At 43.4% G+C, this 143,836-nt stretch overlaps 5 protein-coding genes, 1 long non-coding RNA gene and 1 pseudogene across 11 annotated transcripts in view; 5 read left to right on the plus strand and 2 right to left on the minus strand.

Annotated features, from left to right (window-relative positions):
* Positions 1 to 797, plus strand: part of LOC134385580 (tripartite motif-containing protein 60-like) — a 1,416-nt gene extending 619 nt beyond the window's left edge. Inside the window, exon 1 of the mRNA XM_063107267.1 lies at positions 1 to 797. This exon is cut by the window's left edge and continues 619 nt beyond it. Within this exon, the coding sequence (XP_062963337.1) occupies positions 1 to 797 (797 nt within the window).
* Positions 798 to 18,256: 17,459 nt separating this feature from the next.
* LOC134385825 (lysM and putative peptidoglycan-binding domain-containing protein 3-like) lies at positions 18,257 to 19,566 on the plus strand (annotated as a pseudogene).
* A 10,428-nt stretch (positions 19,567 to 29,994) lies between these two features.
* On the plus strand, positions 29,995 to 31,401 carry LOC134385859 (tripartite motif-containing protein 75-like). Its single transcript, XM_063107524.1, has one exon. The coding sequence runs from the start codon at positions 29,995 to 29,997 to the stop codon at positions 31,399 to 31,401; it is 1,407 nt and encodes a 468-aa protein (XP_062963594.1).
* An 11,357-nt stretch (positions 31,402 to 42,758) lies between these two features.
* LOC134386433 (tripartite motif-containing protein 75-like) lies at positions 42,759 to 92,673 on the plus strand. Of its 5 annotated transcripts, none has more exons than XM_063108598.1 (10): positions 42,759 to 42,909; positions 46,842 to 47,242; positions 48,862 to 49,561; positions 49,958 to 50,198; positions 55,244 to 55,356; positions 65,177 to 65,328; positions 83,094 to 83,278; positions 86,228 to 86,352; positions 87,749 to 87,964; positions 90,539 to 92,673. In XM_063108598.1, exon 10 carries the CDS (start codon positions 90,857 to 90,859, stop codon positions 92,204 to 92,206), a length of 1,350 nt encoding a protein of 449 aa, XP_062964668.1. In that variant the 5' UTR covers positions 42,759 to 42,909; positions 46,842 to 47,242; positions 48,862 to 49,561; positions 49,958 to 50,198; positions 55,244 to 55,356; positions 65,177 to 65,328; positions 83,094 to 83,278; positions 86,228 to 86,352; positions 87,749 to 87,964; positions 90,539 to 90,856; the 3' UTR covers positions 92,207 to 92,673. The 5 variants fall into 5 exon arrangements, with proteins under 5 accessions (XP_062964668.1, XP_062964669.1, XP_062964670.1 ...); XM_063108599.1 differs by having other exon boundaries at positions 48,862 to 49,088; XM_063108600.1 differs by lacking the exon at positions 55,244 to 55,356.
* LOC134386349 (liprin-alpha-1-like) lies at positions 72,600 to 78,256 on the minus strand. The gene is given in 6 exon segments (XM_063108474.1): positions 72,600 to 72,702; positions 72,704 to 74,671; positions 74,723 to 75,240; positions 76,051 to 77,001; positions 77,735 to 77,948; positions 78,144 to 78,256. Coding segments are annotated over 6 exon segments (3,867 nt in total).
* Positions 92,674 to 111,499: 18,826 nt separating the features above from the next.
* On the minus strand, positions 111,500 to 112,924 carry LOC134385826 (tripartite motif-containing protein 75-like). Its single transcript, XM_063107504.1, has one exon. The coding sequence runs from the start codon at positions 112,922 to 112,924 to the stop codon at positions 111,500 to 111,502; it is 1,425 nt and encodes a 474-aa protein (XP_062963574.1).
* A 9,110-nt stretch (positions 112,925 to 122,034) lies between these two features.
* LOC134386452 (uncharacterized) lies at positions 122,035 to 134,342 on the plus strand. Of its 2 annotated transcripts, none has more exons than XR_010024463.1 (4): positions 122,035 to 122,134; positions 123,615 to 123,710; positions 127,231 to 127,409; positions 133,728 to 134,342. It is a non-coding gene; the product is annotated as an uncharacterized LOC134386452 (long non-coding RNA). The 2 variants fall into 2 exon arrangements; XR_010024462.1 differs by having other exon boundaries at positions 127,245 to 127,409.
* The last annotated feature ends 9,494 nt before the right edge of the window (positions 134,343 to 143,836 follow it).

The following is a 143,836-nucleotide window of genomic DNA, read 5'->3' on the forward strand; positions in this document are numbered from 1 at the left end:
AAGAAGAGCTGGACATTTTAGCAAAAATAAATGAAAACCTTGTAACATTCTCAGATGATGTTTCCACATTAAAACATCTCCTAAGGGAGATAGAGGGCAAATGTGTGAAGTCAGACCTGGAATTACTCCGGCATGTTAAGCGTATCCACCACAGGTATCAAAATCTAAAATACCCTGAACTCTCTTCATTCAGGTTAACAAAATATGGTTTCAGTCTTCCACCACAATATTCTGGCTTGGACAAAATTATCAAGCCATTTCAAGTAGATGTGATTCTAGATCTTGACACAGCACATCCTCAACTTATGGTTTCTGAAGATAGAAAAACTGTGCGATATGGAAGAACGAAACAAACCATGTGTTATAACAGAAGGAGATTTTATGTCTGCCCTGCTATCTTGGGTTCTCAGAGATTTACTTCTGGCAGACATTACTGGGAGGTAGAAGTGGGAAACAAGCCTAAGTGGATATTGGGCGTGTGTCAAGACTGTCTTCCTAGGAACTGGCAGAATCAGCCATCAGTTCTCGGTGGATTCTGGGCAATTGGGAAATACATTGAAAGTGGTTATGTTGCATCAGGTCCTAAGAGAACCCAGCTTCTGCCAGGAGTGAGACCCAGCAAGATTGGCATTTTTCTGGACTATGAATTGGGTGAGGTTTCCTTCTATAATATGAATGATAGATCTGTTCTCTATACTTTTCATGATCCTTTTACAGATGCCATTTGGCCTTATTTCTATATTGGAACAGATACTGAACCTCTTAAAATCTGTTCAGTATCAGATTATGAAAGATAAAGAACCTGGTAAATGATTCTGCTTTACTTATTAGGGGAAACTTAAGCCAGTAAACTGAATCTCATTATTTCTGGAATCTTTTTAAGTTTTACCACTGAAAACCTGAGTAGATTATTCTCTGTCCTTTTCAGCAACTATGAAAATGTGACAGTAATACCAGTTTCATACATGTTATGAATACTAATTGTCAGGTGCTTTGAATTCTAAGATAAAATGTTTGAGAATTCTAGGGCTGGCCCATGGCTCACTCAGGAGAGTGTGGTGCTGATAACACCAAGGCCATGGGTTCGGATCCCATATAGGGATGGCCAGTTAGCTCAGTGGGTGAACATGGTGCTGGCAACACCAAGTCAAGGGTTAAGATCCCCTCACTGGTCGTCTTTAAAAAAAAAAAAAAAAGTTTGAGAATTCTGTTAACATGTCCAATAAAACAAGTCAGACATGTAAAGTTGTATGAATTGTTATTTAAATATCATGCTTACCACATACCTGCCTTTCTTTTTAGTGGATTCTTCTGTATATCTGCATATTTCTCATCAAAGTTTTCTGCTTTTTATTTTATTAACTTATTTCTGTAGATAATGAGGGTTTAACTTTTAAGAAACCTTTTATAATTGCATAACACATAAATTAGCTGGAAATGAATCTAGCTATTAATATGCAAGAATTTCATGCAGAAAATTATGAACATTTAGTGAAAGGTGTTGAAGAAGACCTTTATAAATGTCAGAGTTTACCATATCCATGGATTGGAAGACTCAGTATAATAAAGGTGTTGATTCTCTCCAGTTTGTATTATAGCTGTTCAGACTTGAGACTCACAACATAGACTGACTTTTACCTGCTTCAGGTGCTATTAGTCATCATCATATCAGAAAACTTGTATATAGCATTTTCTGTATTCTCAGTGCTTTAGCTCTCTCCTCTCAACTGTTCTATGAGATCAGCTCTACCATTTTGTGGTGGAAAAAAATTGAGGTCCAGGGGGCTTATATTCTGGGAGCCATGCTCTCAGGCTTACAAGTTAGGCAGAGCCAAGGTTCAAACCCAGTGTGTTGTTCCAGAGTTCACTCATAATAGCCACATGGTATGGTCAACTTGGACAGGGCAGCTTAAGGGCAACAAGAGTTTTGCAGCCTGAAGTTTAGCAAGAGCAGTTTAGTGAGGTTTTACCACATGCGGGGTCTGGTCACACAGAAATTCAGTAATTGACCAGGAATCTGGACTCAATTTTGTCTTGTTGCACACTGAAGCCAGTCCTTTCTACCATGGTTTCCAGTTGCTAGTGCAAGAAGTGACTTTATCACAGTCACCAGAATGCTTGTCAAAAATACAGATTCTCAAATTAGAAACATATTTTTAAAAAAGAAAAAGAAAATACAGATTCTCTGACCTCACCTATGGAGACAAAAGAAGCACTTTATTTTTTCTAAATAAACTTTTTTTTTTTTTTTCAAATGAGTCAGTTTAGTTCCAGGTGATATTTGGGGTGTAACAAAGACTGAAGAGCAGTATAGGATTCAGGCCTAGGTTTACTCTGATCTTACAGCCTCCAGGTTCAGGTTGTGTGTGAGAAGAAGCTGCTTCAGGGTGGATTGACATGGGGTCCCGGGGTTCCTCCCCATCAAGCCACCTAGATGCTGAGCAGGATGGAGTCTGGCTAGATCCAAGGGAGCCCCTCATTGGGAACTTTTATGTATTTTTTATTGGAACACAGTTGATTGTACATATCTGTAGGGTACAGCATTGAATATCAATAATTGTGTGCAGTATGTGATGTTCAAATCAGTATAATTAGTATGTTCAACATTATACAATGTAATGGATTTTCCATGGCCCTTTACCAATTCCCCCCTTTCCCCCCTCCCCCACCCCTTTCTCACCTCTAGTAATTTCAGTTCTGATTTCTACTTTTGAAAGTTCAACATATTAATTGATTGTTCTATGTTTGTTTCTTTTTATTTGTTCATTTTGGGGGAGCTTTTATTGGCCTGGAGCAGGACTGTATCTGAGGACTCAGAGTGAGAAAGGCCTCATTCCATTGGGTAGATCCTAGGGAGGAGGGAACCTGGGGCCATGGCAGCCTGTGATGGAGGAAGCAACCCAACCAGGGGGATCTGAGAGTATTCATGGGCAAGTGGGATGTTTTCGGAGATAAATGCATTAGATTCTTGTTATAAAAAAGCCACCTAGTCAAGCGTGCCCCATTAGCATTCTCAGCACTGAACTGGAAACTCCATCTTGATGAAACCATTGCTGCTGTTACAGAGGCACTGACCACCAACACATCATTGGGGACTTCCCCAAATATTGGAAGGGGGTTTAGAACATGGAAAGTCGGGGACAGCCTGTGGCTCACTCAGGAGAGTGCGGTGCTGATAACACCAAGGCCATGGATTTGGATCCCATGTAGGGATGGCTGGTTTGCTCATTGGGTGAGCATGGTGCTGACAACATCAAGTCAAGGGTTAAGATCCCCTTACCGGTCATCTTTAAAAAAAAAAAAAACATGGAAAGTCAAAAAGAGTGACTGTATTTATTGGATACCCACTGTCCACCCACCAAAAACAAAAAAGGGACTATATTTGTTTGCTAGGGCTGTCATCACAAAATATCACAGAATAGGTCACATAACAGAAGTTTATTAATTTATTTTCTCACAGTTTAAGAGGCTAGAAACCCAAGATTAAGGTGTCAGCAGAGGCTATTCTTGGCTTGCAGAAGGCCACCTTCTTGCTATATCCTCACAAGGACCTTTCTCTTTTTATAAGGACACCAGTCAGATTGGATTAGGCCTCATTTAAATTAATCATTCCTTTAAAAGCTCTATCTCCAATTACAGTCACATTTTGTACTGGGGGTTAGGACTTAAAAATATGAATTTGGGGAGGGACACGCACACAAATACATAGCACCCTGGCTGGCAGGGTGAATACTTTAGGAAGATCCTGAAGAGAATGAATTTCTGGGAAAATAGCAGGAGGTGTGCTCCAGGTGTAGTTAAGGACACAGTCCAGGATGAGAGCCCTGTGTCCCCTGCTGGATCTGGTCTAGCTGTGTGGGGGTACATGGGGAAGGAAGGGTGTCAGTGTGAGTTGCTCCTGAGTGACCCCCACACTGGACTCTTTCTTTATGCTAAAACTTTAGTTACAGACGGCTACAGATAAAGTATATTATCATATATACATAGATCATTTCTACTCTTATACAGTATTCCAAATAATTTGTGAGATCCTGGCTATTATTTTTTTCTTCTATATAATCTGTTTTTCCTTCTATACAATGGAGACAATAAGAGGGCCAGCCCATGGCTCACTCGGTAGAGTGTGGTGCTGACAGTGGAGACAATAAGAGTACTACTCCCTAAATCATTTTATTCCCTAAATGGTAAGCATATGGTAGAATCTCAACATTTGTTCAGTGAATCATGGATATCAAAAGAATACATGGCAAGTATTCAGGGAATGGCAAGGAGGCTGGTGTGCTGGAGCAGAGCGAACCAGAGATGGAGATTTTAGGAGGTAAAGTCAGAAATTGAGGAAGGGTAAAATAGGAAAATTGAGGAGGATGCTATAGGTCATGATAAACACACTTAGGCTATTTTACTTAGTAAAATGGGAGGGTTTGGAGCAGAGGAATGACACGGGAACGTTGGCTACACTCTTAAAAATAGATGGAAAACAGGGAGCCATCAGGAAGTTACTGCAATAATCCAGGCAAGAAATGATGAATGATTTATACCAAGGTGGTAGCAGTGGGAGTGCAGAGAAAAGGATTGAATTCTCCATTTTGAAAACAAAGCCTGCAGGATTTGTTGACGGTCTTGGTAAGAGGTGTGTGAGAAAAAGAAGGAAGGATCAAGGACGACAGGAATGTGTTCAGTCTGAGTAACTGGTAAATGGAGTAATCATCAACAGAAATGGAGAAGACTGCAGACTGCAGGAGGAGATGGACTGGGTAGGAATATTAGGAGTTCTGTTTAAACATATTAAGTTGGCCTTGCCTATTTGACACATGAGTGGAGATATCAAGTAGTGGTTGCATACAAGCATCTAGAGTTTAGGGAAGAGACACAAGGTGGAGGTAAAATTTGGGCGTTACCAGCATATGAATTATATTTAAAGACTTGACAGTAGAAATCACTTCAGCAGAGAGGTAGACAAAGTAGAGGTCCAGGGACTGAATTCTGGTTAGGGTTGCAGACAAAGAAGAGGGCTCAAACTTAAATTTGAATTTCATATAAACAACAAATAAGGTTTTTGGTTTTTGTTTACAACAATAACAAAAAATACCAATATTTATTCGAAAAGGTAATCAAATGTTCCAAGTAGCAGATATTATCAACTTTCAACACAGTCTCTAGGAATAACTCATAGTTCCGAACCATGCTTCAGAAAAACATTTCCAGCAGTCTGTGCAGGATTTATTCCTATTTTATCGTTTGTAATAATTGCACTAGTTGCTGCAGGAACTTTAAATTCTTCTGCTGCAAACTTTAAGACTGTTTTGAAAGGTGTTCTTTCAGGAAAGCTGAGTTCTTTGTACAGCAGTTGTGGGTCTGACATCAGTGTGATATGGCAGAGCTGGCCTGGCCAGGCACCCCACACTAACTCCATGAAATAATTTTTAGGATAAGTATGCCCCATGCAATATTTCAAATTTAACCAGTTGTGCTGTATTTTTATCTCGTAAGTCTGGCAAAGCTACTTCTGGTGCACTTTAGAGTTAGGAGAGATGAGGAGGATCCATGAAAGGGTCCAGAAGAATTGGCCAGAAATAAAGGACACCACGAGTGTATGTTGGTCTGCCAGCCAAGGTAAGAAAGTGTTTCAGGAAGAGAGAGTTAAGTGTGTTGAGGACTAAAAATGATCATTGGAATTAACCAAGCAAATACCCTTGGTAAATTTAAGAAAAGAGGTGTTGTGGAAGGGTGACTATGGAAACCTGCTTTCTAGTGTGTTCAAGGGAGTATGGGAGAAGAGAAATGAGGAAGAATAGAACACTCTGCATTGTTGCATGTGGAAAAAAATTAAGAACAAAAAAGAAAGAATGAAAAATAATGATGAGAACGTTCTTTCAAGGAGTTTTAAGATGGAAAGACTAGAAAAATGGGGTGGTAGCTGGAGGGGAAAGGAAGATCTAGAGAGGATTATTTCTTTTCATATTTGTAAAAAATTTCAGATGGGAGCAAAAACAACTCATTAATATGCTGATAGGAACAATCTGGTAGAGAGGCATAAATCAATGCAGGAAGGAGTGGAAGGATTGAGCATGTGAGTGACTAGGGAGGGGATTCATAGATGCACAGGCTTTATATGTGGTATATGCATGTCACACATGGAGTAGGAGTGTGTTCTCACTGTGGAGAATACCCCAGTCCATGAGGGACACAAAGGAAGATCAATGTGGGACCTCCTCCTCTCCAGGATTTGGCCTCTCAGATCCTGACAGCCTTGTTTGTTCTCCAGTGCCTTTCAATCTGTTGCTTCGTGTGTTTTATTCACCTTCGATGGTTGATCTCAATGGACAAGTTAGGCCAGAAGCAGAACACTCTCTCCTTTTTGTGTTAGAAAATTTCAGATACATTCAAACAAACCCCCATGTACCGTCATCTATGTTCAACAAATGTCAACTCACAGGCAATCTTGTGTCTTCTATACCACACCCTCTTCTCCTCTGCACCTAATCCTATTGAAGCAAATAGACATCATTTCAGACATGGCACATCACTTGTATATACTTCAGTTTGTACCTCTAAAGGATACAAACTTTTTTTTTTTTTTTTTTTAAAGATGACCGGTAAGGGGATCTTAACTCTTGATTTGGTGTTGTCAGCACCACGCTCAGCCAGTGAGCGAACCGGCCATCCATATATGGGATCCGAACCCAGGGCCTTGGTGTTATCAGCACCGCACTCTCCCGAGTGAGCCACGGGCTGGCCCGGATACAAACTTTTTAAGAGTTTCATCAACACACACACATACACACACGTCACACCAGCATCACTCTGATACCAAAATCAGACAAAGATACAACAACAAAAAAACTACAGGCCAATATCCTTAATAAACATAGATACAAAAATTCTCAACAAAATGTTAGCAAACATAATTTAACAGCATATCAAAAAGATTATGCACAATGATCAAGTGGGATTTATCCCAGGGATGCAAGGATGTTTCAACATACACAAATTAATAAATGTAACATACCACATCAATAAAATAAAAGAAAAAACCATACAATCATCCCAATAGATGCAAAAAAAATTTCCACATCCCTTCATGATAAAAGCTCTCTCAAATTAGGTACAGAAGGAAATTATCTTAACACGGTAAAAGCAATATATGACAAACCCACAGCTAACATCATCCTAAAAGGGGAAAAGTTGAAAGGTTTTTCTCTAAGAACAGGAACAAGTCAAGTATGTACAATATCACCACTCCTATGTAACATAGTACTGTAAAGTCTAGCCAGAGCAATTAGGCAAGAGAAAGAAATAAAGGGCATCCAAATTGGAAAGGGGAAGTCAAATTATCCCTGTTTTCAGATAACATAATCATATATAGAAAAACCTAAAGACAACATCAAAAAAAACTTAGAACTGAATAATTGATTCAGTAAAGTTGCAGGATACAAAATGAATATACAAAAATCAGTAGTGTTTCTATACACCAACAATAAACTAGTATTTAAAAAAAAAATCAAGGGGCCGGCCCGTGGCTCACTCGGGAGAGTGCGGTGCTGATAACATCAAGGCCATGGGTTTGGATCCCATATAGGGATGGCCGGTTTGCTCACTGGCTGAGCGTGGTGCTGACAACACCAAGCCAAGGGTTGAGATCCCCTTACCATTCATCTTTTTAAAGAAATAAAATAAAATAAAATAAAGTAAAGTAAAATAAAACAGCTACCAGAAAAAAAAAATAAAATAAAACAGCTACCAGAAAAAATGCCTAGGTATAAATGAAAGATCTCTACAATGAAAACTACAAGACACTGATAAAAGAAATTAAAGAGGACACAAAAAGATGGAAAGACACTCCATGTTTATGGATTGGAAAAATTAATGTTGTGAAAATGACCATACTACAAATGCGATCTACAGATTCAGTGCAATCCCCATCAAAATACCAATGACATTCTTCACAGAAATAGAAAAAAACAATTCCAACGTTTATATGAAGCAACAAAAGATCCTAAAAGCCAAAGCAACCCTGAGCAAAGAAATAAAGCTGGAGACATTCCACTACCTAACTTCAAATTATTCTTCTAGCCTATAGTAACCAAAACAGCAGGGTACTGACGTATGGACCAATGGAAAAGACTAGAGAACTCAGAAATAAATTCACATATTTACAGTCAACCAAGCTTTGGCAAAGGTGCTGAGACCATATGTTGGGGAAAGGACAGACCCCTCAATAAATTGTGGTGGAAAAACTGGATATCCATGTGTAGGAGATGAAACTAGACCCATATCTCTTACCAGACACAAAAGTCTACTTAATATGGAGTAAAAATTTAACTGTAACACCTGAAACTATAAAACTTGTAGAAGAAAATACAGGAGAAAGGCTTCAGGACATCAGACTGGGAAAAGAGTTTGTGAAAAAGACCTCAAAAGCACAGGCAACAGAAGCAAAATAAACAAATGAAATTATATCAAATTAAAAAGCTTCTGCACAGCAAAGGAAACAATCAACAGAGCAAAGAGACAACCTGCAGAATGGGAGAAAATATTTGCCAAATATGCATCTGACAAGGGACTAATATCCAGAATATACAAGGAACTCAAACAACTTGATAGTAAACAAACATACAAAAAAACCCCAAATAATCCAATTAAAAAATGGGCAAAGGAACTGAATAGACATTTCTCAAAAGAAGACATACAAATAGACAACAGGTATGTGAAAAAGCGCTCAACATCACTAATCAGGGAAACGTAAATCAAAAGCACACTGAGAGGGCCGAGCCCGTGGCACACTTGGTAGAGTGCTGCGCTGGCAGCGCGGCGACGCTCCCGCCGCGGGCTCGGATCCTATATAGGACTGACCAGTGCACTCACTGGCTGAATGCCGGTCATGAAAAAACGACAAAAAAAAAAAAAAAAAAAGCACACTGAGATACTATTTCACCCCAGGTAGACTGGCTATTATCAAAAAGAGAAAAAATAACAAATGCTGGCAAGGATACAGAGAAAGAATTCTTATACATTGTTGATGGGTCTATAAATTAGTAAAGCCATCACAGAAAACTGTATAGAGGTTTCTCAAACAGATAGAACTACCATAAAATCCAGCAATCCTACTATCAGGTACATACCCAAAGGAATGGAAATCATCAAGTCAAAGGGATGCCTGGACTCCGATGTTAATCACAATAGCCAAGATAATGGAACCAACCTAAATGTCCATCAACAGATGATTGGGTAAAAAAAAAAATGAGGAATCCAGAGGTTGGCCGGCTAATTCAGTTGCTTAGAGCATGGTGTTATAACATCAAAGTGGGGCCAGCCCGTGGCTCACTCGGGAGAGTGCGGTGCTGATAACACCAAGGCCCCGGGTTCGGATCCTATATACGGATGGCCGGTTCGCTCACTGGCTGAGCGTGGTGCTGACAACACCAAGTCAAGGGTTAAGATCCCCTTACCGGTCATCTTTAAAAAAATAAATAAATAAATAAATAACATCAAAGTGGAGGGTTTGGATCCGCAGACCAGCCAGCTGCCCCCCTCCCAAAAAAAAAGAAAAAGAAAATGTGGTGTATATATACACTATGGAAAACTACAGACATTAAAAAAAATGAATTCTGGGCCAGCCCATGGCTCACTTGGGAGAGTGTGGTGTTGGTAACACCAAGGCCGTGGGTTCGGATCCTATATAGGGATGGCCAGTTAGCTCACTTGGGAGAGCATGGTGCTGACAATACCAAGTCAAGGACCTTACGAGTCATCTTTTAAAAAAAAAAAAAAAAAAATGAATTCTGCCATTTGCAGCAACATGGATGAGCTTGGAGAAATAAGTGAATTAAGTCAAGTACAGAAAGGGAAATACTGCATGTTCTCACTCAGATGTGTGAGCTAAAAAAATAAGTAAGTAAATAAATAATAATAATAAGTTGAACTTTAAGAAGAATAGAGTATAGCTCACTTGGTTAGAGCATGGTGCTGATAACATGAAGAAGGTCCAGGGTTCAGATCGCCATACTGGCCTGCCATCACACACACACACACACACACACAATGGAGAGTGTATAACTGTGGTTACTAGAGGTGGAAAAGGGAGGGTTGTGGGGGTAATCATAAATGGTTAGTTAATGGACAGAAAATTACAGCTAGATAAGAAAGATAAGTTCTATTGGTGTACAGTCCACCTAGGTATCTATAATTAACAAGTTACAGCGTGTTATCAAGAGAATAGGTGGGACCAGACGGTGCAGGGCCTTTGGTCACTTTCTAAGAGCTGTGAAAGCCACTCCACTGTTTTAAGGAGCATGATTAAAATTGCAGTTTGAAGAAAGATAACAAGTAGGCAATGGAAATGTTACCAAACCCGTCTGGCTGCCTGCCCCAGACGAAAACAAATGACTTAAAAGTCAAATGTTGGTAAAGAAGGAAGTCAGCTTTATTCAGTAATACCAGCAACCTGAAGGAGATGTTAGGCTAACCCATCTCCATGGTAAACCTGAAGGAGATGGCAAGACTAAAACCATCTCAAAGAGATTTACTGAGGAGTTTTCAAAGAAGGTGTATTAGTCCGTTTTGTGTTGCTTATACAAAATACACGAAACTGGGTAATTATAAAGAAAAATGACATTTACTGCTTATAGTTTCTGACGCTAGGAAGTCCAAAGTCCATCTGGTGGTGGTGACAGTGACCCAGGGGTCCCACATTGCAAGATGGTGGAAGCAGAGAGAGCAAGACAGACTCTCCTCTTCTTTTAAAGCCTTCAGAACCACATCCCTAACCACCATTTTTATCCCATTCACTACTGCATGGTCCTACAATCCAATCACCTCGTCTAGTTTCCACCTTCCAATTACCATAATAGGATTTCCCACCCTCTTAACAGTCACAGTGGGAGCTAAGTTCCTAATAAATAAAATGTGGGGGACACAATTCAAGCTTCAGTGAGTTTGGGGGGGACATAATTCAATCCACTACAAAGGGTATTGAGGGAATGGAATGTGGAAAACAAAAAGCAGGAGGGAGGGGGACGTGTAAGGAGCCAGGTGTAAATCCTCACCAAGCCTCCATCTGGCTTCTGTTCTCCTTGACGTTATCTTAGGTTCCTGCAAGATTTTGATTTGCTTCGGTGTGGAATCAGCTTTGCTTTATTGATGTCTAACTTGGTTTCTCAGTGTCTGGATAGTATATGTCTCATGACAAGTTTGCAGCTCCAGGCTATCTGGAAAACAACTTTACATTTATATAAATAATGTTATGTCATTCTGCCCCATAACCAAGGTTTTTTTGTTTGTTTTGTTTTTTTTAATGTTTTGTTTTTATTGGTTATGAATATTCATAGAGTACCATAACCAAGGTTTGAAATAACAAGTAACCAAGAGGGGGATTCAAAGAAATGCATGCTAAGAAAATAACTTTTTTTTTTTTTTTTTAATAAAGATGACCGGTAAGGGGATCTGAACCCTTGGCTTGGTGTTGTCAGCACCACGCTCAGCCAGTGAGCAAACCGGCCATCGCTATATAGGATCCGAACCCGTGGCCTTGGTGTTATCAGCACCACACTCTACCGAGTGAGCCACGGGCCGGCCTAGAAAATAACTTTTAAAAAATTTTTTTCCTATAGCCCCAGTGGTTTTAGTTTCCACCATGGCTTCAGTCCTGCTCACTCCAACAGAAAGCGGTGAGGTAGAGTGAATGGGAGTAAATCACTTAAGAGACCAAGCAGTGTAGATGGGTGGAGATGGCCATGTTGTCACTTGGACTCAGAGAGGACCTGGGATCTGCCTCAGGATCAGGGTGAGGTGGAGGTGTAAGAAGTGAGGGGTCATTTTATGGCTCACACCAACCCCTTGGTGCATCACCAGGAAAAGGGGTCAGCAGATGCTCACAGGCCACCACACTCAGGCACTGTTGTTTCCTGATGCACTCTGGGGTGTACTGAGGCTCTTTTCCTCCCATGGTGTTTTAGTCCATTTTGTGTTGCTATAACAGAATACCTGGAACTGGGTAATTTATAAAAAACAGGTTTATTTGGTTTATGATTCTGGGACAGCTGCATCTGCCCTGGGCCTCAGGCTGCTTCTACTCATGGTGGAAAGCAGCCGGCAGCCGTGGGTACAAGCAGATCACATGGTGAGAGGAAGCAAGAGAGAGCGAGAGAGGAGGTGCCAGGGTCCTATAAACAACCAGCTCTCAGGAACGAATAGAGCGAGAACTCACTCAATCCCCCCTCCCCCAGGGAGAGCATTAATCCGTTCATGAGGGATCCACCCCCATGACTCAAACAGCTTCCAGCACTGCCACAGTGGGGATCAGATTTACTCACGAGTTTTGACGGGGACAACACATCCAAACTCTATCACATGGGTTGCTTATGTCCAGATTCTTCATTTCCTGGAGACAGCGATTCAGGGACCATGAACCATCAACAGCTGCACAGCTGTCTCTGGCTTGGGACTTTTCACAGGTTCTCCTCCTGTGCCTCAGGCACCCCCATGGTTGGGTTGGTCTCCATAAACCACCCCCTGCTGGTGGGGGGCTTCTGCAGTCACTGCAATAAGTCACAGCTTGTGAGGGGGCAGAAAGCAAGTGATAGACTCAACCTAGACTTCTGCCACTGAAGGGCAAAGTTGTCCCTCTTTGTCCCGTACAGTGCTGGAAGCCTGACACTGGAAAGAGAGGGTTCAACTGGTTGGTTCCCGAGTCAAACTTACTTGGGCCAGAATAGGAAAAGAACTACTTAGCCTTTCATATTTTCAGTTTCTTCATCAGCAAAGATGGGATCAAGTGTTTCGAGAGGATTAAGGGAGGATCACAAAAGTGTAAATTAGTTCATGCATACAAATACACTGCCTGGCCCTCCTGGCCTAATGCAATCACAGGAGATTCCCTCCCCACCCACAAGACTTCTGAACATCCTCACCCACTGCCCTGCCTTCCCTCCTGCAGGAAGGAGCTGCCAGTCTTTGTTGGGCGGGGACCTAATAGCTCCAACCTCCTAGTGGTACATATATACCACAGTTGAACAGTGACTGCAAGGTTTGCTGCAAGACTGGCTTTGGAGACCCCTCTCTGAGGCCTCTTCCAAGACCCTTCCAGAGGCCCCTGCTCTAGGTAAGCAGGGAGATGGGATTATGTGGGTTTGGCAGGCTGGAACATAGTAAGACCTGTGGCTTCCTGAGCGCCTGCTCTGTGCCAGGCAGGAGGTCACACCTCGCAAGGGAATCCAAACACCATATGGCATTATTTTAACACAACTAAGTGCTTGCTAAAAATATATGTACCTAGGTCCCACCCTGCCCTGTGAGGTCAGAAAAGCTGTGGACTATGGGCCGGCCCGTGGCTCACTTAGGAGAGTGTGGTGCTGATAGCACTAAGGCCACGGGTTCGGATCCCATATAGGGATGGCCTGTTTGCTCACTTGGGAGAGCATGTTGTTGACTACACCAAGTCAAGGGTTAAGATCCCCTTACCAGTCATCTTTTTCAGAAAAGAAAAGATAAGAAAAGCTGTGGACTAACCTCTGTGACTGATCATGTGCTCAGCGGTGCTGATCTGAAGCCAAGTGTGGAATCACCTTCCAGATATCATAGTAAGGGGCTTGATCTTTCTCAATCAAACCAGTGGGCTTGCTTACAGACACTCAGCTCAAGTAGGTTGTCCAGATTCTCTCAGGTCTTAAGGGAGACCCAGGAACCTAGCCAAGATTTTATCATTCAACAGCTGTTTAGGCCAGGGACTGAGGAGACCCAATCATGGCAAGGGTGACATGGAGGTCACAGTTACTGGGCAATGCAGATCTCCAAATGTGCGAAAATTTGCAACAGTCATAAGAGTTAAAAGGACAATTCATGATGCTGACCTACTGTTCCATGACATTGTTTTAGGGTCAGGCGGAGCTTGGATTGGGAGGAAGTGACAAATGAGCTGAGAGCTGGCTACAGCACAGGAGACAAGGGATCTACTTATACACAGGTGCTGGGGCCAGAGGAAGTGCAGCCTACTGGAGAAAGTAAGAACTGCACATGGTACTAAGATATGCTGGAGCTGAAGGAAGGACTGGGGTCCTCTTGATGGGACCCGCAGTCCTGTGGGAGAGAGTCATGGTTAAATCTGGGCGTGGAGAGCAGATGAGAGGAGGCCCCAGTCAGTGCTAATGGGTTGGCAGATGGGGGCAGGGGAGGTATCTCCTGGGGACAAGGTAGCTTTGAGGATGGCAGTAGTGGTGACAACAAAAGATGTGTTCCTTGACCATAGGATCCTGAATGTGGAAAGTCTGGGGTACCATCAAACACAAATGAGGACCTTCTGTGTCCCAGGCCTGCTGTCGGGACCATCTTCTCTCCTCAGTATGTCCTTTCTGAATAGTCCAAGGTCCCATCACTATACCTGGAGGAGCCAGGATTTCAGCCCAGGCAGCCTGGCCCAGAGGCCTTGCTCTCTCACCCCCAGGCCTCCTCTCCTTCCTGCTCCTCTGCCCTGTGTCTGCAATCTAATTCATCTTCACCATTGCCAATCAGATGAGGCACGAACAACAGTCTCTCTTGATTTGTTTTGTTTTTTGGCGGCCTGTATAGGGATGGAATCCTGGACATTGGTTTTATCAGCACCACACTAACCAACTGAACTAACTGGCCAGCTCTCTCCTCTTCTCCACTCTCCTGTGTCTGTGTTATTACCAGTCATCTGCTTTGTTTTCATAATTGTCCATTTGTTTTTATGATTTGAATTTACTCAAATCGATAGACTTTCACGTAGCCTAGCTTTGATTTCAACTTCTATTGTGTAGCACTTCACAGATCCCAATTTTAACCTTGGGGTGTTTGCCAGGATGTATCCCCTGTAGGGTGCTCTGAACTCCAAGTTTGTTCCCTCAACCCTGAGATTCAGCTGAAAGCTCTACTTAGCCTCTCAGCTTCTGTTTCAGAATCAGTAACTGCATCTTAAGGAAAGTTCCAGTCTCCTCTTCTCAGAATCTAATCCCCACATATCCTTACTAGTTGGTAACTCACCATTAACTTCAAAGAGTAATTGTGTATGTGTTTCTCAGTTTTGTTACACATTGAAACCCTGACCTCTAATTTCTTTCTGTGCATCATGTGAAGATAAGCTTTCCAAGTTGGCAGAATTTTCAGTATAAGTCTATCTAGTCCAACTCCCATGCACTTATGTACACAGCTTGATATATCTATCAGTTGAGAAAGTTAGATGAAAAACAAGTAAACGTCGGTACATTATGAATACAGTGCTATCAGAATATTTGTGATTTAAGCCAAGAAGTACCAGAATCGTGTTTTAGGTTTTCACAAGACTGCAATGAATTTTTTTTTTTTTTAAAGATGACCGGTAAGGGGATCTCAACCCTTGGCTTGGTGTTGTCAGCACCACGCTCAGCCACTGAGCAAACCGGCCATCCCTATATAGGATGCGAACCCGTGGCCTTGGTGTTATCAGCACCACACTCTCCAGAGTGAGCCACGGGCCGGCCCTATCATCTAGTTTTTATATTTTTTATTTTTCTTCTTTGTTGTTTTCTTTTCTCTATTTTTTTGTGTTTGTTTGTTTGTTTCATTTTTTTGTTTTTCTATTTTCTAGTTTTAATTCAGTCAAACTGCATCCCCACCAACCCCCCACCACCAATTTATATGTTGAAGCCCTAACTCCCTGTGTTATTATATTTGGAGTTATGGACTTTAAGGAGGTAATTAAAGTTAAATGAGGTCATATGTATTGGGCCCTCAACTAATAGGACTGGTGTCTTCATAAGAAGAGAAAGAGGCACCAGAAATGTACATGTACAGAGGAAAGGCCATGTGAGAACACAGGGAGAAGGCAGCTGTCTACAGCCAAGGAGACAGGCCTCAGGAGAAACCAAACCTGCCAACACCTTGAACTTGAACTTCCAATCTCCAGAGCTGTGAGAAAATAAATTTCTGTTGTTTAAGCCTTAACAGACTAATACATCCAGCTATGTATCACCTGGAAAAAGGTTAACAATATATTTTTTCAAAAAATATACTAACTATGGGCTGGCCAGTTAGTTCAGTTTGTTAAAGTGCACAGCCTTATAATGTCAAGGTCAGGGTTCGGATCCCTAGACCGGCCAACCAAAAAAAAAAAACCATTAACTACAATACAGTATCCTATTGGATCCTGGAACATAAAAACAACCTTACTGAAATATTGTGAAACCCAAATAAAACCTGTAATTAATAGTTTTATACAAATGTTAATTTCTTCATGTTGATAAACATATCATGACTATGTAAGATTTTAACATGAGGGGAATCTAGTTAAAGGATACACAGAATTCTCTGTACTAGGGCCAGCCCGTGGCTCACTTGGGAGAGTGTAGTACTGATAACACCAAGGCCACGGGTTCGGATCCCTATATAGGGATGGCCGGTTGGCTCACTTGGGAGAGCGTGGTGCTGACAACACCAAGTCAAGGGTTAAGATTCCCTTACCTGTCATCTTATAAAAAAAAAAAATTCTCTGTACTATTCTGCAATGTTTTGTTGTTAGTTTTTTAAAGGAAGCAGGCTATATTGGAAAAGGACAAAGCTCAGGAGCTAGGTCCTGAGCCAGAGCTGCACCCATTGCATCAGCCGGGGCCTCCTTCTTGTCTTTGGTTCTCCTCCTTGAGGTGCTTGCCTCTCTAGGTCCTGTAGCAGCTCCTGGAAGTGTTGGACTGAAGCCATGTTGGGACCTAAACCCGCATGGGCTCTAAAAGATTTTAAAAGGGGCCAGCCCGTGGTTCACTCAGGAGAGTGCGGTGCTGATAATACCAAGGCCACGGGTTCGCATCCCATATAAGGATGGCCGGTTAGCTCACTGGGTGAGCGTGGTGCTGAAAACACCAAGTCAAGGGTTAAGATCCCCTTAATGGTCATCTTTAAAAAAAAAAAAATTTTTTTTAAAGGACAAGGTTTTTTTTTCTTCTTAGCATGCATCTCTCTGAGTTCCCTGTTTTCCCATGGTTATTTGATATTTTGAACCTTTGCTATGGGGCAAGATGACATTATTTACATGCATGTAAAGTTGTTTTCCAGTCCTCCTGAAGCTACAGACTTGCACCTGCTACCCAGACCCCAAGATAACAGCAAGCCAAGGCTGGGAGCAGAAACCGGGCAGAATCTTGGTGAGACTGCACCTGGCCCTTACATGTCCCTCTCCCTCTTGCTTTTAATTTCCCATATTCCACTCTCTCATCCCCTCAGTAAACCTGAGTCTTTGACATGGCTTTAGCCTGGCCATTCTCCTTCAGGTTTACTAGAGAGATGGCCTAGCCTAACCTACTCAGGTCACGCGTATTCCTGAAAAAAAAGCTGACGTCCATTTTCACCAACATTTGACTTTCGAGTGGTTTGCTTTTGTCTGGGGGCAGGTGGCTCGACCTATCAGTTTGTTACAATTTTCCGGAGCCTCAGCCAGGACCGCCTGCCCCAGCACTCCCAGCTGCTGCTTCAGCCACACCTGGTCACCTGTGGCAGCTTGGCCCTGTGGTCCGCGATGAGCTGCCCATGGCTCTTTCTCTTCTTTCGCCAGCTGCAGCTCCGGCAGTGACTCCTGCGTGACCTCCGGGTACCATTCGCGCTCCTCGGCCTCCAGCTTCCGCAGCTGCTGCTGCGGTATCGTGCGAACTGCTTGGTCGCATCGCGCAGCCCCAGCTGGTCCTGCCGCTCTGGCCACCAGGGCCCAGGACAGCGGTGCGCACGTGGCGGCGCCCGGTAGCGGGGGATCCCGGGCCTGGGGTGACGCCGGTCCAAGCAGGATGCGCGCCTGAGCCTACCTTGAACCTTTGTATAAATCCAAAATCATCTAGCGTGATATTTCTTTTAAATAAAAAGTTTTACGAGTAAAAAGAGGCATGATGTATTTTCTCTATCTTTTTAGCTAACTGGTTATTTCTGAAGTGGGAGGAGTCAGAGGATTTGAATTTCTATATGCACAATCTATCTTATTTTACATATATGTCTTTAAACTAATACATTGTTTTTATAACATTAAGATAACCACATTTCATAAAGATAAAGATTGCATGATGGAAAAGAATGTTATTTGCACATTATTAGAGGAGAAATACGTTCAATTATAATATTCAATTATTCTAAGTACGGGGTTACCAATGTCGGAGATAAGGGCAGACGTTAGTGAACGCGCCGGAAACATTTTATTCAGAATCTACTAGCAGAAGAAGAAAGCGCTAAGCTCCGTTCCAATTTGCACAGAGGGCGTTTTAGAGGGACAAAGACCGAGTTGGGAGCGGGAATGAGCCAGGAGCCGGCACAGTCAGGGGAGGGCTGCCAGTTGCCCAGCTGGTGGGACCGCAGCGCCGGCAGCACCAAGGTCCAGGGTTCAGCCCTGCACCTGCCAGCCGCCCAAAACAGATCTAGTCGGGAAAGTGGAAAACTTCCAAGAGTTGTTAGTGTAAAAGCAATGAGGCTGGCTACGTCTGCTAGCTGGCCATTACGGAAGTTCAGACTGTTCCCTCCCACAAAGACTGGGAGACAGGCCCTGTCCTTCCATATGATTATTGTCAAGGGCACGGCTTTCAGGTTCTTGAAAAAGACACTCCTGTAGGATAAACGTATGTATCTCAAAGGGACAGAAGAGGGATTTACGGAGAAGACGGAGACGTGGGGCGGCGGTGGGCACGGGCAGCCCAAGTGCAGGCTGTGCCGTGAACTTGCCGGGACAGCAGCGGCAGCGGTGGGCTCGGTAGCTGCGCCCTCGCTACGTGCCACCTGCTAGCGGGACGGACTTTAACATTACGGCAGGGAGGCGTCAGAATCGTAGCTTTCCCCTTCCAGGAGCTCGGTCGAGTGGTCAAGGACATGCATTTGGAAATTGGACAGAGAGTGATACGTGGGAGGAGGATGCTGAAGGGTATGAGCTTCGATCCAGAGAAAAGAGAAAGTCCGAAGAAGTACATCGAGAGGGAGACCTGATGGCACTACAGCATGAACAAAAGATATGCAGGAAGGAGACACTGTAAATGCAACAGCCCTTCAGTATCGCTGTACATCCTCCAACAGGAAGGCAGGCATCACGTCCTTGTCTGTTCAGCATGCTCCACAGCAACAGGAAATCCTACCAGCCAGGCATTCTCTGTCTTCCAGGGAGTCGCTGGGAGCTTTTTAAAAGAAGTAGACCGAGGCATAGGACAAATAGTAAAGTGTAGAGACACCAAGAGAGAACCTCAATGAGGCAGTGTCTGCCTTCACAACACAACAAATACGTCTGGACTCTGACAGCAAGAACATTCAACCTGTAAGGATCCCTATTATGAAGCAGACTGGGGAACAGGGTGGGGGACAGCTGTAGTGATAATGTTGATAGTAGGCATAATAACACCTGTGTTTTATTTGCTGTATTATGAAATTTTAGCCAAAGTGGATGTTAGTCACCATTCAACAGTGGACTCTTCACATTTGCATCCAGGAATCACACCCCCATCACAGCAGAGAGAAATGGAAAATGGAATTGCTGCAACTAAAGGAACACACTTTGGCCAACAAGATGATCATAAACTATATAGTCAAGATTCTCGGTCACCTGCTGCTCCGCATAAAACATAGCAGTTAGCTCATAATCACAAAGTTAGTGATCACTTGTGCATCTGGAATGTGGTGGATAATATTCAGGAACCCACTTAGAAGGCAGAATTTAGGAAGACTGGAGATGCTTTTATTTATTTTTTTTACCTTTAAAAATTTTTTTGAGCCATGTACAAGTGGATTGTGTATAAAAGCTCTACAGTTGTTAGTTGATGTTGAGAGCAGTCAATCCATTCATCTATTGTACCCATGCTTAAAGCAGAAATGAATTTAAATGTATGTTTAGGAAGTTCTTTACTTGGAAGGTATATCATTATTGTTACTCAAAACTGGTAATGTTTAAATTTGATTTTTTAAATTATTTTTTGGTTTAAGGTTATTCATGTTAATTTTATGAAGCAAAATAATGATCTCATCAGATGTCTGCAACTGAAGAAAATTTACTACTGAAAACCACCAAAATACTTAGTTGCAAAAAAGTTTGGTTCTAGAATTATGATAGCATATGCTCAATACTCAGTTTTGAAACTTTTTAAAAACATGTTTAGCATGTGTGCTGTGAAAGCATAAGTTGAAACAGAAATGGGAACATAATGTATAATTTGTGTAATAGAGGCTAAGAAATAGTTTAAATATTTTTAAGCCCCCAAAGTAATGTGTATGGTTGGGAAGGTGCCATTTGGCCACTAGAACTCTGGAATAGGTCAAGATCTAAAAGGAATTTTTGTCTCTTAAAGAGTGCTTTCTTTAAGACAGACCCTTTAACCTCACCTCTGCTTCTGTTTTTACAATGATTATATTTGCCTCTGATATTTGAAAACACTTTTGTGGTTCTTTGTTGAAAATTGTTATACATGTACAGAATAGCATTATTTAGCAAATAATTCCTTACATATTGTGATAAATCGTTGCTGTGTTACATATAGTAACATGCCTTAACTACATTTAATGCCTTATAATACTTTATGAAAGTTAGTATAAGTTTTAGAGTTAAACATTATTTCAGATGGTCCAATCTGATTCATTACGTAGGCTATATAAATTGGTCTCCAACGTCACTATCAAACACAAGTTAATGGACTCAAAACTTTGCTTCTGAGGTCTGTTGCAGAAAATGCTTCACTAAATAAAAACAATGTTAGAGTTAGCAATTGCTTATTTATTGATCCCTTAATCTCTGTTTTTCAAAGAGAAAACATCCAAGTTAGAGTTTTTTGTTCCCCCCTGAACTATAGCATCAAATTGGAGGTCAAAGTTGTATGGATTGGTTGCAAGGGCTTGATAGTGCTACTTTTAAGATCTGCCATGGATTTAGCCAGGGTCTGGCTAAAAAAGCATTTGCATACTGATTCCATTGTTTAATTTTTTGAAGTATGTGTTTTAAAAATGTAACCAAAATGATTCAATAGAAATGAGATTTGGTGGAGTCTGGATTGCCTGTTTCGTGTATAATAAAGTATATTTCTTAAGATATATATAAAAAAAAAAGAAGAAGAAGAAGAAGGATTTACAATTGTAAACTTCTTAAGTAAATGCTCTAAGACGAAGGGGGCGAAGGGCCTATGACAAACAATAAATTCTTTTGACAGTCTTGAGCTTTTTCAGACAAAAACTCAGAGTGTCTGGGTGGTCCCAGGGACAAGGTCTTAGGCTGCTAGAAGTCTTGTTAAAGTTTGGTCAGGTCTCAGTGCAGGGGTTTGGACGGAGTGTTCCTGAAGAGAGGTTTTCTAGTTCTTAACAAACACAGAAAAATGTCAGAATATACATACTGCAGAATATTAGAGCCGTCCCTCAGTATCCACAAATACCAAAATCCTCGGATGCTCAAGTCTCTTACAGTTGGTCCATCCATCTCCGCGGGTTCTGCCTCTTGGTTGGTTGAATTCCTGATGCGGAACTTACAGATCCACAGGGATGACTGTATTTCTGGGTGACGGAATTATGATATTGTTTTGTGTATGAGGTATATTTATACTATGATGTTCATGTAACAATAATATGGATGTTAATTTCTGTGTATTTATAAAGCGCTTTATATATATCCTTATTTTTTCCTGTATTTTCCTAGTTTTCTCCTAGGAGGCAGTCAGGCAAATTAATGCTCGATGAAAGGAGTCCATTTTGGTGTCTAGAGATTAAGTACTTAACAATGCAAATAAATTAGTCAAGTTTAGGTCATAATTAATATATTAAAGAATTATATCCTAAAGAGTTTCTACTGACATTACCAAACTAGCTATCATTTGAAAATTTAGTACAGAGAAAGAAGAAAAATGCATATATATCAGGGAAGCAACCCCAAACGTGCTGTGACATACTGAACAAAAACAACATTTGTTCCTAGAAGCTACTCTCTAAATTCCCTCCTGTCAGAGCCTATAGTACATTCAACGGCACACTATGATTTTAAAAAGTAAGCCTATTACTAAGGAGGTGGAAGAAAACGAGTCATGCTTAAACCTTCTAAAGAAACTCAACACTTGTAGAAACCCTGCACTAAGTAAACTTATAATAATTATAAACTTTTCCTGTGTAAATCATCTTCTATTTATTTTGCAAGTCTGAGTTACAAATTATCAGGTATTCTTAAATTAGGGGTATATCAATTTGAGATTCAAAAAGACAATTTTGGGGGCTGGCTGGTTAGCACAATTGGTTAGAGCATGGTGCTGATAACACCAAGGCCAAGGGTTCAATCCCTGTACCGGTCAGCCACCAAAAAGCAATAATAATAGTTTTTAAAAAGACAATTTTTAATAGTGTGTTTTATTCAAATAGAACCTTTAAAAACTAATGTAAATATAAATGAAATACGCTTCTAGGTCTTTGACTCTGACTATAGACTAAAGCAATTTCTTTATTTTAGGAAGACAATTGGACTAAATAAGTGCTATATAATAAAGGAAAAGCCTCTCTTTTTATTTAAGCTTAGGTGTCATGTTGTTGAAGTGAGCAGGACTGAAGAGGCCACATTGGGTCCTAAAACCACCTGGGCTGTGGGGGTGGAGGTGGGAATTTTAAAAGGACATTTTTTTCCTCTCCACTCTTTCTTACCACTCCCTGACTTTATCTCGCTCGCTAAATAGGAAAACAATGCTGAGAAGTTAATCAGTAGTTTGCAAAGCTAACAGTTCTTTCTTTGAGACTTGTAGAATTTTAAGAAGTGATCAAAGCCAAATGACTGGAAGTTGACCTTGGGCACCAGCCAAGTCAACCAGAGCTTTGGAAGTGAAACTATGCAAAAGACTTTGCAGAAAGGTTGATTCTACTCTGGAGCAAATCAAAATCTTGCAAGGTCCTGAGATAACAGCAAAGATGAGAGCAGAAATCAGACGAGACCTTGGGAAGAACTTGTACCTGACTGAAGACAAGGACGGGACACCTTGTAGCTGTACCAGTCCCTCCTACTTTTCATTTCTCACATTCCATTCCTTTGTCTCCCCCTCCCCCACCCTCCCCACCCCTGCCTTAAAAAACTCCTCAGGTAAATCTAAGGCTTTGAGATGAGATAGCTTACCATCCCCTTCAGCTGAATACATCTGCTTTTCTAAACACCAATCACTTAACTTGTGAGTCTTTTTTTCTTTTCTTCTTGAGGGGGCAGGCAGCCGGACCTGAGTTTGGTAACACTTAGACTATTTTGAAGCTAATCATATCATTTGAAGTCATCACATCATTTGGTCCAAAGCTACGTCAAATATACCTCTAAAAGATATAGTCTTATTAAAAATAATAGGGCCGGCCCGTGGCTCACTTGGGAGAGTGTTGTGCTGATAATACCAAGGCCACAGGTTCAGATCCCATATAGGGATGGCCGGTTAGCTCACTGGGTGAGCATGGTGCTGACAACACCAAGTCAAGGATTAAGATCCCCTTACCGGTCATCTTTAAAAAAAAAAAAATAATAATAATAATGGTAATACAGGCTTGCTGGTTAGCTCAGTTGGTTCAAGTGCAGCCTTGTAACACCAAGGTCAAGAGTTGGGATCCCCATACCTGCTGGCTGCCAAAAATAAATAACAGTAATACCATAATTACCCTTAAGAAATTAAACATAATTTGAATATCACGAAATATCCCTTTTGTTTTCAAATTTCCCAGGCTGTCTCATAGCTTTTATTTTTTAGAGTCAGTTTGTTTAATTCAGGATCCAAACAAGATCTACATACTCATTTATTTTTTGGCTGGCTGGCCAGTATGGGGATCAGAACCTTGACCTTGGTGTTGTCAGCACCACGCTCAGCCAGCGAGCAAACCAGCCATCCCTATATAGGATCCGAACCCGTGGTCTTGGTGTTATCACCACCGCACTCTACCGAGTGAGCCACGGGCCGGCCTTATAAGGTTTAATAGTTCGAAGAATCGAAAACATTCAGATTCACTCTTAAGACAGGAAACCTTACCCTGTCTCGATTAAAACCCCTTCAGGAAAATATTCCTGTAACTCTGATCATTTCTTTTATCCATAGGGTGCAGGCTAAAAGTAAATGGAATTAGCCAATAGGTGGGAGGGGGCAGAATTGAAGAAAGATTACTTACCCTCAGAGATGCAAATTAACCCCCAAAATCCATTCTTCCCCTTGATTTCATGCTCTCGGCTAATTACTTTGAAAAATTATCATTAGTATTTCTCTTTCATAACTCCCATCAGAGCCATGCTGACTTTGACCCTTACTCCACTGAAATTGCTCCCACTAATTCATCACTGCCTTTCCTGTTGTCTTGATCCCTCTGGAAGGTGACCCTGCTGACCACCCTCTGCCAGCCATCTCTCAGTCTCTTTGGCAGATGGCTCTTTCTCTCGTGCTCCTTAGAACTCACTGCTTCCTAAGGATCTGCCCTTGGCTGGGGTTCTCCGTGTGTTTTCTGCCTGCACAGGACCCATATGAAGCCAAACACACTCCCCAAAGTAACATTTCACATACAACACAGTGATTCGGAAGTTGGGGGGATGTGTGAGGATGGGCCAGAGTCAGGTATCCCAGGCCAGGAGTTCCAGGTGTCCCCAGGAGAGTGCCTCAGAACCCAAAGTCACAGTGTGGAGGAAGGATGACAGGCCTCCTAGTAGGTTGAGTAGGGCGTAAAGGACTGAGAAAAATCAGAGATGCCTCCTAGGTTTTTGCCTTAGATATTAGGAGAATGGAGGTTCCATTGATTGAGATGGAGAAGACTCGGGGAGGGGCAGATTCCTGGCAGTGAAAGTTGGGGAAAAATCAAGATTCCTCTTTCTTTCTGGTTCATGAATCTGGAGATGCCAGCTAGAATTCCAGGTGGAAACCACCAATAGACAGTTGCAAACAGAAGGCTGGTGGCCAGGACAAAGCCAGGCTGGAGAACAACTCTGAACCATCATTCTAAAGTTGTGTTAATGCTTAAAAGCAATGGTACTGTCTAGGGAGAAAAAAAGGGTCCTCCAGACAATTCACAACAGGAATACAAATTAACAAATGAACAGATAATTTAACTCACTCATAATCCGGGACAGGAGAATTAAATTAATATACAAGTATGTCTACCCCACTAGGTTCACAAAAATTAAAAAGACCCTTAATAACCATTTGGCAAGGTTTGTGAGTGGAAATATTAATGGATACAGACCTTCATTTATACTTAAAAGTAGGAGGACAAAATGAACTTAAATGTTTGATTTTTTTTAACCAGCATATTTCAGTTTTATAAATAAATTCAAGTAAATCATTTTGTCTGCATGTTTTGTTGCTTCTGAGAGAGAATATTATTCAAATTTGTGGTCTCTCTCTGAGAGCCTTGATTTAATCCTGTCCTCAGTTCAGTCTGTGTTACCGTCGTTTCATGAAGACCATTCCCTTTAAAATCCTTCCCTCATTCTTGATTCCCACTCCCGTTCTTCTCCCCCCCTTGAATGGATTTGATTTGTCTTTAAATACGGATGTATTTTTATAAAATATAAATTATTGCTCTGTGTGTGTATATCTGCTTGATTTACTGATAGGTTTCTTTTATGTGTACGTGCCGCATAGAAATTCATTTAAATTTATTTTATGTTGAGCTCTGCTTTTACTTAGTTGTATTCACTTAAATACAGTATTTGCATTTACTTTTACAATAGCATATGAATGGTATCAATACTTTGTCAATAACTATATATTTTTGCCTGCTATCTGCCAGTATTCACAGATAACTATATATTTCACTTTAGGGTCTTATCTTTTATCAGGGTAACTGAAGAATACCACGTATCTACAGGTCATTTACTACAGGATTCCATTATACAGTACATGGGATTCACATGAACAGAGTAATATGTTTTCGCCTACAAACACATTTTGTTTCTCAGCTAAATCCTTTCTAAATGTTATAAAAATTTAAAAACATACATTTCAGAGGGATAGGAGGTAAAAGAAAAAAAGGAAAAAAGAAAAAAAACGTACACAAAGTAGACGGAATGAATCTCCATGTAACCATCAGGCTTGTTATCAATATTCCAATTGATAACTAAATGGAATTAGCCAATATTCCAACTTAAAAATCACTTTAGAATTACTTTCTATATATAGCAGACCAAAATGAATTACGTTATTTTCCACACATTTTCTTATAAAACCAGGTGCACATGTGGGGAATGCCTGTTGTATAAGGGCACCCCCAGTCTTAATCTTATGTAAGGAAAATCTTTCAGCAGGTAGCCCACCTGCAGAATCCAGGCTGAAATCTTTTCTCGTTTTTCTCGACCTCTCAATTTCTCAGTTTCCTCTTCTCCAAAAAATGCAAATAACTACAGAACCTGCCCTACTCCGTTATCACAAGGAAGACTCCAAAGCTCTTAGATCAAGGACGAAGACGCTCAAGTATTTACAGCTGAAAACCTCCCCCGCCTTCTCTCGCCCCCGCCCCTCCCGCTTCCAGGAGGAATCGAGGGTCTTTGCTGGGAGCAGTCCTCACAGCCACACTTTCCACGTAAGACACCTGTGTGTTTAGGGTCCAGTGTCCGGCTCTTTGCACGGGTGAAGGACAGCTGCACAGCGCCTGCTCCAGGTAAGCGGACAGATGACACCGTGTGGGCTCGCGGGCTGCAGCGCAGGGGCCGGCTGAGCGCCGGCTCGGTGCCGGGCGGGAGGTCGTGCCTCGCTTTATTTGAAAACCTGTGCTTTTTATTATGGCTCCCGGTTCGTCTATGAGCCCTGTCCTGAGTCACCTAAATGCTTGCTACAAATACGTAAACTCCTAAAGAGTCAGAAAGAGAAGTGACTAATGTCTGTGTCTGGAGCGGCACGGAAAGGTGCTGGTCTGATGGCGAGTGTGGGGTCGTCTTCCCGGCTGTCGACGTGCGGAATGGTTTGCAGGGGGAGGTGGGGGTAGAGAGATCAGGACCCTGATATGGGTGCCTGATGTCCCCTGTACTCAGGCGCTTTATGGACTTATCTTCCTTAATCTAACTGTCCTGCTTGCTTGCTTACAAAGGGCACACTAAGGCCGGAGAGGTTAAGTAGCTTACCCAAGGTCACACGGTTGATAAAGGAGCACCAGAAACCTAAGTCAACAAAATTTTAATGAGTGCCCATAGGTGCCAGGCCCTGAGCTGGGTGCTTAAGGATACAAGAGTGAGAAAGAAGGACTCAGTCCTACTGTTTTGGTAGTTAATGAGGAACACAGCCATGGACCTCAAAGATAATTACAAAGGAAAGGTGTCTGATAGTGAACGTGGAAATTGGACCGTGGGGTGAGGGGAGCAGTGCGAGATCGCAAGGAAGAGGAGGAGCTGAGGGAGGAAGCCCTTGGCGGTGGCAGAGCTTTGCTGGACTCCGGGTCAGCAGGATGCAGACGCCCTGGGGCCGAGGAAGACTCACTGCTGTGCTCCACAGATGTGACTATGTTTCATTAGGAACTGTCTCCCCAGACCCTCCTGGAGAGCTTCACATGATAGACCATCTATGTACCACATTCATTTTCTAAACTGCAAAATTCTGAGTGCTGTGACCTTGTGGTCCAGGGGGAAGAGATAGTAGCTGGGCCTGGAGTGAAGAATGGGTGGTAAGCCTGCTGTCTTCATCCTACCGCGTCTTTCTCTATCACTACATTTGGTGCGACCATCTTTCTTTAAAATCTGTCTGGTAGTCCCTTGCATAGAATGTATGTAGTTTATTCAGCCAGTACTGACGATAATAGACATTTCCAATGTTGCCACCCTTTTGAAGGTCAAATCAGTGCTGTAACCAGCCAGTTGGTGAAAGCCTGGTGATGACAACACTAAGGTACAGGGTTTGATCCCAGTCCCTGACAAAAAAACAAAAACAAAAAAAATCAGTGCTGATAAGAACATCTTTGTACACATATTTGTTTTTGATGTTTGGTGGTTGGTGGGTATTGAGGTCCGAACCCTTGATGATGGTGTTATAAGACTGAGAGCTCTCACCAACTGAGCTAAGCCACCAGCCCAGCCTTATCTTTGAGTATTTAAGTTATATGTGTTTTTATAGGATTAGTATTGTGGAATTACACAAGCAAAGACTTCAATTTTTTTTTTTTTTTAAATAAAGATGACCGGTAAGGGGATCTTAACCCTTAACTTGGTGGTGTCAGCACCCCGCTCTCCGAATGAGCTAACCGGTCATCCCTATATAGGGATCTGAACCCGTGGCCCTAGTATTATCAGCACCGCACTCTCCCAAGTGAGCCACGGGCCGGCCCTAAAGACTTCAATTTTTGATGGATATTTCTTTAAAAAAGTTTTCTACTTTGCCTGTCTACAGCGTTGAAATATCTACCTCCTTAACCCCATAACAGGGAATTACCAATTTTTTTCAATCTTACTAATACAATATTTTCAGTATTTACTATTAATATGGCATTATCTATTGTAAACAAAGAATACGTACGAGATGAGAAAGGCTGGCCACTTTGCTTTGTTGGCTAGAGGGCCAACTTGTAACACCGAGGCCAAGGGTTCAGATCTCCCCGTCAGCTACCAAAAACAAAAAAGACAAAACAAGTTATGGAAAGATGTAGAACTTTACTAATGATCTAAGAATACAAATTTAAAAAATAAATTGTTTTTAGAGATAATGACATTTTAATAATAAATACTGAAAATATTTTTCTGAGTTTTTGGTTTTTTCTGAGTTTTATTTATATTCAATTTGTATGTTTTAAATGTTTTCTTTTTTTTGGTTTTATATGTTTTTTTTTTTTTTTTAAAAAGATGACCGGTAAGGGGATCTTAACCCTTGACTTGGTGTTGTCAACACCACGCTCACCCAGTGAGCTAACCGGCCATCCCTGTATGGGATCCGAACCCGTGGCCTTAGTGTTATCAGCACCGCACTCACCCGAGTGAGCCACGGCCCGGCCCCATGTTTTATATGTTTTTAATATTATCTCCTGGGCTTCATTTCACAAAGTAGGCTTTCTGCAATCTATTCAGCTGTAGAGAAACAAAGATCTAAAAAAAAAAAGCAAACCAAATTTGGTAAATGTGAATTTTCAGAGATTAAAAATACCTTATTATAACTAAAAAAAAAAAAAAAAAAAAGAAAGAAAGAAAAGAAAGAAACATATTTTAAGCCCTAAAAGTGATGCGGGCTTTCCTTAAACTCTCTTCTATATTTTAACAAGACAAAAGTTTATGGTGAGATCATTATATTTTACCTAATTCCAAAAGTTTGGGATGTAAAGTAAATTTTTCGAAGTTACAAAGATAACTAACAAAGATTGTATTTTTTTTTTTTTTTGAAAGCCTACAGCACCAGTATTGCCAGGGGGTCTCCCCTGGAGAGTACTAACCAGGCCTGACCCTGCTTCCCTTTCAAAGTCAGACATTCAGATGCGTTCAGGGTGATATGGTGGTAGACCGAGGCTGTACTCCAATTTGGCTGTGGTCTGTCTGCTTCAGAGCCCCAGTTAGGGTGACTGGTAAGTGGATGAAATGTGGCGATTGTGGTGCCGAGTCGGTGGAGTCGCTAGGGCACAATAGTAAAGGCACGGGAATGAAAGACTGGGGATGGGGCGGAAAATCTGTGTTTGACTAGTATAAGGCAGTAGGTAGGACCACCTGAAATAAACTCAAGATGGTTTTTTGGTTTGGGTTTTTGGTTTTTTTAAGAACGTGATATCTTCTCACCCACAGCAATTAATGATCTGAGGCAATGGCTGTTTTCCTGAGAACTACTTAGCTTGGCTTCTTTTTCTCTGAGCTGCCAAAGGCTGGAAGAGTAGTTGACTGGCTAAGCTGTGACTGGCTGCAGGCCATGAGTGGGACTCCTTTTAGCAGCTGGAAATAAAGGGTCTGAAGACTCAAAGGACTTCAAGTACTGCCTCAAATGTGAGAAACCAGTGGGACTGTAGTGAGACCATCAGCTGTCTCCAGAAAGGACTGTGAGGGCTGAGGGTGCACCTGCTTCTCACCAGAGAGTACCTGCAGAGCCAACCTCCTGAAGAAAGCCCACTTCTGTCCAGACCTTCATTCACAGCCTGATGGCGGTGGCAGCAGCCCTGTCAGGACTCCAGGCAGAAGCCAAGTGCCCCATCTGTCTCGATTACCTAAGAGACCCCGTCACCATCGATTGTGGGCACAACTTCTGTCGCTCCTGCATCAAACAGTCCTGGGAAAATCTAGAGGACAGATTCCCTTGCCCTGTCTGTCGTCACCAATGCCAAGAGGGGACCTTCAGGAGCAACACCCAGCTGGGAAGGATGATTGACATTGCCAGGCTACTCCACATCACCCGGAGCAAGAGGAAGAGGAAGGAAGATTTGTCCTTGTGCGAGAAGCACAACCAGGTCCTGACCCTTTTCTGTGAGGAGGACCTAGAGGTGTTGTGTCCCCTGTGCACTCAGCCCCCTGACCACCAGGGCCACCACGTGAGACCCGTAGAGGAGGCCGCCTCTCATCACAGGATGAAGCTCAATGGCTACATCGAGCCTCTGAAGAAGCAAGTGGCGGACGTTCAAAAATTAATAAGCATTCAAAGCACAAAACCCTTGGACCTGAGAGAGGAGGTGGAAAACCATAGGCGGGAATTGTCCTCTGAATTTGAGCACCTGAACCAGTTTCTAGAACGTGAGCAACAGGCTGTTCTCTCAAGGTTAGCTGAGGAAGAGAAGGACATTCAACAGAAACTCAGTGAAAACATAACAGCATTTTCAAACTACATTTCTACACTCAGTAGTCTGTTAAGTAAGGTAATGCAGCTCAGCATGCAGTCTGAAGTGGAATTGCTATCACACATTAAAACTTTCTACAACTCTGACAATGGGATTAGCCCATCAGTCTTTTCAATTCATTTAAGGAGAGAAAGCTGCAGTTTTCCTCCCCAGTATTCTGCTCTGCAGAGAATTATAAAGAAATTTAAAGTAGATATAATTCTAGACCCTGAAACAGCACACCCTAACCTGGTTGTCTCTGAGGATAAAAAATGTGTGAGATTTACAAAGAGAAAACAAAACGTTCCTGATTTTCCTAAAAGATTTACAGTCAACCCAGGTGTCCTCGGTTTTCCATATTTTCATTCCGGCAGGCATTTCTGGGAAGTAGAGGTGGGAGACAAGTCTGAGTGGGCTATTGGCGTTTGCAAAGATTCTCTTCCTGCAAAGGCGAGGAGACCACCATCAGCCCAGCAGGGATGCTGGAGGCTTCAGCTGCAGGATGATGGCTATGATGCACCAGGAGCTGTTCCAAACTCTCCACTGTTGGAAGTGAAAGCCAGAGGCGTCGGCATTTTCCTGGACTGTGAGCTGGGTGAGATCTCATTCTATGACATGACTGATAAATCTCTCATCTGTACTTTCTCTCTCACCGTTACTGGACCTCATCGGCCTTATTTCCATATCGGACCTAATTCACAACCTCTCCGAATCTGTACAGGAACCGACTGTGAATGAAATCCCCTTGATAGACTAAACCGTTTACTTTTTTTTTTTAATGGAAAGTGTGTAGGCTATAGTATTAATACACCTTTGAATCTAATTCCTAACTTTTTCTTTCATAGTTTCACCTCTTCCAAGAAGAAACTTTCATTTTGTTTCAGCAACTATAGAAAACAGTGCTAGTAAATGTCTTTTCCGCAGGGATTACGTGGATGGACCTTGGCACATTACTAGATATGAGGGTGATTGTTTCAGTTTGTCAGAAAGTGCAGATAGAGTTTCCAAAACAGAACTGGGCTGGCCGGTTGGTCAGCTGGTTAGAGCATGGTGCTGATAACATCAAGGTCCAGGGTTCTTTCCCTGTACTGGCCAGCCGCCAAAAATAAATAAATATATAAATAACAGAACTAGCCAAATAATAATAATAATAATACATAGTTACTGTAAAAACTTTACATAATATAGAAATAGAATAAAGTCAAAAATTCTTTAATTTTATTTTCTTCTTGTCCAGTCCTTCCCCATCTGATTCTCTTACTCCATAGCCACTTATCCTTTCCAGTGTGAATTACTAAGTTTGTTGTGTATTCTTCTTGACCTACATCTATCCACTTACACACACACACCACTTTTAACCAAAAGTGAGATGTCATGATATTAAACACATATTCAACAACCTGGTTTTTTCACTTAACAATATATTAGAGGCATTATTTCATGTTGGTATATAAGAGGGGTCTTCAAAAAAGTTCACGGACAGGTTTGTATTACCTTTTAATTTCCACAAACTTTTTGAAGGACCCTCATATATATCTACATTATTTTTTTAAATGCTGCAGAGCATTTCATGCCAGGAGTCTATCATATCTTTAAGATTTATTCACCTATTGAATCTATATGGTATTTCATATGCTCAATATTAAACTAATGGAGTAAACCTTCCCTCACATGACTTTTCACATACGAATGTAGGAAGGATTGTTGGAGTCAGAGTTATTTGGTGTATTTACCACTAAATATGTGGTTCCCAAGTGCCCGTGATTGCCATATCCAAGTGTCTATTTGGACACTCCTGCCAAAATTGGATACAACCAATCTTATCACTCTTGCCGCTGATTTGCAGAAATACCATTTAACTTGAATTTCCCTGATGAATAACGAGGTGGCACATCTTTTCACATAGTTTTGGCCACTGTGTTTCTACGAACTGCATGTATTTATCCTCTTCTTACTTTTCTTTGTTTCCCTTTTTAAATCTGAAATTCAATTAATCTTTGAATAGGCATAAAAGTCAAGTTTCAAAACTCAAAAGGGGCTGGTTGTTTAGCTCACTCGGTTAGAACATGGTGCTGATAGGGCCCAGCCTGTGGCTCGCTTGGGAGAGTGTGGTGCTGATAACACCAAGGCCGTGGGTTCGGATCCCTATCTAGAGAGGGCCGGTTAGCTCACTTGGGAGAGCATTGTGCTGACAACACCAAGGTCAGGGGTTCAGATCCCCAGTCCAGCTTCCCAAAACAAACAAAAAAACCCATAAAGCAGAAAGAGATATACAATAAAGTCATTCCCAGCCCTGTCTCCTCGCCACCATGTTCCCCAACCTAGAGGAAACCAAAATTTCCAGTTTTTATAGTTTTAGAGACAGTTAATGTGTATACTGTAAAAGTATCTTTTCTTTTTTTACGCAAATAGTAACACTATCCAGTTAGTACCCTACTTTTTTTTTTTTTTGGCACTGGCCAAAAAAAGGGTTCGGTGATCTGAACCCTTGACCTTGTTGTTATGATACCAGGCTCTAACCAACTGAGCTAACCGGCCAGCCCTGCCTTGTACTTTCTGATGGTGTTATTTAACCAATCCTCTACGGATGGACATTTAATTTGTATTCTTATTCTGGCTATTACAAATTCAAGGGTACTTGAAAACGTTCATGAAAAGATTCATAATATTTTTAATTCTATTTCTCTATGAACTTTTTGAAGTACCCTCATAATCATACAATTAATACTTTAGGACAGGTGAGAGTATATTCCTAGGATAAATTCCTGGAAGTGAAATTGCAGGTCAAAGAACATATTGCATTTGTGATTTTGACAGATACTGTATTTCTAAATTTGCCCTCCAGAGAGGTCACCAATTTATACATCCCAGTAGGACACAGGACAGTGCTTTTTTCCCACAGAGTACTGCTCATACAGAGTATTAACATTTTTCATCTATCTGGTTTGCTATCTTGTTATATAGGTCAATTAGCATTTTTCTTACCATAATTGAAATTTATCATCTTCTCATAGGCTCACAAACCATTTGTTTCCTTTTCTGTGAACTGTTTATATGCTTACATACTTGGCCTTTTTGGAGGCAATTGTTCTTTCTTTTCTTGTTTTTGGTGGCTGGCCAGTACAGGGAAAGAACCCTGGACCTTGAACATCTTGATCTTGGACTTCCCAGCCTCCAGAATTCTGAGAAATAAATTTGCGTTGTTTATGAGAAAAAAAAAAAAGTTTATGGAAAAATTGAATTAAAAGATAATACAAATCCTTCCAGGAACTTTTTGAAGACTCTTCATATAGCTCCTAGGTTTCTTGTCTTTTTAAAGAAAGTCTCTCCTAAATTAATGCTTTTATTATTTTAATTAATTGTTTTAAATTTTTATAGTCTTGAAGTGCTGATTATCAAGCTGTGATCTCTCAGCTTCAAGCCCATCCTTCTATATTCTGCTTTGTGATGCTGGGCCTGGGACTCTGCAAACTACATTTCGACTTTGCCAGCTGGCTCCCTGCTGGGCTCTGCCAGTGGGAGGCAGGAGAGGTTGACTGGAAGGGTAAAGGAGGAAGAAGGGACTTGATCTTTTCTGTTTGTTTCTTGTTCCTTTCATCACTGTAGTCCACATCACTGTAATAATGGGTCTTCAACCAGTTGCAACTTTGTTCTGAAGCAGCAATTGTTTCCATTTTGCAGTTTTTCCAACTCTTGCAGAAGCAGTCCCATTGACCCACTTTGGAGATGCCAGCCAGTTAGCACCCAACCTGTCTGCCCCTCCAGAGGTTGGACCTCCAGCTCAGTGGCGCCATCTCCAACCTCCTATATTTTAATAATCCCCACTCCTTGCCGTTGTTTCCCCAGACCTATGGGTAGTAACTGGTAGTAAATGACTCTTGCAGTTATTCCCGTTTGATATATCAGTATCCCCTTTCTGCCTTTTTATTCTTGAGTACCCAATTAACAATTCTTTATATTAAATAATCTCTGTTAAAATATCTGGCATGGTTTCTGTTTCCTGCCTTGACCATGAGTGTTACTGTTGAATTCGTCAATCTTTTCCTTAGAATTTAAGCAAGTTGTGACATACTTTTATGTAGGAATTTCACAGAGGCCAGTTTCCCCCTCTTTAAATGGCTAATCACCCTAACAGCATTTAATATCTAATCATCTTTTCCCTACTGATTTTGTTTAAAAGACTTTTTTTTTTTTTTTTTTTTTTTGTCTTTTTGTGACCAGCCGCACCGCGCTCAGCCAGTGAGCATATCGGCCATCCTTATATAGGATCCGAACCCGCGTCAGGAACACTGCTGCGCTCCCAGAGCCACACTCTCCCGAGTGCGCCACAGGGTCGGCCCTAAAAGACCTTTTGATACATGAAACTTTAAAATTTTTGTGTAGGCAAACTTATCAATTCATCTTTCATGATTTTTTTTCCCTTTCCTCTTACACTTTGAAAAGTCCTTTCTACCCAGAGGTTAGACATATAATCATGTCTATTTCTTTTGGTGCTCTTGTGCTATACCATACTGCCTCATTTAGGACAGTGGTTTTCAAACTTTTAAAAATTTGAATCTATTGTTAGGATGTATTCTGCTTTGTCAATGAGCATACATTTACATGTTTCTATAAAATTGAAACAAAAATTTCACAAAACAATATTTCTGGCAAAGATTTTAACTACTTACAGAAGATCCCTCAAATTTCCCAGCTCCTTTACAGTTCTGGCCAGAAAGATAAGCAGAAATGCTGTCTGAGACTTTCAAGAAGTCTCCTTAAATGGAATGGTCATGCCCTTCTCCTTCCTTTTCTTTTACTTGCTGACTGAGATGTGGGTGTGATGACTGGAGCTAGAACAGCTATGTTGAAGAATGAGGTGACCTTAAGAATGGAACAACAAGGCAGAAGCAGCCTGAGGATTTGAGGAATTTCTGAAGCAGAGCCACTGATGTCATTTCTCGACTTTAATGTGAGAAATTAAGTTGTTATTTTGTGTTTTGCTGTTACTCCCAGACAGACTTAGTTCTTACAAATACATATTTTGTAGGGTTGATGTCAATTTATACTTCCACCAACTATATATGAGAGTGCTGTTTCTCCACAGCCTCAACAACAGATATATTGTCAAACTTCTGAATTTCGATAATCTTAAAAATGGGAAAAAATAGTTTACTTTTAATTTGACTTTCTCTTGTTATGAATCAGATTGAACATCTTTTAGTATGTAGAAGTGTCATTTGTATTTCTTTTTCTGTAAACTGTCGGGAAGCAAATATTTTTGTTGATCTTTTTTTTTGTTTGTTTCTAGTAGTTCTTTATATATTAGGAAAATTAATTCTTTATGTTATATGAGCTGCCAATTTTTTTTCCAAGTTTGTCATTTTTCTTTCGACTTCACTTTTTTTTGGTCATGCAGAAAATATTTAAAAGTTTTGGCAAAAGCCTATAACCAAATTTTTGAAACACTTTCCCCCTGGCATTTAGATTTAAATCCTAGTAGAAGTCCAGAGTCATGCAATAATCCACCCAATTTGTTGTCTGGGACTTTTATGGATTTGTTTTTTAAATATACATCTTTGAATTTAATATGTGAAGTATAGATCCAACTTTACCTTTTTCCAAATGGCTCCCTATTTGTTTAAACCATTTAGCATTGTGCCACTGATATGAGATGTTGCCTTTATAATGTACAAAGTTCTTGTATTTATTTAGGTTTATTTCTGGACTTTGTATTTTGTTTTGTATTGATTTTTCTATTCATATGCCAAAACCACATTTAAATTGTTGAGGTTTTATAATGTTTCCTTATCTAATAGTGCTGGTCCTCACTCATTGCTTCTCTTTTTTTCTTTTTAAAAGTTTTCTTGGCTCTTCTTTTCTTTTCTTTCTTTCTTTCTTTCTTTCTTTCTTTCTTTTTTTTTTTTTTTTTTTGGTGGCTGGCCAGTACAGGGATTGATCCCTGGACCTCGCTGTTACCAGCACCATTCTCTAACCAACTGATTCTTGGCTATTCTTGTTTGCTTAATTTTTTATGCACAATTTGACCCCATGTCTAGAAAAAAGCCCTGTTGATATATTTATTGGGATCCCAATCAATTTACCAATTAATTTAGAGAGAATTGACATCTTTAGGAAGTTGAATATTCTAATCCAGTCATAGGAATCTTATCTGTTTTGATTGCTACTGTAAATGGGACCTTCTTTTCCATCCTATCTTCCAAATGGTTGTTTGCGTAAAATGAAGACTATTGATTTCTGAATGTTAATTTTATACCTCCTTGACCTTTCTGAATTCTACTATTGTTTGTAATAACTTCTTAGTTGATTTTTTTTGAGATATACAATCATATCTGCAAATAAAAATAATTTTACTTCCTCATTTCCAATTCTTATTTCTTAAACTGATATTGTGACATAACGGTGGTGGTACTCCTGGCCTGGCTGGTCCCCCTTCTTCCTGTCTTTTTTCCAAGCCTGAACTGGCAGCCTGAACTGGCCATTCTGAGTGTTACCCAATACCCTTTCAATAAATTCCTTTTCACTTAAAGTCAGAACTGGTTTATTGTTACTTTGAGAAGCCTGACAAAAAGTTCATTTTGCACAAAGAAGGCCCACTACATTCTCAATACTGATATCTGTTGCCGTTTATTGAAGGTCTACTGTGTACCAGGCAGTGTGCCAAGTAATTTGCATATGTCATATCAATTCCCAGGGAATGTACTCTCAGTTTTTGTACTGGTTATAGTACCAAACTTGAACTCATCCTTTTCACCTTTCTTTAAGGACACTTTTTGCTTTTTGTGTTAGCAGTAGCTTTACAATGTAAGGTAAGAGCCAGTTTAATATGCTTATCTTTTTATTGTTTGCCTTGACATTATAAAATCAATTTTATTTGGTTAACAGAGTTTCAGGTTTTTTTTTAGCTGTGGTACCTTATTCCCAAAGCAAATGTTAAGTGGAAGCCCATATAAAAAACATTTTAAAGAGCAGCTGCAAAGGTTAGTTGTATTGTGTAGGAGTAAGTTACTTAATCTAGAATCTTGTGATGCTTCTGAGCATAGACAAAAAGAAGTTGTTCAGATGAAATATAGACATTTCTGGACACAGATCTTGGTGGCTATTATGCATTGAATTGTGTCCCCCCCAAAACAAATGTTGAAGTTATAACCCCTAGTACCTCAGAAGGTGACCTTATTTGGATATAAGGTCTTTACAGAGGTAGTCAAGTTAAAATGAGTTCATTAAGGCAGCCTTAATCCAATATGACTGGTGTCCATATAAAAAGAGGATATTTAAGGCTGGCCAATTAGCTCAGTTGGTTAGAATGTGGTGCTGACAACACCAAGGTCCAGGGTTCGATCTGTGTAGCAGCCAGCAAACACAACAAACAAAATTAAGAAGTGGAAATTTGGACACAGATATAGACACACACAGAGGGAAAACAATGTGAAGACACAGAGAGAACACCATCTAGAAGCCAAGGAATGTCAAAGGCCACTAGACGCTAGAAGAGAGGCATGGAACAGATTCTCCCTCAGAGCCCTTAGAAGAAACCAATTTCTATATTTCCAAAACTGGGAGCCAATACATTTTTGTTATTGAGGCCACTCAGTTTGTGGTACTTTGTTATGGTAACCCCAGAAAACTAATTCAGTGGATTATGTGGCCAATTGACAGAGTTTTGGAAGTGGAATGTCCTACACATTCCACAATGTATTTTCACTGTAAATAATGTTTTTCCGGCATGGGTCAGGACCCTGATTAGTTACATGCTTGCTATTTATCAAAAGTCTCTTCTGGCTCAGCTAAGCAGACAATCCTTGTAATTGTTAAGTTCATCATATAGAGTCGGAAAAAGCCTGTCTTTTTAAAAAAAATTTTTATCGAATCATAATCGAGCATACATCTTTTGGGGGTTCAACATGGACATATGCTGATCAAATCAATATTACTAGCATATATATTGTTACAAATCGTAGTTATTCTTTACGCCCCTTGTCCAATCTCTCTCCATCCCCTTCTCTCTCCCCCCTCCCCCCTCTAATTACCCTAGATTTCTTCTCTCCTTCTGAAAGTGTAGTGGTTACTCTGTTGATTTGTTGTCTAGATGATCTGTCCAATGCTGAGAGGTGTGTTCAGGTCCCCCAATATTACTGTAGAGCAGATGCTTCTTCTGTCACTCTGGAATGAGCTTTGTGGAGAGAGACATCCTCTTCTTTCCTTTATCTCTGCTGGTGACTCTCCTTGTGTCAATGCACTCCAGTGGCTGGCAGACCATCTACACGGTGGTTGTGGTGTCTAGTGGTAGCTGTGGTTATTGTGGTGGCTGTGGTAGGCATGCTCCTTACCTAGTTGTTGGTGGTGATCATGGTGTGTTTGGATGTGGGAGGGGGTTCCAGTCCCCGGATCCCAACCTCAGGACCCTGGGTGGGCCCCATGGTGCTGGTGGTGTGCCTGGTTGTCCCCCCTTTCTGGATTGGTAGACCAGGGGACCTCTGGTCCTTCTAAATGTTATAGGTGTTCTTTGGTGAGATGAGACTGTTACTAGTTAATATCAAACTTTGTCTCTGATTGTGGGTACTCTTGTTTTTTCTTTCAGTTCTCTGTCTGATTATTTGCTGTTTCCACCACTTAAACTCTGAACTGGAACTAATTTGTTGTCCTTTGCTTACTTCAAAAGTGGGGGAACTTCCTGTGGAGACCAGTACTTGAGCTCTGTGGGTGAGCTAAATTGCTGCTTTGCTGTTTATTCCCTGGGGAAGGCTTTTTGTGCAGGTCAGGTTTTAATAGTTGACTTCATAGGACTTCTGGATTTTTTTTATATGCTTTTTTTTTTTTTTTTGTGACCGGCGCGCAGCCAGGGAGTGCACCGGTCATTCCTATATAGGATCCGAACCTGCGGCGGGAGCGTCGCCGCGCTGCTAGCGCAGCACGCTACCGAGTGCGCCACGGGCTCAGCCCAGGACTTCTGGATTTAGTGAAATCCAATGCACCTGGGTTGTGTAGACACACTGGTCTGGGCCTGAGTCTTTTCATCAAACTGCAACCCATGCAATTCTATATTCCTGACCAGTCTCCTCTGAGTGGTCCTATACTGACTGGGGGTCAGATCAGCTGTCCTTGCTGTGCCCCAGTGTTCTCCCAGAGGTCCCCTCTCCCCCACCGCCTGTGCTGCAAACACTGACCATGGGACGGGCTGTACACCGGTCCCTTGAGATGACTCACAGGCCTCTGAATGGCTCTTTTTTTTCAGTTGTTGTGGTTCCTCGCTCCTATGTGTGTCCACTGGAACCCTATTACTGGTCTTGCTGGCCAGAGGGCCATCGACACCCTCTTCTCCCTTGCTGCCTCCAAGCAACTTCATCTGAAGGGCACAGCTGCAGCTTTTGCCAGCTCCTGCTCTGTGTATTTAGCAGCTCCAGCCTGGAAGTGGCCAGGATTCGAAATGGTCCAAGAGGTTTTTCTTTTCTCTCATCATGGCTTTTCTGGCCTTCATGCACTCTATAGGTCTCTCCTCCTCTTCCCCTGAGCTCTAGCAGTTCAGCTTGGCTGTCATTGCTTTTTAATAGTCATAAATTAGTTGATTTGTGGGAGAGGGTGACTCTGAGGGCCGTCTATTCCACCATCTTGATCAGAAGTCAGTAAAAGCCTATCTTTATGTACACACTTTTCATGTCTTAAACCAGAGGCTGTAAACTGGCAACCTGTTCATAAGAGTTTTTTGTGGCCGCAGTTTTAAAAAAGGGGGAAAAAAATGTACATGCTCATTTATTTAATGTACTCACTGTATTTATTTATTTATTTTATTTTGGCGGCTGGCCAGTATGGGATCTGAACCCTTGACCTTGGTATTATAACACTGCTGTAACCAACTGAGCTAACCGGCCAACCCCAAATGTACTTGCTGTATTTAAAGATCAGATTTCTTATAAACATTTCTGGATTTCTGGGTTTGCTTGCAAATGAGAAGATGTGCATTCCCTCGTGGCAACAGTTGGCCATTGCTGAGACCTGCCAGCCACAAGTACATCCCTCAGCTCCATAGCCACCAGACCACTTTCTCGGCTGAGTCTGTAATCCATGTCCTACATTTCCTACAGCAAAGAAGGGCTGCTGTTTGCAAGCACCACTATGTAGCAGGTGTTTCCTTGACATCATTCAACAAATATTTATTGAGGACCTACTGTATGACAGGCACTGCTCTAGGTACTTGAAATATACCAGGAAACAAAACAGACAAAGATCTCATGTGGAGCTTACATATTAGTGGTGGATAGAGGACAGAATCCAATAATAAATATGATACATAAGAAAATCATGTGGTATATAAGAAGGTTATAAGTTCTAAAAATAATATAAATGTAGAGCAAAGAAGGAATTACAAGTTCTGGGAGAAGGTAGGTTGTGATTTTAAATGAAGTGGTCAGGGAAGGCCTCCTCGAAAAGATATTTGAGCACACTCAAGGGAGGGGAGGGAGTTAGCTACGTGAATTTATTTGGGAAGAGTGTTTAAGGCAGACAGAAAAGCTAAAGCAAAGGTCCAAAGGTAAGAGCATGTCCCGTGTGTTTGAGAAAGGCAAGGAAGCAAGGGCGGCTGCAACAGAGTGAAAATGGGAAGAGTGCAAGGAGGAGTGCTCAGAGGTCAAGGGGAGCCAAGGAAGGGTTTTGAAAAGAGTGACCTGATCTGATGTAGATTTTAAAATAATCACGATGCTGCTCTGCTGATACTAGATTCTAGGAGGAAAAGGAGATGGCAAAAGCAGGGAGACCTGTTCAGAGTGATCGGAAAGTGGCTTAGACCAGGATGGCAGCACAGGAGGTGATGTTAAGTGGTGGAAGTCAGGATGTGTTTGAAGGTAGACTCAACAGAATCTCCTCATGGATTAGATGTGAGATGCGAAAGAAATAAGCAAGGCCAAAACCCAAAAGTTCTGCCTCGAGTAACTGGAAGGATGGAGTTGCTATTTGAAGGAGCTGCAGGAAGAATAAATTTCAGAGGGTAAATTGGGATTTTGGCTTTGAGTATGTTGACCTTAACATGTATACCTGATATCAAAAGGAAAAGTTGAATGACGTGTTAGGTATAAATCAGGAGTTCAGGGGCCAAATCTGGCAGGCAATAAACCTTTCTTCTGATTCAATCTCATAGCTTTATATGTAATGCCATAAAATGCCAATGACTCCTAAAAGTTTATGGTTATGGGGGATTCGAGGCAAATTGTGGCAGTGTGGCTGTGTTGACAGTGAAGAGCGGGGTTTCTGGTGATGCCTCATTAATCTCTGATTATGCAGTAGGCATGGTTTTAGTTCCAGAGTTTGGGTCTCCCAGATTCAGACATCATTGCTTTGAACTCCTACCCTCTATATTGAGGCTCAATATCTTTGCCAGCTTTATTAAGTCTCATATCTGGTAAGCTGTAGAGACAAATTTGAATCAAGATCTAAACTCCATACTTGGGGCTCTTTCTTCCATGTCACCATGCCAGTCTATGCCAAGACTATCTCCCAAAGGCTCATTCTCCTTGCTTTTTTTACCTTCTTTCTAGGCATTTTAATTTCTTAATTTCAGAAATTAATTTAAATTAATTTAATTTTCCACTTAATTTCAGTAGCAGGAATATTAGTCCTGAGAAACTGAAATATTAGGGAAAATCCTAGATTGAGACTTCCAGGCATCAGCTACGAGGTGTATTTTGCTTTTAAGTAATTCTTATCTGCTCCATCGTAGCCCAGGTTAATGTCCCCAGGAATTCCACCCTCCTTGCATTCTCAAACTTTTCCCTTTCTTAGTTCAGTTCAATTTAAACTATTCTCTGAATGCAGCTCCGTGTCTGAAGAAACGTGGTGTACAAGAAGGAGTAAAAGCTAGCTGTGACCAGGGAGACACCCCGAGAGGCAGGCCTGCGAAGTTGTGGGCTGGACCTAAGGGCCAGGCTTTGTCCTCCAATCAGGCGCTCTCCTCCCCGCGCGCGGGAAGCTTCCGGCGCGACCCCTTCTCCCGGGGGCGGGGCCTGCCGCTCCGGCTCCCGCCTCCCCGGCTGCGCGCGGCGGCGGGTCGTGGTCACGTGAGCGCGGCGCGGCGGGGGAGGGGCCCTGATTTCCGGGCGGCGGAAGGAGACGCGGTCGCGTGAGAGGACGAGGCGATTTGAAGACACGCTCCGGGAGCGACAGGCTGCGGCCGGCGGCGCACGCTGTCGCTCGTTGGGCTTCTGCTCGCACGCTCTTCCCCTCGGCCTCCGCGCCCGGCCCCGGCAGGGCCTTCAGGTGAGAGGCCACTTCACGTCGGGCAGGGCCCTACCGGGCCTAGGGACGCGCGCGGGGCCGTCGCTCTCCGGTCCGCGGCCCAGGCGGACAGGGCCGGTTGTGGCCGCTGTGCGCCCCTCCCGGCCCCCGGCCGTGGCGCGCCGTTGGAGCTGGGCCTGGGTGCGGAGCGGGGCCGTGCGGGGGCGGGGCGCCTCGCGCGGGCGTTTGAAGCGTTTCAAGTGACTGGGCGGGTTCGCGGGTTCCGAGTCTGAGAGTTTTAGGTCTGTGTGTGGGGATCGGCCCCCCTTACTCGACTGCGGCCCTGACCGGCGTTCACAGGAGTAGAAGGAAGGATAGTTGCCTAAAACCCGCGGGGTCTTCACTTCTGGCACTCAAGACCGAGAACGTGGGGTGGGGCTGAACGGTCGCCTCCTTATTCGCCCTCCCGCCGCCCGGGTGTGCAGTTAAGCGACCTGTACCGAGCAGAACCGGAGCACCAGTTGTGTGGAGTCCCCTCTGCCTGGGGCATTTGCTTCGGGGAAGTCGGGTGCCTCCGACTGGCCTCTCGGTGGAGTTTGGGTCGGGGTTGGAGAGGAGATTGTCAAAGGCCCAGTGCAGTGTGCTTGCTCTCTCCTTGACTTTTTTGGGAAAAGAAGTTAGAAATGAGGAAGGGTAGTGAGGTGTCAGGCAAACTAGGTGGAATTCGGTGCCGTTGAATTTTAATAGCCATGAACTGCCTTTAGTTGAAATTAACAGAAAAGGCCTGCAGTAGGAATATATGGAATTAAAGCCCAATAGTTTTTTTTTTTTTTTTTTTTTTTTTTTTTTAAAGATGACCGGTAAGGGGATCTTAACCCTTGACTTGGTGTTCTGAGCACCACGCTCAGCCAGTGAGCGAACCGGCCATCCGTATATGGGATCCGAACCCGGGGCCTTGGTGTTATCAGCACCACACTCTCCCGAGTGAGCCACGGGCCGGCCCATAAAGCCCGATAGTTTAAAAACTATTGGGGCTCACATATCTAAGAGACCCAGTGATATGAGTTCAGTCCTTGAGGTCAGAGTTCCTACTTTATACTCAAAACCAGCTTCTCTGAAAGCGGCTTAGTAGAACTGTTTGACTTCTGTGCTATGAAATTCTTTGTTTTAGGTGAAAATAATAGAAACTTATAGTAGAACTTTCAAAGTTCCTAATGTAAAAATGTGATCTACATAGAAATAATCTTGCCAGTTTTAAAAGTCAAGGAAGGGCAATGAGCCCTCCTAATTGTCCTATCGAAGGCAGAACATTCGTGTGACTAATACAAAATGACGGATAACATGGCATGAACTTGACAGTAATCTCTGTGTTAGAGATCAGTCAGGTAGTTAATGGCTAAAGAGAGCCAAGAGGATTGGTGTGGGTGGGGGTAAGAGGGTTAATTTTTCAGAATGTCCTGTACCATTTATTTTCATCCCTGGTACCAGCTAGTAATTATAGGAAAAGCTCAAAGATTGTGCTTGCTTGATAAGTGAAAACCGGTTTTGTATTAAAAGAGGCCAGGTGAGTATCCAGGCCATCTTTTTTTTTTCTTCTTCTTCTTTTTTTTGTCTTTTTGTGACCAGCTGCACCGTGCTCAGCCAGTGAGCGCACCGGCCATCCTCATGTAGGATCCGAACCCGCAGCGGGAGCGCTGCTGCACTCTCCCGAGCGCGCCATGGGGTCGGCCCGGGCCATCTCTTTAGTCTTCCTTTCTTTACCCATTGTTTTTTTCAGACTGAGGTAACTAGAGATGTGGGTGGGATGAAAACTTGGGATTGGGATAAATGAAATAAGGCAAACCATTTTGATTCCAGTGTGTATAACATACAGAAGGTTTTGCAGAGCTCAGTCCTGTGAGTGAATTCCTCTTCAACTCTATTTTTTTTTTATGTTTTAAAAGATGATCAGTAAGGGGATCTTAACCCTTGACTTGGTGTTGTCAGCACCACACTGTCCCAAGTGAGCCACCGGCCCAGCCCCTCTTCAACTCTTTAGTAAAGGATTGACTTAAAAACCTTTCTGAGCCACATCTTTCAAATGGGTTTAGTACCAGTTTCTTCACATGGTATTGTGGGATTGAGTGGTAATGTATGTAATGCATCTGATATTGTGCTTGGTATGCACTGGTCCAGAGACTTCAAGAACACATACGTGTTTGTGCTTATTGCATATATAATTAGCAATGTGTCAGGCACAGATTTGAGTGTTTTACAAGCATGAATTCATTTACTCCTTATTTGACCTACCTCATAACAACTATGTGAGGTAGATATTGTTGTTATCCCTATTTTATAGGTAGAAACTAGGGCACTGTGGATAAGTACAGCTAGGAAGGGGCAAAGTCTGGATCAGAACCTAATCAGTATGGTTCTAGAATTGGCTCTTGATCTGTGTAGCCACATCCTAGCTCATGGGGATTTTATAATGTAGTAAAACCCTGCAGTCAAGTGAATTTGGATATAATTCAGATTATATCCTTGAACTCGAGGCTGGAACTTGAGCTGCGCAGTCTTGCACCAGACATTTTATTAATCTTGCAGTAATGCAGGCTTTCGTTTTAACTCATTTTTTTTTGTACCAACAGGTATAGCATTGTGACTTTTTATAGTTAGGCACAGGATAATTATGATAGACCAGGAGAAGTTTCATTTGTTCCAAAGGTAGTTACTTACTCAACTGTAGTGGAAGTCAGAATTCATTATTTTTGTGGCATGTGGAAAGGCTTCAAGAAGAGTTGAACTGGTACCAGGTGGGAGAGACTGTTTTTTAGATAGAGATTAGCTTGTGGGAAGGTAAAGCTGGAGAGGATGAATGGGGCCACATTTGGAAGGACCTAATATATTCTGCTAAGGAGTTTTTACTATGTGAGAGGAGTAAGAACAACTGAAAGCTCCTGAGCCTTGGTTAGATCTTTGTTTAGAAAGAGCTCTGTGGTGACTGTGGCCAGTAGTCTAGAGAGTAGACACTAGAGACGACGCAAGAATACCAGTGGGGAAACTATTGAATAGTCTAGGGTAGCTATAAAGGACTTCTTTAAAGTAGTGGTCTGGGAATGGACCGTCTTTACGCAGATCAAAGATGCCCTGTGTAAGGAAGATTTGGATTTAAGTTGAAATAATGTGGTGAGAGGGAGGGGTGCAAGGTGACATGGTGATGCCTGCATTATTTCTTATGATAGTGGCCTACCTGGTCTTTGTTCCTTATTCCTCTGTTACATTGTATTTCCTTTCAAGCTGCTTTTTATCCTAGTTTTATTCTTTTTTCTTTTGGGTACTGTTTCCTGTTTATATCTAGTCTAGCTTTTCCTGGTATTCAGAATGCTGGATCTTCACTTTGCCTATACCAAGCCCATGCCCTACTCTTGACTTTCCTTGCTCATGAAATGCCTAGTACTCTCCTTGCTGCATATTTGAATCTTCCTCATTGTTTAGGCATTTACATTCATGAAACTTTTCCTGTTATAAGCTACATTTATTAATAACATTGATTTTCAAATTTTGCTTTCTTTTGCTAGAGGTTCCGCAGGGGACTGTAGGAACTACAAGCTTCCCAGCAGATACAGGGTATATCTGTAGCAGGTGTGCTGCTTTCCTACACACAAAGAAAAAAAAATCATTTCGGAAGGTCTACACTTAGCATGTTGCTTGACAGAGGGTTCCATGGCTCAGAAAATCTTGCAAAACCAGTGGCAAGACTGTTGCCTGTTGTTAATGACTCCCCTCAGTATTTCTTGACTCAGCTTACTTTTTGCATTTCTTAACAGTGTTTTCTATTGAATATTTTGATCCTTTGACATAATCACTGTAGGCCTTGATTCTTGAGTATGTTTGAAATAAGTGTTAGAGTAATGTAAGTGTAGGAAAATAGCTTTTCTATTATCGTTTATTCTTGTCTTTATCCATTGTTTTTAAATTAATTTTTTTCGTTATAGCATTCAAGAATGACCAAAAAAAGAAAATGCCAAGATGATTTCCAAAAAGTAAAACTAGGGCCGGCCCGTGGCTCACTCGGGAGAGTGTGGTGCTGAGAACACCAAGGCCCCGGGATCGGATCCCATATACGGATGGCCGGTTCGCTCACTGGCTGAGCGTGGTGCTCACAACACCGAGTCAAGGGTTGAGATCCCCTTACCGGTCATCTTTAAAAAAACAAAAAACAAAAAACAAAAAAAACAAAAAAAACAACAAAAAAAAGTAAAACTAAAAGTTGGTAAAAAGAAGCCCAAGATAGAAAATGCTATTGCAACAAACTAAAACAAAGACGATACATCTGCCTGAGCAACTCAAAGAGGATGGAACACTTCCAACAAACAATAGAAAACTTAACATAAAGGTAAGTCATGAATTGTGTTTTGGTAAAGTGAGATTTTTTTTGAAATCATGTAGAATGTTATGTTTTTGTGAAAAGTTGTTTTAACTCTTAGAGCAAGTGGCTTGCCTAGAGTCATAGGGTTTATTGATGGATAATGTTTAGAGTTCATCTGTTACCTATATCTGATCTTATACCTTCATCTTTCCCACCTCCTCCAGAAAGATTTGCTAAACTAAACCCATAATGATTTTTCCCTAGAATACTTATGTGATGATATATCATCTGGAAATAATTCTTATGTTTAACTTTTTAATGTGTCAAGCTTTTGATAAACATTTTACCAGCTGTTTTTATAGCTAATTAAGATAAGATCCTGTTTTACTCATTTTTGAACCCATACATAGCACATAGCTTATTATAGGTTCCTGTTGAATGCTTGAAGTCAGTTGAAGTTTGACCAGTAGTTTTGCTTAAAAAATTTTTAACAGCTTTATGGAGATATAATTTACACGTAATAAAATTCACTCTTTTTAAAGAATATAGTTCATGGTTTTTAGTGCATTTACAGAGTTATGTTATTATCACCATAATCATTTTTTTTTTTTTTTTGTGACCGGCACTCAGCCAGGGAGTGCACTGGTCATTCCTATATAGGATCCGAACCCACAGCGGGAGCGTTGCGCCACGGGCTCGGCCCACCATAATCAATTTTAGAACATTTTAGTTACTGTAGAAAGAAACGCTGTATCCATTGGAAGTCACTCCATTCCATTCTCCCAGCATTAGGTGACGCAAATCGACTTTCTATCTCTACAGATTTGCTTATTCTGGACATTGCATGTAAATGCAATCATATATAATACATGGTGTTTTGTTACTGATCTTTCACTTAGCATAATGTTTTTGAGGTTCATCCATGTTGAGGCATGTATCAGAACAGTATTTCATTCCTTTGTATTGTCATACAGTATCCCATTGTGTGGTTATGTCACATTTTGTTGATCACCCATCAGTTGATGGACGTATGGCTTCCACTTTTTGGCTCTTATATAATACTGTTATGAACATTTGTGTATAGTACAAGTCTTTGTAAAGATATGCATTTTCTAGTTTTGGTTTTTAAGCTCTGAGGGTTAAATAATACCAGAAAGGTATTTGAAGTTATGTTTTTTTTTTTGAAAGTTATGTACATTATGCCAGAAATAAAATTGTTAAGTAGTGTGCTTTGAATAAAACACACACCTTCCGAAAGACAATTTAAAATAGGCAGAAAGGGCCTGTTAAATTAAAAGTATGTAAATGAACATACTGTAATGTTTAACGTTTGGTTTATAGTTGGTCTTCAGTAAATGGTGCTGATTGCTGTCACTTTAAATCATAGAGTGCCTAAGTCTGCGTTCAGGTTAATGTAAAAACGAGAAAATTCTAACTGAAAATTATGTAACATTATTAAGATAAAAATATTTTAAAGATAAAACTGTGATCTGATCTTAATAAAAGCTAAATAATGTTTAAAATACTTATTGAGGTAGTTTTTCCATGGAGTGTTAGTGTATTAGCATAATTTTAGTTAACATCTTTATTTGAAAATAATAGAATGTGTATGTTTATGTACCTAAAATGTGTATTTTTATTTATAGGATTTGCTGTCATAGATGCATCACTACAATGCTGGGGTTAAACAAAGTGCTCTTCTTGCACTTAAAGACCTTTTGTCTCAGTACCCATTTATAATTGATGCACACCTTTCAAACTGACTGCTGTGTTTACAGATAAAGATGCTAATGTACGATTAGCAGCAGTTCAGCTTCTTCAATTCCTGGCCCCCAAAATACGAGCTGAACAAATTTCTCCATTTTTTCCTTTGGTAAGTGCCCATCTCTCTAGTGCCATGACTCACATTACTGAAGGAATTCAGGAGGACTCTTTAAAACTTTTGGACATTCTACTGGAACAGTACCCAGCTCTAATTACTGGCCATAGCAGTATATTGCTTAAGAATTTTGTAGAACTTATTTCTCATCAGCAGCTGTCCAAAGGACTGGTAAATAGAGACAGATTCCAGTCCTGGATACTTTCTGTAAATCCTAATCGGAGACTCACTTCTCAGCAATGGAGGCTGAAAGTCTTAGTGAGACTCAGTAAATTCCTTCAGGCCTTGGCAGATGGATCCAGTAGTTTGAGAGAAAGTGAAGGACTTCAGGAACAAAAAGAAAATCCCCATGCCACTAGCAACTCCATTTTTATCAACTGGAAGGAACATGCCAACGACCAGCAACACATCCAGGTTTATGAAAATGGGGATTCACAGCCAAATGTCAGTTCACAGTTCAGGCTACGGTAAGAAGGATTTCAGTTATGTCCACACTCAGTTTTCCTATTTTGAATTATAACTGCTGACCATTGATGGCTAATGATGGGAAGATATGCAGTTGTATTTCGTAGTTTTCATATAGTTACTCATGATTTGATTTGGTTTACTGATGGGAGGAGTCATTTGAAAGCATATTAATTTATTCGTTTCTAGCAGAGCCTAATGAGAAATAAAACTTGATGATCTCTGTTGGCTTTGTCATCTTAGAATTTCATTTTTCTTTCTAGTCTTGATTAATGTAATTATTAGTTTATGGAACTTCATTTTAGTGGTATTTTGTATTTAAGATTTAAATTAAGCAAGGGATAATAAATATTTTTTAAGCATTAATCTTTTTCTTCATTCTTTCCCTTCCTTATTAGGTACCTGGTTGGAGGAGGCAGTGTGGATGAAGGCCTGTCATCTACAGAAAACCTGAAAGGATTTATTGAGATAATAATTCCATTGTTAATTGAGTGCTGGATTGAAGCTGTGCCTCCACAACTATCTGCTTCTGTTGGAAATGGTATAGAACGAGAACCTCTACAGGTTATGCAGCAAGTTCTTAACATTATTTCCCTTCTGTGGAAACTCTCTAAACAACATGATGAAACCCATAAATTGGTGAGAACTAATGGGTTCTTTATTTTCTTAGTAATGCCTTTTATCATAAATGGGAAGATTAGAAATCAGCTTATTACTACTAATTGGTTATGCATTTTCCAAAAAATACCCAGAGTTGAACTATAAACTTGTTTCTTTTGCACAAAACTACAAGTTAGTTTTTAGAGACAAATTAGTGAGAGATTATTATCTGAATATATTTAATGCATTTTTTTTAAGTGAAATGGATAACTGAATATACCTGATTTCATTTGTTTTTATTAGGTGTAATTCACAGTAGAGTTGCAGTGTATTGCTTATGGCAGGTTGATTATGTCAGGGTATTCTAGTTTCTGAAAGTCTGTTGTATTATTAAAACAGTTGCTTATTAAGTAGTCTCTTCCACTTTGTACCCCATTGCCATATTTAGCAGAAATGGAGCAAACTGAACGGGTGGTTAGCCCTGAATTGTTTTAAGTATGCTGTAGTGAATGTAGTACTTGCCATGCTTTTGCTGTGCAACTAAGGAAGAACAAACTGTAAGATTAAAGTGTTGCTAAATTAATATGGTAGCACACTTTAAAAGATCAGCTGCCGGAGCAAGACTTCAAAGATTGAAGTATCTGGTTTATAGAAGAATTCTGCAAGGACTTTTGACTGGGCAAGTGTGAATTCTTGAGGTGGCCTTTGTACAGATAAAACTGAGAATGCGGTGTTTTTTTTGTTTTTTGTTTTTTTAATTCTTTTTATTTCATGCTGAAGTTTAGAATGAGTCAGAAGGCTGCATAAACTGACTAGGGATAAATTAAATAGTATTTGATAATCTCGCAAAGCTTTATGGAATTGTATTAAGGTGTGTGTTTCTTTTAAGAGCTTGCTCTGTTGCTAATAATCCATGACCCATCATCTGTAAGGACGTTTTTTGAGTTGTTTTTCCAAACAGGGTAGCATTTTGTTTAATAGTTTTAAGCCTTTCTGTCTTTTGATTCATTGCACAAACTGGCAAAAAAAAAATTAGTCATGATTAGGGGTATAGTATGTGATTTGGAGAAAGTAAAGCTTGATTTTCATATGGCAGTTGGTTTGTGATTAGCCTAGTAATAATCTGTACAGCTTCTTAGAAAAGTATATGTTAATCTCCAATCTTGAATTGGTCTATTTTCATCTGAAAGGCTAAGATAGAAAATAAAAGTAATGATATTCAACATGGACTTTGAGTACCAGCCTTTTCTTTGTTTTTAGAGAGCCGAAAAATAAAAATTCCAAGCCTCTTTGGTGTTTGGTGACATATGAGCACCAGTAAACTTTTCGTACTGCTTTGGTAGTTGTATTTGTATTTAGATAGGATAGTAGGACCAAAATAACAAATCTGCAAATTTATTAATTGTACTAGTTTTGGATTATCTATTACTATTTTGATAACACTGACAAAGGATCTGATTTAATTTTACGGATATTTAAAATAGTATGCTTTAGATCTATTTTGTGTTCTTATAACATGGCTACATTTTTTTTAGCAGTTCCTTAACATAGGCTACTAAGTTTAAAGACTGTATAGACTGTTGAAGACCAGAATACTGCATTGAGATACGGTTTAAAACTGAAATGACTGGAGTGATTAATTCAGATAGGAATAATATTTGAAAGCATCTGCTGGTAGAATTCTCTAGTTTACCTTAGCAGATTTGTTATGCTGAACTGTAATAACTTGATAAAATAAGAACCATTATCATAGAGACAAAGTATAAAAATGTATGTTAGCCATACATAATGCCGTTAAAGTGCATGTTAATTTATTTTTTTTTTACCACTTGCACTGTTAGTTTCTCTCTCATTCACCTTTATTTGTAGATTGTTCGTTAAGATATTGGGTGACCTATAAGAGCTTAATCTTTTTTTAATTTCCAGTATTGTTTCCTTCCTTCCCTCCTCCCTCCCTCCCTCCCTCCCTTCCTTCCCTCCTCCCTCCCTCTCTCCCTTCCTCCCTCCCTCCCTTCCTTCCTTCCTAAGTTTTTGATATTTATTAGAAAGCATTTTTTTAATTGACACAATAATTGAACATGTGTGTGGGATATTGTGTGATATTTCAATACGTGTGTACAATATGTAATGATCTTAATTCAGTCAGTCAACATATCCATTACCTCAAACATTTATCATTTCCTTGTATTGGGAACATTCAAAATCTTCTTTTGTAGCTCATTGAAAGTATATACAATAAATTGTTACTTACAGTTACCCTACAGTGCTATACAGAGCACTAGATCTTATCCATCCTTTCTAGCTATCATTTCGCATCTGTTAGTCAACCTCTTCCTAGTCTCTCTCCTCACTCCCCTTTTCTGCGTCTGGTAATCACTATTCTACTTTCTGTGTATAAGCAATCAACTTTCTTATCTTCCACATAGAGCAAGAACATGCTGTATTTCTCTTTCTGTTCCTGGCTTATTTCACTTAAAATAATGTTCTCCAAGCTCATCTGTGTTGCAACGGTTTAATCTTTAGGAGGAACAGAATGGCATTTCTTGGCCTTAAAAGTGAATCACACACCACAGGCTGGATTGTAACTTTTTCCTCAAAACCTATAGGTTTTTCTGTTGATAAATTGACATCCGGGTTAGGTACACAGTTCTAAAACCACTAATTACTTTTAAGTGTTGGTGCTGTTTAATGCATTTAGTTTACTAGTATTTGCAACATATCTGAGAAATTTCATTTGTATTCAACTAGTTTTTTTTTTAAACCTTTGTAGTAATTTTGAAAAAAAATCTCAAGGTATATTGAATGTTATTTGCAGTGGTTGAATACCCAGATCCTTACTGAGATTGCTTATTTCTGATATACAGTGTGTATACTTAATGTGTAGCTAGTTTCTAAAATGAAAATACAATTTAACATTAACTTTTTAATTCGCTTTGGCTTTCGGGGTCCTGGGTGTCAGGGTCACAATTGTAGTTATGCACTCTAAAATTTTGGTTTGCCTTAACTTTGTATTTTAATGCTGGGCTTACTTGCTACTTTTTTGCTGTATGTCTCATTGCTGTTATCCTTTTCCCATGAGGATTAGAATTTGCAACTAAACACAGACAGATGCATTCATGCTTCTTGAGGCATTTATTCTAAGATTTGTTGGGCATCTATAAATGTGGCTACTTAATTACAATTTAAAATGCAATTCCTCAGTCACAAGTGTTCGATAGCTACATGTGGGCAGAGGCGACTGTATTGGACAGCACAGATAGAAAACAGTTTCATCATTTCAAAAAGGCCTTTTGAATAGTGTTGTTCTAGGCTCTGGATGTAGAGATAAACAGATTGATAGATGCTTGCTCTCATGTTTACCTTCTAGTGGGACTGATAGACAGTAAGCAAATGTATAATGTTGGTACTAGGAAGAAAGATGAAAGTAAAGCAGGGTGTAAAGACAGCGTGTGTCGGAACAGAGTGAGAGGGAGTTTAGATAGTTTCTTATGAAACGCACTCTGAGGGTAAGACATTTGAATGTCACCAAATGAAATGAAAGAGCGAGTCTTGCAAAGGTTTGTGGGAAGAACATCCTAGGCATAGGGAACAGCAAGTATAAAGGCCCTGAGGTGAGAACAAGTTTGGCATATTTGAGGAAAGCAGGAAAGCCTGTGCAAATGAGGTGCTAGGAGAATGTTAGAAAGTGAAGGAGAAAAAGAGTAGTGACAGTATGGCCAGATCATGTGGTTCTCTGTGGTCTCTGGTAAGGAGGTTGGATTTTAACTTGAGTGCGGTGGACATTGGAGGGTTTTGAGCAGAAGAGTAGCATGATCTGCATTATGTTTATTGAACTTTAATATGTTGAGTTTACAAAAGTAGAACACTCATTGACTCCCTTGTGCTTACTGTCCAGCTCTAGTAACCATCATTTCATGGATGACCAGTTTGCCCTACATATATGTACCCCTATTCTCTTTTCCCCTTTCTGTATCATTTTGAAGCATGATTTATGTTTTAAAATATCACTGTGGCTGCTGTGTGGAGAACTGACTTTTGGGGGATAAGAAGAGAAGCAGGGAGATAAGTTAGGAGGCTATTGCAGTAATCCAGGTAAGAGATGGTAGCGTGGAGTAGAATGGTAGCTAGTGGTTGAAGTGATGAGAAGTAACTGGATCCAGGTAAAGCCAACAGCACTGCTGGTGTGCATAGTGAAGGAAAAAGGAGTTAAGGACAATGCATGTGTTAAGGTCCAGATGGCAAGGTGACTGTTGATAGGGAGAGTTTGGTTTTATTCATGTTAAGTTTTAAAATGCCTGTTCGACGTTCAAGAGGAGATATCAGGGTACAAGATACAAATGTACATAGAATCTGGAGTCAGGCAGAAATGGTACAAGGATTGATATCTGGGTAAATCCAAACATTTAGAAGTCAGGGAGAATAGAAGAATCTTGTAAAGGTTACTAAGAAGGAAAAACAATTGAACTTTAGGGTGATCAGCTGTTTTAGCATCTCAAGTTCCACCTCCTAAGAAACCACTCAGTCTCTTGCAAAATGGGATAGTTGATGACCCTGGATAGAAGGGAATAAGAGTGTTATGATCTGGAATTAGAAAGACAGTGTTCAAGTAGGAGGGAATGATAAAATTAATAATATTTCTGAAGCATTTTGGGAAGTGTATTGCTTTGTGAAAGTGTTAAATATCTTTAATGTGAAATAATGGATTTGCTGAGGAATAGAGTTAGGGTGTAAATAGACCACCAGGTATAAGACTTTCTTAAGTATTTTATAAACATTGCATCAATGGTCCAAATTCAGAATTTTCTTAAATCTCATGTACTCTCCCTTTTTTTCCTCTTAAACAGTAGATAAAATTCAAGTAAAAGTAATTATTAAGCACCAAAAGGATCTGCAGATGAAAATTATGTGCAGTAATAGTTCGTTTTAATTTTAACATTTATTTACAGATCAATGGCAAAAGATGTATTGTAATGAAACATGTATAGTTGAATAGCAATAAGTTTTCAAATTTCTGCTTAAACTTTCATTGGTTATTTCACATTATTTTTTCTTGTAGATTTTATAATCTTTGCTTATTTTAATAGGAATCATGGCTTTGAAAGAATTACCTCAGTGATTTTGAACACCATTTTATGAGCCATTTTCCATATGCCTTAAAAGAAATAACCAAGCACAGAAGGAAAGAGACAAATAAAAGGTATTGTGATTCTTTTCCACTGTATAGGTTTGAAAAGCTTTTTAAACAAATTATCAGTAAGTAATTAGTCTTAATATGGAACTTTCTAAACTGTGAGGCATTTATATCTAGATTTTGTGAAAATACAAGTAGCAGTAGTATGGCTGATCTTGAACAAGTCACTTTAAGCCTTGGGACTAACAGGTTTTTGATTTTTTTAAAAAAAATTAAACTGAGTGTTTTGTGCTACAAGAATGTATCAAATTACATAAATATTAATTTAGTAAACGTTGCTGAGGTGGGGGGATTTATTTGGGTGAGACACTATGTAATTATTGCATCTCTAAGTGAGATAGTATTTTGAAGGTCATCTAATTCTGCTCTCATTTATACATGAGGAAATTGGTATGACATTAATATCAGTATCCTGAAAGAAGAGGGATAATTGGAGAATAATCAGAAAGAGATGGGTGATAGATTAAAATATGGAGTTAAAAGAAAAAGTAAGCCTGAAAATTATTTAAAATGTCCACCTCAAGTGAGAGCAGATAAATGTGAGAACAAATGATGTGATAAAGTATGACAAACAGGTACAAGCTAGAACACTTAAAACTGTAGTTCGCCCAAGTGAACAAACACTTGCAAGGGATCTTACAGTCTGTCAAAATGTTCTTAAATATACCAAAGAATCATTAAGCTCTTTGAGCAGGTTTCAAAGGATATGCTTAGAAGTGATAAGGCTGTTATAGGCATATGGTTTTTTCATTCATTCACTAAATATTTATTTTGGTTGCTTTCTATGAACAAAGTATCATGGTAGAGGTAATCAGATGTCTCAAGGTATACTCGCTCTCCTAAGCAGTTTCGTTCTGAATTGTAAGAAAGTGTGTCAGGAGGCAGAAAACACACCAGTGACTTTTTTAACAGAGAATTTAATATAAAGAATTGTGAACTGAAAAACCAAAATGACAGAAGGGAACAGTAAGATATTTTGGAGGTAGCAACTGAGGAGGCAGCTACTATCTCTAGAACTGGGGGAACAAAGAGAGGAATGGCAGAAGCTTGGAGAAGGGAGACAAAACTCTGACCTCTGAGGAGTGGGTGCTGCTCGGTTGGTGCTCGTGTCTTGAGCTCAGAAGTGGGGCCCAATGGGACTGAGGCCCAGAACGCTGCAGAGGGGGCTCTGGCTAGCTGGTGCTGGTGTTTCTTAGGGGGTGGTTCTGTTTCTGTGTCAGAAAAACTGCAAATTGGAGTAAACTGTGGCTACTAGAATGTGCTGCTAATGGCCTAAAGAAGATCTGCCGGTCGATACTGGCAGCAATAGGAAGCAAAAAAATAGGATGGGAGAGTGTCTCATCTTCCTACAGCTTTGTAGTCTCTTTTTACCATTATTGGCAGATCCCAATGAGAAGCAGCTGCAAAGGAAAAAAATGTGGCTCACAGAGTCCGAGCACCAGGATGACAAAGCCAAGCGTAAAGTGTGGGTTTGAAGCTGAGAAACAATAGCTCAGTAACTGACAGGAGAAGTGAATTTACATATTTGAAACAAGGCAGTATATAAGTATCATTAGAACTGTATAATTAAGTGCTATAGGAATTCATAGGAAGAGACAGATCCCTTGTTAGGATAAACAGACAAAGCTATATTGAAGAGTAGTATTTGACTGGATGTAGTGGATATGATTTCAGCAGGCAGGAATGCAAGGGATGAGAGACTATACTAACTGGAGTAGACAGCATACAGGAGAGCTGTAGGATTAGGTAAGGATGGAGAGCATGGACCTGGGTCAAAGCTGGTTTCTGCTTGTCACTGGCCTTAATGCTCAAAGTAATTTCTTATTTCTGGAGTTTATTTATCTTTTAGCCTTGATCCTTTTGGCATTGAAGAATTTTGGTTGGGTTAGAATTGTTGTTTTAGGAAGAGTAATTTAGGGAATTTCTGGAGTTGAGGTGACAGAGTCAAACAGAGAGATAAAATCCTGACATCTTGCTCAAGAAAATTTTCCCCCACGTACAATTTTCTTATTAGAGCAAAAGTTTTTATCCATGGGTAAGCTTCAGAAAGTCCTTGAACTCTTGAAATAATGATATAGAATTGTATATTTGTGTATTTTTTCTGGTAAGGGGTTTTATATATAATTTTTATCAAAATGAGATTAAATAATGGGTAGAATATTTGGAATTTAGTAGACCATTAAATTATCCAAGAGTATGTTGTTGTACCATTATTTAACACATGTATTAGACATTTAATATGTACAAGGCACTTTCTGTACTAGGTGGTGAGCATTTATTCATTTATTTTTACATTTTAAAAATCAGCTTTATTGAAGTATAACTTATGTACAATTAAATGCACCCATTGTAAGTGAGCAGTTTGGCAAGCATATATACTCCAATTACTATGCCAAGATATAGACCTTTTCCTTATCCTAAATTACCACATGCTTATCTTTAGTCAATCTTCCACATCTCTTGCTACCCCAGGCATCCGCAATCTGATTTCTAACACTATAGGTTAGTATTTAGTTTTAGAACTTCATATAAATTTTTTTTTAAAAGCATACTGTGTATAATATTTTGTCCCTGGCTTCTTTCAGTAGTCTTTCTGAGATTCATTCACATTCTTGCATGTAACAGTAGTTTGTTCTTTTATATTGCTGTATAGGATTCCATTGTATAAATCTACTACAATGGTCTTATCCATTGTCCATCAAATTCATTTTTGTTTTTTTTGTAAAGAAAACAAAATTTATTGCTTACAGTTTCAGAAACTAGTAAGTCCAAAGTGCAAGAAACACATCTGGTGAGGGTCTTGTCCTGGTGGGGACTACAGCAACTCAGGGAATCACATTGTGAAATGGTGGAGCAGAGAGAGTAACTGCCTTGTGCTGTGCTTTTTGTTTCCCTTTTGACTCAGTTTTTATTTATTTATTTTTTGTATATATGATTTTATTTATTTTTTTATTGGTTATGAATATTCATAGAGTACAAAGCAAATTGTCACCACTCGTGCCTAAGATGTGATGGCCAGGTCCATACTGGCAGCTTGCCTATTACCACAAATTGTGATTATACCCTGCGTCCCCCACCCAGTTATCCCCCCAATTATCCCTAACCTCCCTCCCCATCCCCCTTTGTATCCTTAGGTAATGTTCTCTCCCTCTGCAAGTCCAACACACCACTGTGGTCTTTCTTTCCTTCCTTCTTTCTCTCTTAGCTCCCACATATGAGTGAGTACATATGGTATTTATCCCTCTGTGCTTTGCTTATTTCACTCAACGTAAGTTTCTCCAAGCTCATCCATGTTGTTGCAAATGGGAGAATTTTGTTCTTGTTTTATGGCAGAGTAAGTATTCTATGGTGTATATATAAGGTGGTGAGCATTTAGTGGTAAAGGAAATAGGCAGGGTGCCAGTTCTCATGGAGTATAGTTTAATGAGGGAGACATACTTATTTCTCTGATTCTTTAATCAGTGACTGACTGATAAATATAATGAAGGAAGAGTTTATGGTATATACATAAGGAGGCGGTCCTGATCTTTCAAGGGGGAGGAGGGTCCTAGGGAAGGCTACTGTGATGAAGTGACATTTGTCTCAAGATATAAAAGGTAAAAAAAGGAGTTAACTTGAGGAGGTTGAGATGGAGAATTGTAGGCTTTTTAGCAAACATGGATTGCTGGTATAATTAACTTATTCTTCATCGGGTTCCTCCAGTGGTTATTTTTTGGCACTATTGGCTGCTCTTGTTAGTGCATTGAATACTTAGTACATACCAATACAGATCATAGTTAGGGAAGCCAACAATAGTCTAGGCCAGTGGCCTTCACACTCATATTCATGTTCCCCCAGTATATTTTTAACTTCATGTCTAAATTTTTTCATCTCAGGTTGAAATAGAGAGTTGCAAATGATATAATTTATTTTGTTGTGGTAAAATATATATAACATTAACCATTTTAACTGCTTTTTCCCCCAGTATGCATAAGTATCATTCTTTTATTTATTTATTGAATTTTTTTTTTTTAGCTTCTCAGTGTACATTGATTTTCGTGACCCTTTTACCCACTCAAGAATTTGCCTATTCGTCATACCTCATGTTAAGTGGAATCTTATAGTATTTATCCTTTTGTGTATGAAATAATGTCTCTACAACAATGTTGTAACATGTATTGGAATTTCATTTTTTTTTAACAGACTTTATTCTTTAGAGCAGTTCTAGGTTCACAGCAAAACTGAGCAGAAAGTACAGAGTTCCCATGTACTCTCTGTCCTGATCCATGCATAGCCTTTTTCACTATTAACACTGTGTAGCAGAGTAGTACATTTGTTGCAGTCTGTGAACCTACATTGATACGTCATTATCACCAAAGTGATAATTTACATTAGGGTTACTCTTGGTGTTACACATTCTGTGAGTTTTGACAAGTGTATCCATCATTATAGTATCATACAGAATAGTTTCAGTGTTCTAAAAATCCCCTGTGCTATGCCTAGCTTTTTCATCCCTCCATCTCCTAACTCCTGGTAACCACTGATCTTTTTACTATCTCCATAAGTTTTGCCTTTAACAGAATGTCATATAGTTGGAATCATACAGTATGTAGCCTTTTCAGATTGGTTTCTTTCACTTAGTAATATTCATTTAAGGTTCTTCCATGTCACTTGTTGGCTTGATTATTTCTTTTTAGCGCTGAATAGTATTCCATTTTATATGTATGTATACCACATTTTGTTTATCCATTTGTCTACCAGTGGACATTTGGGTTGTTTCCACCTATTGACTATTGTGAGTAATGCAGCTATGAACATTGGTTTCCAAATATGTGTTCAAGTTTTTGCTTTTAATTTTTTTGTGTATATCAAAGGATGTAATTTTGGCATTACTGAAAATACCGACATCTAAAAAATTCAGGGTAGTTGAGTTGTCTTTCAGAACACTGCCTTTTTGGGCTCATAATTTATTGATTTAGATGATTATTCTGAGTTAATGCCGGTAAGTACAACTAGCATGAAAAGGTTTGTGAATAGATGCAGCTAAGTCTTGCCTTTGGCCTACAGATCAGTTTGTGAAAACAGTTAATTCACTGCTGACTAGAGAAGTCCATTAATTGGAAAGATTTTTTTGTTTGCTGGGGAAATTTTAGTTTATTTTTTCAGAGGAATAGAGAGATTTGATTAATTTAGCAAGTTGAGGTTGATTGAGTGGTGGTTGGGTTGTGAATTTATTGCAAAGTATGTTAGAAAGGCCAGATTTCCATTTATGGTAGTGATAGTTTCTTTTAAAAATATTTGTTTTTAAAGTGTGAGCTGTATCAAATAATAAGTAAATAGAAGTTCAGACAGTATGCGAATGATTACGTTTTGGCAAATGTACTAACAAACAGATTTCTTTTGGGGGACCAGAGAACAGAATAAGCTGCAGAGAAAGATAGCCCAGTAGGGATTGAGTACTTCAGGAAGCAAAAATCAAAAAGGAAATTGATTTGCAGTTTCATCCACAGAAAAAAATCAGGACTTCCTGTCATTAAATCGAAGAGAAATATCTGTAAAGGCTAAAATGAAAGATCATCTAGAATAGCATTAAAAGGTTACATGGTAAAAAGAGGTTTGTTGGATGTATTGTATATAGAAAGTTTTCATAACTAGTTTAAATAAGGACTCCTTTGAAGATCTAGAATTGTTAAATCCATAAGGATTGTTATTACTTAGGGAGAACCTTATGATAAAGGAACAGAACAAATTAGGCTGGAGGTGGGAGGAAAACTCCCTGAAATTTTGTGTAAGCAGAAGACTTTTTTTTTTTAATGTGTATTTTATAAGCATTGTTGGTATTGTGAGACAGTTGATTACATTTAGCTAGCTTACTCTTATGACATTTATCTAAGGCAGTAGTTCTCAAAGTGTGGTCCTTGACCCCTGTGGACCACAAGGTAAGAACTACTTTCATAATTATATTAAGACGTTATTTGCCTTTTTGTTTTGTTTTGTTTTGACATTTGCACTGACAGTGCAAAAGCAATGGTGGGTAAAACTTGGTATGATAGCATGAATATAAGCAGCAGCACCAAACTGTACTAGTAGACACATTCTTCACTGCCATATACTCACAGTGTAAAAAAACAAGCCAGCTTCACTTAAAAATGTCCTTAACGAAGCAGTGAAAATTCTGATTTTATTAAGTTATGACCCTTGAAAACATGCATTTTTAATATTCTGTTTGATGGATGAATGGGAAGTGTACGTAAAGCATTACTGCTGTATATCAAAGAACTACAGTTATCTCAAGAAAATAGCTTTGTGTGATTGTTCTACTTGTAAGTATTTTTTTGGAATGGACTCAATTTTAACCTAAAAATGACTGAGACAAACTCAGACTTGGGTGTTTTGGCAGACATTTTTTTCACAAAAATGAACAAAGTGGACCTCTCAATTCCAGGAAAACAACTGGTATTTGTTGCCAATGATAAAATTTGAGCTTTCAAGCAAAAATTGATATTTTGGAGAACTTCTTTCTACCACTATGAATTGTATCCTTACTTTTTCTCCCTTTCTGCTCTTCATTTTTTTTCATGTATCTCTGTCCATCGGGGATCATTAAGAATCTTCTGGAGCTTTATTTTTTTTGCATAAAAATATTTTTTTTCTTTTGTATTTCTAAAGAATGTTTTAGTAGAGTATAATATTCTTGGTTTGGCAGTTATTTTCTTTGAGCACACTTAAAATAACATTTTACTGTCTCCTGGTTTTCACTGCTGTTTAAGAAGTCAGTGACGAGCCTAACTGTTGATGCTTTTTAAAGTTACATGTTAGTTTTTTCCTCCTAAAATTTTTCTCCTTGTCCTTTGTTTTCTGCAGTTTCATAATGATGTATCCTGGTGTGGTTTTCTTTCCTTTTTATTTATTCTCCTTACAATTCAGTAGACTTACTGAATCTAAGATCTTGAATCTTCAACAACATGTCTTTACTCAGTTCTGAAAAATTCTCATTATCTTTTAAAAAATTACTGCAGTACCATTTTCACTTTTAATGCTAATTTAGTATAGAAGAACACTTCAAAAAGTTTGTGTACTCTAATTTTAGGGATATTTACTGAATCCTCTCCTATTTTTCTTGTTTTTTCTTTATCTCTTATCTTCCAGTTTTTAATTCTTTAGTTGTGTCCAGTTGTAGGCAAACATAAATCCATTGAATTTTTTTCCTAATTTTTATTTTAGTTCTAGAATTTCTGTCCACTTGTTCCGTCATCATTTATTGAAAAGATGATCCCTTATCCATTGAATTGCCTGTGCTTCTTTGTCAAAGTTCAGTTGACTATATTTTTGTGGGTTTGTTTTGGGACTCTCTGTTCCGTTAACTTATGAGTGTCTCTTCTTTCACCAATACCATGCTGTCTTGATTACTGTAGCTTTATAGTAAGCCTTGAAATGGAATAATGAGAGTCCTCCTGCTTTGTTCTGCTTCAGTCTTGTGTTGGGTATTCTGGATCTTTGACTGTATCGTATAGACTTTACAATCAATTTGTCAATAACTACGAAACAGTTTGATGGAATTTTGATTAGTATCATGTTGATATGGATCAAGTTGGAAAGAACTATTCCTTAAGCGACTAGGATGTTGTAGAACTGGAATTCGGTTTTATCTGAGCTGTTTATTTTATCCTGGGAGAGAAATCTTTGAGGATCCAGCTTAAAGTAGCGATAATATATCTTTGGCTGGCCTCGGGGCTTAGACTTTTGCCTTCCTTTCTCTGTGGAGCCACTGAAAGGTTACCTTAGTTTTGCAGCTTTTTCTTTGGAATTGGCAGTTGCCCACAAGACTAAATCTTGAGTGCCTGGAACTTGCTTTTTCCTCGGTTTGGGGGCCCAGTAAATGAATGTTCATTTTCTTGTTAGCTCTTTTGAGAGTGCTTTTGAGATTTAAAAAAAAAAACACAATTTCATCCAGCTTTTAGAGTTATTTTCAAAAGGAGTATTGGTTCTAACTACCTACACTACCAATACTGGAAATTGAAGTTTCACCAGAGACCTGCCTCCCTTATGGAATTGATGGTTGGTATATTTATTCTTTAAAATTTTTGTATAAATTCTTGGAGGATCAGAATGAACTCTCCCATGTTTGAAGATGTCCATTGAGACCTTTCAGATAGTAATAGATTATGCTGTTCAAGATAAAGTTACGGTAGATCATGTAGAGCTCTTCCTGTGGGGAAGAAATGTTGCAAGTCTGTCCCAGTTTTTATTCTCTCTTTTCTTGATGAAAGAATTCCCAATTTTTAGCTGCATATATGGCTACACAAAGCAAAATCTATATTTCCCAGCTTCCTTTGTAGTTAGGAGCAGTTATGTGGGTAGTTTCTTTTAGATAGTTCAGACTTCTCCCATTATCAGACTTGTACATTGAGTTGTCTATGGGTCACCTCTGGCTGGATTTATGACACTTTAGCTCACATACCCAAGGTAGCATTTATTTCTAGATCGCTGTTTCTTTTTCATCATCATCGTTATCAACTTAGTCACCAGTGCTAGATCCCTTGACTCCTTCCTTTCCCATCATCCCCAAACTCACTCATATATGTGTACATTTAAGCACATTTCAGGTCCAGGTAATTTTTATTCTTCCTAAATGCCCCACTTCTCCCAGTTCATACCAACAAAGACCCTGGTTCTTACACCTGTCATCTCTTGCCTGGATTGCTAAAATAGCTGCACAACTGCTTCTTTGTTTATGGTCTCTAACTTGCATTTTTCCTTTTGCATCCACGGAATCATTCATCCGAAAGAAGTTCACAACCCTGTTACTCCCTTCCCTACAGAATTCATTTTAGTGTCTTTAGCCTTTGACTCTTTGTCATTTGGTCCCATTTTACCTTTCCAGGCCCATTTGTCATTTCTAGTCTTGCATTTGATGAAATGCAATTGACAGCGCCAACTTTACTTATCTTTTATTTTCCTTCTCATGTATTTGTGGTTTCTCTCTACTGTGTCCTGGCTTAAGCCTAATCTAGGATTCATCTTTTCCTTTAAATGGTTAGTTTGAGATATTTATGATTTTAGATAACTTTACATTTTTCAAAACATGACAGAAATAGGCTCTGTTGTTGAATATATCATAGTCTGAAATGAATATGTTCTAAGTTGCAAATTGTGTCTTTATAAGAATATTCTATTTGAGGTGTTTTGAAATTTCTTTCAAGCTTTGAAAGGCATGTTTTTTATTTGACTAGAATTAAAAAAACTGATTTTAATATGGAATTAAAAAATTAAGTTATTTCAGACCAGTGCTTACCTAGATAAGTCTCTGAAGACACATGAGGAAATTGCGGCCAGGAGAAATTAGTGATTCTTTTAAGTCAAATGATTACTTAAAAGCAGAGCCAAGATCTACTGTGGTGTTCATCCAAATATAAGTATCTTCTATTTAAAAAGTCTCTAAGTGTGTTAGGGGTTTCAAGTCTTTTTATCTTTCAAATCTTCTGAGATTCTCGGGCATTTACCTTTTGTGTGAATAGCACTTAGTAGTGAACTGAGCAGTATACACTGTAATTCATGTCTTAACAACCTTCATTCCCTAATGGATGGTTTATTTCTAGAACTGTGGCCTAAACCTGGCCTATGCACCTGTCTTTGTGGCAATTTATCAATTCTAGAAGGAAATGTGTTTTATCCATTGATTGATTATTTTAAGTATTCTAAATGAAGCAGACACAGTTGATGTAACACTTTATAGATGTGTGTTTGTCTTTGTTTTTAGCACGAAGCATTGCACGATTTTCTCCAATAACATAGATCATCTCTTACTGAACTTAACACTGTCTGATATCATTTTCTCCCTGGCCAGTGCCTCAGCTTTGACGAAGGATTCCAGTTGGATAGAAACGATAAGGAAATTTGTGACAGAGACCCTTGAAGATGGTTTTAGGCTCAGTAGTAAGCAGCTGAACAGATTGCTTGGTGTATCATGGAGGTTAATGCAGATACAACCAAACAGAGGTAGGTAATGCTGATTTGCCCTTATTTAAGAGAGGAGCTCTTATGCATGCCATTTAGGTTCTAGCTTTGAAATGATGACTTTCAAACATTCATGTAGTCAGGTTAATTACATTGAAGCCTTAAAAGGTAGCACTATCTGCTTGAACTCTGAAATTGTCTATGGCTTAGTAATTCTGTTTTCAGTGGTTGGTCCACTCTGAAGCAAATTGCTTAAGAGTTCTGCCTGTTGTTTTGCCCCCCATAGATTTGTTACCCCACTTCCCCTGGGTGATGGAGCCACAAAGGATTACTTAAAGCCTTTTTTTTTTTTGAGCAGTGAGAAGCCCCAAAGTGGTTAACTTTCCCGGAATTTTTAAGCGAGAGGCATTCCTTTTTTGGGAAATTAACCCCATTTGGGTTTTTTTGCATTTATTTTCCAGACCAGGAAGAGAACATAGGTAGGGTTATAGTTTTACAATATAGGCTGGTAACTTTTAGTCATCAGCACCGCACTCTACCGAGTGAGCCACGGGCCGGCCCTAGACTGGTAACTTTTAGTGAAACAAGGCAGATGACATTTTAGTAAGGCAATTAAGTGATTTATTAACAAACATTTTTTACAGCAATTTTTTTGGTATTTTTATAATTTAATTAGTAATCTATTTGTTTTTGAGCCAGCAACCTTGCTGTGCCACAAATTTTTATTTTACAGCAGAGACTTTATAGCTTGAGGAAAATTTTCTGTTTTTTGCAAGGTTAATATTTGAAACTGTAAGGCTTTGGAAAACCAGGCCCTGTGAAGTACATATGCTTTATAGTATATTCCACATCTCCCCCCATTTTATTTATTTTAAAAGAAAAAGCAAAAGTTACAGATTAGGTTGGCACAGTTAAGACAAAAGCATTTAAAGCAAAGTTGTATTATTTAGCATAGCAAGTTTTTTTTAATTTACTCTAGGTGAGGACTGAGATGTTATTGTTTTTTAGGGCAGCTGCAGCAGCATTATTTTAGGTGCTGCGAATTGGGTGTAATTACCAATTGTTGAAACTCCGGAAAGGGATTTTGCTCCATATAATAGTTGATTCTGAGTTTAGAAAGTTTGTTAAACTGTTTAGGACATTACTGTTTTTAAAGCATTTAGTTTTTTGTAAAATTTTTGATTAATTACAAGTTTTTGTTTAAGAACAGGATGTTTTATTTAAGTTACAAACACCCTCTTTAAGGCCAGGAAAATTTAGAGAACTGCTTTTGTAGAGAAGACGTTTTTCCCTTTTTGATTAAGGCATTTTTTTATAAAAGCATTAATGATTAATATCTTGATTGAAAAGGTTTTACTTTTCTTTGTATAAATTTTTTGGTGTTGGGAAGGCTTTTTCCCAGGTGGTGATTGAAAGGAAAATTTTGGCTTACTTTTTTATAGTGATTTGTTTTACATTGGAGGGAAGATGAACAGCAGCATGAAGCAGCAGTTAGGCCAAATGTAGGCAACATGAAAGGGGTCAGAACTTGGAAGTGAGACCTGCTATTTTATATTTAAAGTTTTAAATTATATTTTGTTATAAGGAGAGAGTTAATTTTTATTAAACTTATAAAAATAGCCACATTGTTATAGTTATGAGGGTATTTAAAGTTACTAAATTTGGGGGGATTAATAGGGAGAAAACAAATGCTTTCACTTTTGTTTTAAATGACATTTTACAAAACTGTTGTTAGTTATAGATAGCTTGAGAGAGAGAGAGAGAGAGAGTTTTTTACATTTGAAAACATTAAGAGAACCAGCAGTGTTTTAAAATAAGGAAATTGTAGGGGCCGGCCCGTGGCTCTCCCAACTGGATAGCCCAGCTCTCCTAACTCCATGAGGAGATGCTTTGTTCCTTCTAAACACAGTTCCTCGTCGGCCGCTGCCAGGAGTAGGTCATCCACATACTGCAACAAAGTTACCTGTGGGTTAGAGGCCTTGAACATAGCCAAATCTTGGTGGAGGGCCTCATCAAAGATGGTGGGCGAGTTTTTGAACCCTTGGGGCAGGCGGGTCCAAGTGAGTTGCCCTGCTAGGCCAGTCTCTGCATCTCTCCACTTGAAAGTGAAGTACTCTTGACTTTTTGCAGTCAGTGGCAAACAGAAGTATGCATCTTTGAGATCCAGTACTGAGTACCAGGTCCTGTCTAGAGGTAAAGAACTTAAAAGATTATAGGGATTAGGGACGGTGGCCTGGAGATTGGCCACGCGTTTGTTTACCTCTTGGAGATCTTGGACCGGTCGGTAGTCATTAGTCCCAGGCTTTCGGACCGGCAGCAAGGGCGTGTTCCAGGCTGATTGACACTTCCGTAGGACTCCCAGCTGGAGCAAACGAGCAATGTGGGGTCTGCTGGCTTTGCGTGTGTCTCGGGACATTGGGTATTGTCGGACAGCTATAGGACTGGCTTGAGCCTTCAGCTCTACGTGGACGGGGGGCCTGTTTTTAGCCTTCCCTATCCCTGCTGTTTCTGCCCACGCCTGGGGGTAGTTTTCTAACCACCAATCCATCTGTCCAGTCTCCTGCCCTTGCATTTCAAACAATTGGTATTCATCTTCTAACCTGAGGGTTAGTATCTGCAGAGGCTTTCCTTGCCGATTTAGCACCCGAGGTCCCTTGGGGTCAAAATAAATTTGAGCACCCATTTTGGTGAGCAGATCTCTTCCCAGCAGTGGGTAGGGGCACTCAGGAATGACTATGAACAAGTGGGATACCCGGCCCACGCCTAGGTCCACTGTTCTTTGGGTAGTCCATGGGTACTGCTTGTACCCTGTAGCCCCTTGTACCCATGACTTTTTCCCGAGAAGAGGTCCGTTTGCTTGTAGCAATACTGAATTTTCGGCTCCAGGGTCTACTACGAACTGAGTAGGCTTCCCCTCCACTTTGAGAGTTACCCTGGGTTCGGGAAGGGGACCCGAACCCTGTCCCCCCTAATCACTGTCTTCCTGCAAGGCCAAGACTTTGGAGGCTTGAGGCTCTTTCTTTTTCCTGGGGCAGTTTCGAACCCAGTGTCCTCTCTCCTTACAGTACACACATTGATCCTTCGCCAGGGGTTCCTTTTTATTGCCTGGCACCATTTTATTGGGCTCCCTAGTCTCCCTAACTACAGTGGCCAGAAGTTTGTGACAATTTTTTTCTTGGCGCTTTTCTCTTTATTTCCTTTGCTTCTTCTGATTCTGGTATGATGAACCTTTTCAGCCACCTGCACTAATTCTCTTAATGACTTATCTTGCAACCCTTCCAGTCTCTGCAGTTTCTTCCTGATGTCCCTACTAGACTGGTCAATAAAAGTGACCGTCCCTGTAGCCTTATGCTCTTCACTACCAGGATCATACGGGGTGAACCGACGGAATGCCTCCATGAGTCTCTCCAGGAATGCTATTGGAGACTCATCGGGCCCCTGGGTTATCTCTCTTACATTAGTCAAATGGGTGGGGTGTTTTGCTGCCCCTCTGAGGCCTGCCATTAGAGCCTGGCAGTAGACCTTCAGGTGCTCCCTATCTTCCACCGAGTTGAAGTCCCAGTTTGGTCTGATTAACGGGAACCATGCATCTATAACATCATGGAGGAGGGTAGGTCGCCCATCTTCTCCTGGCACATTCTTTCTTTTCTTTTTTTTTACCGTTCCAGCTTTATTAAAGAAAGATATCTGCTGGGCTGTGCTCAGCGTCACAAGGCCCAGGGCTGCCCTGGAAATGGGGGACAGCCAAGAAATATTGTGGGTTTTTTTTTTTGTCTTGTCTTTTTCGTGACCGGCACTCAGCCAGTGAGTGCACCGGCCATTCCTATATAGGATCCGAACCCGTGGTGGGAGTGTCGCCGCACTCCCAGCGCCGCACTCTCCCTAGTGCGCCATGGGCTCGGCCCTCCTGGCACATTCTTTCGAGCTTCCAGGAGGATTTGTTGTCTCTCCTCGGTAGTGAACAGGACCTGTAGAAGCTGCTGGCAATCATCCCAGGTGGGCTGATGAGTAAATAGGAGAGATTCTACAAGGTTAGTGAGACTCTGGGGGTTTTCAGAGAAAGGGGGATTCTGAGATTTCCAATTGTAAAGATCGGAGGAAGAGAAAGGCCAGTACTGTAAGGGCTGGTTGCCCTCTTCATCAGCGGGGCCGTAAGCCCGCAGGGGGAAAATAGGAAGAGCATCTGGAGGGGCCACTCGTTTACTGCGTGTCCCCTGAGCAGGCCCTCCCTCGGATTCATTTTCTGGTGGTGCGGACGGCCGGGCTGCCTGTGATCGGAAAGAAGGGGGAGGGGGATCAGAAAGAAGCCAGTCTGGGTCGGTGGACGGCAGGACCTCGGTTTCTTTTTTACTTCTTGGAGAGCAAACACAGCCATTGGACCTGTTAAGGGAACAAAGGGACGGACCCACGGAGGAGGATCCGTGACTCAATCTTCCCAGACAATGATATAAGATGTCTGGTCTAGGAGATTTTCAGAATTGAAAATTTTTCTTTTTACCACTGTAATCAACGGCACAGAGAAGGAAGCTTCAGCAGGCCATCCGGGTTGGAAAGCTGGCCACTCCGAAGAACAAAGTGTTACCCATTTATTCTTTCTAACCGGCACAGACAAATCATTTGCTCTTTCCTTCACGTCATTCCAGTTTTTCAAAGTCAGGCTCAAAGGGGTTGAGACAGTCTGCCCCATGGCGCCCCAGAAAATCGTCAGTCCCCACACACACACACACAACCAGACAGACAAAAAACAAAACACAGATGCGCCCCTGCCACGAGCGCCACAACCAGATTATCAGAGAACTCGGGAGGGGTCTCTTTACTAGTCCTAGAGATCTCCCGTGGAGCAGAACCTGTTCGTCTCCTGCGGAGGAATCTGGAGCGTCCTCCAGGACTCCTGTGGCTGCGGCGTGCCGGCACGTCTGCCCCGCCGCTTGTCCGCTTCAGATGGCTCCGCTTTGGAGCCTCAGAAAATCTAAAATCAGACCGGTGATTCCGTCCTGGAGCCACCAAAACCAGATTATAACAGACAGCTTACAGCTGACAACCAAAGAAACAGACACAGTCATACCGACAATGGCGGTACCTGCTCGAGTGATCCTCCGTTCTCTAGTCTTTGGTCCCAGGGAGAGCGAGCCAATCCCGGACGAGCCCCCAAAAATGTAAGACCCGTGCACCAAGAACAAATCCTACAGAAAGGAGCGGCTCGCCTCACAAAGACCACAAGACCAGGACCGTTGCAATCAGCAAGAGGGATTTTATTTTTCCAGCATGCTGGGGCGCTTTGCCTTTCGGAAAAGCCCCCCCAGTTTACAACACAAGCATTTTTTATACAGTTTTTCTTGAACAGATCTTTATGACAGGATGAGTTGTCGGTTATCAGTGGCGCCCTTGGATTTGTGGGCAGACTCTAGCAGGCTAGTACCCCGGTAGATCTGTGGCGCCTTTAGATTTACAGGTGGGCTTTAGTAGGCTGGTACCCCCGATAATGGGGCTTCTTTCAATCCTATATCTTCCTTGGCACCTGGCAAGGAGTCTTTTAGATAAGGAACCAGCCCGTGCCTTGGACCTGGTGGGGGCCATGTCCTTCTTGGAATGTTTAGTGTACCTGGGCCCCCTGCTGCTTAATAGCCCCTTAGAAGCTGCTTTACATTTCAACAGCCCCTTAGAAGCTGCTTTAGATAAAATGCCTTTAGATATGTTCCCCCGTTTTAGCAAGCGTTTGCAGAAGCGAATTGGGCAGGTTAAAGCTATACTAGCAAATTGTGCAGGTTAGAGCTATATCTTTCTGTTACTAAAATCCCACAATATCTTCTACCAGTGTTAAGTGTGATTCTCGTTGGCTGGGAAATCAACAAGTATAGCAGATCCCATTGTGCTCCTTTCCTACCCTGTCTTTCTGTTCTTCAGTTACACAGTTCTTCAAGTCTCTTAAAAATTCGTGTTTGGCTCTCTGCCGCCTCAGGACCTTTGCCTCCGCTGTCGCCCCAGAGTCTTCCCCCTGCTGACTCCTCCTAACCCTTATGATCCCAGCTTTAGCTTTATTTCCTCTGGAGAGTGCTCCCTGAAGCCTTGGCCAGGCTAGCTCCCTCTGAAGTTAAATGCTTCTGTGGGGCTCAACTTCCCTATTATGACAGTCATCACATAAATAATTAGTTTTTTGTAAATGTAAATAAAGGGTACTCAATAAATATCAGTTTAATTAGTGAATTAATTCTGCCCAGGAGTCTGTTTTCTTAGAACGAAAAACCTTAGAAGCTGTGTTAGGGGCCGGCCCGTGGCTCACTCGGGAGAGTGCGGTGCTGATAACACCAAGGCCCCGGGTTCGGATCCCATATACGGATGGCCGGTTCGCTCACTGGCTGAGCGTGGTGCTGACAACACCAAGTTAAGGGTTAAGATCCCCTTACCGGTCATCTTTTTAAAAAAAAAAAAAAAAGAAGAAGCTGTGTTAGTAGGTTGCACATGTTGCCATCTGAGCATGTCTTCCTTCCTCTGTGGGCCACTGCAGTGGGTTGGAAAAGGCTCATGCACTGTGGTTCTGCATATTGCCAAGGGTGCCTGAGGTGGACAACACAGTTCTAGTTGTCCCCTCGGCTGTCTGGTTTGGGCTTCTGCCCCTGGCCACATACTCCCTGTGCTTAGAAGATTTACACCTCCCCTTGAGACAGAAGTTTTGCTCAATAACCCACCAAAGATGACTGTAAGAGGAGGTCATTCGTGTCCTGGCTTTTCTCCTTCCTGAGTTTAGATTGTGTCACAATCTTAATCTTTCCATTTGGTTTCTGAAATTACTTTTTTAGTCTTCACATTCAAGAATCATCTCTTGGAGTTAATACTGTTTTAAAAATTATTTTTATTATTTTAATTTTTTTTCTTCTCTGTAATGGTTTATCATTAAAAAATTAAACAATAATAATTACAATAAATGTATAATTTACAAAAGCCCTATATTTGTCCATAGGATTTATACATATAAGCATTAAAGTACATTCATTTGAAAAACTAAAATTAGGTATAAGAACATGAATTGATTTGAAAGGATATTTATAGCCTGGATATACATGAAAAAGTAAGTAACTATATAAATGAAGAGTCATAAGTTTACATAAATATAAGAAACATTAAATTCTAAAATATTTTCTCTATGGTATTCATGAAATTTTCACTAATTAAAAACTGTACTAAAATATCTTAGGGTCCATATAACAAGTATTAACAGATTAAAAATTCCATTGCATTCTAAAATGTAGTCTTTGTTGGATTCAAAATGCTGCATAGTCATCTGTAGAAGTAGTGTGGGTAAAGAGCAGGAGGCTTTAGCAGGAGGAGTAAGTCCTGACTGTGGCAGAATCCAACCTCTGTGTTCCTGACACACTGCCGTCCATCTGCATCTTCTTTGGCTGCATGGAGGGTGAAGACAGAAGAAGTAACCCAGAAGTTTGCGGGAAGAGTCTCTGTTGATCCAGCAGCTAAGCCACGAATATCCCTTGGTCTAAATTTTTTTCTCCCTGATGGTGCTCTCATAAAGCTTTTATCGTCTTCATCAAACCTTCTGTCAGTCCCCATGACCGAAAGGTTGTTAAATTCTCTTTCTAAGACAGCACGAGCCTGTGTGTTCTGCGTTGGGATCTGTAACAATAGCGCCAGTGCGTTGAAGTCAAAGGTTTCATTGAAGGCCAGAAGGGCACCGTGAGCGCCAGTCTCTAAAAGATTGTTTGCATATTTTTTAAGGCCAATTGACAGGATCCAGCGAATCACTCGATCATTGCTCCAAACAAGCACATCTTTTACTTCATTCTGACTTTCTTCTCTTTTTCTTTCCCGTTCTTTTTGGTCATAATTTAATCTTCTCAGGCTCATAATTCCACGCTGGAAACTGTTTGTGTGGAAACTGTCGACCATTTTCAGCTGCCCGTGGAGGTCCTTCTTGGTCAGGTGGTCCAGCATCCTGGCGTCCACCAGGCACTCCATGAAGTAGCTGCGGTACTGAGGGAGGCCCATGCTGGGCAGCCACTTGTTCCCAATCCACTCGTGGTTCATGTCCCCATATGCGAGTGTCGTTCGCGACATGGGAGGGGCAGACGGGTTGGGAAGAGGTATGATCTCTTGGATGGCCAGCCTCAGCTTCAGCCTATGCAGGGGGTTGCTGATGCCTATCTCACGCTTCATCTCGGTGTCCAACAGGGCCGACATGATGGCCCCGCTCTTCACGTTGGCTCGGCAGGCAGCCACATACCAGGCGGGCATCCCTACCCAGAGCTCCAACCACACAACTACGGTCGGCCCATCCCACTGGGCAAAAGGCAAACCTTGTCTACGGGCTTCATCAAGCAATTCATGCTTTTTTTGAAGTTTACGATTATTTTCAGCCTGTCCTCCCAGTTTGCTCAGTGCCGAGGCATCTTGAGATGCATTGTCTGTCTCTGAAACACCAGCGTGTCCTAATGATTTTTTGCCAGCTTGTCCACGTCGGCCCTTTTCTTTCTTGCCAAACAAGCGGCCGATAGAGGACTTGATGCCCTTCTTCTTTGGGGCTTTGTGGAGCGAGTCCTGGCTGCTGTTACTACTGCTGGGATTGCTCACGGGACTGTCCTGGGAGCCTGTCGAGTTTCTCACGTCCCTGACATCCTCATGGCTGACTGTGTGCAATGCCCCCTTATGCAGCCTGTCTCCCTGGAGGGCCGGAGGGGAGCTTTCACATTTTATCGTTGTTGTGTCGTCTCGTGCCTCCTCTCTGGATGCTGGCAACAGAGTCATGATGCCCAGTCTGTCTACTTCCCTGGCTGGGCTGTGAGGAATCCTCCTTGGGGTGGAACGGCCGCTGCCTGGAGGGGAGGAGCTGGCAAGGGAAGAAGCAGGGTGGGGCGGAATGGAGCTCATTGATCCCAAACGACCAAGATTGTCTAAGCCTCCACTACCAACTCTACTTTCAGTCTCCTCTGCTCGCTGCTCTGTGTTTTCCTTTTCTTCTTGTATCAACCCGATCTCTTTGTTGATGGCATCCAGCTGCTCTTGAAGCGTCATGGCTAATGTCTGTGCATCAGCCTGTCCACTGGGTGACAACAGATCAACTGAGCTGAGTAGAGTGTCCCCGTCATCTTTGCCATCAGACACATCGATATGGCTCTCAAAAGCTTGTGCTACATTTGATAAGACACTATCCTGCTGGGCATGTTCCCAATCCTGTTCATTAAGAGTTTGTACCTTGGAAGGCTCATCCCATAGAGCAGCTAGGCGGCCTTTCTGGGGGCGCCACAACACTGCACTGGTGCTGTAGGAATCTGTGTGACTGCCTGCCACAGGGAACGTGAAATCCAGGACACTGCCCAAGTGGGGTCGGCCATGATGAAGTGAAGCACCTCTTAGTCTCATTTGGTCTAGTTCAGCACTCAATGCTTCAGTGTTTAAGATGAGCTGATCCTTATCATGTGTATCTTACAATTGCTTTTTTGCATTTTCAACTTCTCGTAACAGAGAATTCTTATCTTCTAGAGCAGCCATTCTCTCTTCCAGATGAAGCTGGAGCCTCTCATTAGATTCTGAAAGTAGCTTGTCAACAGTGTCTGATAAACGTTTATTATGCTCTTCATTCATTTTTTCTCTCTGCCTTGCCCGCTGCAGTTCTTGGTTCTTTTCCTCCAGCTGCACCTCCATCTGTCTTAACTTTTCTTCAATGTTGCGGTGTCTCTCTTCAGCCTTCGAGAGCGCTGCCACCCTCTGGGCCAGCTCCGCCTCCACCTCCGGGAGTGTCTCGGCTTTCCTCATGGTCTGCTGCAGCTTTTGCTCCGCTAATTCCAGCCGTTCCTGTAACTGGCGGTTTTTATCCTCAGTCTGTCGATGCATAGAGTCTTTGTTTGCAATTTCATTTTCAAGTTTATCATTGAGGTCATGCACAGACGTGGCTTCACGCTGTGCAGCGAGGTAGCGTTTTTCAAGAGTAGTGATTCTCTCTTCCATGTCTTTGTTTTGGGCCATGGCTTCGCAGATGTCCCGTTGCAATTTCGTGTTCCTCTCCTCAGAATTGATCAAGTCTTCCCTGGCCATGTAGAGATCTTCCTCCAGCTCTGCCACGTGACTGATTCTCTCTTCCATGTCTTCTTTTTGGGCCATGGCTTCACGGATGTCCCGTTGCAATTTCGTGTTCATCTCCTCAGATTTGATCAAGTCTTCCCTGGCCATGTAGAGATCTTCCTCCAGCTCTGCCACGTGACTGATTCTCTCTTCCATGTCTTCCTGTTGGGCCATGGCTTTGCAGATGTCCTGTTGCAATTTCGTGTTCCTCTCCTCAGAATTGATCAAGTCTTCCCTAGCCGTGTAGAGATCTTCCTCCAGCTCTGCCACGTGACTGATTCTCTCTTCCATGTCTTCCTGTTGGGCCATGGCTTCACGGATGTCCCGTTGCAATTTCGTGTTCATCTCCTCAGATTTGATCAAGTCTTCCCTGGCCGTGTAGAGATCTTCCTCCAGCTCTGCCACGTGACTGATTCTCTCTTCCATGTCTTTGTTTTGGGCCATGGCTTTACGGATGTCCCGTTGCAATTTCATGTTCATCTCCTCAGATTTGATCAAGTCTTCTCTGGCCGTGTAGAGATCTTCCTCCAGCTCTGCCACGTGACTGATTCTCTCTTCCATGTCTTCTTTTTGGGCCATGGCTTCACGGATGTCCCGTTGCAGTTTCGTGTTCATCTCCTCAGATTTGATCAAGTCTTCCCTAGCCATGTAGAGATCTTCCTCCAGCCTTGCCACGTGACTGATTCTCTCTTCCATGTCTTCTTTTTGGGCCATGGCTTCACAGATTTCCCGTTGCAATTTCGTGTTCATTTCCTCAGAATTGATCAAGTCTTCCCTGGCCGTGTAGAGATCTTCCTCCAGCTCCACCACGTGACTGGAGAGGGCGGCCAGGCGCTCTTTCATTTGGCTCTGCTCCCTCAGTTGCTTGTCTATGACTGCCTGGAGCTCTGTTACTTTAGCAAGGTCCTCCTCGTGGCTTAACGAACCATCAGAAGATCTCTTTCCATTCATGCTCGGGGTATTTTCTTGTTCATGGCTCATGTCAAGTGCTCCATCTGTTAGTGTTTTTTTCTGATCATTTTGTTCTTTAAGAATCATTAGCTCTTTGTGTGTGGCACCTGATTCTTCTTCTAACGAACTACACCTTTCAAGTGCTACTCGTAATCTCTCTCTCACCTTTTCATCCAGAGCTTTGTGGTGCTCAAACAACGACTTCAGTGCTCTGAGCACTTCGACTTCGCGGGACACACGTGTTGGGGACCGTGCCTGTCTCTTCACCACGGTCATCCTGAGAGACCTCTCGTGCCTAGAGACAAGGCATTCCAAATGTTCTAAAAGCAGCCTGGTGTTGTTCCTTTCTGCTTTCAGTTCAGCAATTTCTTCTTCCCTTTCAAGAAGCTGTTTGCTGCATGCATTCAGTTCCTTTGTACATGCAGCAAACTCCTGTGGAAGTGCAGTATTGAGCTGTCTCTGCAAGGAATCTCTTTCGTGGCCAACTTCGTGTAATTTCTCCTGGGTTAATGCCAGCGTTTCTTGAGTCTCTCTAAGAGTGTCAAGAAGTCGGTCCCTTTCTTCTAGCATGGAGACCATCAACTGTTCAAAATGTGAATCTGTGTCTGCCTGTGAAGGGGAGCCGGATGCATGGCTCCCACTTCCTCCTGGGGAGCCTTCGGCTTCACTGATGGTTGGCATCACCTCACGCATCATCTGCAAATGAAAGACCCAGACTAGAATCATTAAGAGCAGAATACAGGTTCCCATAAATCTGCAATTTCATAAGTATCTGCAGCTAATAAATGAAAGGTTCACAGCCTCTTTATTCTCAGATCTGTTACACTTTGTATGCAAATAAGTTGGGAAAGCATACACAGGGAAATACTAAGTGCAGGAACACACACCATGAAGATACTCACAGGGACAATAATCCCGTGAAGGGGTCAAGACCAGAGGACTGCCCCTCACATAAAGAGGAAACCCAGCAGTATTTTGTTCGCCAAGCTATACTTTTTAGTTGTTGAGAACAAGTGTGCTTCAGGTACCTATTTTTCCAATTTCCTGGTTGGGAGAGAGCAAGTCAAACACACATGCCACCCAATCACTTTTCAGGAAAAGCATAGAAGGAGCACAGAGCCAGCAAAACTGACAAGTACAAAACCCATCAGGCATCTTATAGGAATGTGTGCAGTCAGCTCCTGGGACGGACTGACGGCTCCCTGAATTCTTGGGCAGGATTTGGTGAGCACTAAAGGAACGGGACTCGTGAAGGGTTGGGAGAGGTGTTCTCCGATGGCTGGTCAGTCAACCTAACTTACGTAAGTTTACAGCCCAAAATAAAATTCCACAACGGAAATAGAGCCAGCAGGTCCGGACAGCAGGCGACGGCTAGGAGGGAAGGAAAAGTTATAGGTGAGTCGATGAGAGGCGATTAAGTGTCGCCAACACACAGACGGGGCGAGGGGAAGGGGGCCACTCCCGAGGGTCCGGGCCGCATTCCGGGCACGGCAGAGCCCCTGCGCCCCTCGCGGGGAGGCTGACCCCCGGCCCAGCCACGCCCCGCTCTCTCCGTCTGTATCAGGTGCTGCAGAAGCCGTGGCCACCACGGCACTGACGAGGCACTGATGACCGTTTCCAAGGAGCCCACGCCGGCTGGGGTTCTAGAAGCCACAGGTCACTGGCCTCCCGGCTCGTGGGGCTGGGGGAAGGGCGGTGCACCTTCGGCCCTGGCCCCCGCCGCCCCCCGGGGTTACATTCAGCCGGCCGCGCAGCTGCCCCGGGCCCGAGGGCCATGCCAACGCCCGGGCGCCCTGAGCCGCTCCGCCTAAGCCTGCCTCACTCTCCTGCTCCCTTACTTTGCTTGCCGGCAGGAGCGGGTGAGGAGGCTGCATGGCAGCTGGCGGGCGGCTTCTTGCTCCGGGTGAGCTTGGGGGTCGACGAAGGCAGCCCGAGGCAGGCGTCCGTCCATCCGCCCGCCCGCCCTCCTGCCCCACGTCGCGGCCCCGGGGCCCCGGCGCCCCAGTCACTAAGGCTGGCCCGCGGCCAGACACTGGAAGACTCTCTTGGAGTTAATACTATAATTTGATGTCTTTCTATTGATCTGTCCCAGGGAGGATGCCTCGGTGGGTGTGCATATGTGCCCCCATGCGTGTATGATCTGTGCACGCGTATGCATGTGTGTGCCCACACGTGTGCATTTGTGCGTGTGTGTGCGCCATACATGTGCACTCAACATTTGTTCATGGCGATTATCATCTTCCAGCGGCTCTGGAGCCGTATGCGTTGCAGCACAGTTTGTATTCTATGTCATTTTTCCTTTGATAGGTAGCAAATTCTTTGAGTTGACTTCCATGAGTGCTGATTGATTTTCACCAAACCATTTTACCTCTTTCAGTCTCTTCCTTTTGTGAGTTTTGGCAAGTAGTTGCAGACTTAACAATTGTCTCTCTCTCCAGGTGCCTGAAAATGTCCTTATTGTCATTGTGTCATTTGAAATCACAATTAATCAGTCAGGTGGATGAAGGCAGGTATTTTTATGTCTCTTCTCCAGATAGGGGTCAGTGGCGTTAGCGGACCTGTCCCGGTTCCCTTAGTTCACAGGTGGCACAGCTAGGATGAGAAGTCAGGTTTTCCTCCTGCAAGCCTCCTTTCCTGTTTTGTGCACAGAGCCAAGCGGCTTCTCTAGTCTGACAGTCACTCCTTTCCTGTAAATTTGTGAGTTCAAACCAGCATTTCCCTTCAGTAGTAGGGTTCTTTACATATTCCCACTCAGTTCTGGTTAGTGTATAAGCTAGATCTCAGGAGTGGAGCCAGGCAGGGGAAGACAGAAAAGCTGTTGGCCAGTAATCCTGTTTTCTGTCATGATTTTGCTATGTTGCTTTCCTTTTTGAAATCTTAAGTTTCTCATTTCTATCCGCTTCTTAGTCTATCAAGAATGGTAAGTTTCTCCCCAGGGCTGGCAAACGTAAAGCTACTGTGAGCTTTGGGCCTTTGCAGAAAGCCTCTCTCTCTGGCGTACTGATGAACATTCCACTGATTAGGAAGGAGGGAAGGGGTCTGCCTCATGCTTTACTGTGCTGTTTGTGTGTGTCTTTCCCTTCTTTTCTTCTTCCTCCTCCCCCTTTATTCCTTTTGTGTGTGTATGTGTGAAATGCTTTTTCTGGCGAATTCAGTGCCTAGGTTTGGGGTGAACTTTCAAAGCCTTCTTAAACTAAGCTGCGGGAAGGTCATTGTCGCAAAAGGTAAAATGAATAGATTACCAGAGCTAGTTAAAAACATCATATTGAGGAGGACAAAATGTGCACCTAGGGGCAAGTCTGATCTGGACTAAGGTCCTTCTTTAGAGCTCCCCAGTCCTTCTGAGGCTGCGGCTTTCTATGGAAGTAAGTTCTACATAATGTGTCCTAGAGAAATACTCACAAGTATGCAGAGACGTAAACAGGGGTACACATTTTACAATTGTTTGTAATGTGAGAACCTAAAAATAACTTAACTCTCTGCCTACCAGTAGAAGAATACTTGAATTAATTATGGTGCTTTCATGCAGTGGAACACTATGTAATTGTGAGAAACAGTAAGGGAGATCTGGAGGTAATGAATGGAGAGGTGTCTATAACATACCGTTCAGTGAAAAACGCATGCTGATTTGTATATACATGGTATGTGTATTTAAATATGTATACACATCCACAGAAAGGTCTAGAAGAATATACTCCAAACTGTTGAAAAAAGGTGATTGGAATGGGATTAGAATGAAGGGGGAGTAGATATTTTGCTTTTTTAGTTTATATTCTTTTGTAAGACTTACTTTTTTTGCAATAAATAATGAGTTTTATCATTTTAAAATGAATAATTATGAGCAGGTAAGGAGTAAATGGTGTATTAATATCACTGGTTTCTGTCTATAATTTTGTGTTTCTATCTGGGTGTTCTTTTAAGCTAGGAAACACTGAGGGGTCATTAGGTTGTTTGTCTCATTGTTAGGCTGACGTTCTTATTGACTGTCATTGTGTCATGTGAATGATCACTTCTCCATGTCTGTTTTTCCACTAGTGTCATCGAGAGAGTATCTTCTCACTGAAATATTAAGAAATGTTAAGCGAGCAGTAATATTAATTAGATTAATTCATTCCTATTTTGAGAAGTGCAAAACTTTTTACAGAAGTCCTGGAAGAGTCAACCTGCTAGGGGCTGGCTGGGTAGGTCAGTTGTTAGAGCACAGTATTATAACACCAAAGTCAAGGGTTCCGATCCCATACTGATCAGCTGCTTCAAAAAAAAAGAGTCAAAGAGTCAACCTGCCATATGCAAATGTCAGGCTTTCCTGTGTTCTAGGCTGTCACGCCACCTGTGTGCACCACTGATCTGGGCTCAACGTTTGTGAGGAAGGAAGGGAACGTATTCACAGAAAAATATATATATTTTTTTTTTCCTTTTTTTTTTTTTGTCGTTTTTTTCCTGACCGGCACTCAGCCAGTGAGTGCACCGGCCATTCCTATATAGGATCCGAACCCGCGGCAGGAGCGTCGTCGCGCTCCCAGCGCCGCACTCTACCGAGTGCGCCACGGGCTCGGCCCCAAAAATATATTTTTTATAAAAATGAAATATTTAATTACCACTTCATCATTTTCTTTTTTAATTCATGATATTTGGTTTTGTAAAAGAAAGAAGAAACGATGATTGCTTATGTGTGTCCATTGATTTCATTTTTACTTACGTTTTCAATTAACCTCAGAATCCAGATTAATTTCTTCTAGCTTTCTGGAAGGGAATGTAATTTTTGTTTATAATTTTATGTAATCTGGACTAAAGATTTGGAGAGTATTGAGTTATTTCTATGATTTTAATGGTTTTGTGTCATCTACTTTACTTTTATTTATTTATTTATTTATTTTTAAAGATGACCGGTAAGGGGATCTTAACCCTTGACTTGGTGTCGTCAGCACCGCGCTCTCCCAAGTGAGCCATGGGCAGGCCCTGTGTCATCTACTTTAGGTGTAGATAATTGAATATTACAGTTCCAAATGCCTTAATGTCTACATTAGTGAAACAGTGATGTACACAGTAGTGAAAACAGTTATTAACACATTTATTTTCTTTCTGTTTGTACTTCAATTCCGAAAGTTCAGCATTAAGTTGGCTTTAGTTGTATTTATGCCTCGATCACAGTTCTGCTCCTTGGTATGAGACCAAGAGGGGAAAGTTAGACACACCTGTGAAAGCCTAGCCTAAGTCTCACATAGAGGGATAAGAACTTTTAGTTTAGTCATAGTTTTTAAATTAAATAAACAATTTGTTTGAAGTATAATTAGATAATGATTTTTTTTTTTTTGTCTTTTTCGTTACCGGCACTCAGCCAGTGAGTGCACCAGCCATTCCTATATAGGATCTGAACCCGCAGCGGGAGCGCTCCCCGTGCTGCACTCTCCCGAGTGCGCCACGGGATCGGCCCTTAGATAATGATAATTTTAAAATTTGCTAAAAGATTTTTCTAGCTGAAAGATTTTTGGTCAGTTAGGTCTTTAGCTATGACGAGGTGTTGTATTTCTGTCAATAGAACATGCATGGGTTAATTCATGGTCCCTGTCATCTTTTCCAGCCATCATCAGCGAATGTGCCTGGGCTGTGGGGGAGGGTGGTTGCTGATGAGGCAGCTATTCTTCTCCACAGGACACAGCCCAGCATGTGCCTGGTTCAGGAGTGTCCGTAGAGTCTTCTTTGAATATAAAGCATAGAATAATCATCGCACTCCAAATATTTTATCCTCTTTACCTTTCAGCTGATTGTCTCTTCCCTTGAGTGAGGCACTGCCCCTAACCTAAAGACAACATGCTTGTGTTATCAGTAACATGTCTAGAGGGAGCAGTACACACACAATGACTCTTGTCTCTTTCACCCTGGGACCCGGGCCCTTTTTTCACCCAAAGTGAACTCTGCAGGTGACCTGTAGAGACATCAGAGGAAATCACCTTCTCGGTGGTCTTCCTTATCAAGTTTTTTTCCTTTATTTTTCAGAGATGTAACTTTTCTACCCTATTTCTGTCTCTTCAAACATTCTCCTCATTGTAATTTGAGAAACAAAAGGATTTTTTTTATATTCAATGTTCTTTTCTCTTTATTTTTTATTTGCTTTATTGAAAATACATATTTGTGGAGGATAGAGTTGACTATCAGTATTTGTGTATAATACATGATGGCCAAATCAGGACAATTAGCTTATTCATCATTAGAATACATAAACAAAAGGATAATTTTAAGGGGATATTTTGGTACTCATGTTGAAACCCTGGAGATCTTTGTAAAATTAAATTTATGCATTTATCTTTTCCAAACCCAGGCACTTCCTTTCATCAGATGGATTTCCAGCCTAATGGCAGGCAGTTATTTCCTAAACTGTTAGTATGGTAGATCTTGTGGTCTCTGATTTGAGCAAATCCAGAACTGGAAACCACATATCCCACTGTGTACAGATTGCTTTGAAGTTATTTCAGGATTCACGAAAGCTTCTTCTACAGGTCTTTTTCCGCCCTGTATGGGTTTTTCCGAAGGTTAGGTTTCTTCTTTTTTTTTTTGAACCTTATCAGTCTCCCCCCACCACTCAATCACCACTTAATAAGTGTGGTCAGCTTGTTTTAAGGTGCTTAAAATTCATTGATGTTTCCAGGAACTTTTGGATAAATTGATCACCTGTTGGCCACCTGCTCAAGTTTTCCCAGGGTCTACCCGGGACAGGCTTCTGTGCCCAGGGCTTGTTTTGAGTCCCCACAGCCAGTTGGGTGCAGTGATTATCCATTTCTCATTCTCAGTGCAATCGTTTCAATCCTGAGGGCCTGGCTTGACCAACGCGTGGAGGACTTCCGAGAACCCCCTCACTTCCCGTGCTTACAGAAGCTGCTGGATTATCTCAAACGGATGATGCCAGGCTCTGACCCAGAGCGAAGAGCACAAAACCTTCTTGAGCAGTTTCAGAAGCAAGAAGTGGAAACTGACAGTGAGTACTGCGTTTGCTCACAGGGAAAAGCTAGATTCTGATTTCCAGCCTCCACGTTGGAGGAAAGCTCTCCCTATGCCAGGTGAATAGGAAAGCTTGGTGCCCTCAGAAGACAAGCTGCTGGAGGATTGACATGGGCATAAAATTCTCAAGGTTACTGAGGTGCTAATTACAGAGCCTTACAGCTTTAGAGCAAAGAGGGTGTTTTTCAAGACCACCTAGTTTGCTCCCTATTTTATAGATGAGAAAACAGTGGAAACTGTGGCTGAGAGAAGTTAAGTAATTTCCTAGGGTTTCTTCTGTTACCAAGAAGAAGAGGGTCTCCTGGATGAGATTTTTATATTCCACCATCAACATGTACCATGCTGAACTTGCTTTTCACTGTTTGCCTGATAACTCCTCCTTCTATCAAATGTAAACAAGCACCCCCATCCAGCAGACAAGAAATTAAATCTGATTCTGCTCCTGCCCTCCCAAGAGCTCAGAAAAGGTATTTCTCCTTCAGGGTAGAAAGCATCACTGTAATGTGTCCCCTGCCAGAGCAGATTACCATCATTTAGCATCTCTAATGGCCTCAGCAAAGGAAGTTTCTGTGGCTGTTTTTTCCTATTTGAGGAATTGACCCCCCATTTTCAAGGACAAAGGAGAGGCTGCCATTCTAGGTCATGGGGTGTTTATAACTATCAGGCTTTGAAGAAAGTCAGAAAGAGGTTAGGACAAGCTTCCAGCATGACGTTTTATCTTCTCCCTGGGGTGCTGGTGACGGTTGCCATGGTGGCTGACCCACTTGGAGCTTGTGACAGGCATTTCTCTGAAGTGATGGCTGATTTCCTCAGGGAAAGGAAGCGATTCCTTGGCACTGATCAGGGAAGCTGCATCAGCTCCAAAGAAAATAACCTCAAATTCTTAACAGTACCTGCTGCATTTTTTATATTTGGGGGAGCGGAGAGGGCGAAATGCAGTTGCATCATTACAAGCAGACTGCCAGATACTGTGTATCTCAGGTGACTTCATCTGCCGGGAATGTTTGAATAGCAGGGGCACACCTCCAGCTGCAAGCCTCAGCTCCCTTCGGGGCCTGCACACCTGGCTTTGCGCTGGAGTGGAAAACGCTGTGTTGGAGCCCAGCTCTCCCCATTGGGGCTGCTCCTGGCTCTGTGCCTAATTGGGGAACCGGTGAGACCAGTTGCTCATTGTTTCCAACCCAGGGACTGGAAGGCAGAGCTCATTTGGCAGGCCGAGGCAGGGGAGAAGGAGATTGCCTTGGTTCCCATGTGTTTATTTTACCCAGTCTTAACGCCAGCAAAAGCAACAGGCTCTCCTGTATGTTTCAAAAGTAAAATCGTGCTTGAAGTTTTTACTTACTTCTGGAAGAGAACGAAAAGCAGAAACAATGAAGGCATGAACTAGGCCCCAGAGAGAAAGGACCGTGTACTCTTCATGCACAGCAACATTCTAGACATATGAACATATGCGGCTGCCATGAGTGTTTGTTGAATGAATGAATGAGATCATGCCTTAGCACAGACCTTGCTTGGCTGAAGTGGGTCAGCCTCTGCATTGCAAGGTGGTTGATACATATCTATACAGTAGCTGGCAAGAGGGATCAGAGGCCCATTCTGAACCACTAGACCCCCAATTTCTCATTCCTTCACTGAATGAGAGTACCTGAGTAGTGTGGAGGGAAAGTGATGAAATCAGACTGTTTAACATCCCCCATATCATGGAGTGTTTTAGCTTCCTTTAGCTGGCACTTGTTTGTGTCCCAGACTTTGGGGCCAGGCAGTAATCCCCTCCTACCTCTTCCAGTCCCCATTTGCATGAGGACCTTCAACTCCGGGGTAATGGGGCAATCTTTAGGTTACATACCTGCCACCAGAGTAGACAGGTACCCACATGCTGCCCTGGTAGGGGAATTGTTGTAGGGCCCACACTTAGCATTCCCTTTCCCCTACAAAACTAAGAAAAAGCTACCCTCACTTGATCCAAGATGCCTAAAAGTCATTCATTCTACAAAGAAAGAGAGAAAAGCTTTAAAATATAAATGTTCTTCTGGGGGAGTAGTAACTGATTTAAATTTCTGCTGAGATATGACTGAATGCAACTAGATCTTTTTTTTGAAGGGGGATGAGGTGAGAAACAGCCCAGGAATTGGGGAAAACCTCCAGGGAAGGGAAGCTGAGGATTCAAGTCAAATTTCATCCAATTCTAGTTTTTTCCAGATGGAGACTGGAGGTCCTGTTTTAGGTGCTCGGCCCTTCAGCTTTTTATTTGGAGTCCTGGGTAATGATTTTTTTCTTACTTCTTCAGGCTATGCCCTATGTAATTTGCTAATTGATGGGCTTGTCTATAATAAGGCTCAGATGAATTTAGTTTAAGGCTATATTCTGCTGCTTCATGCATACTTAACTCTAGGTGGAAGCTGAAAGGGACTCTGAACATTTAGAGAATTCTGAGGACTTTGTCAGTATTTCTGATACCACAATGGCCCATTCTACCCCCAAAGCCTGGCCTGTCTTCATGCCCAGTCCTTCTAGGCTTCTGGTTAGAAGTGGCCCAGAAATTAAGAATTACATGGTCGGGGTTCAGGAATGACTTGGTTTAGTCCTGGAGCTGATCGGAGAGTTTGAGGGTGCCCACAATGAGGGTGACCCCAAATGTGGGCCCCACTTTGCTTCTCCAGATTTTGCCTAACCTGGCTCTGTCCTTGGCGTAGGAACCCGTGGTTTGTCAAAGTGACAACATGAGGCCCCTGAAGGTAGTAAAGAATCTAAGAACAAGCAGAGTTGGGGAAGACCTCCATTTTGCTCAGATTTATGGTCTGCTGTTATTTCCCTATGGGTTTTCTGAAGGTCTAGCCCTCTTCTTCCTAAAGAGGTCCCATTTGACTCTGTAAACAAGGTCTTATACACGGGCACCAAATTACTGATTTTTTTCGGATGTGAACAGGTGGGCTTCCCAACACCATCTCCTTCAGCCTGGAAGAGGAGGAGGAGCTGGAGGGCAGAGGGTCAGCAGAATTCACGTGCTTCTCAGAGGACCTCGTGGCCGAGGAGCTGACCTACATGGACGCGGTACGTCTTCTCTTTGTGTCTCAGATGTGATTCCACTTAAACATGGGGGAGTGACAGTATTGGTGGGGCAATATGATTTAAGTCTTTTTGAATCCTTGAGAGAGGCTGTGCCTATAAATGCAGAGTTAAGATGTGACTTGAATCAATCATCTGAATAATTCAGGCCTAAGCTCTTCTTGCAAATCTGGAAGAAGGTGCTTTTTACTTGGAGCTCAAGACACAGAGGGAAGTAAGAATTCTAATCCTAGTGAAACAAAATCTACCCTGTTCCACAGTGTTTCTCCCTTCAGACTCATAAATATTTCAAGTTCTGAACTGTTTATTTGGAGGATCGTAAAGGGTCAAAGGATAAGTTAGGATAAAATGAATTCACCGAATCCACATGTGACCCTATCTGGCAGCCCATTTCCATGTGTGCTTCCTGTACTTTTGAAGTTTGAATATTTTTGTTAGCTGTACATATTTGATTGTCAGTGACATTTCTTAGCTCAGTGTTAGCTAGTAAGTACCAGTTTCTTTCTTTTTTTTTTTTTTTTAAAGGAGACTTTTAGGAATTATCACAACGGTTTTAGCTCTTCTGCACTTAACGAGTTTTGAGAAAGCAGGAGAGTTTCCATCTAATGAGGATGCAAGTAAGGTATCAGAAGTAAATCAGATAGTCTGTATGAAGTAAATCCTGGTGTTTTTCTTTTATACAAATCCCTACACAAATTATACTGAATCGTTGTACAAATGAGAATCTGACTTGTTAAAAAACATTGGTCTTTTGGTTCCACAATGATAGCATAAGAGAAAGATGGAAAACTTTGTTGGTTATTATTTTTAGGAAAAGACCTGGAAATCAGGATTTAAATCCCTCTTTCTTCCTTCTACCGTGTGATATGGAATAGTTTTTCCTATTGTATGTTTTTTACTTTCTTCATTTTAAAGAATGTGGAATAGTGACATTGATGGGGGGGCATGTGCTGTCCGTCTGTGAGTCACTTTCAGGCAGTCAGTGAGCATCTAGTTGCATTATAGGTAGTTCATGATCATGAGTGCCCACAGTGCACCTTGGGTATGATATTGAAGTTAAAATAACCTTAACCACATTTATCTACCCTGGCTTTTCTTGCAAGACAGAAAATTAAAAATGTCTTTAGTCATTTAAATTTTCTTTTGGTCATTGTGTTCTATTTGCTCTGTTGAGCTGATTTTAAAAGATCACGTAGGCTTTTCTGATGCATTAATGTCTTAATTATTTACTTTTGTCTATTGAAATGGACACCATGAGGCAAATCGAGTTGAAAAGGATTATTTGTCTTCACAAAATACCATCGTACAGATGCCCCAGATGATGTGCTTTGCCGTATAAAATGTCTCTGTTGTCTTAAAGTCAATTCCTCATTTGTTCTAGCAACTGTTCAAGAAAGTAGTGCCTCACCACTGCCTGGGCTGCATTTGGTCTCGAAGGGATAAGAAGGAAAACAAACATTTGGCTCCTACGATCCGTGCTACCATCTCTCAGTTTAATACCCTCACCAAATGTGTTGTCAGCACCATCCTGGGGGGCAAAGAACTCAAAACTCAGCAGAGAGCCAGAATCATCGAGAAGTGGATTGACATTGCTCATGTAATTGTCTTTTCAAAATTATTCTTTGTGTTTAGTAAATATTAGAGCCTACTCCCATTACTTTGTTTAAAATGGTTTAGCCATTTGGTTGGAAAGGCTGTCAAAAGACTATGTTGAGGGCCCATTTGGTGGTGGTGGTTGTTTTTGTTGTTCCTAAAGTAAGGAAAAAAGTTGGCTTTCTTAACTTGGGAACTTGTTTATTTTTCCTCTTAAAAAAAAAAAAGATAGTTCCCCCACTAGCTTCTTTCTGCTCGTGGGCCCCCACACTGCTGCTTTTCCAGGGAGAGACATTCTGTCTGCTTTTTCCTTTGTGTTCACCATGGGCTGTCAGTCTCTGCCCCACTTTCAGTGAATATAACCAAGGGTCTGAATGTGAAACAGATTGCTTTTCAACCCAAAATGATTACCCATGCCCCCTTCCAGTACCTGGAAGCATTACATCTTCTGCAGATTTGAAGAGCTGGTACCTTCTCAGAATCCTGAATCTCTTCTCTAAAGAACTGAAACACTTAGGCAGATCTCACATCCACCTGAGGCCTTTCTGGGGACCTCAGACCTGAATTTGGAGGGAGGAATCTGTTCCTAGGCCTGAATTACATTCTGCTGTTCAGTGGCTAGTCTCTCGGTTCAGTTTTTTACATGCTATATGGCTTTCATTTATCAGCATCTTATGTCATGTCTGAGGAAATGTCAAAAGTATTCAGTCAATGGTTACCATATATTTTGTGAGCTCCTCATGTATGTAAACTACAATATTATGTACTTTATGGACATAGCAGGATAGAACACTCTCCGCCTGGGCAGTAGAGGAGTAGGGCTGTGTGAGATGAGTACTGTGAAAGTGGATGAGGGAGAAATTACTGATTGGGGTGATCAAGGATGGCTTCATGGATGAGGTGACATTTGAATTTAGCTTTGAATAATAGTTAGGATTTTGGGTATTTGAAGATTCGAGAAGGCATTTTTTTGTCTAGGCAGAAGAAATTACCTCAGCAAAATAATGATTTTGCAAAAGAATTACTATGTAAATATCCTATTAGTTTTTGCTCTGGGCTACATGGGTCAACCCTCAACCAAAACACATTTTGCTTTATATCCCACTAGATGTGTTTTTCATTAATCCCCTATCTGTAGGTCATAATGCCTAAGCCTTTCTTTTGGTGGCTGGCCTGTTACAGGGATCGAACCCTGGACCTTGGTGTCATCAGCACCACACTCCAACCCACTGAGTAACTGGCCAGCCCATCCCTAAGCCTTTCATATTCTCTTTCATTGTTTTTGATTAAAGAGCAAGGACATAATTGTGCCAGAGAATTTGCCTTGTTTTCCTTGTTTTGAGTCTTTAGGTAGTCTGTCACTACAGGATTTTTAGTATATGAAAAAAAAATGAACAAGAAACATAAGAGTATAAGTTGCATTAGTAACTTACATTTCTCCTATTCTCAACAAGTAAAAGTTACAAAAGAAGTTCTGATATAGTGTTATATAGCATGGAATTTCTCCATCTTCGAATAAGAAAGTATTTGTGCCATAAATGCCACAGCATTTACAATCTTTTACATGTCTCAAAAGCAACTTTTATAAGCACCACACTAACCAACTGAACTAACTGGCCAGCTCTCTCCTCTTCTCCGCTCTCCTGTGTCTGTGTTATTACCAGTCATCTGCTTTGTTTTCATAGTTGTCCATTTGTTTTTATGATTTGAATTTACTCAAATCGATAGACTTTCACGTAACCTAGCTTTGATTTCAACTTCTATTGTGTAGCACTTCACGGATCCCAATTTTAACCTTGGGGTGTTTGCCAGGATGTATCCCCTGTAGGGTGCTCTGAACTCCAAGTTTGTTCCCTCAACCCTGAGATTCAGCTGAAAGCTCTACTTAGCTTCTCAGCTTCTGTTTCAGAATCAGTAACTGCATCTTAAGGAAAGTTCCAGTCTCCTCTTCTCAGAATCTAATCCCCACAAATCCTTACTAGTTGGTAGCTCACCATTAACTTCAAAGAGTAATTGTGTATGTGTTTCTCAGTTTTGTTACACATTGAAACCCTGACCTCTAATTTCTTTCTGTGCATCGTGTGAAGATAAGCTTTCCAAGTTGGCAGAATTTTCAGAGTAAGTCTATCTAGTCCAACTCCCATGCACTTATGTACACAGCTTGATATATCTATCACTTGAGAAAGTTAGATGAAAACCAAGTAAACGTTGGTATATTATGAATACAGTGCTATCAGAAATATTTGTGATTTAAGCCAAGAAGTACCAGAATTGTGTTTTAGGTTTTCACCAGATTGCAATGATTGACGTTGGGATTTTTGTCCTTGTATACCTGATTCTCCTAGAGTTGAGTAAATTAAGTCCTTTTCCCAGGTCCTCAGTAGGTACCCAGGGAGAGGGGATCTAATCCCAAAGCCCATACACTTTCTGCAGTCTCATGCAGCCCAGTGCTGTTGACTTGGGCATAGATCGATTCCTGGGGGTAGAGAGAAGAATCAGTGGTTGCCTCAAATATGGTAGTGTCCAGGGCCAAAAGATGAATGGTAGCATTTCTAAAATAATCTTTTCTCATTCCCAGGAACTAATAGGCACTCTGAGAACTGCTGAGCTTGGATTCCTGTTCTCTGCCCTTGGCAGCTACTTGCCCGACAAATCTGTGACTGGCTGCAAGTGGCAGTGGAACTCCTTTGGGCACCTGCCTCTGCAACTGAGGCCAGTGGCCTCAGAACATCAAGAGCTGCCCTTAATTGACAAGGAGGCATTCAACACAGGAAGGACAGTGAGATCGCAGGGTGCATCTGCTTTTCCCTGGAGAGTGCCTGCTGAGCCAACATCCTGAAGAAAGCCCACCTCCTGAAGAAAGCCCACCTCCATCCAGACCTTCATTCACAGCCCAATGGAGGTGGCAGCAGTCCTGTCAGGATTCCAGGTAGAGGCCAAGTGCCCTGTTTGTCTGGATGACCTGAGAGACCCCATCACCAGTGAATATGGGCACAACTTCAGTCTCTCCTGCATCAGACAATCCTGGGAGAATCTACAGGACAGTTTCCCTTGCCCTGTCTGTCGTCACCAATGCCAAGAGGGGGCCTTCAGGAGCAACACCCAGCTGGGAAGGATGATTGACATTGCCAGGCTACTCCACATCACCCGGAGCAAGAAGAAGAGGCAGAAAGATTTGTCCTTGTGTGAGAAGCACAACCAGGTCCTGACCCTTTTCTGTGATGAGGACCTAGAGGTGTTGTGTCCCCTGTGCACTCAGCCCCCTGACCACCAGGGCCACCACGTGAGACCCGTAGAGGAGGCCACCTCTCATCACAGGAAAAGGCTCCGCAGCTCCATCGAGCCCCTGAAGAAGCAAGTGGCGGACGTTCAGAAGCTACTGGCCGCCCAAGACAGAGAACTATTAGAACTGAGAGAGAAGGTGGAAAACCAGGCACAGAAAGTGTCCTGTGAATTTGAGCACCTGACTCAGTTTCTAGAACATAATCAACGGGCAGTTTTCTCAAGGTTAGCTGAGGAAGAGAAGGACATTCAACAGAAACTCAGTGCAAACAGAACAGCATTTTCATACCACATTGCCACTGTCAAAGGTCTGCTAACGGAGGTGGCCGAGAAGAGTGTGATGTCGGAAGTGGAGCTGCTGAGGGACATCAGGAGCATCCTGGGCAGGTGTGAAGGCCTGAAACCTCCCGCGCTCTATTCCTTCCAGTTAAAGAGAGAAGCGTGCTGTCTGCCTCCACAGAATGTGGCTCTTCGAAAGATTATACAGAGGTTTAGAGAAGAGGTGACTCTAGATCCCGAGACAGCACACCCTAATCTGCTTGTCTCCGAGGATAAGAAATGTGTGACATTCGTGAAGAAAAAGCAAAGAGTTCATCGGAATCCGAGGAGATTTACAGTGTCTCCAGTCGTCCTGGGTTCTGAGGGATTCGATTCCGGCCGGCATTACTGGGAGGTCCAAGTGGATGACAAGCCTAAATGGACCGTGGGGGTCTGTAAAGACTCCCTTTCCAGGAAGGGAAAGCAGTCCCCATCGGGACAGAACAGACGCTGGACAGTTCAGCTGCGGAATGGTGACTATGTGGCTCAAGGTGCGGTTCCAGTCACTCTGCTGCTGATGGAAAAGCCCAGAGGGATTGGTGTTTATCTGGACTATGAGCTGGGCGAGATTTCCTTCTACAATTTGAATGACAGGTCTCACATCCATCCTTTCACTGACACATTTTCTGAAGTTCTGAAGCCTTAGTTCCGTGTGGGATGTGATTCAAAACCTCTTACCATCTGTGCAGTAACAGGCTGTGAAGGATGAACTGTGACATTGCTTCGTTTTCTTCCTGTAATTTATGGACAGTAGGTAGAATATTATACAACTATCAGTCCATTTAGCACAACAAAAAACTTTTAAATCTACTTCTATCGCTTGCCAGATAGCTCTGTTGGTTAGAGTTTAGCTTTATAACACCAGGGTCAAGGGTTTGGATCTCCATATGGCCAGCTGTCAAAAAAATAAAAAATAAAAATAATTTTTAAATATACATACTTCTATAACTTAAACCAATGAGGAAATTTTACTCATTTTTTTTTTCCATTTTGTTTTAAAAACAGCATATGTGGAAACTAAATACAGGGATTAGCTGTAAAGTGTTTCTGGAGTTCTAAGTCGAGAGCATAAAATTGTACTTTCACAGCTCCAATAAATTTTGTGTTTATTTACATATTTTCTACACCTGTGCATTTACCGATTTCAAATTTGTATCTTAATTCTAGGTGGCAGAGAAGACATCATTGTGGGAGACAATTTTCTGAGGGTCTCCTCTTTCTGAACTTATTGGGAACAAGACACTGATTGCTCAAGACTAGTTTCAAGGATGTTTTTAGGGGGAACAGCCTTGGAAGTGAGAGATGGTACCTCCATCCAGAATAGAGTTCAGGTTTGTTTACTGTTTAGTATAATAAAGATAATGTCTCCCTCCAAGGAACAGAAGTTCAGGCAGATTTACTGCTGATTATAAAGGATTTGAGTTGTTATTTACCAGTGGTGTGTTCTAAACTATCACCTGAAATATAGAGGTTATAGCTATGATGCCAAATAATTATGAAGATCAAGTGAGATGTTGCGCGCGCACGCACGCACGCACACACACACACACACACACACACACACACCTGGGACATAATTGATGTAGAAAAAGATCAGTTTTTTCTTAAGTCTGTTATAAAGTTTCCTTGGTTTGACATTTTGGGGGCCTAGTAAAATTTTATATTTTTGATTTGGAACAGTGAAGCCAATAGATTGTTTCTGTTTCCCTCCCACCGTTGGAGAGATTTCTTCATGTCACCACAGACTTCAAAGAGGCTGCCACTTTTCTCTCTAGTTCTAGCATTAAGTATGTTTCTGTTCTATTCCTGGTTTACATGGATGTCTATTTCGATTGAGTGTGGCTCAGATATTATTCTTTATATTATGAAAAGAAGCACACAAGAGGGGATTGACACACATAGGCACAATTTAAAGAAGAATAAAATTCCTATGTATAAAACACAAATTAAGAAATAAAACATCACAGTCTGTGGAAAACCTCACTGTATATCACCCTCATTTCTCTCACCCTTGAGACAACTACCTTGATTTGACATTACTAATTTTCTTGAGAGTACTCAACTTGAAATGAAATGATTCTAAATAGCAAAACCAGACCATGAGAAAGTCTGAAACTCAGTAAAGGTAAATAGACAAAAAATTTTATGTTACTATAAAGATGGTGAATAAATCACTTTTAAGTGTGCTATAAAAGTTAAACGACAAAAGTATTTTAAAAAATTATAACTATGTAGTCAATAATACTTTGCATATTTCAAAATAGCAGAAAGAAAGCATTTTGAATGTTCTCACTACAAAGAAATGATAAATGTCTCAGGCGATGGAGATGCCAATTACTCTAATTTTATTATTACATTTTATATACTGTATTGAAATATTACACTGTACCCCATACATATGTACCATTATTATGTATCAATTAAAAATATATAAGTCATTTTTTAAAAGAAAGCTGTACCTAAATTATGCTAGTGGATACATAATACAAATAGATGCAAATTTTGACATCAATGGCATAAAATATGTGGATAGGACAGAGAAAGTGGAGAGTTCTTGTATGCAAGGGAAGCTAAGTTTTTATTAGCTTAAAATAGACTTTTATTTTATGTTCTTTTTCCACCACTGACACCAAAAAAAAAAAAAAAAGATATTTTATGTTAAAGCCCTTGGTAACCACAAAGAAAATACCTATGTAAGTTACACAGAAGACAGAAGAACAAAAATCTATCACTACCAAAAAAAAAAAAAAAAAAACCCCAACATAAACAGAAAAAGGACAAGAGAACTACAATACAAACAGAAAACAGTTAACAAAATGGCAATAGTAAATCTTTCCCAATAAATAATTAAGTTTAGCATAAATGACTGAACTCCCCAATAAAAATATATAGATTGGCTAAATGAATAAACACACACACACACACACACACACACACACACACAGAGATTCAACTTTATGCTGTCCACAAGTAACTCACTTTAGATTCAAGGATACACATAGGCTGAATATTAAGGGATGCAAAAAAATATTCCAGGCAAATGGTAACCAAAGACAAGCATAAGTGGCTATATAATGATATCAGACAAAGTAGACTTTAAGTCAAAAAATGTCTCTAGAGACAAAAAGTCATTACAGGGGTGCCCAGTTAGCTCAGTTGGTTAGAACACAGTGCTGATATTTGGAGAAATATTTGCAAAACAAATATCTGGTAACAAAATTGATATTTAAAATGTATAAGAAACTCATACAACTCAACAGCAAATAATAATAAACTGATTTATAGTCTGAATGGACAAAGGACCTAACTGACTTTTTTCCAGAGAAGACATACAGTGGTCAACAGGTACATGAAAAGGTGCTCAGCATCACTAGTCATCAGGGAAATACAAATCAAAACCACAATGAGATGGTTATTATCAAAAAGACAGGGGATAAGTATTGGTGAGAGTGGGGAGAAAACCCTCGTACACTGTTGGTGGAAATGTAAATTGGTACATCCCTTATGGAAAAGAATGTGGGAGGTCCTTAAAAAATTGAAAATAGACCTACCATCTGATCCATCAGTCTCTCTTCTGAGTATACACCCAAAGGAAAGGAAGTCAGTATCTCAGAGAGTTATCTCGGTTTGGATTCCCATACCAGCCAGCTGCCAAAAAAAATCAAAACAGTATCTGCACTCATGTTCATTTGCAGCATTATTCACTATAGTCAGGATTTGGAAGAAACCGAGGCTTCTGTCAACAGACGGATGAAAAAGGAAATTGTGATATGTACATATGTATATGTAAATTGAGATATTATTCAGCCTTGAAAAAGAAGGAGATTCTGGGGCCGGCCCATGACTCACTTGGGGGAGCGTGGTGCTGACAACACCAAGTCAAGTGTTAAGATCCCTTTACCGATCATCTTTTAAAAAAAAAAAGAAGAAGAAGAAGAAGGAGATTCTGTCATTTGCAACAACATGGATGAAACAGGATGACATTACGGTAGGTGAAATAAGTGAGACAACACCAGCTATTGGAGTGAGTTGACATCAGCAGAGATAAAAAAAAGGAGGAGGACATCTGTCTCCACAGAGCCCATTCCATAGTGATGGAAGAGACATCTGCTGTGTGATAGTATTGGGGGACCTGATCACGCCTCTCAGCGTTGGACAGATCATTTGGGCAGCAAATCAACAAAGTAACCATTATTCTTTCAGAGGGAGAGAAGAAATCTAGGGTGATTTGAGGGGGGAGGGGGAGAGGAAGGGGGGATGAGGAGGGATTGGACAAGGGGCATAAAGAATAATTACAATTTGTAACAATATATATGCTAGTAATATTGATTCGATCAACATATCTCAATGTTGAAACCCCAAAATATGTATAATCAAAAAAAAAAAAAAGCGAGACAAAAAAATATTGCATGATCTCCCTTATGTGTGGAATGTAAAAAGGTCAAATACACAGAAGCAGAGAGTAGAATGGTGGTCACCAGGGGTAGAGTGGGGGAGTGAGGAAATGTTGGTCAAAGAGCCCAGAATTGCAGTTAAGTAGGCTGCGTAAATCAAAGATCTAATGTGAAGCAACGAATACTCATGTGTGACTGGAGTAATCACTTCACTATGTACATGTATATCAAAACATCATGTTCTATACCTTAAATATATACAATTTTCACTTAAAAATTAATAAAATAGATAAAAAGTAAAGTGATACATATTTAATTATTAAAGTTCTATGTATGATAACCAAGGTCAAAGGTTCAGATCCCTGTACTGGCTAACACTCAAAAAAAAAAAAGAAAGAAAAAAAGAGGGTAAAGTTCTAATGTAATACACACACACACACACACACACACACACAAGTTCCTTTGATTTTCTTGATAGGTTTACCACGTGTAGTGGATTGAATTATGTCTCCCCAAAACTCCCTGAAGCTTGAATTGTGTCCCCCAACTTTTATGTATTAGAAACTTGGTTCCTACTGTGACTGTTAAGAGGGTGGGAAATCCTATTATGGTAATTGAAGGGTGGAGCCTTGAAGAGGTAATTAGATTGTAGGACCCTGCGGTAGTGAATAAGTTAAAAATGGTGGTCAGGGGCATGGTTCTGAGTGCTGTAAAAGAAGAGAGAAGAGAGTCAGTCTCTCTCTCTGCTTCCACCATCTTGCAATGTGAGACTCCTGGGTCATTGTTGCCACGACCAGATGGACTTTGGACTTGCCAGCCTCAGAAACTGTAAGCAATAAATTTCATTTTTTTAATAAATCACCCAGTTTTGGGTATTGTGTTTATAAGCAACAGAAACAGACTAATACACCATGTATGCATATATTCACAAACAACATGCTGTATATTATTAAAAACCTGAGGCCAGTAACGGATCTTAACCTTTGACTTGGTGTTGTCACTCAGTGAGCAACCGGCCATCCCTATATGGGATCTGAACCCGTGGCCTTGGTGTTATCAGCACCACACTCTCCCGAGTGAGCCACGGGCCGGCCCTATCATCTAGTTTTTATATTTTTTATTTTTCTTCTTTGTTGTTTTCTTTTCTCTATTTTTTTGTGTTTGTTTGTTTGTTTCATTTTTTTGTTTTTCTATTTTCTAGTTTTAATTCAGTCAAACTGCATCCCCACCAACCCCCCACCACCAATTTATATGTTGAAGCCCTAACTCCCTGTGTGATTATATTTGGAGTTATGGACTTTAAGGAGGTAATTAAAGTTAAATGAGGTCATATGTATTGGGCCCTCAACTAATAGGACTGGTGTCTTCATAAGAAGAGAAAGAGGCACCAGAAATGTACATGTACAGAGGAAAGGCCATGTGAGAACACAGGGAGAAGGCAGCTGTCTACAGCCAAGGAGACAGGCCTCAGGAGAAACCAAACCTGCCAACACCTTGAACTTGAATTTCCAATCTCCAGAGCTGTGAGAAAATAAATTTCTGTTGTTTAAGCCACCCAGTCTGTAGAATTTTGTTATGGCAGCCTTAGCAGACTAATCCATCCAGCTATGTATCACCTGGAAAAAGGTTAAGAATATATTTTTTCAAAAAACATACTAACTATGGGCTGGCCATTTAGTTCAGTTTGTTAAAGTGCACAGCCTTATAATGTCAAGGTCAGGGTTCGGATGCCTAGACCGGCCAACCAAAAAAAAAAAAAAAAAAACCATTAACTACAATACAGTATCCTATTGGATCTTGGAACATAACAACCTTACTGAAAAATTGTGAAACCCAAATAAAACCTGTAATTAATAGTTTTATACAAGTGTTAATTTCTTCATGTTGATAAACATATCATGACTATGTAAGATTTTAACATGAGGGGAATCTAGTTAAAGGATACACAGAATTCTCTGTACTAGGGCCAGCCCGTGGCTCACTTGGGAGAGTGCAGTACTGATAACACCAAGGCCACGGGTTCGGATCCCTATATAGGGATGGCCAGTTGGCTCACTTGGGAGAGCATGGTGCTGACAACACCGTCAAGGGTTAAGATTCCCTTACCTGTCATCTTATAAAAAAAAAAATTCTCTGTACTATTCTGCAATGTTTTGTTGTTGGTTTTTTAAAGGAAGCAGGCTATATTGGAAAAGGACAAAGCTCAGGAGGTGGGTCCTGAGCCAGAGCTGCACCCATTGCATCAGCCGGGGCCCCCTTCTTGTCTTTGGTTCTCCTCCTTGAGGTGCTTGCCTCTCTAGGTCCTGTAGCAGCTCCTGGAAGTGTTGGACTGAAGCCATGTTGGGACCTAAACCTGCATGGGCTCTAAAAGATTTTAAAAGGGGCCAGCCCGTGGCTCACTCAGGAGAGTGCGGTGCTGATAATACCAAGGCCACGGGTTCGGATCCCATATAGGGATGGCCGGTTAGCTCACTGGGTGAGCGTGGTGCTGAAAACACCAAGTCAAGGGTTAAGATCCCCTTAACAGTCATCTTTAAGAAAAAAAAGAAAGAAAGAAATTTTAAAGGACAAGGTTTTTTTTTTTTCTTAGCATGCATCTCTCTGAGTTCCCTGTTTTCCCATGGTTATTTGATATTTTGAACCTTTGCTATGGGGCAAGATGACATTATTTACATGCATGTAAAGTTGTTTTCCAGTCCTCCTGAAGCTACAGACTTGCACCTGCTACCCAGACCCCGAGATAACAGGCAAGCCAAGGCTGGGAGCAGATACCAGGCAGAATCTTGGTGAGACTGCACCTGGCCCCTTACATGTCCCTCTCCCTCTTGCTTTTAATTTCCCATATTCCACTCCCTCATCCCCTCAGTAAACCTGAGTCTTTGACATGGGTTTGTCCTGGCCATTCTCCTTCAGGTTTACTAGAGAGATGGCCTAGCCTAACCTCCTCAGGTCACTGGTATTCCTGACAAAAAGCTGACGTCCATTTTCACCAACATTTGACTTTCGAGTGGTTTGCTTTTGTCTGGGGGCAGGTGGATCGATCTGTCAGTTTGTTACAATTTTCTGGAGCCTCAGCCAGGACCGCCTGCCCCAGCACTCCCAGCTGCTGCTTCAGCCACGCCTGGTCACGTGTGGCAGCTTGGCCCTGCGGTCCGCGATGAGCTGCCCATGGCTCTTTCTCTTCCTCCGCCAGCTGCAGCTCCGGCAGTGACTCCTACGTGACCTCCGGGTACCATTCGCGCTCCTCGGCCTCCAGCTTCCGCAGCTGCTGCTGCGGTATCCTGCAAACTGCTTGGTCGCATCGCGCAGCCCCAGCTGGTCCTGCCGCTCTGGCCACCAGGGCCCAGGACAGCGGTGCGCACGTGGCGGCGCCGGGTAGCCCGGGATCACGGGCCTGGGGTGACGCCGGTCCAAGCAGGATGCGCGCCTGAGCCTACCTTGAAACTTTGTATAAATCCAAAATCATCTCGCGTGATATTTCTTTTAAATAAAAAGTTTTACGAGTAAAAAGAGGCATGATGTATTTTCTCTATCTTTTTAGCTAACTGGTTATTTCTGAAGTGGGAGGAGTCAGAGGATTTGAATTTCTATATGCACAATCTATCTTATTTTACATATATGTTTTTAAACTAATACATTGTTTTTATAACATTAAGATAACCACATTTCATAAAGATAAAGATTGCATGATGGAAAAGAATGTTATTTGCACATTATTAGAGGAGAAATACGTTCAATTATAATATTCAATTATTCTAAGTACGGGGTTACCACTGTCAGAGATAAGGGCAGACATTAGTGAACGCGCCGGAAACATTTTATTCAGAATCTACTAGCAGAAGAAGAAAGCGCTAAGCTCCATTCCAATTTGCACAGAGGGCGTTTTAGAGGGACAAAGACCGAGTTGGGAGCGGGAATGAGCCAGGAGCCGGCACAGTCAGGGGAGGGCTGCCAGTTGCCCAGCTGGTGGGACCGCAGCGCCGGCAGCACCAAGGTCCAGGGTTCAGCCCTGCACCTGCCAGCCGCCCAAAACAGATCTAGTCGGGAAAGTGGAAAACTTCCAAGAGCTGTTAGTGTAAAAGCAATGAGGCTGGCTACGTCTGCTAGCTGGCCATTACGGAAGTTCAGACTGTTCCCTCCCACAAAGACTGGGAGACAGGCCCTGTCCTTCCATATGATTACTTGTCAAGGGCACGGCTTTCAGGTTCGTGAAAAAGACACTCCTGTAGGATAAACGTATGTATCTCAAAGGGACAGAAGAGGGATTTACGGAGAAGACGGAGACGTGGGGCGGCGGTGGGCACGGGCAGCCCAAGTGCAGGCTGTGCCGTGAACTTGCCGGGACAGCAGCGGCAGTGGTGGGCTCGGTAGCTGCGCCCTCGCTACGTGCCACCTGCTAGCGGGACGGACTTTAACATTACGGCAGGGAGGCGTCAGAATCGTAGCTTTCCCCTTCCAGGAGCTCGGTCGAGTGGTCAAGGACATGCATTTGGAAATTGGACAGAGAGTGAGTGATACGTGGGAGGAGGATGCTGAAGGGTATGAGCTTCGATCCAGAGAAAAGAGAAAGTCCGAAGAAGTACATCGAGAGGGAGGCCTGATGGCACGACAGCATGAACAAAAGACATGCAGGAAGGAGACACTGTAAATGCAACAGCCCTTCAGTATCGCTGTACATCCTCCAACAGGAAGGCAGGCATCACGTCCTTGTCTGTTCAGCATGCTGTCTGTGCTTCCACTGTCTTACAATGTAAGACCTCTGGGTCACTTTCACCACAATCAGATGGACTTTGGACTTCCCAGCCTCAGAAACTGTAAGCAATAAATTGCGTTTTCTTTATAATAAATCACCCAGTTGCAGGTATTTTGTTATAGGCAACAAAAACGGACTAATGCAACTGCTTACAGGATAATTGAGCTCAGGCCTAGCTATAAGATGGCTATGATATGAATGTTGTGAAGATTAGTGAGTTAATAGACATTGAGTACATATAAGAGTGTCTGCGACTTAGTAGGAACAAGATGATGTTATTCATTTCTACCACTGCTCTGAAACTTCTCAAAATTTTATCAGTGATGTCCAAGTACATTAAAATAGATTGTGTCTGAATTTTAGTTTTGTTGATTTTTTAGAAACTTAATCTTACTGATCAGTCTCATACTGCTTCTTCCCAGTCTGTTTAACAGATTACTTTCCCCTCTCAGTACCCGCAAATGTAGGTGATTTCCAGGTTTCTTCTCTGACTTTCTGTAAGTTGACAACACTTTATTTTTATTCCAAGGCTCCCAGGCAAAATAGGCTCTACCACACAGCTATGCTCTCCACAACACTCACTGATATCCAATGGGGTGGGAATAGATCCAGGCTTCCAATGAGCTTAATAGCAAAACCTTAGGGTAGGGACAGCCTGGGAACTGACATGGTATACCCATTTTTCCTGGTAACCCTCATCACACAGAGACTAAAAACAGTTACATCTGCATTTCTAATGCAGGCTTACTTCCTGATCTCATGAATCTCAGGCAGTCATCTCATTTACCTATTTACCCAGCAGACTCACTGAGTTTTCACTAGATGTGAGGCACTGAACTAGAAGGCTGGTGTGCAAAATCCCATCTACAGTCCCCATCATCCGAGAAGTGACAGTCCAGAGAGCAGAAAGAGAAATAAACAATATGATTTGAGGACTTGCTCCACATGAATGGTTGTCCACTCAAGGAATAAGATAAAGGTTTTTATTTAAGCAGCAAAACTAAAACGTGGAATCTACCAATTTTCCAGTAAGCATCAAATAGATTTATTTGTTGTAAAAATTGCTTTTGAAAATTGAAAAATATAGGTAAATTTAGTAAAAATTCACTTGTTAAGTAGGATACACTGGAAAGAAAATTGCTCTCTCACCTCAGTTCACCAGGTGTCCTGGCTCCTCTTTCTCCTCCAGCATTATGATGTTTAAGTTTCTTCTGGAGCCTTTTAGAAACATATCTATCTATCTCTACACACGCATATACTCACACATACAATCGTAGAAACTTTTTTGGTTTTTTTTTTACCATATGAGCATGCTATGTTCAGTTTCTTCACATTGCTTTTTACATTTAAACAGATTTAGAGGGTTCTTTTGTTTATATTCACCTACATAGATCTATTTCATCTATTCATTTAAGCATTCACTGCCTTTTCAGTGTGAAGCCAAATGAGATAGGTTACATTTATAGTAGATCGTTTTAAAATAATTATCAGTGTATTCTCTTATTTTTTATACAGGTTTTAATTTTACAGTTGGACTGAATTTATTATAGATACCCATAACTGCCCCTTGAGAAATGAGGAATGACAAATACAGTGTTATAAGTTGCTATGGACAGAATTGTTCTCCACCCCGCCCATAATTCATACATTGAAGCCCTAATCCCAATGTGACTGTATTTGGAGATAGGGCTTTTATAAGATAATTAAAGTTAAATCAGGTCATAAGGATGGGGTCTGAATCCAATAGGATTAGTATTGTTACAAGAAGAGACACTAGGTAGCTCTCTCTTTCTTTCTCTGTACCGTATGAGGGCACATGGAGAGGAAGGCTATCTGCAAGCCAGGAAGAGAGCCAGAAACTGACACTGTCAGACTGTGATCTGAGACTTCTAGCTTTGAAAACTGTCAGAAAATAAAGTCCTATTGTTTAAGCCGCCCAATTAATGATATTTTGTTATAGCAGCCCAAGCTGACTAATACATCAGCAATTATGGAAAACGAGGGGCAGAAGCTGACTGTCATATGGTATTTGAAAAACGAAAAACAATACACCATGCTATGTTGCATTTATGTGTGCCTCCTTTGCACCATGGTATGTTGCAAAGGACTGAGGATAAGGAAGGCCATGCCCTACTGCAGGTGGGATATACCAGAGGGCCCAAGTTTGGCTCTATTCTGTAGCAAGGAGGCCAGAGTAACTGTACGGAGCTAGCAGGGCACTGCTTCCATAACCCAAAGCATAATGAGCAGCTGGGTATGGAAGGTTACAGACTCAGGGCCTGTGAGAGCCTTTATTGTTCCAGGACACAGTAGTATGTGGCTAGAAATGGCATATAGCACGGAGATAAGTGGGTCAGTGTCTTACATTAGGAACCCAGGGGAAACTTATGGTCCAGAGTCTCCAGGAAGAATGAGAGGAAGTTGCTAAAGTCTCTACAGTGAAGATGTCTCTACAGGCACTGTGAGAATGCCTGATGTATTGCAATTAGGCAGATTCTAGAGGGTTTTTTTAGAGGGGGCCCCATTAAAGATGGGCTGATTTGTAAGTAACAGCATAAATAGCCCTAAACAACATTTATAAATATATTGCCTTCAAGTCCCAAAAAGGCCTAGAAGAGGTTACACTTGTTTTAACTTGTAGGAGTTAAGAGAGTCAATAACTGTTTCTCGGCAGTGTTAGGGATAGAGGTGCCCTTGGTTTACCAAATAATTTTTAGGAATTTAACCAAATAAAAGAGCCTTGCACTGTGTGTGGTGTAATGACCCATTCCCATTGTGAAAACTCCTTTGTTACTATTTCTATGTCTCGAATGAGTGTCTGAAATGAATCTCTGTGGAGGAGGATGTCATCCATGTAAATCATACCTGTGCTCCTGAAGAAAGCTGGATGCAGTTAAGATCTTGTCTGCAAAGAATGTGCCAATGCAAGACTATTGATTGCCAAATAGAAGCATATGGAATCCCTTTGGAGAAAAAGGCAAGTTATGGCTGGGAAACTGCTGAAATAAATCCTCAACAGAACATACTAGCCAAATCTATATAAATCCAAAAATTTACCAGTTGCTTATTGGATGGAGTCGTTAATGTCAATATCATTGGGTGGGATTGAAGCATTAGGATTGTCATAAATCACTGGGAGATACCATTCATTATTTTCAAGCATAAGAACAGGCCAAATTGCAGTTAAACAGAGAAGCAGTTGGGATAATCACCCCTACTCTAAATAAGGTTTCATAATGGATTTCAATTCTTGAATGTCCTGTTTTAATTAACATTTAGTCATGTTATCTATTTTAACAGGAGACAAGAGTATCCGTGGGGTCCCATTTTGTGAAACCAATTTGTAAGTGCCAAAGACTTCATTTAATTTTAATATATTACTATAAAGTCAGAGCATCCATGCTTTCTCTTGGGTATTTCACAGCAATGTGTTCTATGAGCATGGGGAATTTAGGCAAAGCAACTCTTCTGATGGTTAAGATAAGCCCAACTCTTTGACCTCTATTTTATGTTCAGTAACATCATCAACATTGTAGAGGCTATTGTGTTTAAATTTAGTGGGATCCCACTAAATCAGCCTCTAGGTTCTAGAGGTGGAAAAGCCACTCAGTGCTGTTTTATCTTTTTTGTTGTATACATTATTTTAGTAAATTTTGCATTGTCAATTGGGTCAAATTATTGACTTCTGTTCCAATTTTTGTTTCCTTCCAGGTCTTTCTCTCTTACTCTTCCCTCCACCCCCTCCTCCTTCCTTCCTTCCTTGGGTTTTGGTGTTGTTATTGTTTTGTTTTGTTTCTTTTCTTTGTGGATACTTGACATACAAGGGTACTTCAAACATTTCACTAAAAGATACATATTATCTTTTAATTCTACTTTTCTATGAACATTTTGAAGTATCCTCATACATCACAAGGTGTTCCTCTTTACCCTGCTCATATTTATAAGTTTCTTAGTCCAGAGAATCTCATGTCAGTATCATCAGAGTTAAGGGTCTCCCCCATTGCCCCTGTTTGTTTAGAGTTTAAGGAGCCAGCTGGAGTCTAGCTGGTTGAAATTAACCCCTTCACTGGGTCAAGGAGTGCCTTGTGTGTTTTTCCCTAAAACCCTGAGGCTCAGGATCTTTGTTATGACACAGGCTTAGCAGCAGTAGAAGCTGCAGACATTTCATAGGTTCCTAGTGAGCCATCTGCGTTTAGAAGTATGGCCAATAATTCTTCAAATAATGATGACTCTTCAAATAGTGACTGTTCTTGCTCTACAAGTGACAACCCAGTGGACCCATATATGGCACAAGGTATATTCTTTCCCCTGAGTGCTCTACAGAACAGGGACCAATAGCTGGTTGAAGCGCACAGCCAATCAGTCACAGTTTAGAGTCTTCCCCTTCAACCTGTGTGTAAGTCACAGCTTATGCTGGAATCTAGACACAGATTCATTCTAAGACATAGATATAGGTCTGGACTGAGACACATGATCCAGAGCCACATTAAGAAGGACCTGAATCTATACTGTTATCCCTAAATACCAATAATTATCAAACTTCTAACATAAGTCAGATAAGCCTCTAGCAGAGTCACAGCAGAAACATAGCACAAAGCAGCAGAGCTGAAAGTGCAGGCTTGCCATGGGGCAGCAGAGCCAGTCAGCAAACCAAAGCAAGAGGAGAAACCCCTGATGCAGTTGTCAACTTCTCATAACCATGCCCACGATGCCCATTGTTGGGGTCAATGTACAGAAACAGGGTGGACCCACACCCATAATTTGGTTCAGTGTTGATGACTCTGATGATACCACACAGACACCCAGGGATAAAATGGTTTATTATTCACACAGTGAGGTTTATGGGAAAGCAGGGTGGCTACTGAGTAGGTCCAAAACTGATTTAGAGCAGAAACAAGAGACTAGGTTGGGGTTGCTATGCTGGTTATGGTGTGGGCCAGGTGTGAGGGTTCCTTCACTACCAGAGGCTTGCAACTAAGCTAAAGAGGGGAGCACTTTTTTTTTTTTAAAGATGACCGGTAAGGGGATCTTAACCCTTAACTTGGTGTTGTCAGCACCACGCTCAGCCAGTGAGCGAACCGGCCATCCGTATATGGGATCCGAACCCGAGGCCTTGGTGTTCTGAGCACCGCACTCTCCCGAGTGAGCCACGGGCCGGCCCGAGAGGGGAGCACTTAATGTGGGGCAGAACAGGAACACTGAAGGGAGAGTCCTCCAAAACTTCAGCAGTCAGAAACCAAAAATAGAATCAGATTCTTTATTACCAGTACCCCCCAAGAACACAGAAGGAAGTATAACCACATACAAAATGGTTCTCCAAGTAGATCATCTTTCGTCTATGCTGATATTTATTCATTGTAAGAGATTTTGAAGGTCTAATAGAGAAATAAACATCAGTGAAATTATACAAATGTGATCTGTTATTCAAATTATAAAATGAAACTTCTTCTAACTCAAAGTTTAGAAAAATGCCAATCTGCATGACTTGTCTGGTATCCCATGTAGCATGTGTACTTGTGATCTGAATTTGCCGGCAGCCATTGATTGGCAATGGTGATATAAGGACATTTCTAGGAAAGACTCTTGACACACACCTAAGGATCATTCAACTGTGCCCTTTAGTTCTACCTGCCAAAATATCTCCCAGCATCAAATCCCTCACAAGTCTGGACAGCTAGGTAAATGATGTCTTGACACACACCTCTTGACACACACCTGAGGATTATGAAGACAGTTTGGTTGCATCATTCGAAATATCACACTTTTTCTATCTTCTGAAATAATAAGATTGGGGTGGGCAGATTCAGGATCTAGTGTCAAATCTACCTGCAATGTGTTGAGCATTTTTTGCATACAAAATAATGTGGAGGGAGACTGCAACTTTCTTTAATTTGTAAGAAAAAATGGGCGGGTTTTTTTTATGTGCTCATACCTGTTGTTAGTATTTTTAATATCTCATGGTTAATCCAGGTCTGCTTGTGAATACTTTTCTGTAATTTCATTTAGCAGATTTTCTAGTGTAGAAATATAGTCTGAAATTTGGCTTTTGTTTTCAGTTAGGTTTTCTTCAACATCCTTCTCTTCAGCAAGTAGCCTGGCACGAATTCCAATTTGCTCCTTTTGTAAGAAACATGTAAGTTCTTCAAATTCAGAGTGTAATTCCATCGTCCAATTTTCTGTCTTCCACCTCACTTTAAAAGATTTTGAATCTTTAATTTCACACAACATTTTGGCAGCTTCCACTTGCTGCCTTGGGGAGTTAATGCAGCTTTTGAGCTTCTCCCTTGGACTCGCTGCAGCTTGCTCAATGGGCATCAGGAGGTGATCCCGGTGGTTGGAGGAGGCCCTGCACTGAGGACACAAGAGCTCCAGGTCCTTCTCACAGAACAGGTCCAGCACCTGACTGTGCTGCTCACACAGGGCTTTCTCTTCCTGCCGCCTCCTCTTGCTCCTCGTGGTGGGAAGCTGCTTAACAATGTCACTCATGTGGCACAGCTGGGGGTTCCTCTTGAGGCTGTTGTCAGGGCAATAGTGGAGGCAGAAAGGACAGGGGAAGATGTGCTGCAGGTCTTCCCAGCACTGGGGGATGCAGGACCCACAGAAGTTGTGCCCGCAGTCAGTGGTCACAGGGTCCCTCAGGTAATCCAGGCAGATGGCGCAGCTGGCCTCTGCTTGGAGCTCCAGAGGCCATTGTGCCATGAAAGTTTCTGTCTGAAGAGACTCCTTTCAGCGAGTCTACTTCTCCAGGAACTAGGAAAAGTGAGAAGCTGTGTCTCCTCAGTGTTCTCTCTCCTGAAGGCAGCCTGAAGCCTTCCCAAGGTCCCAGGAATCTATTGCCCCCCAAGCCCGTGTCTGCTTCGTTCCTTCAGCTCTAAATATATGGTCCGACAGCACCTACTGATCCCCTGGCACTGGATCCACCTTTACTCAAATGCATGCTTGGGTGTTTTGTCCTCTTTGTCAGGAAAGAGTCACAACTTCAAGAAGCAATAGAAATTAGCAGCCGAGCGGGGAATTCCAGACTGTTGGACACTTGATAGGCCAATTGACCAGGTTTCTTAAACATAAAGTAACAAGGAAAAAAATTACAATATATATTGACAACATATATTAAAGCATTGAAAAGCATATACATCTATGCATGAATGTTTATTTAACTTTTTTTCTGATTTAAACACACACCTGTAAAAAAATTATTGTATATCAATTGGGATAGTGGAAATCTCATGATAAAAGACCATTAATTATTATGTCTGGCTATGATATGATCTTGTTATTTAGAAGTGTCTCTATACTTTAGACATTCATCATGCAGTATTTACACATTAACATTATATGTGGTGGAGGTTTTGCTTCAAAAAATGTAGATATAGAGAGACTGGGGACATTTTGTTGATGGGGACATGGAGTTTATTGTACTAATTTCTCTATTTTCTATGCCTAAAATGTTCTCTAATAAAAGCCATTTTCTTAAAAGGCTCACCATAATTGTCAGCACGCTGCTGTTTTATTCCAGCCAAGCCAGCTTCTCTCTCACTCTCTTCTGTGTGCCTCATCTTGTTTTCCTTCCATTGCAAAGCTCCAGATCCCTCACGTCTCCTTCTCTTTTCCTCATCACAGTTGCCCCAACTCAGCCCACATTCTGCTTTCACTTCAGCCTAGTGTCCCTGCTTATCTCCCCTCATCTAATCCCACAATATCTCCTAAATTGAGATAAGTTAGGTTTGTGTCAAGACCAAGGCAGGGCATTAAGTTCCATCTGCTTATGCTATATGGCAGAACTCCTGGCCTGATCTCAGACTCCCTGTGTCATGGGGCTGGTTAGCCTTATTCCCCACTCTTTCAGGGACACAGGGAACAAGAACAACTGCCCTCACTTTCCCTTTTAATTTGGTGTGAGCATAAACACAAATGTAGATAAACCTCCTGGAACGTGTCAGTTCTGAACATAGAAGATTAGCATGGCAGAGACTTCAAGAATTTTTTCAAATGTTTGCATTTCTCTTGTTTTGGTTAAATTTTTAATTTGCTGGTTATTCTTTTTTGCTTTGTTTTTTCTGGCAGCTGGCTGGCATGGGGATTTGAACCCTTGACCTTAGTGTTACCAGCACTACACTCTAATCAACTGAGCTAGTCAGCTAGCCCTGCTGACTATCGTTATTACTCTTAACATGGTACATAAAATTTGGTTAAAGTTGGACAAAATCACTGTAAAGACCCCTGGAAAATTTAAAATCCATTGATTGTCATCTGATAGTTTGGATATGTTGTCCCCCCCGCAAAGCTCATGTCAAAATCTGATCCACAAATATGGCAATATTGGGAGCAGTTTGGGTCATGGAGGGCGGATTTCTCATTAACAGATTAATAATCTCTCTGAAGTGGGGGATAGTGAGTGAGTTCTCGCTCTATTAGTTCCCATAAGATATGGTTGTTTAAAAGACGCTGGCACCTCCCCCCCCTTGCTTCCTCTTGCCATGTGATCTTGCACCCACTGGCTGCCTGGTGCCTTCCACCATGAGAAGCAGCCTGAGGTCCATACCAGATGCAGCTGTCCTAGAATTATGAGCCAAATAAACCTCTGTTCTTTATAAATTACCCAGTCTCGGTTATTCTGTTATAGCAACACAAAACTGGACTAATACATCATTAAAACAAATCCACATAAATGATTGCAAGCTAAAAAGGGAACTACACATACTTGTACACATGAAAAGATTAGCATATACTTAATCTCCAATAAAATAATGAAATAATTACACATACACATATGTACAACCTAAACCACCGAATTTATTATTAAGAAAGAAATGGTACAGAAATAAGCAGTATCCTGGTACATGGCAGGAGCTCACTCAGGAGCAGCCTGTACCTGCCCACACCTCCCTCATGTCTAGTCCATGGGAGCAGCAGACACACACCGAGATCTTGGAGTCACTCTCCATATCCACAGCTGGGTGTTCCACCTCTCACCAGGTAATGCACATCTTCCTTCGAGTGCACCTACATATCCACTCACGGCCAGGTCTCTTCAAAATGAATCTAAGGAGCATTTCCTCAGAGTGGCCTCCCATACCACCCTGGTTAGTGCAGTTTCCCTGTTCTTGTCCTTATGGACTGTGGTGAGGCACCCTCACAGGATCTCCGCACATCCTTCCTGAACCTGTGATGCCATCCTCCCCCCCATCACAGTCCTATCCAAGATTCCCTCCCCTTCCCTGAGTCCCCACTCACACACTGGTGTGGTTCAAGGTCGGCTCACCTATGCCAATGCTGTATTGGGGTCCTTGCTCTGCCAGGAGTGGGGAGCTGCTCTTATAACCCATGGTCTGGGTGGTGGTACCCTCAGCACCCGTACTAACAGCTCCTCCTGTCCTTGCACATCCGTCCTGCCATCTTTGATCCAGATCAGAACAGGGAACACAGCACAACCTCTCTTTTCACCTTGGGTTCTTAAGGCCCTTAAAGCCTTATAAGCCTGTGCAGTGTTTCCTTTCCTTTGTTCCACTGGACAGACTCCAGATGCAATCAGCTTTAGGGAAATGACAGGCTTCCACTGACATTTCCTGTCTTCCTCTCTGATTGCATCTTCCTCCCTGATTGCATCTTCCTCCCTGATTGCATCTTCCTCTCTGATTGCATTTTCCTCTTTGATTGCATCTTCTGCACCGGAGGTGGGGCGGGCAGAGGGTGAGGTGAGGCTACGTGGAAGATTAGATTTACTGGCCTTTGTTCTTTTCTTCTATTGTTTCTTCACTGAAACTCCTTTAATTTAATCAGTGATCTGGCTTCTGGGTTAATGGAATATTTGAAAAGTCCTCGTCTTGTTTTATCAGGGAGGCAGATGCAGGATTTGCTGACTAGTCTTCTCAGGCAGTTTTAATCCTTTCTGCCCCTTAAAGGAAGTGTTTTCAGGGTCAGTCCTTGTCTCTGGTTTCTGGATTTCCAAACTTATTCCAGTAATTCTCAACCTCCACAGGCTCACAAGGAGCAGACAAGCTCCTGATAGAACATCTCTCCTTTTTCCCTGATCATTCTGGAGCTGGGGACTTTCTAGAGTTGTTTGAGAAGGCTGGACGCTAGGCCTGGGCCATGCCCAGACAGTTGTAGGAGCCAGACAGGTGATACGTATCCACCATTATAGTATCACACAGAATAGTTTCTCTGCCCTAAATTTACCCTATGCTCTGCCAAGTCATCCCTTCCTTCTCTATCCCCTAACAACCACTGATCCTTTCAATGCCTTCATAGTTTTCCCTTTTACAGTATGTCATATAGTTGGAAACATACAATATGTTGTCTTTTCATACCGTATTCCCATAAAAAAGTCCTTGAAAATATAGTCTGCAGCAACCAGTGCCTTGCTCTCAACACATGCAAAAATGGGAGAGACCGTCAAAGAATTGTCTCTTACAGTGATGTCTTCTCTTCTGCCTGGAATTTGTAATGTACTAATAAAACAGGTAAATGTACATGTGTAAAAATACATATGTGTACACAAAACTTATTAGACCTGTGAAATTACAATTTCACACGCTCTAATTTGACAATTCCAGGAACACCTTAAAGTTAATTCCACACTTCTGTCAGCTACCACCAAATCTCTTGCTATTGAAACAAAATTATTTTTTAAAAGAAGAGGAAACAAAATAGGAATAGTTCCTACGTTGAAGTCATATAGGTAAAATAATTTTTAAAAAATTCTTGGTGGTGAATTGACCAGCTGTATAGTTGTACAATATTCTACCTACTGTCCATAAATTACAGGAAGAAAATGAAGCAATGTCACAGTTCATCCTTCACAGCCTGTTACTGCACAGATGGTAAGAGGTTTTGAATCACGTCCCACACGGAAATAAGGCTTCAGAACTTCAGAAAATGTGTCGGTGAAAGAATGGATGTGAGACCTGTCGTTCAAATTGTAGAAGGAAATCTCGCCCAGCTCATAGTCCAGATAAACACCAATCCCTCTGGGCTTTTCCATCAGCAGCAGAGTGACTGGAACCGCACCTTGAGCCACATAGTCACCATTCCGCAGCTGAACCGTCCAGCGTCTGTTCTGTCCCGATGGGGGCCGCTTTCCCTTCCTGGAAAGGGAGTCTTTACAGACCCCCACGGTCCATTTAGGCTTGTCATCCACTTGGACCTCCCAGTAATGCCGGCCAGAATCGAATCCCTCAGAACCCAGGACGACTGGAGACACTGTAAATCTCCTCGGATTCCGATGAACTCTTTGCTTTTTCTTCACGAATGTCACACATTTCTTATCCTCGGAGACAAGCAGATTAGGGTGTGCTGTCTCGGGATCTAGAGTCACCTCTTCTCTAAACCTCTGTATAATCTTTCGAAGAGCCACGTTCTGTGGAGGCAGACAGCACGCTTCCCTCTTTAACTGGAAAGAATAGAGTGCGGGAGGTTTCAGGCCTTCACACCTGCCCAGGATGCTCCTGATGTCCCTCAGCAGCTCCACTTCCGACATCACACTCTTCTCGGCCACCTCCATTAGCAGACCTTTGACAGTGGCAATGTGGTCTGAAAATGCTGTTCTGTTTGCACTGAGTTTCTGTTGAATGTCCTTCTCTTCCTCAGCTAACCTTGAGAAAACTGCCCATTGATTATGTTCTAGAAACTGAGTCAGGTGCTCAAATTCACAGGACAATTTCTGTGCCTGGTTTTCCACCTTCTCTCTCAGTTCTAATAGTTCTCTGTCTTGGGCGGCCAGTAGCTTCTGAACGTCCGCCACTTGCTCCTTCAGGGGCTCGATGTAGCTGCGGAGCCTTTTCCTGTGATGAGAGGCCGCCTCCTCTACGGGTCTCATGTGGTGGCCCTGGTGGTCAGGGGGCTGAGTGCACAGGGGACACAATACCTCTAGGTCCTCCTCACAGAAAAGGGTCAGGACCTGGTTGTGCTTCTCACACAAGGACATCTCTTCCTTCCTCTTCCTCTTGCTCCGGGTGATGTGGAGTAGCCTGGCAATGTCAATCATCCTTCCCAGCTGGGTGTTGCTCCTGAAGGTCCCCTCTTGGCATTGGTGACGACAGACAGGGCAAGGGAAACTGTCCTGTAGATTCTCCCAGGACTGTTTGATGCAGGAGTGACAGAAGTTGTGCCCACATTCGATGGTGACAGGATCTCTCTGGTAATCCAGACAGATGGGGCACTTGGCCTCTGCCTCAAGTCCTGACAGCACTGTCGACAGGGCTGCCATCACTGCCATCAAGTGTGAATAAAAATCTGGACTGAGGTGGGCTTTCTTCAGGAGGTTGGCTCTGCAGTTACTCTCCAATGAGAAGCAGATGCTCCCTGGGATCTCTTCCTGTCCTAAATGCCCCCGTGTCACTTAAGGGCAGCCCTTGATGTCCTGAGTTACTGGCCTCAGTTGCAGAAGTAGTTGTCCAGAGGCGCTTTATTGCCACCTGAAGCTGGTCACAAAATAGTCACGAGTAGCTGCCAAGGGCAGAGAACAAGAATCCAAGCTCAGCAGTTCTCTTGGTCAGAAAGCAGACACCACTGTAGACTGCCTGGAAATGAGGAAAAAATTCCTTTATTTTAAAAAGGCCACCATTCGTCTTTTGGTCCTGCTCGCTACCACGTTTGAGGCACCCACCGATTCTTCTCTCCACCCCAGGAATCTACCTATATACAAGTCAACAGCACTGGACTGCATGGGACCTCAGAAAGCCCATAGGCTTTGGAACTAGATCCCCTGTGCCTGGGTTGGATCCCAGCCTTAGTACCTACTGTACCTTATGACCTGGGTATATGTATTTTTAACTAGCATTTAGCTGTGTGTTTAAATAACAGGATCTGGTGTTAGAATTCCCTTGCGTGATGTGATCTCCCACCTGGCACAGAGCAGGCGCTCAGGGAGCCATGGGTCTTACTATGCTCCAGCCTCCCAAACCCACATCATCCCATCTCCCTGCTTACCTGGAGCAGGAGACTCTGCGAGGGTCTTAGAAGGGGCCTGTGAAAGGGGTCTCCGTAGCCAATCTTGCAGAAGACTGTAGTCGGTGCTGTGGTATATATGTACCTCTAGGAGGGTGGAGCTGTTAGGTCCCCGCCTACCAAAGACTGGCGGCTCCTCCTTGCAGGAGGGCGGGCAGGGCAGTGGGTGGGAATGTTGGAGGTCTTGTGGGTGGGGAGAGAATCTCCTGTGATTGCATCAGGCCGGGAGGGCCGGGCAGTGTGTTAATATACATGATCTAATTTACACCTCTGTGATCCTACCTTAATCTTCTCAAAACACTTTATCCCATCTTTGCTGATGAGGAAACTGAAAATCTGAAAGGTTAAGTAGTTCTCTTCCTATGCTGGCCCAGGAATGTGTGACTCTGCAACCCACAGTTTAACCCTCTTTCCAGTGTGAGGCTTCCAGCACTGTTGTGCAGAACAAGGAGGGTCGACTTTGCCCTTCAGTGGCAGAGGTCTGGGTTGAGTCCATCACTTGCTTTCTGCTCCCTCCTAACCGAGCTGTGACTTATTCCAGTGACTGCAGACACCCCCCATCAGCAGGGGGTAGTTTATGGAGACCAGCTGTGGTGGGGCCTAAAGCACAGGAGGAGAATGTGTGAAAAGTCCTGTGATGGTTAATTCTAGGTGTCAACTTGATTAAATTAAGAAGCGCCAAGAAATGTGGTAAAGCTCTCTTTTTAGGTGGATTATGAGGGTGTTTCCAGCAGAGATTAGCATCAGAGCCTTAGTGGACTTGGTGGGAAAGATACACCCTCAAAATGTGCAGAAAACCTCCAATCTGCTGGGGGCCCAGAGAGAACAAAAGATGGGGGAAAAGGGCAAATCCTTCTATCTGCTGGAACTGGGATACACTCTTCTCTCCCATCCATGGACATCAGAGCTTGAGACTCCAGCTTTTGGCTTCCAGGTCTTACGCCAAGGACACCATCGCCTTCCCTGGTTCTGAGGCCTTTGACTTGGGCTCAGCCACACTACTGGCATCCAGTTTATAGAGAGCCTATCGTGGGACTTCTCTTCACAATTGCATGAGCTAATTCTCCTAACAAATTCCCTCTTGTGTATTTATAACATATCCTATTGGTTCTGGCTCTCTGGAGAAGCCAAGGAGACAGTTGTGCAGCTGTCAATGGTTCATGGTCCCTGAATCACTGTCTCCAGGAAGTGAAAGATCCGGACATAAGCAACCCATGGGAGGAAAAGAGCCTCAGTACACCCCAGGGCGTAGCAGGAATAACAACAACAGGAAAAATACCCAGAGCAGTGCACAGTTGTGTATGGTGCTTCCGTAAGTGTCTTTGGCACGTGTGAGTGCGTAACTCATCCACAGCAATCACAGCAACCTCAGTGACAGGAACACTTTGATTGATAATACTGTGTGCCAGGCCCCATGCACAGCGCTCTTAAGTTTATAACTTATTTCATAAAGATAGCAATAATTGTACTAATACCAACCACAAAGAAGTAACACTTAAAAAAATCACACTTGCTATGTGCACATACTGTTCAAAATATTTCAAAATATATTGATGCATTTGGGCCAAGTGCTGTATGGGAGTCATATTTCCGCTGCTTAAAACTCAATAAAAATGTTCCAAAATTAAAGCCTGAGTCCTACCCACGGCCCACGGGGCCCTGCACGACCAGCCCTGTGCTCTCCCTGCCCTCCCTCCTCCTTCTATCCCCTTCCACACTCTGTTCCAGCCACACAGGCCTCTTCGCTGTTCCTCCCACACACCAGGCTCAGTCCTGCCCCAGAGCCATTGCACGGGCTGTGCCTTCTGCCTGGAACACACTTCCCCCTCATGGTGCATGGCCTTTTCCTTCAATCCCCCATCACTTTCTCTGTCCACTTTTTGTAAATTTGTTCAGCCACCATTACCTTCTTTCTCAGCCTTCCTTTTTCCTCCATAGCGTGTATACCCATTTTAAATTCTATTTCATTTTAATATGGTATGTATTTACTTGATATTGATAAACCACATAACTCTTTTTATGTGCCAGGCTCTGTGCTAAGTAGCTCATTTAATCCACCCAGTAAACCCCAGATGTGGATACATGTAAATAAATGAGACTTTTAGGCTATGGAAAATGTGACAAAGGAAATAGAGCTACATCAGTGGGGAAATGGCTTTAGGGTGCAACTTCAGGGAGGGCTGCTCAGAGGGAATGACCTTTGGGTTAGGATGTGACTGGAGCAGCGTGTGCAAAGGCCCTGGGGCAGGACACAGCCTGACTAGTTGGAGGACAAGAGTGGAGGCCAGTGGCTACAGCAGAGTGTGGTTGGGGGACAGAAATCCATGATGTGCTGGAGGGGATGGCTGCAGGGGCTCTACCCCATGCACTGAATGGAGCAACTTACATGAAATATTCAAGTCACTGTCGGCCGAGCCCGTGGCGCACTCGGGAGAGTGCGGCGCTGGGAGCACGGCGACGCTCCGGCCGCGGGTTCGGATCCTATATGGGCATGGCCGGTGCACTCACTGGCAAGTCACTGTCAGAACCCGAACTTGGGTGAGGCATGGAAGGTGTTCACTAAAAATTCAAGGGGGAGGGACCGAAAAACTTAGACATCAGGATAAATAATATTTCACTGTATGGATAGACAACAGTTTATTTGTGGCCCATCCATGCAATGGAATATCACTTCGCCATGAAAAGGAACGAGGCTCTGACACACTCAACCATGTGGATGAACCTTGAACACATCACACTCAGTGACAAACGCCAGACACAAAAGGCCACATAGTGTGTGACTCCATTTATATGAAATATGCAGAACAGGTCAATCCACAGGGACAGAAAGTGGACTCACAGTTGACAGGGGCAGGGGGAGACAGGGGAAACAGGGAGTGTTTTGGGAGGGTGATGGGAATGCTCTGGAATTAGATAGTGCTTAGTCAGACAACTTTGTGGGTATACTAAAAGACACTAAATTGTAAAAGAACTTAAAAAAATTTAGTGCGAAGTCTTCAAAAATCAAAAGAAATGAGAAAATATTTATAATGAACAAAATATCAAAATTTTAAATAAAGATGGGATCAATATTACTGAGTTAGGGTTAGGGCTGCACTGTGACTGATGTCATTTTCATTTTAAATTATTCTTTATAATCTTTACTTTTATTTTAAATTTATTTATTAACTTTTTTGGCGCTGGCAGGTAAAGGGATCCGTACCCTGGGACCTTGGTTCATTTCATTTCTATGTCATTTTGTATTTTTCATCCCTTCTTTCCAGGTGGAGAAACTGAGGCAGAAGTGTAGCAGCAGGGGTGGAATCAAGGAGAGTCTGACTCCATTTGCCCCAGAGTTTCTCCTGACCTAAGTCATGATGGGGACACGTTCATCTGTTGTGGGTCTGCTCAGCACCAGGGGAAATGCCAGGCAGGATTCCACCATCCATCTGTGAGCCAGCTTTATGAGCCTCACAGGGGACTAGTCAGAAATGCAGAATCTCAGCCTCCTCAAGATCGGAGGCATCAGAATCTGCATAGGGTTCCAGTGTGCATTACAGTTTCAGAAGCACCTCTCTGAAGTGTGATTGGACTCTGAAGGTTCTGGGTTCAAATCCTGCCTTTGGAAAGTGTAGGGATCTGGACAAGTCTGTCCGGAATGCTGCAACCTTGCCTGCAAACTGGGGAGAGACATCAGCACTTATTTCCTAGGATTGTTTGGCCTAGGGGTTGTTTTCATTTCCTATGGCTGCTGTGACAAATTGCCATAATCTTGGTGGCTTAAAACAATGCAAATTTATTCTTCCCATTCCGGAGGTAAGAAGTCCCAAATGGGTCTCACAGGGCTAAAATCAAGGTGTGGGCAGGGCTGGTTCCTTCTGGAGGCTCCAGGGGAGGACCCATGTCCTCCTTTCCCAGCTTCTAGAGGCACCCACTGCCCTCGGCGTATGGCCCCTTCCTCCGTCTGCAAAGCTGCAAAGCCAGCACTGCAGCATCTTCCAGTCTCTCTCTGACTCTGACCCTTCTCCTGCTCCCCTCTTGTGAGGACCCTGTGAGGACATTGCACTCCCCAGGGAATCCAGGATGATCTCCCTTCTCAAGATCCTTAATCCCATCTGCAAAGTCTCTTTTGCCATGAACGGTACCTGCTATGGGTTAAATGTGTCTCCCAAACATTCACATAGTGGAAACTTGACCTCCATGGTAACAGTGTTAAAAGGATGAGAAATCAAATTATGGTATATGTAAAGTGGGACCTTTAAGAGGTGATTAGATTGTGAGGACTTTGCCCTCGTGAATGGTTTGGTCATTCATGGAGTAATGGACATAGTTCTGATGACTTTATAAGGAGAGTGAGTGAGAAGGTTAGCTTTCATTTTCTCAGCCCGTTCTTACCGTGTGATATCCTGGTTGATTTGGGACAAACCCTGTAGAGAGTTCTCATGAAGAACAAGGTCCTCACCAGACACACCCCCTGAACCATGGACTTTCCAGCCTCCAGAACTGTACAAAATAAATTTTGTTTCTTTATAAATTACCCAGTTTCGGGTATTCTGTTATAAGCAGCAAAAACAGACTGATGCAGTCTGCAAAGCCAGCCGTGCAGCATCTTCCAGTCTCTCTCTGATTCTGATGCTATTTAATTTTTTTCTATCCCTTTTATTTGCTATAAAGTAGGCCTAAAGGCTTAATGAAGTTGTATTTTACTTTTAAATGTTCTTTTTTGTGGCTGGTTGGTACAGGGATCCGAATCCCTGACCATGGTGCTATAATACCTTGCTCTACCAATTGGGCTAACCGACCAGCACCAAATATTATTTTCTATTGTAAAAGTCAGATAGCTCCGTTAGGGAAAATTTGGAAGCTAGGGAAAAAGGGGGGGGAAATGCTCCATAACAACCCAACCTAAATAACAACTGTAAGAATTTTGCTCTTTATCCCAAGCTTATTTTTGGTTAGTGTTGCTTATAACAGAATACTTGAAACTGGGTGATTTATAGAAAACAAAGCGAAGGTTACAGTTTCAGAGGCTGGGAAGCCCAAAGGTGAAGAACACATCTGGTGAAGGCTTTCTTTGGTGGTGACTTCAGTGATGACCGATTATCACATTGCAAAATGGCAGAGCAGAGTGAGCAGAGAGAAAGAGACAGACTCTCCTCTTCTTTTAAAGCCCTCAGAACCATGCCCCTGACCACCACTTTTAATCCATTCACTGCATGTTCCTACAATCCAATCACCTCTTCATGGCTCCCCCTTTCAATGACCATAATAGGATTTCCCACCCTCTTGACAGTCACAGTTGGGGGCCAAGTTTCTAATACCTAAAACTTGGGGGACACAATTCAAGCTTCAGTGAGTTTCAGGGGGACATAATTCAACCCACTGCACTTAGCATGCTTTCTACACACTGTAAACTAGTGGGCAGACAGCATCATGTACTGCAGCTTTACTTAATGCTCTACTGTGGTAAGCAACACCTAAGATGGTCCCCAACGATCTTGGCCTCCTAGTAGTCACATAACTGTGTAGTGCCCTTCCTATTGTACCAGGGTTGGCTGTGTGACCAGTAGCAAATAGCAGAAGTGATGGTATGCCACTTCTGATATTAGGTTTGATAAAGAAATTAGCATTCTATAACACCAAGGTCAAGGGTTCAGATCTCCCTATGGACCAACTGCCAAAAAAGAAAGAAAATAGCATTGGTCTAGGGCCGGCCCGTGGCTCACTTGGGAGAGTGTGGTGCTGATAACACCAAGGCCACGGGTTCGGATCCTATATAGGGATGGCCGGTTGGCTCACTAGCTGAGCGTGGTGTTGACAACACCAAGCCAAGGGTTGAGATCCCCTTACCGGTCATCTTTAAAAAAAAGAAAAGAAAATAGCATTGCTCTAGTTAAGGTACCTAAGAGGGAGCCGAGAGGCCACCTCAGCTGGAGCATCAGAAACCTCAACAACCATCTAAGTGAGCTGGGAAGCAACTCCTCCCTCTGTCAAGCCTTCAGACAAAAATGTATCCCCAGCCAACAGTTTGACTGCAACATCATGAGAGATCTTGAGGCAGAACCATCAGTCTAGCTAAGTCACACCTGATTCCTGATGCACAGAAACTACTTGTTATTTGGAGTGGCTAAGTTTGGGGATCATTTGTTATGCAGCAATTGCTAACTAATACATCCCAAGGAATTTCCCTTCCTGCTGTCTCATTCCTATAACCATACTTTCTTTTTTTTTTTTTTTTTAAAAGATGACCGGTAAGGGGATCTTAACCCTTGACTTGGTGTTGTCAGCACCACGCTCAGCCAGTGAGCGAACCGGCCATCCGTATATGGGATCCGAACCCTAGGCCTTGGTGTTCTGAGCACCGCACTCTCCCGAGTGAGCCATGGGCCGGCCCCTATAACCATACTTTCTAATAGCTGTGGAATTTTCCACTGAGGGGATGATAAGACCACACATTACTTGCTCTTGGCAGAGAATCAACTCTCACCTTCACTCGCCCCGCTACAGGCACAATGTTTTGTGAATAAGTTCCCACCTCTGGGCCTTTGAGCTTTGCTGTTACCTCTGCCTGGAATGCTGTTCTCCCAGACATCCCCATGTTTTGGTCCCTTGTCACCTTCAGAGGTCTCTACTTGAAGGTCTGACCTGATGAACCTGTTTAAAAGAGAGGCCCTATCATTCTTTATTCCTTTCTTCCCCTTTATTTGTCTTCATAGAAGTTATCGCAAAATATTTATTTCCTAGTTGTGTCCCTACTTGCCTGTGAGCCCCATGAGGGCAGAGGACCTGTCTGTTTTCTTCCGCACTATGACTCTACTGGCCTGACCTAGTATCTCAACCCTTGGCTTGGTGTTGTCAGCACCGCGCTCAGCCACTGAGCTAACCGGCCATCCCTATATAGGATCCGAACCCGAGGCCTTGGTGTTATGAGCACCGCGCTCTCCTGAGTGAGCCACGGGCCGGCCCTTTTCTGGGGTATTTTAAGGCACATCTCAGATGTCCCATCACCCATAAATATTTCAGAATGCATCTATAACTGATAAAAACTTATTGTCAAACATAACTACCATGACTTTATTGCCCCTAACAAAATTAATAGCTCCTTTATATTATCTAATGCCCAGAAATATTCAAATTTCTCTGGTGGTTCAAAAATGCCTTTTTACGATTCTTGATCCCTTATTTGATGTGGCAAACTGCCCCAGCCTGATCTCTTCTATAACACCACTTTCCTTATTACAGATTTTATTTTTTTCTTTCAGTGAACATATCACACAGAACACAGATTTTATGTATTTATTGTAAAGTCTGTCTTCCTTCCCCGCTTCTCTCCAAAAAATCGGCAGCTCCTTCCATGAGGTCAGAGAATTTTGTCTGTTTTCTTCACTCCTGGTACAGAACAGACTCTCAATAAATACTAAAGTGATAAATCATTATACCATTTGACATTTAGTGAGGATTTCTAGTTGCAAGATCATCCCTACACTCCTCCTAGGAGGCTGGTGCTATTCTTATCCCTATTTCGTGGATAGGAAACTGAAGATCAGGAAGGTTCAAGTTTGGGCTGTAACCTATTCTTCCTTAAATCCCTTCAAAATCCTCAGGATAACCTCAGATCTCCAAAATTTCAGCCCCTTGGGGGTCAGAACCCTCCACAATTCTTTCCCATCACCATCTTTCTCCTCTCCTCTGCCCTTCCCCCAGCCATGGGACTCTTTCATTTCCTAGAGAAAGCCCATGATATCTCACTTGCAGTCTCGGTGCAGAGTGTTTCTTGCCTGAAAGGCTCCCTGGAAGGCTCCCGTCCCTCCGTCTCTGCCCATGTCATTCCAACTCATGAGGTTTATTTTAGCTGTCACTTTGGGTGTCTCCTTTGCCGCCTGAACAGCCCAACACATATGCCACCATTAGCTTGTTTCTGTCTTGTCCGCCCAAATGGGGTGCATCCTCTGCAACGCCTCCCACATAGGGTACGTGGGTGGGGGGCTACTGAGGTCCAAACGGGGCTGGGTGGTGGCGGCCTTGAATGCCCCCACATTGAATCGGGACTTTGTCACGTAAGCGCTGGGGATCCAGGGAAATATCCTGAGCAGGGAAAAGGACAGGGCCAGAGATTTCTCCATGAGGATCAGTCGGCTTGTCCCTGCCAGTCCTGTCACCCCTCTGAGACCGCGTGGAAGGTGCACGGCCTCCAGGAAGAAGCTCACTCGTCGCCCTGGCAACAGAGTCCGGAAATGCCACAGAGACGCGACCCCAAAGTGCAGAACGGTCGCCCTGGGCCAGCGAAGCACGCAACGCTACAGAGGCTCACGGGACGGACGTCACGTGGGCGACAGCGCGGAGGCGGCACTTCCAGGGGCGCGCAATTTTTTCCGGTTCGTTCCTCGCGGCTTCCCGCCGCCTGGCCAGCTGTCACCATGAAGAAATTCTTCCAGATCGTCAAGGCTGACATAGAGTTCAAGAGAGCGGGGCCCAGTCAGAAGCTCACAGACTCCGTGGGGTGCGTGACGAGCGAAGAGGCCCGAAGCCCTGGGGAGCGGGGACGGGGGGAGGGGCGGCCGAGATTCACGGGTTAGGGGAGAGACCTCGGGGTGCGGGGCAAGAAGGGGCGGAGGGTGGGAGTCGGGGGAGGGGGAGGCCTGGTGGGCGGGGCAGGAAGAGGGTTGGAGGGAGCTGGTAGGGGACGAGGGGGGCTGGGGCTGCAGGGAGTGGGGTTCAGCGGGGAGACCTTAGGGGAAATAAGGGGGTGGTGAGTCCTGAGGGAGGTGGTGAAAGAGAGGCCTGGGAGCGAAGAGAGCGTTTGGGGGAATCTGGGTGACCAGAGATGGGGGCTGAACCTAGAGGAGCAAGTACACGTGGACCCTGGCGTGTCCTTGTGAATAGAGGTTCTAAGCCACGTGGGAGGGTGGGATGAGAGACTAGGAGAGTCCGGAAGGCCAGGGAGCCTGAGGCGGTTGTTGGGAGCGTTGTCAGTGAGTTGGGGTGCTGGGAGGGGCTGAAGGTCTGGGAGAAAGTGGAGGACAGGCAGATGGAGAACGGATCCCCTGTGGGTGTCGAGCAAGTCAGACTGGAGAGCGGGGAGGGTAGCAGCTTCCACCCTGCCCTTGGGGCTGCAGGCACCTGAAAAAGTCTGCCTTGAATGGCAGAGGCAGCTGAAGTTGAGCCTGGCAGTGTCTGTGCTGGGACCTTCTGGACCCAGCACTTAAGGATGCCCAGCTCGGACACTGAGGGTTGGACTTGACTCACATTTGCTCCTTGGTTCCTCCTGTAACCCCTTAGGATGGGTGCTGTTGTGGTTCCCACCTTTCAGAAGAGAAAGCAGGTTCAGAGCAGCAAAGCCAGCTGTCCCCTAGCTTACACCTCACAACCAGCCAAGGTAGGGCTGGAAGCACAGCCTGTGTGACTCCAAAGCCCACACCAAAGCCCTCTACTGGCTGCCTCGGGTGTTGGAGGGCTCCATGGAGACTGGTGTAGTCAAGGAGGACTTGCTGTAGGAGACAGGCCTCAAAGGAGAGCTCTGCCAGAAAGGTGTTCCAAGCACCTCGACCCACGAGGACTCACTGAGTTTTAGCATGGAAGAGACCCTAGAGGCCCAGAGAGATACTGGGACTTGTCCAGGGCACCGTGCCTCCTGACCCCAGCAGAAAGCTCCTTCCTCACCAGGTAGGGAGGACAAATCTAGTAGGAGCCCAGGCTGCCATTACTGTGTATCAGAAGCTGCCATGTGCTTTCCATTCCTGCTGTCGTTTAATTCTGAGGTGGCCCCACAGGGACATTTTACAGACCAGAAAACTGGCTTGGGGCGGGGTTCAGTTACTTGACCAGGGTGTCTCCCATGGCTGACAAGCAGAGGGGACAGTATTGGAGCAGGGCTGTCTGGCTCTAAGGGCCATGCTCTCAGTATTGGCACTTGGTGGCTCGGAGGTAGCCTCTCTCCACAGTCCAGGCTGAGACACTGTCGCCCTCCCCTCCCCCCACAGGTAACTGAGGCCAAAGAGGAAGGCTTAACCCACCTGGCTGTACCTACTCTGAGGAAGGACCAACGGGATGCCTGCATCAGAGAGGCCATTCTCTTGGTGAGTGGTGGCCCTTTGTGTCCCCTCCCCCCAACCAAAAGCTTCCAGTGCCGAGTCACCTCCAGGAATCCCACGTGGCACAGATGCCTCATGAAGTCTTGCAGCTGCTTTGATTGTATGTTTTTATTCGCTATAAAGGAGTAAATACTTACATGGGGGACAGAATTCAAAAGGTACAAAAGAGTTGATGATGAAAGGTTTGCCTCCCACTGTCTCCAGGCCACACCTCCTCCCCTGAGGCCACTGTAAGCAGTTTAGGTCCCTTTTCTGGGATCTCCCACCTGTGTACAAACTATTGTTATTGTCTCGCCTCACTTGTTGTGTTTATGTTTTACATAAAAGTTCATGTGCTGCTCACTCTGAACATGGAAACTTCAGGGCAACGTATCAGTACACAAAGAAGTTCTATAGCATTGTTTCTCCTTGTAACTCTTTGGAAATAACTTCCAACTTAAAAAAAGTTGCAAGAATGACACGAAGAATACCTAAATACCCTGTACCTGGGGTATGAGTTTCTGATGGCTTTTATGACAAATTATTGTAAACTTGGTGGAATAAGACAGTCCACATTTATATGCTTACAGTTCTGGAGGTGAGAAGTCCAACATGGCCTCACTGAGCTAAAGTCAAAGTGTGGGCAGGGCTGGTCCCTCCTGGAACCTCCAGGGGAGTACCCATGTCCTCCTTTCACAGCTTCTAGAGGTGCCCACAGCCCTCAGCTCATGGCTTCTTTCTCCGACTTCAAAGTCAGCAATGCCAGGCCAAATCTTTCTCAAGTTGCTGTCTCTCTGGTTCACTCCCTTCCCTTTTTGAGGACCCTTGTGATCACAGTGGGCCCACCTGGATAATCCAAAGTAATCTCTCTATTTTAAGGTCATCTGATTAGCAGCCTTAATTCCATCTGCCACCTTAATTCCCCCTTGCCATATTACTTAACATATTCACAGGTTCCAGGGATTAGGACGTGAGTATCTTTGGAGGAGGGGCATTAGTCTGCCCGCCATACCTAAATTTACCACGTTAACATTTTTTACTGATTTGCTTTATCAGCTCTCTTTTTTTCTGAACCATTTGAAGGTTCTGCAGTCTCTTGAACTGCATAATGCTGTAACTTATTTGAGCAGCCCCTGTTGACGAGCATGTAAGATGTTTCCAACTTTTGCTAGTAAGAGTGGTTATGCAATAACTAAAACATGCCTGCGTGTCACTTCATGCTGTAGGTTCAGTTCCAGAAGTGGAGTTGTTGGGACAAAGGACACTGTGTAGTGGTGGTTTGGTTGGTTGTAACCAAATGACCTCCATGAGGTCATCCCAATTCACACTTCCCCCAGCAGGGTGTGGGAAAGCACACTTTCCCCATCCCCTCACTGTCACTGTGGGTGCAGTTGGGATACCTGGGCCAGTGGGTGCAGTTAGGTGGGGGCTGGGCTTGTGCATACAGATGGGGTGGGTCTAGGTTCGTGGGTACACTTTCCGGGGGCCTAGACCCATGGGTCCACTTTCGGAGGAATGGGTCAGTGGGTACAGGTTGGTGGAAGCTGGGCCTGTGGGTAGAGTTGGCTGGGGGCTGGGCTTGTCTGTGCAGTTAGGTGGGGGCTGAGCTTGTGGGTACAGATGGGGTGGGGCTGGGTTCGTGGGTACACTTTGGGGGGCCTGGACCCATGGGTCCACTTTCGGAGGTATGTGTCCGTGGGTACAGTTTGTTGGGCACTGGGCCTGTGGGTGCGGTTGGGTGGGGGCTGGACCCATGGGTCCACGTTTTGGAGTGCTGGGCCTGTGGGTACAGTTGGCGTGGGCTGGGCTCCTGGCTGCACTTCTGTGGGGGCTTGGCCCGTGGGTGCAGCTGGGTGGAGGGCAGGGACCGTGCGTGCACTTGGGTGGGGGTTGGGCATGTGCGTATGCTTTGGGAGGCACTGCCTCCTTGGATGCTGGTGGGTGGGGCAGGACCCATGGGTGAATTTAGGTACAGTCTGGGCCTGTGGGTATACTTTTGGGGGCCTGGGCTCCTGGGTGTACTTTTGGGGGGCTGGGCCTGTGAAGGTATCTTGGGCAGGACTCGGCCCATGTGGGTCCTTGGGTGGGTTTTAGGCACGATGGTGCTTTGGGAGAAGGCTGTGCCAGAGGGTTCTGTGCCCGTGGGTGCAGTTGGGAATGGCTGGCCTGTTGGTGCAGTTGGGTGGGAAATGGGCCCGTGGGTGTACTTTGGTAGGGGTGGGACCATGGGTGCAATTGGGGGGGTTGGGCTCTGGAGTGCAGCTGTGGGGGGCCTGGTCCCGTGTGTGCACTTGGGGGGGCGCACAGCATGAGGATGTGGCCCCGTGGGTGCCATTGGGTGGTTGCTGGGCCCAGTGGTGCAGTTGGGTGGGGACAGAGCCCATGGGTGTACTTTTAGCGAAGCTGGGCCTGTGGGTACACTTCTTGGGGTGCTGGGCCCATGGCTGCACTTCTGTGGGGGATTGGCCCATGAGTGCAGTTGGTGGGGGGTGGGGCCCGTGGGTGCAGTTGGGTAGCGGCTGAGCTCTTGGGTGTACTCTGGGGAGATTGTGTTCTTGGAAGTACTTTCAGGGAGGCTTGGCCTGCAGCAGTACCTTGGTGGAGACTGGGCCCATGGGTGAAGTTGGAGGTAGGCTGGGCCTGAAGATGCAGTTGGGTAGAGGCTGGTCCTATGGGTGAACTTTGGAGCGGGACTGTTCCCATGGCGGTACTTTGTTGGGGACAGGCTCCATGGGTGCAGTTTGGTGGGGTCTGGGCCCATGTATGCACTTTGGTGGGGGGCTGGGTTAAGACTAGAGATATAAGTTTGGGGGTCATTGGCATATAGGAGGTGTTTAAAGCTATGAGACTAAATGACACCAATGTTGGAGGTAGGATCCAAGCAGGGAACCTGATAGTCATCCTCAACCCACCCAGTCCTCTTGTCAGGTTTTTGACTCCACCACAGGAAAGAATTCAAGGACAGAGTCACGGAAGAAAGTGAGAACTAGTTTAATAGAACAGAGAAGAAATACAGGTTCCATAGAGAGAGTGCGGCCTAGCTCCAGAACCAAAAGTCTAACACAAAAGTAAGTTCAGTATAGACATCAAGTATAACTCAAAAGCAAGAAATCCATAAGTTCAGTAGAGAGCGGAGGCTGGCTCCAGAGAGTGAGCAGCCACCTGCTGAAAGTAACTTCCATACCAAGTAAAGCAGACACCCCTCAGCCAGGGAAGTGCAGGCTGCCTCCAGGAGAGTAAGTAACAACCCTGCCATCAGCCGGGATACGGCTTCTATAGTTTGTTTACCTAATGAATATTCAGTTAAGGGGTGGCTCCCAGTTATGTAACATTAGTCTTACACATGCTGACTCTTTCTCTTCCTGGAGTGTGTTTGTTGGTCAGAGCCTGTCGCATGCACCAGGCACATTCAATAATGTCCTGTGCTCTCTACTGAGCATACCCAGCCACTGAATTTGCATAAGCCTGCACCTTGTGGTCTCATTTTCCCCATGGTGGTGCTAAAAATAAGTCTAACTGGCAACAGTAACTTTCCTCCAGGGAAGAACCCAGAGGAGGGGGCCTGAGACCTCCAGGAGTGGCTGGAGAGCCAGAGGCATGTCCTGAAACCCAAACCCAGGGAAACGGAGCACCTCCTGTGTCATCATCGAATGGTGACTGTCAATGTAAAAGAGAAGTCCCAGGACAGAAGCCAGGTGAAAGAAGGTAAGTAGGGATGCCTACAGTGGGATGACACCTGAGTTGAATCTTCAAGATTGGGTAGAATTTGATCAGTCAGTGATGAAAGACGACGTGTTAGAAAAAAAAAAAAAAAGAACAAAGGTGTGAGTGCAGTTAGGTGGGGTCTGGGCCTGTGGGTGCAGTTGGGTGGGGGCTGGGCACTTGTGTGCATTTGTATTAGGGCTGGGCCCATTGGTGCACTTTTCTTGGGGCGGGGCCCATTTGTACACTTGGTGGGACCTGGGCCCGGGGGTGCAGTTGGGGTGGGGCTGGGCCCATGCATACACTATGGTGGGGGCTGGACCCATGGCTACAGTTGGTGGGGGCTGGATCTGTGCATGAAGTTGGGTGGGGGCTGGTCCCATGGGTGCAGTTGGGTGGTGCTAGACACTTCGGTGCAGTTGGTGGCCCTGGGCCAGTGGGTACAGTTTGGTGGGGCTGGGCCTGTGGGTACAGTTGGGTGGGGACTGGGCACTTGTATGCATTTGTATTGGGGCTGGGCATGTTGGTGCACCTTTCTGGGGGCAGAGCCCTTGGGTACAGTTGGTGGGCCAGTGGTTACAGTTAGGTGGGGGCTGGGCCTGTGGGTGCAGTTGGGTGGGGGCTGGGCTGGTGATAGTGCTTTGATTGGGGCTGGGCCCATGGTAGAGCTTTGGGTGGGCGGGGCCCGTGTGTGTGCTTTGAGGGAGGCTGAACTTGTGGTACAGTTAGGCGGGAGCTGGATCCATGGGTGCAGTTGGATGGGGGCTGGGCCCTTGGGTGTAATTGGTGGGGCCTGGGCCCATGAGGGCAGTTAGATGTGGGATGGGCCTAAGGGTGTACTATGGTGGAGGTTGGCTGGTGGGTACAGTTGGTGGGCGCTGGGCCTGTGGGTGCAGTTGGGTGGTGGCTGTGCTGGTGGATGCATTTGTATTGGGCCTGGGTCAGTTGATGCACCTTTCTGGGGCCAGGGCCCTTGGGTGTAGTTCAGGGGATTTTGCCCCTTTACACACTTGGTGAGGCCTGGGCTGGGGGTGCACTTTGGTGGTTCTGGGCCCATGGTTTATCTTAGGTGTGGCCTAGGCCCATGGGTACAGTCAGGAGCATGCAGGGCACTCTTTGGGGTGCTGGGCCAGTGGGTGCAGTTGGCGGGGGCTAGGCCCGTGGCTGCACTTCTGTGGGGGCTTGGCCTGTGGGTGCAGTTGGGTGGGCGCTGGCCCATGGTTGCAGTTGGTGGGGGGCTGGGCCCTTGGGTGTACTTTGGGGGGGTGTAGTGGATTGAATTCCGTCCCCCTAAGATTCACTGAAGCTTAATTGTGTCCCCCAGGCTTTGTCTATTAAAAACTCATCCCCCACTGTGACTGTTAAGAGTGGGAAATCCTATTATGGTAATTGAAAGGTGGAGCTTTAAAGAAGTGATTAAATTGCAGGACCATGCCATAGTGAATGGATTAAAAATGGTGGACAGAGGCTTGGTTCTGAGGACATTAAAAGAAGAGAGTCTGTCTTCTCTCTCTGTTCTCTCTGCTTCCACTGTCTTGCAGTGTGATACCCCTGGGTCACTGTTGCCACCACCAGATGGACTTTGGACTTCCCAGCCTCAGAAACTAAGCAATAAATTTCATTTTCTTTGTGTATCACCCAGTTCGGTGTACTTTGGTATAAGCAACAAAAATGGACTGATTCCGGGAGGTTGTGTCCTTGGGTGTACTTTGAGGGAGGCTGGGCCCGTGTTGGCAGTTAGGTGTGGGATGGGCCCATGGATACACTTTGGTGGGGGTGGGCCTGTGGAGGGCTGTTGGGTGGGGACTGGGCTGATGTGTGCACTCGGGGGCGGGCTGGGCACATGGGTGTGCTTTGGTGAGAACTGGACCTATTGGTGCAGTTGGTGGGGGCTGGACCGGTATGTGCAGTTGGGTGGGGGATGGGCCCATGGGTGCTGTTGGGTGGTGCTGGACCCTTGGTGCAGTTGGTGGCCCTGGGTCCGTGGGTGCAGTTAGGTGGCGGCTGAGCTTCTGAGTGCTGTTAGGGTGGGGCTGGGTTGGTAGATGCACATTTGGGGGGCCTGGACCCATAGGTGCACTTTGGGGGGTATGGGTCCATGGGTGCAGCTTGGTGGGGGCTGGGCCCATGGGTACACTTTTCTGGGGGCTGGGCCCATGGGTGCTCTTGGGGGGCAGCTGGGCCAGTGGTAGTGCTTTAGGGGGGCCAGGGCCCATGTGTGTGTTTTGAGGGAGGCTGGGCCCACGGGTGCACCTTTGTGGGGGCTGGCCAGGTGGGTGCAGTTGAGTGGGGGCTGGGCCCTTGGGTTCACTTTTATGGGGGCTGTGCCTATTGGTACAGTTGGGGGCACTGGGCCCATGGGTGCAGCTGGGGGGTTGGGCTCAGTGCTACAGGTAGGGGGGACAGGCCTGTGGGTGTAGCTGGGTGGGGCCTGGGCTCATGGATGCACTTTCAGGGGACCTGGCCCTGTGGGTACAGTTGGGTGGGAGCTGGGCCTGTGCATGCACTTGGGTGAGGGTTGGGCACGTGGGTGTGCTTTGGAGGGGGCTGGCCCTGTGGACGTAGTCTTGTGGGTGCAGTTAGGTGGGTGCTGAGCCTGTGGCTGCACTTGGGTGGGGGCTGGGCCTCTGGGTGCACTTGGGTGGGGGCTGCGTTGGACTATTGTGAATAATGCTGCTATGACCATTTGTATTCAAGGTTTTTTGTGGATGCATAGTTTTATTTCTCCTGGCATATACCCAGAAGTGGAATTTCTGGATCATTTGATGACTCTGTACTGAATCATTTGAGGAACATTCAGGCTGCTTCCAAAGTGGCTGCACCATTGTAGTTTCCCCAGCCGTGTGTGAGGGTTTAAATTTCTCCATATTCTTACAACACTGTTTTTATGCATCTTTGTGATTATGTCCATGCATCTGTGTATATAGTAAGTTGAACATGAGTTCACACTGAGGCCTCTGACTCTAATCCAGTACCACGGGCTTTGGTTGAACACATTTTAAGTGATCCATAATCATTAAGTGAATCTGGTAGTAGCCCTCACTCAGTGATAAATGGGAGCATGAAAACACAAGAATCCCCGCTTCTGAGGTATGGGGAGAGGATATAGGATTTTCCACAGGAAGGAATGAGGGTCCAAGCCTATCTTATTTCCATCTTCGGGGTCCACGTGACCCCTGCTGTCGTCTAGGTTACAGAGATGATATTTGATTTCCCTGTATTTTCACTTTTCACCTAGTTTTCTGCCATCATGATACCAATGGAGACAGACTCAAATGACACTTCCCCACAGAAAGGGGAAATAAAGCCCCCTCGCTCCAGAGCCAGTTCTCGTAAGAGTAGGAAGATAATTTTGCCCTGGCGATTAAACCTTTGTCTTCTGGGGCATCCCACTCTCTGGTCTCTGGGCCCACTTTCTACCCCTTTCCACGCCCTCCCAACCCTCCAAGTACTGGCACCTTATGCCAGAAGGGGTGTCCTTGCTCGGAAACCTCTGGATGTCCTGGCTGACTCATTAGAGCCACGGAGCTCCCCTTTCCTGAGCGGGGGGTGCCCACAGAGACTGCCTTGGCTGCACGATCTTGAGAGGCCTGGTCTTTGCTCCTGCAGGGAAAGGCCATTCTGTTCCTCCCCCTCACAGCCCAGACCCCAGGAGATACTGTCTTCCTGGTCTCTGGTCTGAAGGTGGCCCGGACTTTTGTGTCACAGCCTGAGGACTGCCTTCTCCTTTGGGGCAGATGGCAGTGACCAGCCAACAGCCACCATGGCCTGTTCTAGGGGACTTTGTGGTGAGGATGGGAGTGGCTCCCCTCCAGCCTGCCCTCCTCTACACAGGGACAGAGGAGCTGACCGTCTGTGCTTCAGATCTCTCTCACTGTTCAAGTCGAGGACACAGAAGACACATCTGAGGCACACACAGGGCTCGTAGATTCTGGAACTGCTGGACTGAAGGGACAGGCCCCTCGGCTTGAGAGGTGCCCAGAGGATGAGTCACTAGGGCTCAGGGGCAGGCGGTGGTGCGGTGGAGAGAGGGTCATGGCTCTTCCTCCTGCTCAGACTTTCACCAGCGGGTGCTTCAGGCTGGCTTCATCCTGGTACCTGAGGCCGAGGCAGGTACGTCAAGGCAACAGGCTCTTATTGTGCACTCACTGTATACCTGGCACTCTGCTGGCCACTGGGGAAGACAGTAAGGAAAGGGGAGATACAGCTCCTGCCCCAAAGAGCTCCTGGTCTTAGGGGAAGGTAAGATGTGCGGGAAACCATGCCAGCAGCACCCTGCGTCTGATGTTACTGAGCCTTCGTGGTCACTCCCAGGTCTGTGTGACCCTGGGGAGTTCATTCTCCTCCTCCACTTCCTTGTCCATGAAATGAGAAAAGTATTTGCAAGAACACCATGAGGCGTAAGGTGGCTATGTCCTCACCATCCTCAGCTGGGTGTGTGATGCTGGTGGCCATTTGGCGACGGGCAGCAGCCATTGTTATTTGAGAGGAAGCCATGTCCCAGGCCCCCACCCTGCGGCACTCATCCCCACGCTCCTCCACGAGGGGTGTGTGCATGCCCAGGGATGTGGTGTTGCCCAGGTCAGACACAAGCACGATCCTGTACCCTTCTGCTCTGGCCCCAAATTCCAGCAGGCCAGGCGAGTTAGGTTACAGCAGTGTGGTAGACAGAAATACTGCCCCAAAATAAGTCCACGCCCTAATCCCCAGCACCTGTGACATGTTATCTTATGTGGCAAAAGGGTTTTTGCAAAGTGACTAAGGTGAGGAGTTCTGTGGATGGGGAAGTGCCCTGGATCATGCAGGTGGCCCCATGCGAAGTCAGAGGGGCATTGGCGGGAGGGGCCCGGTGCCAAGGAGTGTGGCAGCCTCAGAGGACGTGGATTCTCCCATGACACCCATTTGGTACGGCTGGCCTTCTGAAGGGTTAGATGCTGCAAGTGCATGTTTGAGTTCATGGTGATCTGCTGCAGCAGCAGTGGGAGAGGAGTGCAAGTGTCTTATGGAAAATTACCCTGTCCTGGCCTGATTTCCCTCTTCTTGGCCTGGACTGGACTTTGTACAAGGCAATTGAGAGCCTGCTGGAAACGGATGTGTTTTCCTTTGGGGTCCGAGTTACAGACATGTGACCCTGCGGTGACAGATGCTGAGGCTGCCGTGCACCTCCCTCCTCTGCGCCTGTGGCAGCCTGTTCCGCAGCAGGAAGAGTGGGCCTGAGGGTTTGGTATTTGAAAGGTCCTGCCTGCCCTAGATTATTAAATACCAAGCTAACCAGTGCAAAGCACTCTCTTACGGAGCTTTCACAGAAGTTTTGAAGGAATCTACCCCTGTGCCAGGATGTTTGTAGCACAGGCTGGTGCCGAATCCTCTCCAGGGTGGGAGGCATGGAGAGCCCTCCCCTTGCATGGTGTGAGGAGCACAGGGTGGCCCCAAGGGGTGCAGGAGGCTGTCCCTGGTTGTCTGTCCCTGGCCCTGGGGTGATCAGGGCAAAGGGTAGTGGGCCAGAGAGTGAGAGCCTGTAGAGGAAGTGGGGATGGGCTCTGACCTGATGGTTTGCTTGTGAAAGGCAAGACGCTGGGCATTTCTAGGAATTGGCCAGCCCTGGAGGGGCCATCCCTCCAGGGTCATCAAGACCCCAGATGTGAAAGCATCAGAAATACAGAAGGTGAGAAAGACATGGCTAATACAGAGGCCTTCCTGAGAGCACCACACATCTTTCCTTCTCTCTTCTCCAGTCTTGTCTGTTTCCTTCACTGGACACAAGCTCTGGGGAAGGGGCTGTGTCCGTCCTCACCAGTGCAAAGTAGATGCCCAATAAATAGTGAATTAATGAAATTCATGGGTGAAATTACATTTGCTTTGGCAAACTCTTGTGATTTTACAGTCGCTTTTACCAAAGCCCTAGTTGTGTGTATGATTCTTTTTAAAGCTGATGTGCTGGTCCAGTTGCTGACAGTTCTGCAGTGGCCTGGTGGCCTGGTTTCTTTTCCCACTCTCGTCCCACCCTGCATGCTGTCTGACCTCCCACACGTCCCCAACATCCTCACCTGCGACTCCAGCAGTACAGTGCTGCCTAGACAGAAAGCAGGCGAGGAGGTGGGCTGGTGCACCTGTAGCCCACACCCTCTTTCTTACCAACTCCTTCTTTTTATTGGCTTTGAAAGTGGAGCAGAGTGGGAAGGCTGCCCTGCTACGGAAAGGCTGTATCAATGTGTCCTCTCCAGTCAAACTTTCTCTACAACAGGTCTCTGCTGGAAAATAACACGTGCTGATTCCTGTAGAGTTAACCCCTGACCACAGATTTCTGCAAATCGTCCTCAGGTGCGGTTGGCATTTCCCCAAGCATGGATGGATACCTGTGGCTGTGGAGCACTTCCCGCACCAGAAGACAACACAGACTCGGGGTCGGTGGGCTGCCGCCCCCAGCTGCAGAGGAGGAAAAGAGACAAGTGAAAACGTGAAGAAAAGGGTGGGTGCCATGGGGGCAGGACCTCCCCCGCCCCTCCCAGCACTGGATATTGCTTTCTTTCCCAACCATTAGAAATGTGGTGGGTGGAAAAACTTCCTTTGTATTTCTTTGTTTGCAAGTGAAGTTGACTTTCTCTTTATGGGGTGTGTGTGGAGTACACTCATTGCCACATTTCTCTCGTGTGACCTGCCTGTTTGCATCCTTCGTCCATCTTTCTCATCGGCTGGCATGGACTCTTTGCACCCTGACTTCTGTGCTGGGCTACGCATCCTGCATGCCCTTTCCATGCTGTGTCTTGCAAGGTGGTTTATCTCTGAAAGTTTTGTGGGTATTTGCACACTGTTGGGTGCAGGTTCACGTTTCTATAGTTGGAGTCTATTCTTGAATTAACGCTGGCAAGAAAAGATCTTGTCACCCAGGGGTGATGAGTCTGTCTCCCTTGGCATCTTCACCGGATGGGCTGGGAGCACCTGGGCTTTACCATCTCTCCCTTGTGGGTGGGTGAGCAGAGAGGAGCATTGGGCAGTTGAAAGCCCTGGATGACAGGGACGTGGTGATGAGGGCTTAGACTGGCTTGTACTGAGATCTCGCAAGTGGTGGAGAGTCTCTGGGCCTCCCCTAAAAAGCGAGGGGATAATGTCCAGGGGGTGACACTGGCAATATCCAGAAGGCACCTGGGGGGACAAGCAGGCTGGAGCAGAGGTGAAGGGACTTGTCTTCCCGCGCTGTACTTCTCTGCCCACTTCAGCTTTTACCCTGCACGCATTTGTGGATTCCCCTGTATGTTACTATGAAAAATTTCAAGCACACAGAAATGCTGCGTGGCTCAGACATGAGCATCCTACACACACGCCTGCAGTCGACCTCTAACTCCTGGCCACACGCTACCTGTCCACCTGCCTCCCCTCCCCCCACCCCTGAAGTTGAGAGGTACTTCAAGTTGCAGGTGCTTTCATAAAATGTGTCTGTAACTAGTGTTTCACTCTGTTCTTAAAGAGAAGTGTTTACCTGAAGTGAGCCTCAAGGTCATGCCGAACTTCAGAGATGACAAATGGACATGCTTTTAGAAAAAAAATATCAGGCCCCCACTGAGGAATGTATTTTCCTTAATTTCTGTGATATAAGCAATTATTTTTGTCAAATGAGAAAATAGAGGTTAGAAGAAATATGTTGAAAATCACTCAGAGATCCAATTTCACTGTGTTTAGGTCTAGATCTTTTTCCCAGTGCAAATAGATACAGGTAATTAAACAGTATCGTGCATCTGTAACTGTATCAAAGAGAGGTGATGATATTGTGACTATTTCCACATTACTAGAGACCTACCACTCTATACCGCAACCTGTTGAGGTGAGGGCTGTTAACGTCCCCACGTTGTACATGAGGAGACCAAGGCTAAGAAGGTTAAGAAGCTTCTCCAATGTCACACAGCAAGGATGTGGCAGCTCTGGGACTTGAATTCATGTCTGGCTTAATACAGAGCATGTACATTTAACTATTACATTTTTTTTTCTTTTTTCTTTTTTTTTTTCTTTTTCGTGACCGGCACTCAGCCAGTGAGTGCACCGGCCATTCCTGTATAGGATCCGAACCTGCGGCCGCTGGGAGCGTCACCACGCTCTCAGTGCCGCACCCTCCCGAGTGCGCCACAGGCCCGGCCCTAACTATTACATTTATTTCCAACAAAAAAGAAATCAGCATTCCTATGCTTGCATTAAGAAATAGATAAATGGTTCTGGATTATGAAAATAGCTTTCAGCCATAAAATTAGTATTTGGAGGTGTTTGGCGACATGAAGAGATGGAGGTAGGTTAGAGATTTGGTCGCCGGTTCAGAGAGCAGCCCAGCCAGTGCAAGGAAAGCCAGGAGGACATCGTCGTGGGACACAGAGACGCAGTGGCCTCGGGAGGGACCAGCCAAGGGCCTGGCCACCTCCCCGTGCATGCTGCCCTTCTCTTGGGACACCTGCTTTGCTCCTCCCTCAGGCAGATGGTTTTCACTGACCCTCTGGCCCACCTTGGAAAACTGATACCCTTCTGCTCCAGATTTACACTTTCAGGCCCAGCCGTAGGTAAAGGCTCAGTTTGCACTCTGTTCTAATGGGTAATTCCAGGACTGAGAAAATCTGGCTAGAGTCAGTTTCTGTCCCTGGTCCAGTAAGCAATGTCTGGGAATGGGACCCCTAATTATAACATGGTCAATGAGACTTTACTCTCATAGATAGGAGGGCAAGAGGAAAGAAACTGTCCAAAGAAGAGGGTCACTGGCTTATGGGTGTGCAGGCACCCTAACAGATAACCCTCAGAAGAATCGGTGGGACAGAAAGACCAGCTCTCCCAAAGCCAAAGACTCCACATCCCACCCAACCCACCCCCTGCTGAAGACCTCCCACCTGCAGTAGGATGGTGGGACCCATGAAGTCTCTCGCAGAGGCACAGACACTAAAACAAGATGGGCTTCCGAATGCTCAGGAAACACCAGTGTGTGTCATGAGATGAGAGTTTTAAAGTGCTGGAGTTGGGGCCTGTATTGGTTTGCTGGGGCTGTTGTAACAAAGCACCACAGCCTGGGGGCTTACACTACAGAAGCTTCTTATCTCAGAGCTCTGGAGGCTGGACGTCTGAGATCCAGGCATGGCAGGGCTGGTTCTTCCTGAGGCCTCCTTGGCTTGCAGACGGTGTCTCTGTGTTTCCCTTGGTGATCTCCCTGTGTGCATGTCTGCCTCCAAGTTTCCCCTTTTTATGAGGATACAGGATATATTGGAAGAGGACCCCCATGCAACCTCATTTTAACTCAGTTACCTCTTCAAAGGCCCTGTCTCCAATATGGTACCATTCTGAGGTCCTGGGTGTTGGGGCTCCAGCAGGTGAGCTTTGAGGGGATGCAGTTCAGCCCAAGGCAGTACCCTCCAAGTCTCCCTCCTAACTAAGTGGCAGCATGAGGGCCAGCCAGCATGACAGGAGAGTAGCGTGCCCCTTAGCATCACCTGAGCGAGCCGAGGATCTGTTCTTTCAAGTGCATGTCAAGGACCCAAGGCCGACATGGTCTCTGTTCTGGAAGGCACGGAATAGATGTTCCGCAACTATTTCTTCAACCAATGAATAAAAATGGCAGGGGCATCTCAGAGGCTCCAGGTGATCAGGACAGGAGCCAGGTCAGAGTCAGGGCTTCTCGAAAGAACAGGCCCCAGCCCCACTTGGAAGGTCCCTTTCTCCTCTCAGAGGGGTGAGAAGACAGGCTAAGTACATGCTCTCCCAAGGCTCTGTGGGTATTCTCATGTGTGTGCATGTTCATGTGTGGGGGTGTGCGTGTGTATGTGGGTGTGCACATGCATGCAGCTGTGTGTGTGTGTGTGTGTGCTTGTGTGTCCATGTGCATGTGTTTATGCACATGCATGTGCTTGTGTGTATGCCTGTGTATGCACGTGTGCACATGTGTGTGCGTGTGCATGCCTGTGTGTGTGTGATCCTTTTGCTCTGAGTCTGTTGTGAGATTTCAGTACACTTGTTGCTCTGCTCAGAATGGCAGGTGCTTGTGAATGAGAGCCTCCAGTTTGGAAACTGTCTCAGGCATGGATTTTAAGACCCTGGCTTAGAAGTTAAAGCCAAGGTTGCCCTCTGCTCACCCCAAACTCAGCCTCTTTAATGTGGAGAGAGTCACTGGGAGGGGAGGAAGCACCAAGAGTAACAATGTTTCAGGACATTCTTTTACTCATTAAGATCAGCAGGTGTAATGACTCTTGTCTCATAGGGCCTTCAGGGATAAAAAAGCCAAAAGAGCCAGAATTCAGCAACCTTGGTGCGATTTAGTCTCTTATCTTCTTTAATGAGAAATGACAGGTGTCACCTTTATTGAAGCCACTTTTCCTTTCCGCTCCATGTATTTCCTGACCTGAGTACCCCTAGGAGTGATACTAATTTTGATCATGTCTCTGGAGGGCCCAAAATGATATTATAATGAGAGAAATGGGTGGAAATGTAAACACGTGATTCACCATGTGAGAACGGCTGCTCTGCTCAGCTCCTGTCCTCAATGATGTGCGCGCAGATCGCTTTCCACAGTTGGGGAGATAGAAATACTTTGTGCCTTCACATAACACAAAAATAGTACAGCCACTCTGTCTAGTCTGGCCCCCCAATAACAAAATTTTGAGCATTTCCCATAAACCTGGACTCCCTAGCTGAAACAACCTCACCTGTGATGTCTGAGGAAGTCACACAGCATTGTGGGTGATAATTAAGCAAGGAGTTGGTGGTTTTCGACCATGAAGAGGAAGGTGCAAATATGGTAATCTTGTGGGGGGTTTAAAAATATTAAATACTGGGTTTTTGTGGGTATTTTGGGGGGGGTGTATTGGATAAGCTACTCTTACTTAAATCTACTCCCTTGCCCCATTGTGCAAATCAACTTCTTTTCCTTTCGGAATACTTTTCATCTCTGAATGTTCCCTTGACAGATCCAACAAATGTTAAGTGCTGAATATTTGTGTTCCCCCAAATTTATATGCTGAAGCCTAAATCCCCAAGGTGATATTGTTAGGAGGTACGGCCTTTGGAAGGTGATTAGGTCATGAGGGTGGAGTCCTCGTGAACAGGATTAGTGTCCTTACAGGAAACAAGAGCTTGCCTAGGAGTGAGGACACAGGAAGAGGGGCCTCACCAGACACTGCATCTTCCATGGCTTGATCTTGGACTTCCTGCCTCCAGAACTGTCAGAATTAAATACCTGTTTATAAGCCTCCCAGGCTAAGGTGCTTTGTTACAGTAGCCCGAACAGACTAAGACACCTGCCATTCCCATTTCTCCAGAGAACTCTTTAAGTAAATCCTCCTCAACCCCAAGACTAAATTCCAAGACAGAGTTATTTTAAATGAAGTGTGTAATATGTGCCTACTCTGGGCAGTACAACAGGAGGTCGCGTTTGTGTCTAGCCACAGCGCCTCTCGTGCAAGCTGCAATGTGGTTCTGCAGGGTCCATGACAGCTTCTTATAGAACTGCTGTGTGCTTTCACTCACAGTGTGCAAGTCCTGCAGGCGGCTGCGATGCTTTCTTTCTCTGTTTACTTATTTATACACTGTCTCATTCCAGAAAAGACCTAGGATAGTTCAAGCAAGATGATAAATGATAAAATAAAAACAAGTGAAGAAATTGGGATGCAGAGGTTTAGGAGGCTACATCTAGGAGTGAGATTAGTACAGAGGCAAGTGCAAAGGGAGCCTTGAGTCTGGTTCTGGAATTACTAACGGTTTATGCTAAGAGGAGATGCAAGCAGGTGTAGTATTATGCTAATCATGTCTTTTTATTCTGATGCTTGGTACACTGAGCCTGAAGAACTGCCTGTCCCAGGGCTAGCCAATCCCTACAGATAGGTAAGGACTAGGCTTTGAGCACAACCTGCCTGTGCAAACCAACCAGTCCAGAGCCGACCTGCCCCCACCATGGGCTCTCACACTCTGGGCCACCGCCCCCTGCCCCAATCACCCAGGTCCAGTATGGGCAACCAGGGGCAGCCCCGTAAACTATTCCAAGTAGGCGACCCTAAGCCTGCTTGCCCTGCCTCCCTCTTCCTTCCGGAGGAAACCACACTAAAGGCTCTGCTCACCTTCCTCCCACATCTGCCTCCTGTGTGACCCTGGGGCTGTCTTGTGTGCCCTGCACAGTGACTCGGCCTCCTGTATTTAGGGATCTGTGAGTACAGACTTCCTTCATGATGGTCATTTCTGTGTCTGCATGTCTCACCCTACCTGATTAAAAACAAATGCCAAGTACAATGATTCATGGTGTCCAGTGAGAAAACCAGGCACAATTATTTGTAAAAGGGAGGCCAGACATCATGATCTCCCGTGAATCCTCTTAGAGGGGACACTATCACAGAGAAAGTCCTCAAAGCCAAATCCATAATGCAGCCCCTGAGAGTAAGTCAGGATGCTTTCAGCAGCAAGGAACGGGACACTGAGTAGAAGAGGTTTCAACACCAAAGTTCCAGGGTGGTGCTTCCATGGAACGTGCAGCTCCGGGGAGCCTGGCTTCTTCTGGAGTCTGCTGGTTTTCTCTTTTCTTTTGCTTCACCCCTGAGCATTTTCTGAGACTTAGTAGATCTGTTTAATCTTACTGTTGTAGGAAAATATTTTGAAATATTTATTATTTTTATTATTCTTGGCTTTTCTTTCTACCCTTAGAGGCCAAATTCAGAGACAGAAAACAAAGTCAAATCCTCTGTATTGATCATAAAATAGTCTCAGGAACACCACAGGAGAGATGATGTCTTGAAAACCAAGGACTTCAGTGGCCAGGGTTTGGTTTGGGGGAAGGAGGAATAAGGTATTTGACCATCAAAAAGCTAAGAAACGAGGACTAGGTGTGTGAAGTTTACCTGCAGGCAGCGGGTTGGAAGAACACTTAGCCCATTTGTTTTCATCACAGGCTGAGGGGAGGGAAGCCCTTTGTGGGCTGTGGGAAGAAGTGTTTCCCAAATTTGGGAAGGTGTAGCAGGGAAATTGATGCTGTGTCTCTCACAGAAGGGGAACCCTGTGTCCTGGTATGCGTGGGCTGATAGTGCTGGTGATGACCCTGCAGACGTTGCCCTGTGTGAGTCCTCAGAAACCCAGGATTCTTCTGCCTTGCTGTGTGTGGTCTCGAGTCACACACTTGCCTCCTGGCCCAGTGTGGTTGCTCAGGCCCAGCAATCACATTTGAATCCCAGCCAGCAGGAGGGAGGACGTGCCCAGCTGTCTTTTATGGAATGCTCCTGGAAGCTGCCCGTGACACCACCACTTCCATCTTGCTGATCAGAATTTGGTCAGATAGTGATATGTCACTTCAAGGGTGACTCGTTGTAGTGGATTGAATTATGTCCCCCTAAAACTCACTGAAGCTTGAATTGTATCCCCCATGTTTTATGTATTAGAAACTAAGCTCCCACTGTGACTGTAAGAGGCTGGGAAATCCTATTATGGTAATTGAAACGTGGAGCCTTGAAGAGGTGATTGGATCGTAGGACCATGCAGTAGTGAATGGATTACAAATGGTGAGAGGCATGGTTCTGGGGGCTTTAAAAGAAGAGGAGCATCTGTCTGCCTTTCTCTGCTCTCTCTGCTTTCACCATCTTGCAATGTGAGACCTCTGGGTTGCTGTCACCATCACCAGATGGACTTTGACTTCCCAGCCTCAGAAACTGTAAGCAGTAAATTTCATTTTTTTAAAATAAATCACCCAGTTTCAGGTATTTTGTTATAAGCAACATAAATGGGCTAATACACTCAGAAAAATAATTTTTACTCCGGTAGCCAGGTGCTCAGTGAAAAGTGGGGTTCTATAAAGACTGAACTAAGGGAGACTGGTTTTGCGATAACTAGCATCTCTAGTGAGCACAGTCCTTTATATATGATTTGTGTTTGTTGATTTAACTTCAAAAGTGCTCCCCGAGCATCTACTATGACCCGGGCACTGGCCAGCTGGGCACTGGAGCGGCCCCCTGGAGTTCTCCACTGCCGTGCCACCATCCCTCTGCTGAGGCAGCTGCTTCTGAGTCTCCTCTGATCTGGTTTGGGTTTGCAGAGACATTTCTTTAAAAAAAAGTTCTGCACTGGCCCTATTGCCTGACACAGAACACGGACAGTGAATGACTACATTCCACCAGCCTGCTACTTGGATCCTCAACGGGCAGTCACTCCAGCCTGCAGTCACCCCAGGCCTGGGCATTGGTGGTCAACGCTGATGCTCTCAGACCCAGAATCGCAGAGTCTTGAAGCTGTGATGGTCTAAGGGGCACCTAGCCTGGCCCCTCATTTCACATTCCCTGGGAGGTACCAGGCAGCCCCGCCAGCCCCTCTGCCTCCCGCCACCAGCCTCAGGGCCAGCATTAGAGCAGAGGCCAGCAGCTCCAGCCACATGGCACCGGGTAGTGCCTGGGGAGGCATTACCTGATGCCTGATCCTGTCCCCTAGTCCCCGGTGACCAGTCCCAATTCTGCAGACACAGCCCTGGGGGAGTGGTGCCTCGAGTGAGCCTGAAATGAGCAGGAGGCTTATAGGGAAGGAAGCTGAGCCAAGATAGAATGTTTTTCCCACTCAGGGATCTGTGAGCAGCTTAGTGTGGCTGGAGCCCAGGAGAAGTCTAGGCTAGAGGCAGCGAAGGGTAGAAAGGCCATGGAAGCCAGAGCAGAAGAGGCTCTCTCCACCCTGCCAAGCCATTTGGCTTTTCCTCCATAGGAGCCCCTATGGTCTAGAAGGAGCATCAGTACAATGACTGCCTAGAAAGAAAGACCAGCCATGAACTGGGCCTGTGCCAGAACTAATGGAGAGAGATTTGGAAACACAGTGCCATCGTGGATCGGCTCTCCCACTTCCTTCCCCTCACCCCATCTGAAGAGAGGTACTGTTGTCCTGGAGAGGTTTACTCAGGGAACACCAGGGTCTGTCCGACAACACTAGGCCCAAGGTGGAGGCGTTGGGACTGAGGGGCCCAGCCACCACATTCATTTTAAAACAATTGACAGGGAAAATATTTGCCACAACTTGACATATAAATAGTCAATACATTCCTATCTAAAGAAAGCAGTAAATTGACCTTAAAAAAAGACCCAAATAGAAAAGAGGGCAAAGGACATGTACAAACAAATAATAAATAGTATATAGAAGCACAAGAAACACAAAATAAGAAATACGGAAATCAGTGCACATGAAAAATGTTTAACACTATCAGTGATCAAGGTAAGAGTCACTTAAGCAATGAGAGGTGGCCCTTTCCACATATCGAATTGGCAGATACTTTAGAACCAAACACACAGCTCTGAGAAGCACTGAGAAAACTGTGGTGAGGTGGGCCCTGCCCCACACTGCTGGCACATGGAAATTGGAAACTTCTAGAAAGCCACTTGGGAAATTAAAACAAAAAGCCATAAAATGTTCTTGTTCTGTGATTCTACTTTCAGGGATCTCTCTTACAGGATTAATAAGTGAGGCAGTGAAGATGTGTGTGCAATGCACAGTTATCTGTGCTTTTCCTAAACAGGAGGCAGTGAGTCCCCTCTTATCTGCCCCATCTGTGAGGTCACCAGCACATGGCATAAGGTGATCTCCTATGTGTTGTTCAGAGGATGCACTCAGAGGATTTGAAATGAGATGGGAAAACAACCACAATACTATAGGTTCAGTACAGACATCGAGTCTAACACAAAAGCAAGAAAAACATACTTAAAATTCAGTACAAAGTGCAGGCTGGTTCAAGAGATTGAGCAGCCACTTGCTGAAAGTAAGTTTGATACAAAGTACATTACACACCCCTCAGTCAACAGAGTGCAGGTTGCCTCCAGGAAAGTGAGCAACCACCCGCTTCAGCTGGGATTCGGCTTTTATAGTTTCTCTATCTAATGAATATTCAGTTAAAGGGATGGCTCCCAGTTATGTAACATTTAATCTTACACATGCTCATTCAGTCTCTTCCTGGAGCGTGTTCATTGGTCAGATCCTATCATATGCACCAGGCACATTAGAGAGTGTTCTGTGCTCTCTACTGAGCATGCCCAGCCACTGGATTTGCTGAAGCCAGTCCCCTTGTGGTCTCATTTTCCCCTTGTTGGTGCTGAAAATAGGTCTAACTGGCAACAGTAACTTTCCTCCAGGGGATAGCCCAGAGGAGGGTGACTGAGACCTCAGGGAGTGGCTAGAAACCCAGAGGCATGTCCTGAAATCCAGGTGGCCTCTCTGCTCTGCTGGGTGCCTCAAATTCTGTGACAACCACCATGAAGGGTCACACAAGAGCTGCATGGGCACCAAGCAAGAGCCCTGCCCACTTCCCCAAAGGGGGACCCCTCCCTGGGGTGGGCGGGGCCAGCAATCACAGCTTTCATTGTGACTTCACCCTTCCCTGTGTCCTGGCCATGCCCCCATTAGTTTCATCTTTCCCATCCAGCAATGGGCTATGAGCATTGCGGCCATGCCCACTGCAGTGTTGCCTAGCA

The sequence above is a fragment of the Cynocephalus volans genome, chromosome 9 (genome assembly GCF_027409185.1).
Source record: "Cynocephalus volans isolate mCynVol1 chromosome 9, mCynVol1.pri, whole genome shotgun sequence".
Taxonomy (NCBI): Eukaryota; Metazoa; Chordata; class Mammalia; order Dermoptera; family Cynocephalidae; genus Cynocephalus; species Cynocephalus volans.

What these genes read in the sequence shown, in the direction of transcription:
- LOC134385859 (XM_063107524.1), top strand. Translation starts at nt 29,995, where the DNA reads ATGGCGGTGGCAGCAGCCCTGTCAGGACTCCAGGCAGAAGCCAAGTGC.
- LOC134386433 (XM_063108598.1), top strand. Translation starts at nt 90,857, where the DNA reads ATGGAGGTGGCAGCAGTCCTGTCAGGATTCCAGGTAGAGGCCAAGTGC.
- LOC134385826 (XM_063107504.1), bottom strand. Translation starts at nt 112,924, where the DNA reads ATGGCAGTGATGGCAGCCCTGTCGACAGTGCTGTCAGGACTTGAGGCA.